Source organism: Cydia fagiglandana, chromosome 1 (genome assembly GCF_963556715.1).
Source record: "Cydia fagiglandana chromosome 1, ilCydFagi1.1, whole genome shotgun sequence".
NCBI lineage: Eukaryota > Metazoa > Arthropoda > Insecta > Lepidoptera > Tortricidae > Cydia > Cydia fagiglandana.
This window is the reverse complement of record NC_085932.1, coordinates 2,098,261-2,220,156: the sequence shown is the minus strand read 5'-3', so window position 1 is coordinate 2,220,156 and position 121,896 is coordinate 2,098,261. Positions and strand designations below refer to the sequence as shown.

The 121,896-nt window shown below is 40.1% G+C and overlaps 4 protein-coding genes and 3 long non-coding RNA genes across 8 annotated transcripts; 3 read left to right on the top strand and 4 right to left on the bottom strand.

Annotated features, from left to right (window-relative positions):
* Nucleotides 1–404: 404 nt before the first annotated feature.
* Nucleotides 405–24,253, top strand: LOC134672160 (hrp65 protein-like). 2 transcript variants are annotated; one of them, XR_010099314.1, is made up of 14 exons: nt 405–558; nt 632–821; nt 1,571–1,885; nt 2,090–2,374; nt 3,128–3,349; nt 3,522–3,823; nt 4,017–4,125; nt 4,765–4,919; nt 5,538–5,760; nt 6,151–6,216; nt 22,046–22,084; nt 22,431–22,495; nt 22,710–23,828; nt 24,083–24,253. XR_010099314.1 is itself a non-coding variant. In XM_063530093.1 (11 exons), the coding sequence occupies exons 2-11, from the start codon at nt 633–635 to the stop codon at nt 9,876–9,878; spliced, it is 1,992 nt and encodes a 663-aa protein (XP_063386163.1). In that variant the 5' UTR covers nt 405–558; nt 632; the 3' UTR covers nt 9,879–11,192. The 2 variants fall into 2 exon arrangements, 1 of the variants encoding a protein (XP_063386163.1); XM_063530093.1 differs by lacking the exons at nt 22,046–22,084; nt 22,431–22,495; nt 22,710–23,828; nt 24,083–24,253 and adding an exon at nt 9,753–11,192.
* Nucleotides 24,254–24,663: 410 nt separating this feature from the next.
* On the bottom strand, nt 24,664–28,494 carry LOC134670842 (lipase member H-A-like). Its single transcript, XM_063528664.1, has 5 exons — nt 28,425–28,494; nt 27,383–27,539; nt 26,120–26,514; nt 25,321–25,527; nt 24,664–24,884 (listed from the first exon to the last, which is right to left on the bottom strand). The coding sequence occupies exons 1-5, from the start codon at nt 28,492–28,494 to the stop codon at nt 24,664–24,666; spliced, it is 1,050 nt and encodes a 349-aa protein (XP_063384734.1).
* Nucleotides 28,495–41,547: 13,053 nt separating this feature from the next.
* LOC134670765 (uncharacterized) lies at nt 41,548–42,719 on the bottom strand. Its single transcript, XM_063528581.1, has 2 exons — nt 42,697–42,719; nt 41,548–42,523 (listed from the first exon to the last, which is right to left on the bottom strand). The coding sequence occupies exons 1-2, from the start codon at nt 42,717–42,719 to the stop codon at nt 41,548–41,550; spliced, it is 999 nt and encodes a 332-aa protein (XP_063384651.1).
* Nucleotides 42,384–67,464, bottom strand: LOC134672851 (protein turtle). The gene is made up of 16 exons (XM_063530829.1): nt 67,362–67,464; nt 66,812–66,954; nt 65,018–65,164; nt 63,868–64,003; nt 62,573–62,814; nt 61,327–61,597; nt 59,824–60,084; nt 59,548–59,618; nt 59,083–59,274; nt 51,868–52,089; nt 51,238–51,346; nt 50,394–50,477; nt 49,558–49,743; nt 48,791–49,018; nt 43,635–43,721; nt 42,384–42,523 (listed from the first exon to the last, which is right to left on the bottom strand). Exons 1-15 carry the CDS (start codon nt 67,432–67,434, stop codon nt 43,690–43,692), a joined length of 2,397 nt encoding a protein of 798 aa, XP_063386899.1. The 5' UTR covers nt 67,435–67,464; the 3' UTR covers nt 42,384–42,523; nt 43,635–43,689.
* A 30,045-nt stretch (nt 67,465–97,509) lies between these two features.
* On the top strand, nt 97,510–98,673 carry LOC134670156 (uncharacterized). Its single transcript, XR_010099026.1, has 2 exons — nt 97,510–97,848; nt 98,629–98,673. It is a non-coding gene; the product is annotated as an uncharacterized LOC134670156 (long non-coding RNA).
* Nucleotides 98,674–101,898: 3,225 nt separating this feature from the next.
* Nucleotides 101,899–103,763, top strand: LOC134670149 (uncharacterized). Its single transcript, XR_010099025.1, has 2 exons — nt 101,899–102,083; nt 103,169–103,763. It is a non-coding gene; the product is annotated as an uncharacterized LOC134670149 (long non-coding RNA).
* Nucleotides 103,764–103,939: 176 nt separating this feature from the next.
* On the bottom strand, nt 103,940–104,732 carry LOC134670143 (uncharacterized). The gene is made up of 2 exons (XR_010099021.1): nt 104,495–104,732; nt 103,940–104,357 (listed from the first exon to the last, which is right to left on the bottom strand). It is a non-coding gene; the product is annotated as an uncharacterized LOC134670143 (long non-coding RNA).
* Between the last annotated feature and the right edge of the window lie 17,164 nt (nt 104,733–121,896).

Here is a 121,896-nt window from a genome sequence, read left to right as displayed (position 1 = left end):
TTAATTAAATATCTGAACTTTCCCTTGGTTCCCTGCTGGGGCGTGACGATAAAATTGTGATCTGATAACCACAATAAAGAATAAAAGCGTTTTTGTTCATTTTAGATATCGTCAAACCTTTGAAGTAAAATTAAAATTGTAAGAAATGTCGATAGTTTATTGATATGACTTTATCGACATGGCTACAGCAAGGTGGTGTTAAATTGTTAATCGTACACTAAACAAAAGTGGCAACAGTGACAGCTCGCTGAGACACCGTCTATATATATATTATGTCTATGATCGATATTGAAATATTGACTGATGGCAACCTTGCTCAGCCTGTGCCTGCGATTGCCGGCATTGCCGGATGCCGGTTGGCTGGTTTGTGAAATCGTCGTCCCTCCCCCTCCACTCCCTCCGCCGCTGTCTCGCCGCCATACCGCTACACCCGCCATTTTGATTTCTACTTTCGCGTGCATTGCGTCACGGCGTTAGACTATCATAAGTGAATTAAATTAAGTGAAAAGACATTTTAAAGTGTAGTAAACGCAACATATTTTAAATCCCAGGAAATCAGTAAGTTTAATCATAGTATCATGTATAACATTTGGATGAGAGCTGATATTAAAGAGTAATTTATAATTTTTAGTATGCATACCCAAGCCATGAACCACTACGGTAATCAAAGAGGTTTTGGAGGGCCGCCTCAGCCTCAGAGACAGGGCGGTCGCCGTGGAAGTAACAGAGGTGGATTTAGAGGACCAACACGTTTTGATCAAAATAACCAAAACCAGAGGAATCAAAATCAGCAGCAAGGAGGTCAACGTCCCAATAACGAGGTCAGTGCTATACCTTAAACTTAATGACGGTCACGTCGACAAGGTTTAATTATACTCTAATATAATAGTGCTCTAATTTTGTGAAATTTCTGATAACGCCTACTGTAAACTGCGTCATCATAGTGATATGCCTTAAATAAGTTCAACAGTACTTATAAGGTTTCCTACTTTCCATTGAACACGTACACTTGAGGCTAAAACGCCTAAAATAAAACTAGGTAACAAACAATATATTCATTATCAAGAAACAGGCAATTGTGAACGTGATACTATTTTGTAGACATGCTTATACTCAAAGGGACAAAATTACCCCAGTGACGCACTTTCTACCGAGAAAAAATATCACATGTTAATAAATTTATTTTTCTTACTATCACTTTTTTTGTGCTATTGCTACCACACAGGAATCTACATGCCTTTGAATTTAAGTTAAGGATTGTGGTAATTTTTCATTGTTCCAAGTTCAGAAATATTTATGATATCATTGATATGTATTAAATTATACATCAAACATGCATTCATTAACATTTGGAAATTTTCTTACTTCAACAATGTTAGTTCAGTTACTATATTTACTTATTTTCTTTAAAGGCATGGTGTGTGTTCATTTTTGATATATAGGGACTAAATGTGTTTTTTTACAAACATGTGGTATTTTCGAACAGTGGCATTACTGTAAGGTTAATTAATTGCTATTAAATTCTTTTTAATTATCTCAGGAGGTTAAAAAACCTTGTATCATTTGACAGCCTAAGCCAGCTCCCCAAGCTGAAAAGCCCCAGCAGCAGCCGCAAGCTCAACAACAACAACGTCCGCAGCAGCAGCAACAACAACAGCAGCCAAGACCGCAGCAACAACAACAGCAACAGCAGCCAAGACCGCAGCAGACCCCAGCCCAGCCGGCACCGGCTGCCACACCGCAGAAGCAAGATCCTCCTGCAGCAGCTCCACAGCAGCAGAAACCCAACACCACCCCCAACAAGCCTGCAGCTCAGGACAGTGTTGATAATGTGATCGTCATTGATGATCAGCCATCAAAGCCAGCCAACCAAAATCAGCAGAAGGTAAGTGTAGCTTGCAAACTGATTGTGTAGCTAGAAATTGTCTGCATTGTGTTCAAATGGTTATATTCTCAGGGCCAACATTTTTTTTCTTTCAATCAAAGTTATGTCAAAGGCAGGCCTCATACTGACACACCTGTCAAATTGCTACTTATAGATATTAGTTTCTTCTTATTCCATATTTTGTGAAACATGTAATTTTTCCAGAACATGAATGGAAACTTTGGAGGCAACAAGCAAGGTGGCTGGCAGGGCGGAAACAAGCAAGGTGGCAACTTTAACCAAGGCGGCAACTTCCAACATGGACCCAACCAGGGCCAGGGCGGGAAATTTGGTGGCAATAAGAATTTCGGCCAGAACCAGGGCGGTCAAGGAGGACCTTTTGGACAGAACAAGGGAGGCCCTGGTGGCCCAGGTGGCCCAGCCCGGAATCAGCAGAGGCAAAGCCGAGGGCCCATGCTGGATAGCCAGGGAAAGCCAGTACAGAGAGAGGTATTTCATGTATTATCATTGCAATTTTATTTCACAGCTTTTTTCCTGTCAATCCTATCAATAATGTCAAATTCGTGTTTCTTTTTAATCTACAGACAAATCCCATTGAGGTAGGGTGACCAGACGTCAGGAATTTTCCTGACATGTCAGGAATTTTAGGCATATGTCAGGAATGCGGCCGGAAAAGGGAAATGTCAGGAATTTTGGCATTTCCGTTTCCCGAAGGACAAATAAACAAAACAATAAAATGGTATACAGTACAATACACTTCACTCGGCTCTCTACCTTCTTTCAGTAACGGATATTTAATTCGTAAATCATCCGTAAAAGTACATAGTCTCGGGCGTTTGCTACTAGACGCTATGTTAAGGACACGACACGCGCACTGTTATAACGTAGAAACCGCCACCTCGCCACCCGCCGCGACCGCGACAGCTCATGTCAGGAATTTCGGCCGAAAATCAGGAATTTTGTCAGGACTTTTGAAATTTGTATCTGGTCACCCTACATTGAGGGAAACTAGAAACAGGAATAACCCATTCTGGCACCATCTATACAGAACTTGACAAATCTGCGCGTCATCGTTAAACTTTAATAGAATGACAATACGAACCAAAGCACGCGTATTCGTAAATGAACCGATCTATGAAACTCTTCGACATATGCCAACCTCTTTATTCCCAGTTCTTGTAAAGTAATGAATGATATACACAAAATACGCCTACAATTTAAATTTACGTTTTTTTGTTCCAGGAACAAATGCTTGCCAATAAGTTGAAGGATCTGGTGGGACCACTGGTCGACTTGCCACCCCTAGACCAGGCTGAACTCAAATTCAACGGCAGGAGCCGTCTGTACATCGGCAACTTCACGTCAGATATGACCGAAGAAGAAATACTCGGCCTGTTCGCTCCCTATGGAGAGACTTCAGAATTGTTCCTTAACAAGGAGAAAAACTTTGGATTTATTAAAATGGTATGTTAATTTAGCAAAATTCAAGACCGAAATATATTTTCTTCTTAGTACCATCGCCCACACTGTTAACTGTCCATCGGTAAACCTTATTACAAAAGGCATAAGGTCCACCGATGGACAATTAAGGAGTTGCTGTTTGTACCAACTGTGATATATTGTTTTTTTTTTATAGGACTACAGAGTAAACGCAGAGAAAGCCAAGCGCGAGTTGGACGGCAAAATGCGCAACGGCCGAACATTGAGAGTCAGATTCGCGCCCCACAACAGCGCAGTGCGCGTCAAGAACCTGCCTCCCTTCGTGTCCAACGAGCTGCTGTACCGCGCGTTCGAGATCTTCGGCAAGATCGAGAGGGCCTACGTGAAGGTGGACGAGCGCGGGAAGTCCATCGGAGAAGGCGTGGTGGAGTACGCCAGGAAGCCCAGCGCTTTGGCGGCTATTCGCAACTGCACTGAGCGATGCTTCTTCTTGACCTCGTAAGTACATCTCTCTCACATACAGTTGTGGCAGTAAACGGACACGTAAATTTTGTATAAGTTTTATGAATACAGAGGTAAGAAGTATGTTTAAAACTCGTTTAAAAGCATTCAGCTTTCGCCCAGTTACGCAATTTCTTTTGTAAATTATTGTATTCATAACGGATATTCAATTGTTTGGTGCTATTTTTAGGTCGCTCCGGCCAGTAATTGTGGAAAGCTTTGAGGAGCCTGATGAGTTTGATGGCTACCCAGAGAAGAACTTGCCCAAGAAGCACCCTGATTTCCTGCGCGCCCGTGAGGTAAGTTGTTTTAACATTAATCTTTCCAATTTTTGACACAAATAATTGCGTAACAATAGCTAAAGTGTATATATCTACGTAAATGTATTCTAACAGCTTCTCGAACTAGGGGCCTCCCTCGTGTAGTCTACCCGTGGCATTTTGTCCAATGTCAGAGACGATAAGAAATTTATTCTATTTTCAAAAATAACTTATTTGTTCTTAGTATCGTCAGGTGACAACCAAAACTCACCAATTACCAGACATCGTAAATTTTGTAGCATTTTTGGTGCAGCGGAGTGGTGTTAACGGAATTGGTATGGATAATTCCAACTAAAATGGTAAATTAAGGTTAATATTAACGTAATTAACGCTAATTAATCATTAGGGTTGAAATTTTTTTATACCAATTCCGTTAACACCACTCCGCTGCACCGAAAATGCTATAAAATTTACGATGCCTGCTAATTACCACCCCAAGTTCATAGCCATAGTGAATCATATTAGTACCAAATTAAGGTCGATAAGGTTTTTGTTTAATTATTTTTTAGTTATTAGTGAGTTTTGGTCGTCACCTGACGATATAATATCTCAAGAAGAATGTAACTTTACTTTTTGTATATTAAAAGTGTTAGTTTTGATAATTGTGCGTGTTTGTAGTACGGGCCGCGCTTCTCCGAGGCCAACAGCTTCGAGCACGAGTACGGCACCAGGTGGAAGCAGCTGCACGAGCTGCACCGCCAGAAGGAGGAGGCCCTCAAGAAGGAGCTCGCCGCCGAGGAGGAGAAACTGGAGGCACAGATGGAGTATGCCAAGTAAGTCACATTCACAGTGCAGTGCAGTCTACCCTTATCTGACTGTTCACATCATAACACAACACAAGTCTTCTTGAGCTTACCGTGGGACTTACTCGTAGTCAATTTGTGTAAGAATGTCGTTATAATATTTATATTTATTTATTTTTATCTGTGTACAAGCCCAGTTCTGAACCCTATTATGGCAACCCTAGCTATGGGTAACTATAAGGTGGTAGAAGGATTTTCCTAGTGAGGAAATTGCCCTGCTAAGTTACCTTTTATGACTATGATTATCATCTAACCTTCAAAGCTGTTATGGAAAACTGGTCTTGTTGTAATTGGTGTGTTATCCTAAATGATAGTATTTAAGTACCGAGAAAGGAATTAAGCTAAGGTTATTTTTCGAGTTACTAATTAATTTCTATAATTTAGTTTAGGATTGTCAATTTCTTAGATTTAAAGGGTCTTAATTTAGATAGAAATTTTCTAATTTAAGATTAAATGGTTTCAATATAGATTGGATTTCAATGATAAGAGTTAAGCTCGATGGTTAAGCTTCGCACATCTCGCCCTTAATGAGCGTTCGTAAGCGGATCGTGCGTGTTGGAACCTGTCCTAAGTATAGTACGTGTGCAGATACGAGCACGAGACGGAGCTGCTGCGCGAGCAGCTGCGGCAGCGCGAGCAGGACCGCGAGCGGCAGAAGCGCTCGTGGGAGCTGGCCGAGCGCGCCGCCGACGAGCGCCGCGAGCAGGAGCGCGCGCTGCTGCTGCGCCAGGAGGAGGACCTCACGCAGCGCATGCGCCACCAGGACGACGAGCTGCGCCGCCGCCAGCAGGAGAACACGCTCTTCGTGCAGGTATGTGTCCCACCCCAACCGGGTACTGGTACTTACCCGCACCACAGTGTACGAGTAAAAAGTTACAGTGGTCCGACGCCCTTTGACGTGTACCGAGCTACTATAACAATGCGATGACAGCGATGTAAAATATTAGAAATGTCAAAGTCGGTTAAATCACGACACCTTATTAAACAAAGTCCCTGCCGCGTCTGTCTGTTTGTGTGTTTGTATGTTCGCGATAAACTCAAAAACGGATTTTCATGCGGTTTTCACGGATACAGTGATTCTTGAGGAAGCTTTTTGTATTTTTTAACCCGTGCGAAGCCGGGGCGGGTCGCTAGTTACACATGTAAAACACTAGTGGTAGGTAACGAATCGTGTGTCTACAAGTAACGGTACTTGTTACAGGCCCAGCGACTCAACTCCATGTTAGATCGCCAGGAGCAAGGCATGTTCGACCAACAGCAGCCTATGGTGAGTACGCATTTAGATACTTTACAGGTGCTCTTACCTCACGAATTTACGTGCAGGTGATTCATCTACGTATCAGTACGTATGTCGTATCGTATGACACGACACCATGAGATTAATTATGCAATTTCAGAAGCATATTTAAAGATGTCACTATTTTAAGCACATATTTTCATAGATACTTAACTTTTTTCAAAGGAAAATTGTTGAGACTTATACATAGTTAAATTTACATGATTATTTCCACGTTTGGGATATAATTTCGACGCTACATACATTATCAACATGGGAACGATAACTAATTTATACACAATAATATATGTATCAGTGTTACTCTTCATTGAAATTTTTACAGCATATTTTGAAAATGGTTCAACTATTTCTTTATTTAATAGATTTACCAAATAATACAGAGAAGAGTTAATATACCAAATCATATCACTCTTCCTCTAGCTGCTCAGAGACCTATAAAAAGAATTTCCATTCCATTGTGATTTCATTCTTTATTTTGAAAAATGAAAATTGCATTTTTCTTGGCAAGTTTTGATTCGTTGGTGGCTAGTGGTTATGCTCCCTATAATCTTATATTTTATTTATTACCGACATGTGTGATTTATGGAAAAATATGCCTTACGGCATTTTATTTTGCGGAGGGGGCTGATATCAAATTTTTGTGACCAACGATTTTACAACACAGTTTTAGCACCTATACTTTGCACTCAAAATTAAACTGTTTCTATATTTTAAGTGACTAATTCCGTTGTAATACGGCTAAAACATAAAATATACCACTGTAATGTAATCCGAATAACTTTTTGAAAGTAATTGTTTCTAAGAGGTAAATACACCAGCTGTTGATGACAATGTCTATGCCCAGGGAAACTTAATAATTATATTATTATCATTAATGCACATTTTCGACATTTCTTAACAATAGTGCCAAAGTAGTCTGATTGTGATTAGTCAGTGGCCTATTTTAAGGTGTATCCACACCGCAGACCGCAGTTAACTTTTGTGAGTATCGTGGAGTAATACTGCAGCACGGTAACATTAGGTAACCTACCTAGTCCTTAGAGGATATAACCAACGGAGACGCCATGTCTATAATTTTCGGTACAAAATAGTCTGCCGTTTTTTGCGGGGGAGGGGCCACATCAAATGTATACGTAACGTAAAGATAGCCATCTCAGATAAACGTCAGTCCATACATGTGGTTGACATGTCGTTGACCATTGGCCGCCTATTTTCGACAGAGGGGAACGCCTGTTAATGACCACTCCGTTGGTTATATTCTCTAAGACCTAGTCAGTAGTTACTTACTGTTGTGCAGTGCGCTCAGCGTTGCTCGCAAAAGTTAACTGGCGGTACAGTCAAAACAATACAGTCATTCGACGAAGCCGTCTAGACAGGGCAATCGTGCGGGGTGCGAGGGGTGGGTCTCGCGCATCCGAGCTGCATACTTCGCCATCGTTCGTTGCTCGGTACTACTTACAGGGCTTGCGTGTTTTATTTGAAATGGTTGTAATTTTTGGGCAGTTGTTTAAGTCTGTGACAACCCTACTGTGTTCTTCTGCGGCATTTACGCAAACATCAAAGGCGTCGGTCCACTACACTGTTACTTTTTACACTGTGCTGGCGGTGTGGATTAACAGCCACATCCAAAGGTAGCCCTTTAGCAGATGCGGACATAATAGTACCTATGTCATCCACGTGTACATGTAGACTGTAGGTACTTTCATATACATTTAGATAACAATAATAAAACTGGGTTCTTCCTAGGTTAGTTTATTAGTCAGTATGCTCCGGTTCACACTTTTTCAAGTTAGGCGTTATTCCCTTATGCATGTAAATCTATTTTTGTTTAGATATCGTTTTTGACGCATTACTTAAGTTGGGTACATGGTTTCCGTTATTTTGAGTACTTATTATATGTATAATGTAAGGTGCTATTTTAGCGGTATCACTGCATTCTTTGTTTTTTTCCAAATGCGTTCCACTTAATGTTCAATAATTGAACTTCAATTATAGCTACAATGTATAGATGCTCCAAATTCATTGCTGCTGTTTATTGCATTATTTAAGAAATGTCGAAAATGTTTTATTTTCTTATAAACCCTATTTAAACTTTATGGTTAAGTTTATATAAAAAAACAACTTATGACAATCTCGCTAAACAGTGATTTACCTACTAATTTGTTGTAAAAACGATATAATGTATGCCTGTATTTTTCATTCAAGTCAGTAATTAAGGTAACTGCAGAGTCTATTTCGTGCATGAAAACATGAGGCTTTGATGATAACTACTTGGTATAATTTGCGTTACGTTGTGTGTTACTACGACTTACTCGCAGAAGGCCCGTACGCTAAAACGTTGGAGCCGTGCGCGTATACGTCACGCAAACGGTGTGCCGTCTCTCATAAGGATCTGTATATTACAACGTGCACGTGCACATCTACGCACACGCATCCGGTGTGCACAGGCCTTTATCGTAGGCGCAATTACTATCCGCTCGTGGACAACAATCTGTGAAGTTCAGTGATTCTTAAACTTAAAGTATATATAGGGACCACCAACTGATTGGATGCGAATACCTTTGTTGAACAAAGTCGACAAAGGGTTTAACTATGGAAAAAAACATTTTTTTCTGTGGTTTAAATTACATAAAAAAAATATTTGAAGAAAAACTGACCAAGCCCTCCAGAAGCCGAGGTCGGAATCGAACCGGCGTCTTCAGCTTACGCTGCTAACGCCTTGGACCTCTAGGCTACTACACTAGACGGGTACTACACGGCGGTACCCGTCTCAAATTTTCGAGTATTTGTAATCTTTGAAAGGCTAGGGCTTGGTCACTTTCTCTTTTGTCTATGACATCTGTTTATGAATTCGTGAACCGCTTCAGGCGTACACAGGGTCCAACAGTGTCCTGCGGATTATCGCTTAAAACCAATGGTATTAGATGGGTGATGCGTACACTGCGACAGATTTGGCCACGAATCATTTGTACTCGTCTCTGGTGAATGGTCGGCCGAAATGGCCGTGCGTTTCCAAGGTTATCATTGCATCTCGTCGCGTTATGAATTAGCTATAGATAGGTAGGTATGTATATCACTTTAGCTTTTGACGCAGGATCTACAAAGAAAAGCTGTTATGTAAAGTTTGTAGACAGTTTTGGAAGTTAAAAATATAGTAAAAACATTTTATTTAATTATTTCTTAAAAGAAGCCCGACGAAAAGAGACTGTCAATTCGACGCGAGATACAGTTACCAAACACGTAACTTACTGACTTGAATGAAAACTAAGGTTGCACTATTCGATATCGTGTACGCAGGACTGTGTATACAAACCAAACGTGAGACAATGAATTGTGTATTACCTACACCTTTACACCGATTCCTAGCATTATTTCCGGTACCTTGTCTGCGACAGGACGTTATAAAAAGATAACTTACCGGACGCTTGAAGTTTACCGCCTTTGCATGTATATATTGTTATTTGTCGTACTCGTATCTATTGGGAAGTTTATGATTGCTCACATAGGAAGGAGGCTTCAGGGACGGAGGCTTCGACATGCCCCCGCGCGGTTACGATGACATGCCGCAGGGCCGCGGCTGGGACAACCCGCGCCAAATGGATGATTTCCCTAACAAACGCCGACGATTCTAAACACGCTGCTGCTGACTTGCGTTGCGACACTGTTGCGGCCGCTTGACACTTATATTCATCATCATTTACGGTTAAATTAAATATAAAGCGACCAAACCTCAAAATATTTCCAATATAATTCGTAGCTTAGAACTTACCTAAAATTACTTTACTAATCCCGGGATATGTTAAACCCGCTGCGTATATTTAATTTAATCGCAGATTTTTAGTACACAGACATCTGTGTCATTAATCTCTAAAAACTTAAGTAACTTGCGATTAAAAGTTTTGAATTGAATGTAACTCGTAAGCGAATTATCGCGCGTTAGCAATGCGATATATTTTTTATTTAGAATGAATGAAGGGTATGAATGCGATACATGTATTGTAGAATAAGATAGATCGTACTTTAGAAGCATCTTATGTATTAAATAATGGAATACTTAGACGTTTTGAGTTTCCGTTGCTGAAATGCGACATTACATTAAAATATTCAGTATTTTTCATGATAAATGATAACTTAGACACAGTGCATTAGTAAATGTGTCATCGTAAGCTACGCGCTTACAGGTGATCGTTTAGTTTGCTAACATGAAGTCCTTTTTCTTGCGCATCGTTTGTCCTCGAGAATTTGTTTGTATAATGATATTTCTTTAAATTGAAAAGGTCACAAATGTCTTCATACGTCGTAGCTAAATAATGCGGAAATATTAATTAATTGAAAAACAAATAAACACTATCCCAACACAATACAATTCCGTATTGTCTGAAGATATAAATACATTAAATACTATAAATTTGTGTTTTTTTTTTCTATTTTCCGTTTTGCCACTATTATGAATTCAGACATCTATTATGCTTGGTTCCCACCAAAGTTTGTAATAAAGCTATAAAAAAGTACAAATTGCAGGTGCGTGTGATGTGACCTATCAATCAAATTTAATATTCCCAATTTTGTAATAGTTTTAAACATACCTTCTCAGACACTGCCTTTTCATGCCAAAGCATGATTAAGTAGTTAATTATCTCTTTAATTCATAACTGTTATGTTTTATATAATAAATAGTGCGGTTGCTAGACAATTTGAAAAGTAGGTTTACTGGATTGAGAGATGTGACAGTGTGCGTGTGCTTTAATTAGGTTACTAAATATAGATAATTTTAACCCTTTATCGACTGCTATTCGAGTTAATTCAGGTTAGGTTTGTTTTAAGATTTTAATTTAAGTGTACTTTCTGAAATATGTATCGATAAAGGGTTAAATCTTGACATTGATTATTTATGAAAATTAAATAAAAGTCTACTTTATAATAAATTACCACTTAAATATCACGAATCTGATTTATCATTTGAACGCCCCGTTGCAGTTTTAGAGTTATACATAACGATTATAATTGGGGTCGGAATTTTTAGAAAGGAGACGTTGAAATATAATTTTTAACACCTGAATTTTAATATTGAAATCGATATCTATTATTTATTAGTCGGGTTACCTAATATGTTTGAACCCACTGACACAGAATAAGTAATAGTGGACGGCTAACATTTAACAATCACGTCACCTTTGTATACGCTGGTGTGAACTCGTCAAATTTATGAAAATATATTTTTATACCTTGAACAAAATTAAAAACGACGCTCTTTGTTTTCACACTTGCGCATTTATTTGTAAACTGTTGCGTCATGCGATATTAGCTGATATTGCCTACCTATTGAAATGGATTATATCATATCTACGTTTTGCCACAGATTGAAAGCCACTATGAAACCATTTGTTCGAATATTTTCTTTTCAATTTCAAACTCCAATATTTTCTTAGAATTTAACCACATTTCCTCAATATCTGAGGTTCATTGATGTAAATTGGTCGAAACAGCCAGCAAATTTTAGTGTTATTCTGCAGCTGTTTTGTTGCAATGAAATAATAGCAGACTGGCTTTAGATGTCATTAATGGAATGAATACTTTTAGGCGATCCAGTTATTATTCTTCACTAATGTGAATCCAGGATCACACAGCACACAGTTCTGGTATAATGTTATTTTTTATACCATGGCTATAAGGTACACCGCTACTAGGGGTGTGGAGACTGTAACTACTACTGGAAATATTCTCATGCGAGTGGGGTCGGGGGTTCACGTATGTATGGGAAAATTACAAACTAGCCAGAAGACACGGTGACCCCTTATTTTGTTACACTTATTATATCGATAAAATACGCTAAGTTTTGTAACTTTATCTCAACTACAAACGGGTGCTCAACCACTTGGTCGTATGAATTAGTATGAAACCTAAAAAACTAAGATATTTATTAATAAAAAAAAATGTTTTCATGAACATGTGATTCATAAGATATGAAGTATAGTAAAATAGTTCAGATAAAGTTACAAAACTTAGCGTATGTAAGTGTAACAAAACGGGGTGCTCCGCTAAAAAAAAAACTGTTTTTGAACAATCCTAAGAGTGGGGCCTATCTTAAAGTTAACGGATGATAACAAAAATAACTGAGTGCGCGCGGACACAGCGCACTATGGGCTATTTTATCCCGCCCACTGAAACATTTTAATTTGGGATTATTAGTGGGATTAATCAATGTACAAAAACTGTTAGTCTACAAAAGAAATAGTATTCGTTCCTATTTAAATTCCAATCTAACATGAATACATTGGGTTGAGTTTATTGTTGCAAATACTTGTACAGTTTTACTGAGGGGGCTGATTCTTTATAATAAGTTAGTTTACTAAGTAGCAAAAACCTAGATTTACCGTCAGCCATACCCAAGTTAACAATAATAACTTGTCAAGTTGTCACTAACCGACCAAGTTAATTGGTATCCCTATAACTAGAGGTTTTCAAATAACTTCAGGCACGGTTTCACCCAAGTCCGTAACATGTGGTGGGATCGCGCCTTTAACTTCTATTTGCAGCATTATTTTACGCTTTGGTTGACACATCTACAAATTCAAAATACGGATGAAGCCGTGAAAAACCTTTTTTACATTGTCCGATCCGATATGGGATATGGCCAGAAAAGTAAAAATTTAAAATTGTTTATAATTGAAAATAAAATTTATAATTGTAAATTTATTTATTCATTGTTTAAAATGTTAATTACTTATTCGAAATAACATTAAACCAAAAAACAAGGACTGGATGCCATACGGCACTCTCTAAAAGCTACTTTTCTCAAGGATCATCCAGTATCGCATCGGACAATGTACAAATTAACATTATCCATTTTGTTAGTTTGTTCGTCAATCCTGCTTTTTATTTTTCTCTAAAACGCATTAACTCTTATTTTAATATACTAGGTAGTGAAAATGGTATCTGTTGTTAATATCGAGTAGAGTAATTAGTTGTAACTTTTCAGAGCGGCACGTATCGTTACGTTAGTGATGGTAGGAACTCGGAGTCTTGACTCTGAATTTGAAGAACTCAACGTCAATAAGCGTTTTGGTGTACTTAATACCCATAAGTTTGACGTGAAGATTGATTATTACAAAAATAATTGAGTTCTCTGAAAAAGACTCAAGTCTCTTCAAAAGACTCTGGTCTCTTACAAGTTGAAAAAAACTCTAGTTTTGACTTAATTAATACGAGTCTGAAAAACAGTCTAGTCTTACAGCAGCGGAATCAGACTCGATAACCAACGCTACATATTTCGAATGTGCTTCAAGACGACCTCCGACGATTTTGCTGGTTGGCGGCAGTTTTAATTTGGTTTTATGCAAAAATTTGTTACTTCGGCTACAGCCAAATATTCAGGGAGGTTTAAGCTGGGTTGTAAGTCAATTTCCATACTACATTTTTGGAGAGTTTTTTGACATTGTTGGTATGAAAATCTTTAATCACAACAATATTATACTCGGGGTTATTCTATTAATTTTATCAACTAAGTGTAAAATAATTTTATATAATTGACAGATGACGGAATGATCAGTGGCGGATTTGCAGACTTGGCCGCCCTGATCCCAGGCCCTGTAGTAACTAGGTACTAGCCGCCCCTCTCTCAGCACCTATCAACATCATATAGACTGCCGCCTTGCTGCCAACGCCTGCTAGGCCCGGGCCTATACTGGGCCTTAGGGCAAATCCGCCACTGAGAATGATATTTTTTTGATATTTAGACCATAAATCTGGTATAGAAATTGACCTGCACACACTTTAAGATGACTTTGGCTTATAACGACTAAGCAATTGAAAGACTATTTTCACCAACGGACACAGGAAGTAAGTAAACTTATCAGTAAGTAAAAATATTCTCCAGAGCTTAAACTCTAAAATAAAATAAAAATAAGAAAATCCTTTTCGAATTTTTTCGTCAAGAGGATGAAATTATTACTCGAGTAAATAATCCAAAAGTTTGATGCGTAATTTACCGCTTTTCTCGACAATGTATCTTACAAGATACATAATTTTACACCCTCTTTTTGTATTTTTTCTGAGGTTTAATATTTTTGCACAATCAAGCTCAAGCGAGGCTTGAACTTTCGATTTTTTAGAATTTTGCGAACAACTTAATGATGAAATAAAAAACTACAAAACATTTTCTAAGATTATTCCTCTTTTAAAATCAAATTACGGGTTACGGGTTGGTGGGAGATGCACACCTCAAGCCTGTAAGAAGTTAAATCTGTATCGGGCTCTAGGTGTTTGGCTCGTTCTTCGTGACTACACGGTCGTTCTTTTTTACAACCGGTTAAATTGTGACGGAAAATACAGAGTGTACCATCAGATCCGCTTCATGTTAGCACATTATTGCATTGTCCAAATAAATTCCAGGCACAAGTATAAAAATGCACGGAGTGAAGCAAATTAAGTAAAAACCTGGTTATTGTTAAAATTATATTGATTAAGAAAACGTTAAATGTAATTGTAATTTTGGTCTAATTTTAATGAAAGAATGGCTTTACACTTATTTACTTGTTATTAAAAAATAACAAGCAAAATATTCATTTACTGGCACTATTGGCAGTGTCGCCTCATTCTGAGAGATTTAAAAAAGTAATTGAAATGTTGATAATTATTGACATCTGTCCCCGCTTCAATCATGCCGGGGACAGATAGGAATGAAGCTCTCTACTCACTCATGCCCTTCTGTTTTAGTAAAACTACAGGGCTTTTATCGTGCGAAGTATTTGAATTAATGACACAATTTCCATCTTTAGCTGATATTGGTGAGAAGGAAATTATTCCTATCTGTCCCCGCATAGGTCGCATGGGATTGGGTCAGATGGAAATACACCAAATACTTGGTGCTAAAGGCTTCTATCATGCGCCAATTTAAGTTGATTTTTACCCATTGGCCTTATTGGAACAATATTTTTACTTAGATAACCCTTCTGAAGGATACGGAACCCGTATAAGGGATGACTTCACAGCTTCTAGGGGTCTCTGTCCGCCTGTCCGTTCGTCCATCCGTCTGTCATTCACATATGAGGAACGAAATTAATTAACACTGGTTAAAATAATTATTATGTAATTATAACAGTTTATAGATTGAATAGTATTGTCGTGTTGTTCTCAAAAACCTCTATTATTGTGTTGTAAAGTTAAAAAAAAATGATTTTCAATTTTCAGTCTTCATCACCGTGGACGGGGTTAATTCGTCGAGTATTTTTTGCTGATATTAAATATCCTTTAATGAGGATGCGCCCTTTTGACGGCTTTAATTTTCTTTTATACTAACTTCAGTGCGATATTTTTAACGCGCAAAACTTAACGTTGATTGCAGTCATCGTATTTGTGTCCTACTTCTGGACGTAAAATTAAAAAAAAGTAATTCCTTGTTTATCGAGTTATTTTACCACAAGACAAAAAAACCATAGATGCCTTTTTAGGTTTTTTTATAAACGTTGAGAATTTATATCATGCTTTGCGAATTTATCTAATGATAATAAAAAAAGCAGAGCGCAAGATTCATCATGGAGAAAGTTAATACCATTATAATTTCTGTAGGTTTTCAACCTCATTAGCTCGTCCCTCAATAACGTTAATATCCTTGAAATTGTCCCGGTATAATGAGTTTAATCAACATTATCACTAAGATGTATTATTTTGCTCATCTTTCGGAGTTTTACTCTTTTGATATTGAAGGTTTGATTTATTTGGGTATTCTGAATATACTTAAACCAATATATACATGTAAATCATCGCACCCGTTATCCGTTAAAATTGCAAACGTATGTAATCTTTATTTTCATTCCGTATTCACATTTTCGGGTCATTATTTCCGTATTAGGTATAATTATAGTACAATCCGCAACTGATTGAATTTATTTGACAGATTGATTATTACAAAAAGAATTGAGTTCTCTGAAAACGACTCAAGTCTCTAAAAGTTGAAAAAAACTCTAGTTTCGATTTAATTCATATGAGTCTGAAAAACGGTCGAGTCTTACAGCAGAGGAATCAAAGACTCTATAACCAACGCCATTTCGAAAGTGCATCAAGACGATCTCCAACGATTTTGCTGGTTGGTGGCCGTTTTAATGTGGCTTTATGCAAAAACTTGTTACTTCGACTACAGCCAAATACCAGGAAGGTTAAGCTGAGCATGATTTATATATGGGCTTACAGTTTTAGAAGACACTAAAACTATAATGCCCTTTGTTCAAGTTTCATATAGTCAACAAGTTATTGTCTGCATCGCGGTTGCTACTGCAGGGTCAGTGTCTAGTAATATTAATTAATATTTCAGTACCTAATCAATCCACAAATATATAACTTTGAGAACTGCGTAACGCAGCAACTACTTCCGATTTGAATATACTAGACATTTCAAGCTATAAAATTGATAAGAATATTGACTTCGTTTTGACATACAGACAGACGACGTCGGAAAGAACTTTTCAGGTACCTATTTGTCGTGTAAAATCACAAGACGGCGCGCAAACTTGCATGCAATTTTAGTTACATTGCGGACTTGAGTTAACACCCAATTCAGCCGACCGATCAAATACCGCAATGTAATTATACTGGCATGCGCGAGCTCTCGCACCATCTACTCGTACTACATCGTAGAGCTCATGCTCTACGCGCTGGAGCTCATTGGATTGATGGGATGGGATGGGGTTTTGGGAATTAATGAATACGAGGGATTTATGGGACGTTGGGAGTGTCGATGTCATGCTGCTCTGGTAACATGAATTTTCGTTTTGCTATTTTTTACGACACGGTTAGTGCGCAGTATGTTCCTAATCATTAATCAATACGTCTTTAATTAAATTTAATAAGTAAAACAAATCCGACAGCGATAGCTTAAATAAAATCGTCTAATTTTCGTCATTTTGTTTATTAATTTCATGTTTTTAGTGACGCTCTGTAAATTTGGCCAAATCCATTGACATAAGAATCATCAACATGGGCTCACGCGTTTGAATGTATGATCACAAACACTGTTCCTAAATCGTTTTATTAATCGCCAAATTTAAAAAATAGCATAACTGAAAGTGAAGTTGCCCGAGAGCATCTCATGGCCTTAAATCACACGAACATTTGAACAGTACTGGGGCAATCAAGCAATACGAATCGGATCGACTTTAAACCACTGCGACCTCATGTACAGGTAACCGGTAAGGGGTCACAATATTGAGAGATACACGTACATTCACGTACACACCCGATTAGTGGCGTGGCGACTATTCGAGAGTACGCCAAAGGCAAATTTATGTACCTCATAATGAGGATTCTACTATAAGGGATCTACGGACATCACGCCAGAATAATATCATCATTCTTGCTGTTTCCGAAGTAATAATAAGTATGATCCATGTTTCTAATGGCAATGGAAAATATTTCATTAAAAAAAAAATCATAAACTAGAATCTATTAAAGCTTACAGGTTGTCGGAAACAAGCAAATGCTTCCCTTTTATAATTTTACAAGTCTAAACTGCGAACATTACCCGAAACGCCTTTCACTAGAGTTCAGAAAGCAATAAGGTAATTCGACATAATGCCAGACTGCCAGTATTATATTATAATAGATAATCTAGATTATGGCGAAAAAAGTAGCAAAGAAAGAAAATCCTATATCTTTTTTGTCATGAGTTCATGAGTAATCAATAACAAAATAAAACCAGCATTCATAATATCACTGCACTCTACTAGACTATTTATCTACAACTTTTGAACATATTTTTATTATAAAAATAATGCCTTTAAAGAATGGACTTCACTTTCAATGCATATTCGTCTTAATTTACATTCAATAATAATATGAAGTTTGACATTACATTATTTCCTTAAATTCAATTTTTTTTTGAACTTTTTCCAGTAAGTAAACTAAATTCGATATGTTCAGAGTCAAAGCATTTTTCAATGTGTTTTTGATAATTCACATTGTTGATATAATTTAAACACCGCCCAGTTTTAACTATTGTCTTAAATGCAGAATATAAACGATCTTTACTTCTATGTAAAGTGTCACTCTGGGCCGAATTCGTCAGCACCATCAGGCGTGCAAAATCCTCTGATCTCCCAAGAACATAAATTCAATTAGGGTTGCTAAATTTGGGGTTTGACTGGAGTATGTGACTGTATTTATGTGTGTTTGTGTGATATTGGAGTATAGCTACAAAAAGAGGAATTGTGAGGGATTGTGTGTAATAGAATGAAATATTTCTGCTGTGTAGGTACTCGCAGCAAGAATCCTTCCCTGTGACAATTAGAGTCATGAGATTTAAAAATGCTCAATGTCCTTAAAATGTACTAGTTGGTGTTTGCTGGTATAAAAATAGATGCGTGTGTGAAGTATTTATTTGTCCCGGAACGAGACACAGGGGCAGCCTAAGTAGTTATCAATCCTGGTTTATTATCAATGTGTAGGGATGTAAATAAGAAGATATCCCCAGAAAGGGGAGATGGACTTTTTCGATGGAAATGAACTACTTAAGGATGAATTGCGCTGCTCCAACCTCAAATAGATGGACGAAGGGCGAGCGAATGATTTAAGATGAGTCTGCTCTTTCGATATACATATAGAATGAGAGTGAGAGTTGTATGAAGGTGGGAGATGAATGACGAAGTTAGATTACAATTTTATAGAATTGCTGTTTGGGATACCTATTTGCCTCTGGGGTTTCTCTTCTTATTTTACCCAACTAGGCTTTATAGAGAAGAAATCGTCGAATCGATGGATACCTCTAGAAGAAGATCCGGCTGCCAAATTTACGCATTACAGAAGAACATTACCCACAATAACCATACTCCCGAGAAGAAACCCATTGTATACGTAATGTTGGTAAGTTTCCCTGACGTTGCGATTGCACTATTGTTAAGATAGTTTGTTACGTTTGTAAAGAAATGAACGACTCTTCAGTACCCATCAAAACTATCTTATACTGTTCAGCTTTTATCACAGGCGGGCATGGCTTACAAGCCATAGCATAGCCCCGCGACATTTTTATTGGGAAAAATCTAGTTTGTATCCATAAAAGTTGTGGGATACTTACTGCTGCAGTATTTGTATCGTGCATTACGATATTTACGATTTTACCATATATGCGATACATTCGCACAACGCAGCACTGCACTGACTTATTTACTGCAGTCTTGTGGCTCTCTATTGCTACCCTCCGCATTTAAAGAAAAAAACAAACCAAAGAGCTCCGTTAACCTAATGTTTAAAATATATAACCTAGTGCTTCGAATATATAGCCTGGCAAACAAATTCCAGTAACAGTGGAATAAGAAAACTAATCGCATCCCTCTTTTTGGGGCTATAATACTAGCACAAGAAAAATACAGTATTATGCACTATGCCTATGCTTCACTAACCAAGGACTCTTGCCAAACTATACTTTCGAAGAGGTTGAAACTGCAAACTTCTCCTGTGAATAAAAGAATTTGTTTTCCGCTAAACAAGGTTTGATGTGTATTGAGTAGGCACATACATATGTAACAGTACTAAATAATAGTTATTTGTTTTACAAGGGGGCAAAGTTTAACCGCTCGTGCTAATGTTCATATCCGAGCAAGCGAACGATTCCAAAATTGAACCACGAGCGGAGCGAGTGGTTCGAAATATGAAATCTTGAGCGTTGCGAGGGTTTCAAACCACGAGGGTGAAACAATATTTGCCCCCGAGCGAAGCACAAAATTTTTCACCACACCAACCCGATAAAAATATTAAGTCGGATATCAAACAAAATCAAATCCAAATGAATATTGCTCATTCAAAAGTCAATTCTACCAGCAAACATAAAAACAACTCAAAATTTGCATTTGATTACCTTGGCTCACATGTGAATAAAATGCAACTTTGCTATCAGTTTTTGAACAATCAAGAGAGCCTTTACCAGTTGGTGTGGTGAAAAACTTTTTCTTATATAATTGTAGGTGTAGGGGTCTACAACTGCATACTGGCTACAAATATTTACACCCTAATTTTGTCGTTATACATAAAATATTTCTTAGATTATACTGTATCTGATGTCACGAGTTCTTTACGATTTTATGGTGATGAACTGATGAATCTATTGGGTCACGCTCGTATAGATTTAATTCTTAGTATATTTTTGTGAAAAAATACTTGCGTGCCGATTTGATCATCAAAAACCAAGCTTTTATTGCTATTTTCGAAATGAGGATTATGCAAGCATTTATGTTTGCTTATACGTACTATAATTAATAGTACTCTTGATCAAATACATCTTAAATTATAAAATTGAGTATAAGGAATTATATATACCTACTAACCCATTATTTTGTTTAGCACTTTAAACCGAACGGAGGAGAGCATCTTTACTTTAATTTATCGCACAGACCATAATAGTCCACCGCCCCTGTTCTCAAAGTATTCAAAACAAATATTGCGTATCATTATTTTTTCGATAATGATTTCTTGCTGTCACTCGGTTAACAGCGGTTTTCTCCATAAACGCTGCTAACGATCCTAACGTACGTTTTGTTATTGTATTGCTACTCTTTTGTTAGATACAGTCGTATTTTCTTATATTGTAAAGGGCACCACTTCCTTCCTTTTTCCGAAAAACCATCAACTTTTGGTTGTTTCTACTCAGAATCACGAAGACAATGGATTTAAAAAGGAAAAAAGTGTCCGAAAAATCCACTTTTGTGACGCATTTTTACATAAGTACATTTTGAATTGTCAACCAATATTTCTAAAACTTGAAAAAATCGAAATTACCTACTCAAGAGTTACTAGTTTTTAGAAAAAAAAATAATGGTACACTTCTTTCTGAAAACCCCCAGTCCCCCATATTCTGAGCGCGGAAATCTCACTCTCCAAGGAGATAAGAATGATACAATTTCCGTTTGTCCCCGCGGTCACGGATGGAAATCAAACGATTCTCTTTTGTCCCCGGCGGGCTTAGGTGGAGAAAAATAATTCCCCCGCCTTACGAATGCAAGGCTGGGACATGAAAATACATCCTAATAAGAGCTAGGTCGGTTTCGTGCAAAGCCAAATAATATATTTAGTTTAGACAAACAAGTGTTTTGTGTCGTCATTTCGGACTATTTGGTCTGTGCTTTAAAACCAATGATTTAACTAAGCACTCTAAACATAGGTAATATAATATCATTCATAAAAAAACACACCATGGCGTGTTTCACTACCCATCTTTCGGTAGGTACTAATTTAAACATTTTTTGCTGAACGTGGGGAAGGCCGCGCCTTTCGCTAATACTACAAAAAGATATACTCGTATGCACGTCCTCTGATCCTTGTCACATTGTGACTCAAATTAGTATACTACAGATTAATAAACAGCGTTTCCGACGCTTTCCTTTAAACATATAACGTGGAAAACATAATGTTGATGTTTTATTTCAGTCAGATATTTATAAAGTATACACATATTGAATCTTCGAATTAAAAATGAAATTTATACATTTCTTGTAACCATTACCTGCGGTTAGTGTCAATTAGATTTATAGAACCTTATTATATTATGAGCACGATTATTAATGTCAATTGAACTATTTAACTAACCTTTTCAAACCATTATACTGTTTGTAGTTACAAAGCTCGTCAGAGCTTAAATTAAATTACAAATTAAAATAGGTAATTCGCCAATAACTGGCCGGTTTTAGTAACTGGCCGCCATAAACTAAAAATGAATTAGCAGGCTATCTATTTTTTGAATTATTATGGTGTCCATATTTCCTTTCAGGTCCGTGATTCGTTATGAATATATTAGCTAATATTAATGTTGTATTTACAGGTATCCGTATTCAGCTAGATGACAAGATTAATGCAAAAGGTAATTATGCGACTTTTTGACAAAACTTATTTAAAAATTATTATTAATTAGTACATTCTACTTTTGTTATTTTTTTTAAATAAGTATATTTTTACCTTGCAACCGTAAATAATATGTTTGGATAAACTGTATTAACTTGTGAATGTAGCCTAATTTAGTGTGAGAAAAAAGTCACTAATCTGTTCTTCAGTAGTCTGATGTTGATTTCATGATGATATTTTTTATTTTTTGTCTTCTTTTCCCGACGGATGTATAATGACGCATACAATTTAATTCTGATAATAAATATACTTTGTCCTTGCGACGCTGCGTTATACTGTTTCTACATTAATGTTATTTTTTTCAGGTCAGACGTGATTAATCTTTGGTTTAAACATTCGGGGTTGCAGTTACGCTCTAAAATATTTCAAGGTATTTTTTTAACTCTTACACATTTGTTAGTTTGCAATGTTGGTATTCATATAAAATCTCAGAAGTGATTTGATAATGATGATATATTTATTTATTTGTCTTCTTTTCCCGACGGATGCATAATGACGCATACCATTTTATTCTGATACAATAATTATAATAATTTATAAACACATATGTTTAAATTAAAATAACAAAGTTTAAAAATTTTCAGGATGGACGGAGCTTCTGTGGACTGCGGGAAGATCAATGAATAAAGAATAGAATAAATGTACACAAAACTGATTAAAATATAGCTCTTATAGACATACAATTTAGTAAACCTAGTCAGGCGACAGTGGTCCATGCGTCGTGATTGAATTATAAAATTTAAAACCATTTAAACAGATTTATCCCAGTTCGGCCTACAGGCAATGATTTTAAATATCTATATATAGGTGGGATACTTTATTCATAAGGAGCACATACACGAGCACGTTATATATTTTGTTACAAATGAATCTATTTTTATTGATAAATTTTCGCATACCATTCAGGCATTCATCTTTAGCCTCCTCCACACTCGTGCGCGAATCGCGGCGCGAAGCCGCGAACACGAGTGTGACGTCGATTTTCGCAGACAGCGAAATCGACTCCATACTCGCGTTCGCGGCTTCGCCCGCGATTCACGCGCATAGTCTGGAGGGGGCTTTTGATACACTCGTTAAAAATAAGCTTGTCTCTTTCGGTGTGTGGGGAGCTTGTTAGCACGCGCACAGCTCGCATTCAATATCATGTATGTCAATCAAACACAGTTAGGGCGCGACTAAAAAGCTGCAATTTGTTCTATTTAAGTGCTTGAATTTTTGGACGCCTATAACCTATCTGGAGTTATAATATCATTGTCTGCAGGTGGCAGTGACGCGTGCACCACAGTTTGAAAGGTTTTAAGTACAGTTAGCTAAACCAAACCGCTCCAAGTCTCATACAAGTTCACTGTTATGAATAAGTTCAGGGCTATATGGCCGCAATTGTTAACAAGAGTGGTGTATTCCTATTTGTACCCGCCGGGCACAGACGGGAAAAGGCGCGGCATATAAATCATTCCCACTTGTCCCAGTCTGATGTATGCCAGCGGTCGCGTGGGGCGGACATATGGGAATACACCACAAGAATATTAAAACTAATCAGTAGCTAAATTGTCTTGCAAACATATTTCCATACATGTTGCTTTCTCGCTAATTAATTAATATCACATCCATGTAGATGTTGAAGAGAGTATATTTTTGTAGTACATTAATTCAAATTATAACTGTATACAGTTAGGTTATCCGGTTGCTGTATTAATTTTATGGTGAGTTATATTTTATTCTTTAACTATCTTAGATCTTACATTATTAAATAAAACACGTTTACATAAAATGTGTCATGTTTTATTAGATTTATTTAATTCTAAAAATTTAACATGATGATTCAATTGCCTGTCTTCTTTTCCCGACTGATGCATAATGATGCACTAATTATCACGTATTGTTCTGACATAATAGTTGTCGCCCTAGAAACTAGTCTCTTCGCAACCAATTTTAACGCTCGTTTTCTTTGTTACAGGTCAGGAGACTTGATATTAGTAAGTTAAGCATTTCCAATTAAAAATAAGTAGTAAAGCAAACTTTGACTGATTTTATTATGTTTGTTAATAACATTTATTATTGTGATACCTTGATGATGCAACTGTGATACTTGACTTTTTTCTTACTTCATTACAATTTTGATATGTCACCTTTGTTTCATTTTGAATGCCACTCTCAAATAAAACTTTTGTTAAAAACAAGGCAAAATACCAATAGTCCTCACACAGCAATTTGAAATTTAACTTAGATATAGTGATAAATATTATTTCTTTTAAACCACTAACTATCGAATATCGAATCGCATCCAATGCAAGTGTGGCCAAGGCGAAGAACAAAGAAACTGTCCCATCTGGCCCCATCTAGGCCACATGCCGCTTGCCGGGGACACGTAGGAATAGTGTACATAACTAATTACACGAACAGTTCGAGTAAATAAAGAATGCTACTATAATTTTGTGACCGTTATGAAACTATCAAATTCACCCCAAGTTACGATACCTACCTAGGTAAGACATTTCAAAATTCTATATGCGTATAGCATGGAAATTGTTCTCATTTTTAGAATTCGTCTCCCATTGCGTACAAAGACTCGTTTCTCGTATGCAGATAGTAGTTCCCTTCGACGCTGTGTTTGGCTGGCGCGCCCATGGTGGAGGTGTTGGTCTGGCACTCGCCGTTCTCGAAGCCCTGGTAGCTATCGCACAGGTACGACGTGAACGGTACGCAGCCTTGAATCGATTCTCCGAAAAACTCGTACGCTCTACTGTGGCTGCAAGAATCTGTACAGATCACAGAAAACAAAAAAAAATACTATAGTCTTACCACTCTTACCTATAGAATGCTTGAAGCGTTGTGCCAAGGAAGATTAAGGTTGTAAGTTCGTTTTTTTAGCTTTAGAATTTTTCAATTAAAAGACTTCAAGATCGCGTAGTGCATAATTAAGGAAAATGTAGATAAAGTGCAAGTGTAAAAGAGATAGCATATACCCTGGTTGCGACATCAGGGTGCCTAGCCAACATGCCAATCGTTTATGCTTCGTAGCGAACGAAACGCCAATGTCTGTCGCACTAATATGGAAGAGTGATAGAGAGAGATGACTACGCTACGCTACGGAGCGTAAACTATTGGAATGTTGCATAGCCGTACTTTATTGTACAAAGTTAAACGCTAAAAGTCTACAAAACTACCTAATGGTCCATTTTCTTGCATCCATACCTACGTGTCCCCGATCCTCCCCCTCGCACCCTGGTTGCGGGGATGTACCCCCGTTGGGGTAAAAGTCCGCCTGCCCGTGGTGCTCATTGTAGCCGTAGAAGCCTCCGTCCGTGTGGATTATGTCCACGAACGTGCCGTCAGTTCCGTCCAGACGGTATTCGTCAGGCATTGGGGGTAATTCGAACAGCGGTCGGGCGGGGTCTAGCCCTAGAAGACAAAATTGATCAGTTGCTAGACTCCCTTTATGCTAATTTCCTGCCTCGCACAGCTAGACTGTGCATGGAATGAATCGTCGCCTGCGGTATTTCCGACCGACACGACCGAATTCAAGAAAAGACCGTACTCTTATCTTAAGGTTGGCAACGCACTTCCAGCCCCCTCTGGTGTTGCGGGTGTCCATGGGCGCAGTAATTACTTACCATCAGGTAATTCGTCTCGTCGCTCGTTTGGCTCCTATCCTAAGTATATCATAAAAAACAAACTGCAGCTAATAATGTGCACACGGGCTACGTGTGCGTGACGTGCACGTGCGGCATTGTAGTATACAGATCCTTATGAGAGACGGCTCACCCCTTGCGTGACGTGTGCGTGTGCGGCTCCAACATTAGCAGCGCACGCGTCCACGTCACGCCCACGCAGCCGGTGTGCTCTGGCCTTAAGTGGGTTTACGGTAGCACATTCACAGTGTCGCTTGCCAAATTGGTGAAGAGTGTGCCTGGTCTAACTTTAAGGTATCCACCCAACTGGTTATTGTCCCTACTTAAATTTTGGCAGACAGGTATAGTTAATAAAATCTTACCGGTAATTCTAAATACATTTTTACTGAAAAACATGCCAGCGTATCCCATGACGTGTGCTCCCAAGCTGTGTCCAATCAAATGCATTTGTTCCCCCGTCGTATTAAAGTTGTCGACCAGCGAGTCCAGCAGCTTCGCCAGCCGCTTACCCACGTACCGCGTGGACAACGCAGCCCACACGTAATTAGGGTTCCGTGCCAGCTCATACCAATCCACCACTATCACGTTCAGATCGGCTCCGTCTAAGAAATAGGTCTTTTGAATCTGTATCCAAAGATTATTTCCGCTACCCAACCAACCATGTGTCAATGCTTTGGTGTCTCTTGAGGGGTCGAAAAACTGGCTCTTTTGACCATTTGTTTCTGGTTGCAAGGTTTCTGGATCATTTGGGTTGTTCCTTGAGGAAACAAAGGGAGAGATTTAGTGTTTAGAATTCGTTCAAGCTCAATATACCTATTGAGCTTGAACGAATTAACGACGTACCCGTCGATTAACGTTAACTCTATGAAACTTTTACGGGAACGTGAGGTAACTACACGTAGGTATGCGCTCTTTTACCTGTAAAATGCCGACCCATAGTGATGGGAAAAGGGCAAGCAAATGATGTCTTAGGACAAACCATTTTCATAGGAATCCCTATATAGCCCATCAACGTGCACACTAGCGCCACTGCTAAATATGCGTTCAAAGCTAAAAGGGCCGTTTTTGTTTTGAGTTCATAGACCGACGAATCCAGCATCATAAAAAAACTAGTCTGATGTATTCAAAAGGTACTTAATGCGTGCACAATACAGTACGTAGCGACCCCCTTTTTTAAATACCTGTCGTTACACTTAATTAATTACGATTATTTAGCAGTGGCGCTAGTGTGCACGTTGATGGGCTACTAGAGTCGCACCAAACAAAGTCTGCAGCGGATTTGATAGTCCCACAGACAAAACATCCTCCACACAGCATAGTCGCGCTACCCCCTCTGCCACGCATAGGGTAATTTTACTCCATGTTCGAGTCGAAAATGTCTGTGTGACGTCCGTGCCTTTGAACGGACCAATCACGGCACGGGACTTCGCGCACCCCCGCATTTTTGGCATCATCGGTTGTACCTCTACCTTCCATAATCGGTTGCATGAAATAATTGCTCTAAACTCGGTCTAGAGGATTCCTAGTCTATGTTATATATCTATGGCGTGGGCTATCAAAATCGCTGCAGACTTTTTACAGTCTGACTATACGCCTGTCGCTCCAGAGATCAAATTTAAAAATACCTGGTGTAGAGGTAAAAATATACGCGTCCGTATATCCAGCCGTCGGAATCGTCCGGCAGCGCGGAGAAATTCATCGTGTACTCTGTTCCGTTCTCGTCGTAGTAGCTGAGCCACTCCGTGCCGTATCCGTCGTTGGACGACGCGGACCGGATGCCGGCTACGAAATGTTCATCATCATCAGTATTTAAGAGCTATGCTCTTGTCGGTGGAGTAATCGCCACTCTTCTTTTTGCTGGGCCAGCCTTTTAACTCCCTCGTACGACACGACAGAAACTTTTTTGAGCATGGCAGGAGAGAAGAGATGCCTGTTAGACACAATAGCTAACAGAAGGGGCAAGATGGTTGGCCACTTGATACGGCACGACAGATTCTTTTTAAACATCCTGGAGGGCAAGATTGAGGGGAAAAGAGGCAGAGGAAGGCCCAGGCTCACATATCTCAGCCAAATAAAAGAAAAAGTTTCTACGAAATGTTACCACGTTTGAAATTGCTTTTAACCCTTAAATGCATGATTTTTTCTTTTTGTCCGAAATTAATATATTGCACATCATTGTTTGCCGATTCTAGGAAAAATAGTAAAAAAAATATAACTTCGATTTTCACTGCGAAATCAGTATTAGAAGTTGAATTAGCTAAATCATATTTATGTAAATATGTAATTTTCGGTAATAGATAATATATGAATTTTTTAACTACCATTAGAAATACACTATTTGTGATATACCTATTGTACAATGCAAGCATCGCACATTTCTCGCGTCAGCATTAAATATAATGACTTATAATAATTGCTGTATTTGCGATTACGCCATACATCGATTTATGAATTAGTTTACGTTTATACGTGCTCCTAGCTAGTACTCATATACCTTGGTTATCAATAAATAAATATACCGAAATCAGTGTTTCCATCAAGATTGCAATCTACCATCAAGAATCATATCAACTCAGATGTACTATCCGTACATCTTATGGTCCTTCGAAGCTATCAGTGACTGTGACAGTGATTTCGTCCAAACGGCCTCCCACAAGCGGGTCTCACCGTGCGGATTGAACAGGCGCTGTGACTCATCCAGAGCCTGACTATATTCATTGTCATAGGAGAACAGCATCAGTTCATCATCGAAGATATCAAGACTATCAAGAGACGTCTACTATCAAGCCAAGTAAGAGAAATCTCGAACTTGAAAAATCATCATTGTCAGTGCTGCAGCAATTATCATCAATTTTAAATCAGGAAATCAATATCATTATCAAACATCAAATATCAGTGGCCACAGTATTGTCAATAGTTTGTTGATTAATACTTTTTATCAATATCTACACTACTTCCTATCAATAAATCAAGATGAGTTTAGAAAAGGAAATGGAAGCGATTCGCAACGATCAAAATCAGCTCATGGCCAATATGAACAGGCTATTTGAGAACTACAAAAAAGATGGTCCAAGCCGCCGAACTGAGTCTAACATCAATAACAAGTTGACCGGCCTCGACGGATTCTGGCAAGAGTTTCAAAGCAATCATGCAAGGCTGGTAGCATTCAAGAACGAGGAATGCAATTATTTTGCCGAAAAGACTTATAACAAAACCAAAACCTTCTATGAATCAGCTCGGTCTGTATTGCTAGATCATTTGGATACAGCTAAAAGGGCTCCTCTATCACCGAGACCTAGAGCAATCTCACCGAAACCAGCAGAACGTTTAACACACCCTTCGTCAGCAATGCCTAATTGGGCCGAAGAAAAATCAAAAATTGAAGAAGTGCATCCTGGGCCATCAAATCACCAGAGCCGCGACGTCACTCGAGACAATCAATCTGAGAATCAGGACAAAACGGCTACCCGGGCTCCAGTCAATCCAGAGTTCGCATTTCCACCTATTTTCAATTTCAACGAAAAACCAAGCGTGGATGCTGCCAAGTTGTCAGAGAAGATGAGAAAACAACAGAGCAACTTCAAGGCCTTCGCGCGTACTTTACATTACATAGACCTCTCCACCGTTAATGAAAAGTGGGAATTGGAAGATCTGCTCAAATCAGTCCAGTCTCGTTGGACAACCATTGACACGCTTCACTGGGACATCGACAGTGAACTTTTCGAAGACGACGAAACCTACAATCAAACGTTCTACAAATATGAGAGGAAATTACAAGATATCAAAAAATCCATCAATTCAAAAATATGGTCCATGGCCCACCGTGAGAAATCAACTCCCGTCATGGACATACCGCCGTTTAGTGGAAACTACCAACAGTGGGTTTCATTCAAGGATTTATTTAATGAAGCCATACATCATAATCGCTCCATGTCCAACGCACAAAAGATGCAGTTTTTGAAAAATAAGGTCAGAGGTGAAGCTGAAAAACTTATTCAACATCTCAACATCAGTTCAGAAAATTATGAAACCTGCTGGGAAATCTTAAACCACAGGTACAACAACACGAAACTGATTTTCACCGCCCACCTCAATAACCTGCTGTCGCTATCAACAATGCAACAACAATCATATCAACAAATCAAGCGTCTACATGACACCACCAACGAGTGCTTAAATGCCATCAGAAACCTCGGCGTGGACACCTCGTCATGGGATCCGCTTATCGTCCATATTTTATCACAAAAGTTGGACGCGGAAAGTCATACGGAATACGTCGAATCATTAAAGAACCCACGTGACTTGCCGACCTTAAAGGAATTTCTAGATTTCCTAGAAATGAAGTTTACATCATTTGAAGCCAGCCGCCGCAAGTTGGACGCACCAAAAACATCCCAACAATCAGAAGCATCAAGAAAACCTTATTACAAATCATTTGTAGGCATAAAGGATTCATCATTATCACAAAATAAATCAAATGATGTTAAATCAAGTTATTATCAAAGAAAACATTGCCCAGTTTGTAATAAGAATCATGGCATATTTAATTGCGAAACATTTCAAAGTGCAAAGCCAGAACGCAAACGGAGCATTATTGCAAGTTTGAATTTATGCAAAAATTGCCTTTACAATCACTACGATAAGGAATGTTTTTCAACAAGTCGATGCCGCACATGCCAAGAAAGACATAATACACTCGTACATGATGCCTACAGTCAGAAACAAGATACTTCCGATCTACTTAATAAACGGAAAACTGTTGCAACTATTACGCAAGAATGTAATAAAAATATAGAAGTTTTATTACCTACCGCCCTCATCAAGGCAAGGGCAGTAGATGGAACTTATCACATTTTGAGAGCATTTATTGATCCTGGAGCACAGATGTCATTGATCACGGAGGCTGCGGCTCAACTTCTACAGATACCCCGAAAAAGCTGTAACGACACTATGTATGGCCTCGGCATTAGTGGAAACACCTGCAACGGCGTTATAAACGTCACCATGTCATCAATGCATTGTGACTTTCAATTTGACGGCGAGTTATTTATCATGAATAAACTCACTCTTCCCCTACCGAATCAAACCTTCGTCAAACCCGATCTGTCGTACTTAAAAGGACTTCCACTGGCAGACCCGGATTACAACATCAGCCGCCCTATCGATGTGATTTTGGGAACAGAAATCTACGCTAAATTCGTCCAAAATGGAACCATAATAGAAGGCGATGACCTCCCAGTAGCTCAGAAAACGAAACTTGGGTACATCATAAACGGAAAGGTCCCATTGCCATCGTATCAATGCTGCACCGTCGTCAACAACATGAATGATATCTCGCGCTTTTGGACCATAGAAGACATCAATGAAGCATCAAGTTTGTCATCAGAAGATCAATATTGTATAAACTTCTACCGCGAAACTACATTTCGACAAGAAGACGGAAGATACGTCGTTCGATTGCCGTTGAAACCAGAAAAAGAAAATGCTCTGGGACAATCAAGGAACATTGCCATAGCACAGTTCAGGCAACTCGAGATCAAGTTTCGGAAGGATCAAAATATCGAGAGAGAGTACAAGAAGTTTATCCAAGAATACATAAGTTTAGGCCATATGCGCGAATGTACAGACGAAATCGACGGGCCACCCAACTCGACACAAGAGTGCTTTTTGCCACATCACTGCGTGCAAAGGCCTGAGTCAGCAACTACATCTCTTAGAGTCGTGTATAATGCGTCTGCCAAAACGTCAAATGGGACAAGTCTGAACGACATCATGTACAGCGGACCCAATTTACAACACGACTTATTGTCACTCATCATTAAGTGGAGACAATATAAGGTCGCGTACGTTGCAGACATAGAAAAAATGTTTAGAATGATTGGTATAAACATTCAAGATCAAAAATATCAGAAGATCATTTGGAGAGACAATGAACATCAAAGGTTTCGTGAATACGCCTTAACGACCACAACCTACGGCACCAAGGCTGCCCCCTGGTTAGCCATGATGACGTTAAGACAGCTGGCCAAGGACGAACGCCACAATTATCCTGAAGCGGCTAAGGTCGTAGAAGAGAGTTTTTACATGGATGACCTTCTACACGGCTGTCACGATCTCGAATCAGCGAAGATAATGAAACAAAATTTGATCGAATTATTACAATCAGGAGGGTTCAATCTTCGCAAATGGGCATCAAACACACCCGAACTACTGCAAGGAGCTAGCAAGTCTCAAGATCAGCAACAAACATTTGAATTCAAAGATCAAGAAACAACGAAAACGCTGGGTCTACGCTGGCACCCGCAGGAAGATCTGTTTACTTTCCAACTAAAAATTGCACCACTATCAAATCAAACATCGATCACAATGACGAAGAGAGAGTTACTGTCAAGTATAGCGAAAGTATTCGACCCTCTCGGGTGGCTTTCGCCAGTAACCACGAAATTGAAGTTACTGTTTCAAAATGTCATATCAAATGACATCGGATGGAACGATCAAGTACCGCATAATATCAAAATGGAATGGTACACAATGTCACAAGACCTACAAACTATCAAAGATATCAAAATCCCCCGTCGGCTAAATACCTACAAGAATCAAGACCTTGAACTACACGGTTATTGCGATGCATCGACTAAAGCATACGCGTGCGCAATCTACTGCCGTGTCATCCCTGCCGACGACAAACAATCAACGTCGCCGCCGGTACTGATAGCAGCAAAATCAAGACTCGTACCGCCCAAAAAAGCTGTGACCTTGCCGAGATTAGAACTATGTGCAGCTCTTCTTCTATCAGCCCTCATGGAGAAGGTCAAGCAATCCCTATCAGAAAACAAAATCAAATTGGTCTGCTGGTCTGACAGTACAGCAGTTTTGGGCTGGCTAAATGGCGAACCTAGCAAATGGAAACCATTTATAGCGAACAGGGTTACTCAAATTACAAAAATCATACCGCCGACTTGTTGGAACTACGTCAAGTCCGAAGAAAACCCGGCCGACTGCGCTAGTCGCGGAATCACGGCCCAGCAATTACTAAAACATCCTCTTTGGTGGAATGGTCCAAACTGGCTATCATCATACAGTGAAAATCAAGAAAGGCCCACATTCACTACGGATCAAGAGGTTAAAACATCAAAACAAAGCCACGCGGTAACATGTAAACAAACAGACGGGGACATTATCAATGAATTAATAAACAAGCATAGCAACTTGACACATTGCACCCGCGTGCTCGCATGGATACTACGAGTGGCCGCGCGGCGTCAGCAGTGCTCAAGTTACCTAACAGCTGACGAGATAAGAAGCGCTAAAAATAGAATCATCAAGTACGTGCAAGAAAGAGAGTTTTCAAATGAAATCATTAATTTGAAAACAAATCAATCAGTGGATTTAAAAAGCAGTATTTTGAAATTAAGACCTTTCCTCGATCAACATGGAATGTTACGCGTTCGAGGACGACTTCATAACGCACACATCAGCTGGGAAATGAAGCACCCTCTTATTATTCCACATAGAGGTCGCCTGACGGAGCTACTTATAGATCAAGCACATAAAGCTGTTTTGCACGGAACCGCCAAACTCACACACTCCAAGCTAAGAGAATCAGTGTGGATTGTAGGAGGTAATAGAGCTACGAAAAATCTCCTACGCCGTTGCATAACGTGCCTTAAGCAGAAACCTCCAAAACTATCACAACTCATGGGGGACTTACCTGAATCAAGGTCAAATCCATCAAGGCCATTTTATAATACCGGTGTGGACTATACAGGATACGTATCAGTGAAGGCAAGCAAGGGTCGCGGCATCAAAACAACTAAGGGCTACATTGCTGTGTTTGTCTGCATGGCAACAAAGGCAGTGCACTTACAGCTAGTTTCAGACCTAAGCTCGGAATCATTTCTGGCCGCTCTACGGAGAATGTCCGCCCGGCGTGGAGCACCCCGTCATATCTTCAGTGACAACGGCACAAATTTTACTAAAGCCAACAAAGCAATTAAAAGGGAGTATGAAGAGATCACTGCCTCGCTAGATGAATCATTCTTCAAAGCAATCAGCGATATGAACATCAGCTGGCACTTCAATGCACCTTCGTGGCCCAGCGCGGGCGGCCTGTGGGAAGCGGCCGTCAAAAGCCTCAAACATCATCTTCACCGAGTGCTGGGAGAACAGCACCTAACCTTCGAAGAATTTTCGACTCTATTGGCACAGATAGAGGGTTGTTTAAATGCACGTCCACTGTGTGCGTTGACCGAAGACCCTGATGACCTGGATTATATCACACCGGCACACTTTTTAGCAAGTGGTCCGACTCTCCACATCGTTGAGACTGAAAGGGACGAGCGTACACGGTGGCGCCTAACACAGAAAATATTCCAAGATATATGGAAAAAATGGCAAGCTGAATACCTGTGTCAGTTACAATCACGCTGTAAATGGACGCAACCCAAGCCAAACATTGAAATTGGCGACGTCGTAATCATTCACGACGCAAATTTACCTGCCGGCAAGTGGGCTCTTGGCAGGGTATCAGATGTTCATGCAGGAAAGGACGGCCTTGTCCGTGTCGCTTCAGTAAAGACAAAAAATTCAATAATCAAAAGGCTCATCATCAAGCTGTCAAAACTGCCAGTATCAGAAAACGAAACGTCAACCAGTGAAGATCAGAAAAAAGATACATCGGCCACGCCCCCTGCAAGACAAACAAAACAAAGAAAACCAGCAAAATCCAAACTCATTGGTTACATCACTATGGCGCTTATGATGTTTATGTTATTTATATCGCCGGCGCAATGCACTCATGACATATCACATTTCAAAGAGGGACAAGGCATTTACTTTGATAAAATAACAAATATGAAACTGGCCCGAGACGAATGGAAGCTTGTAGTTTATTATGACATCAATCCATACTGGGAAGGATCAGAACTATTTTCCAAATATATCAAGCACTTGGAAAATATGTGCCACGCCATCGAAAATAAACAACAGTGTAACATCGTACTCAATCAACTGCGTCACGCCTTTTCGGAATTAAAATACTACGACAGCATGCTACTCGGTCAACGTGTCGAATCACCACGTAAGAAGAGGGCATTCTTCAACGGCGTCGGCAACCTCGCTCACAGCCTATTCGGCGTGCTCGACGATCAGTTCGCCGAACAATATCAGAAGGACATCGACCTCACCCGAGCTAATGAAAAACATTTAGCACAATTATGGAGGAATCAAACCTCGGTTATAGAAGCGGAAGCCAACTTACTAAAGAGAGTTGAAACATCAATGCAAAATCAGCACAAAACTTTCAACCAACACATAAACAACATCGAGAAGAGCCTTAACAAACAGGCCACCGAAATTCAAGAATCAACACAAATAAATGAAATCACCGTGTCATCAATCATCGCTAATAACATACTCGTAAACCTGAAGAGCATACAAGACACTTTATTGGACACCATCGCTAACGTCATTTATGGCAAATTCAACGTTCACCTATTGACACCACAACAGTTGAAAGATGAGCTGAATATCATAGCCGGGCAGATGCCAAAGGATTTGACTCTACCCTGCGAAAACATCAACACAGATCTACCCAAACTATATCAATTAATGAAGGTGCGAACAAGAATGACCCGCCAGTACCTTATCTTCGAAATCAAGATTCCCTTAGTCTTCCAAGATGTGTACGAACTCTTCAGATTAATATCAATTCCATGTCAAGTTGGAAAAAATATGATCAAAATACGACCTATAGCACATCAAGTGGCTATAAATATCAAAAAAGAATCGTATATACCTATGTTGGATGAAACTGTAAATAAATGCTCGCACTACGATTCTAATACTCTAATTTGTACGCTACAAGGTCCAATTTATCAACTAAAATCAGACTCACACCTCTGCATTGCCGATCAAGTTTCAAACGAGTGCTCAGCTGACTCTGACACTTGCCACAACATATGGACGGAACTAAGCACTATGAATACATACCTATTCTTTTGTTGTGACGAATGTACGGCGAGAATCATATGCGGACAGGAGGTCAAGGCCGAGCATCTGAATAAGGCAGGAATCATAACCCTTCCAACAGAGTGCGTGTTAAATGGAGACGCCTTTACCATATTTCCACAGAAGAAACATTCGAACGACATCAAAACACAAGCAACCGTTGTTAAGTTCGACGTGCCCTCCATAAACAACGTTATAAACTTAACAGTACCAGTCTTACAAGGCGACTCAGATACTCTTGGAAACAATGACAAATACTTCAAGGTCATCAAAGACCAAATCGAACACATGAAGAACGAGGGAGCGTTATCAGACAGAATCAACTACCACGACGTTCATCATTACACCGTAATCTACGTAGTCCTGAGCATAGTCATCGTGTTAGCAGCGCTGTACGTGCGCCGCTGCATTCGACGCCGTCAACTCGTCGCGCGCCTCACCCCTACGTTCGCCGCCGCCGCCCCCCGGGAGAGCGGTCGCAGACCAACCTCGATGTCATCCACATCGCGCAGCTCCATTCCATCAGCGACCGAGCACAACCACAGCGGACAACCCCCTGAGAGACAAGATCATCGCGTCGCGGCAACTGCGCTCAACTCTACAAATACTTCTATGTTTAGGGGATTTACTTCTATCAAATAATTTCAGTTTCAAATTATTTAATTACAACAATCAGTTTTATATAAAAATATCTCAGCATCTCTTATCAATTTCTCATCTCCTGGCCGGGAATATGTACAATGCAAGCATCGCACATTTCTCGCGTCAGCATTAAATATAATGACTTATAATAATTGCTGTATTTGCGATTACGCCATACATCGATTTATGAATTAGTTTACGTTTATACGTGCTCCTAGCTAGTACTCATATACCTTGGTTATCAATAAATAAATATACCGAAATCAGTGTTTCCATCAAGATTGCAATCTACCATCAAGAATCATATCAACTCAGATGTACTATCCGTACACCTATGATAAAGTTATTAAATATAAAATAATTACATACCACGAAAAAACCGTTCATAATCACATACTAAAAATTATCAACTTATGGATTTTTCCAAGCTTGCCGACTTTTCGTCTTAAAACGAATGTAATTTTTATAAATTAAAAATATTGCGTACATTTAACCCTTAAATCATCACCCTATTAATTGACGTTTGGTATAAAGGTGCGTTCAAGAACGTAAGCCTTTTTATTTTAAAACTGTGAGCTGTCTAACGCTTTGTAGACATTTGGCAACACTATACATTTAAGGGTTAAGGCCGTTAGGAGGTGACCAACCTGAGGGCTTACCGCGAACCACGTTCGACGTGTTGCCTCTCTATCGCACTTGTAAATTTGTCCGTAAGGTTGACAGGGAGGCAACACTTCGAACGTGGTTCGCGGTAGGCCCTCTGGCTTCCCCGACGTTTCAATGTCAACCTGATCTTCGGGGCGCAGGTACCTAACTACAATGGGGTTGGCATCATTTAACCTTTTGAACACCAACTGATGCCACGGAGGTAAATTTTAATTTTGTGGATAAATAATTCCAACCTAAAAGTGGGGTGTTTTGTAGTAGATTTTCATCAAAAAACGATCGACGTCAAGTGCCGCCTTTGACGTCGTTGTCAGGATTTTACGTTGACGTCACTGCCGTCTGTGGCGTAAGAACAAAAGGTTAAAGGCTTTGGCACCAGCATAGGCTGTTTTATGAGATTTGGCTTATGCATATCCAAGCCATAAAAAAAGAATTTGTCACTATTCGTGGGATTGACATTGACAGGTAAAACTATCTATGCTGGCGCCATCTGTCCTCGACCGGCCAACCCAATTTAGCTGGCCGAATATAACTAATAGTGCAGGGAAGTTAGATAGTAGATTTACGTCGACTAGAATTACTGCCAATTTGCCCCTCGTGACTGGTTTTCTGGCGGCGGCTTCCTGAGCCTCATAATCATGTTTAAAACCACAGCGAACTTACCATACACACACATTAATCCAAACAATTTAGAAATCAGCGTGACACCCATTGATAGTAACTGGCATAGGTACTGATGGCAACAGTTCCGATACATGCGTATATATCACCGAAATGGAGGAAAAAATGGAAGTTATGCAAAACATTCATACCGTCATGTATATTCATACTTGGCGTTATCTTATCTTGGTAGTCGAAAACCCACTTAATAATTTAGGTATCCACTACTCGCTAGTAAGAAATGTACCAAGCGTCATCTAGCTAGCCCATCAACTGAAAATGGAGAAGACCAGTGAAAGTTAATTATAGATGGCGCTCTTCCAGATTCCGTACGATGCCTATATGTATACTATAAGAGAGAGACAGGAGTGATTGTCCTTAGGAATGGAATTCCTTGCCGGCGTCTATATTTTCGTGTTCTTATAACCCGGCAACCTTCAAATCAAGAGTGAACAGGCACCTTCTGGGCGAGCTCGCTCCATCGTAGGCCACGTCTACGCCTCGGCTAGTCTGTGGCCATGAGTAAGCCCATTCATAATAATAAAAAAAATCTGGCAAACCAATCTTTTAACGATTTTGAGCTTGAACATGCTCCCAGGACGGAAGGATTAATGGAGTGGAGGGGTACTTGATGTTAGGAATGAATAAATGATACAAAAATCTAATTATAGCAACGTTATTGTATTTTTTATTTTTGAATTGAATCCTTTTTGTGCTTACACAGTAAACACATGATCTCAACACTTACGAACTAAAAATATTCTAAAACGAAAATAATGGTTATTTCGATCGAGTTATAAAAAGGTGGCTTGTGCAAGTAGATGTTTCCACTCGTTCATATTCTTATTGTGGTTTGTTGGAGTATACCTATCTTAATTTCGTGCTGTTGGAATGATATTTTGAATAATAGAGTATTATTTATCATGTATTGTGCTGAGATATCGTGCAAATATGCCTTAATTCTTTATTTATTTACGTTTGGGGTGCCCCTTTTTTCTCCGCGTTACATTTCGCCAATGTGCACGCATATTACTGTCTTTATATAAACCGATATATACGATTTAGATATATTAGTCTAATATATTGCTATCTTTTTCATTTTAGTCTATAGAAATATCGAATGACTTTAGGTTATGCTTCGAAACTACCTCGTGACATCGCTATACGTTTTTAATAAAAGTAATATAAAGTCTTGAAGTTGTGTGCTCTGCGTTAGTAGATAACTTTAGTGCCCCAACAGCGGTACCTAGAGATAACACTTGTCGTTACGTCGTTAACATTTGACTATACATAATGTTACACAGTACGTGTAAGTAGGCCTTCACGAGAAATTAAGTAGGACAGTACGGTACACACTATGTTAATACCATATTTAATGTAAACGAATTAAGGACATAATAGGGAATGGAAAAGACTAGATATCACATGGTTTTTGAGCTATATCTAGTTGTATTTATTACGTGTATGTATAAGAAATAACCAAGCAATTACACATTACGTCGTCAGTGACCGTCGCGCGCGTATAATTGAAGTTCTAAACGCGCGAGGTAAAAACCCAAAAACCGCTTTTTTCTAACTGTAATTTCACACTTAATGTATCTGTTGTTTCCATGTAAAGTCTGTTAGGCGAATAAAAGTCAGAGCAAGATAAAATAAACTTTCAACTACTCGAGGTCGTGAACTGTATCTATACGTGTCTTTAGAATACCTAAACAATTAGCTATCGTGATCGCGTGCAGTAGGTTCGTTATGCGACAAATAATTGAATTCACGTCACATGAATCTAGGCATTGCCCTGAGTTACGGCGATTCAAAATATTACAGCTATCCTTCTAGGTACAGTACAATCGCTTAAATATCGCCGCGAACAATATGAACCTACGTCGCTCCTTAAATTCGTGCTAAATACATACATCGTGACTCAAAATATTATCAATAATATTACAGTTGGTCAGTCGAAAAAATTGAGCACTTTTTAACATATCATTAATTATTTTGATCATGGATTAATTTAATGCACAAATTGTCGACTCTATTACTCTAAGTGTAACGCTATGGCTGGGGTTACCTATCGAACCATGTAAGAAAATAAAAAAGAACTTCTACCGAGTGTCGTTATACGTATCTTACATGCTAAATCGTCATCGGCAGTGAACTAATGATGCGTCCGTCGGCGCCGGCGCGTCCGCGGGCCGTCCGGGTCCGTCTCCGGCTCGGGTCCGGGTCCGGCCCGGCTCGGGTCCGGGTCCGGCCCAGCTCGGGTCCGGCCCGGCGCGGACTCCGGACGCCGGCGCCCCTGATCCCACGAGACACTCCATGCACGCATATACATAACTACACCTTATTGTAACTACCTATCTATTACTTTACGAGTTATTTTATTTCAATTTCTTTAAAGCGTACATTTTTATTCTTATTTATTAGGAGGTCCTTAATACGAAATTCGTATCATTAACAAAACGTCTGCATTACAAGATCTACAAATAGAGTGCATTATGCGAAAATATAACAAAAATTCATCAATAGGAATTAACTAATAACAAACGTAACTCTAAACAGTCTTGGCTATGACTGGTCAACTATAGGTGGGATCGCTCCAGGAACCGATATAATTACGATGCCTCAGTGTATTTGTAAAGCCAGACAGGTCTGACGCGGGGATATGGAAAATGTACAAATCAATTGACTGATGGACTCCAACACCCGGTCGTCGCCGCCGGCCTCGCGCCGACTCTCGGCATCGCGCCGACACCGACGCCCGGCCTCGCGGGCTCGCCGCTTCCTCAGACAGAACCTTACCGCATAAATAAATAAGTGTACAAGATATAATATCTACTAATGTTTTTTTACATATGTACAGAGTTTAAAAATTATATAACGTAGGTACATAAATAATAGAATCAATAAATTTGTACTTGAAATAATTATAAATTTGAGAATACGAAACATTGTTTAATTTGCAACTTTTGAATGTTACGACTAAAAACCTACTTAAAATTACTTTGTTCATATTTTATTGCAGAGCGAGCGCGGTCGCTCGCCGGCGGGGCCGCGACCGCGCCCGCTCGCATATACACGTTATCAGATCTATCCTTAGTTACAATAATAACTACAATATAATGTTGGTATGAGCGGTGTCGTGGATGCTACCCGCCCATACCTAAAGCGTTTAGGCGGACGCTGCGCGCCCCGCGCGCCCGATATGGCACGTGCGGCTTTAGATTTCTCATGTGAGCCTATGTCATTTCCGCGTGATTTTAAAATATTAGAAAAAACCTAAGGATTTCATGTAGTATTTTCAGAACGTAAAAACATGTCAACAGATATGATATAATTAAAAAAATAATTGACGATTCGTTTTGATAAAGGCGGGCGAGCGGGGCGGACGCAAAGCGCCACGGCATCCACTTTCTACATATGTACTTTAATAATAGCAGTCATTTGCTTCGAGAGACTGGAGTCATCGTTCCCTAAGAGCTATGTTAGACATCTAGGGCCCCGCGCACCGCGCCGGGGCCGAGGTGGGATTTTTACTCTACGTAATAATTACGAACGTATCAAATCATAACCGTATCTATTTCGGAATGCCCCTCGAACGAGTAAAACTCGGGCCGCGACTACTTTCGAGGCGATAATTGTCGGAAGAATCGTGATTGTGCCCATTCTTTCTATATATCCGGCTCGACGTCCGAGTCGAAAAAGGAAGTATCTACGTAACTCATCTAACCGTTACGAACGAGCCGAGGGAGTTGCGGCCGGTCGGCGTCTCCAGGCGAACGGGGCCGAAGGTATTCCGGAGGACGGCGGCGGCGCGTCAGCACACGCTCTCGGCCGGCGCCGGCCCCAGCGGCGCTAGCGGCGCCAGCGGCGACAGCGGGGACAGCGGCGACAGCGGGTACACCGCCAGCGGCGACACGGGCGGCTCGGGCGAGCGGCGCCGCAGCGCCTGCCGCTTGCGGAACTCCAGGAACTCCTCCTTCATGGCGCGCACCCTCGCCTCCACGTCGTCGCGCGCGCGCGGCCGCCGCTCCGGCGTGGACGGCGTGGGCGTGCGCGTGGCGCGGTCCCACTCGTAGTGCACGTCCACCGAGCCCGCGTCCGCCGCCGAGCCCGGCCGCGGCGCCGGCGCCGGCGGCGGCGGCCGGTACGGCGGCGGCCGCCACTCGGCCAGGCTGCCGGCGCGGCTGCTGCGGTTGTGCGCGGACGACGACGCGTTCTTGCTGCCGAAGCCGCTGGACGAGGAGCGGCTCTCGGGCGAGGCCTCGTGCGGCGGCGGCGGCGGCGGCTCGGCGGGCGCGCGAGGCCGGTGGCGGCGCGCGGCGGGGCCGGGCCTCCACCCCGGCCCCGTCGTCGGCACCGCCGGCCGCGCGCGGGGCCGGAACGGCGACGGCGGCGTCGGGAACGAGCCCTCGGCGGAGCTCGGGAAGGGCACGGAGCTGAGGTCCGAGATGTGGAGCGGCGACCAGGGGGTCCAGGCGGCGGCCCAGGGCGGCCAGGGCGGCCACGGCGGCCAGGGCGGCCAGGGCGCGGGCGAGGAGGCGCGGAACAGCGGCGGCGCGGCGGCGGGCTGCAGCGGCGCGCGCAGGCGCGGCAGGAAGCCGCCGTCGTCGGAGGAGGAGGGCGCGGGCGAGGGGGAGGGGGAGGGGGAGGCGGGCGCGGAGGGGGGCAGCGAGCCGAGCGACGGCGCCCAGTAGCCGCGCGACCCGCGCCCGCAGCGCGACGCCGGCCACACCCAGTTGGCCGTCAGCCGCAAACACTGCACTAAACTCGATATTCCGCGTTCACTAAATCTGTAATACACATAATATATCCTTTTATAAAAGTGCTGCGATTGACGTGATGTACCTATGTCTAGATATAGAGTTCTAGCTTTATAGCTTTCGCTCCAGTAAATAATGTTCTTATACTTAAACGGTCTGCAAAACACGGATCGATTAACCCTGTGTACGCCAAGCCTACCTACCTATCGAGCGCGGCGTCAGTCATCGTGAAACTCGTAAGAATGCACAAAGGTATAGTCTTCGATTTGTAGCAGGCCTCGACAGCTAATTCTTTGTCTATGCAGGTAAGTAGCACGTGCGGGTTTACTTAACAATAAACAAAGGATTAGCCGTCGGAACCCGCTACATATCGAAAGACTATACCTACATATAAGAAAGGTATTGAGGTGTCGCCGCGCGCATCAGTTGATTCGTCTGACGGTCAAAGGGTTAAAAGATGCAGTACTAGAGAGCTTGAAACCTGTCTATTAGGGTGATTCATAACTCAATATGTTAATTTTATTAACTCTCACCCAATAATTTCATCCTACCTAATATAGTTTACGTGACTGCCAAATACATAATAAAAGGCGTCATCGTCATTTACGATTATATCGCCTTTGTTTAATTTCGCATTTTCAAATGTAGGTAGCGAGCCCTAAATATCAATTTAAAAAATTATAAATATAAAGAAATCTAGATTGTTTTCTAACGAAACAGATCATTTTTAGAGGTTGAGAGTAAAATAACTAGAATAAAAAAAATCGCCTTTCTTTGATTTCACAAATTTTCAAACGTCGGTAGCGACCCCTAAATAGGTAGGTATCAATTAAAAAAAAATATTCAAAATCTAGAGTGTTTTCTAATTTAATACGATAGATCATTTGTAGAGGGTGAGAGTAAAAAATAAACATACATATTTCTTTCCAGTACTAGGTTGAATCACCCTACTGTCTATGTCCAGACATAAACCTCAATATTTCAAATATTTCAGAATTCATTTTCATATACAGTTAGAGACCAACCTGACTTCCTATTTTGAATGAGAGCAGCAGAAAAAAACAATATATCAGTCAGATTTCTAATAAATACAACAACACAATTAACACAAACCATAAATAATAAACACCTTAATACTCACTTCTTAAAAGGCACTTGAGTGCTGTCATGGGCGCGCAGATCCGTGAGTCGCGCCGCTACCATGTTGTATGCTGTAAGCGGATGATTTCTGAACGTTAACGTAGCGTCATCGTCCCGTCACGCGCCCGTGTCGGACCGGCCCCGCCACCTCACAACACCACCATATTGTCAACGTGAAAGCTAGACACCGATATGAGAGTTGGCAGCTACCTACATCACAAAGATTTGGCGCTTATCACGACACATTGTCGTTACGAGTACGCCTCTACAAAGCATTTTAGCTACACCGGAAAAATTATAACACCTAACTACTATAGGTACGTTAAGTTTTTCAAAAACAAAATATAATGTATCTATCGCCACATCTGAGTATTTAATATGCCAAAAAAGTATTTTAATTGTAAAGGAATAACGTAATTGAAAATAAATTATGGATACTTGTAGAGTTGTGTATTACACATATACAACTCTGGACCAGATTTGGTTGACGGGAAATTATCTCCGATTAAAAAGAAAACAGGACACAATTATCATGATCTACATGGATTATGTAGATCATGATATGTCCCGTTTTTGTAACTTTAAAGATGTAAGTATTTTAAAGGTACAAGTTATTTATCTTGGATTTCGTCAGGTAAACATATAAACCTTCATATCGGTGTGATGATACCCATATTAAGTGAAAGCGACATGACTTAATGGTTAGTAATAGTTGCGGATTTGTAACCACAGTCAGGGACCTATTTCATGTATTTTCTACTTCAAAATGATAATAATAGGTATTTAATTTAAAGTTTCATGTAAAAAAATAGTCATTGACATCAGTAGGAGGGTCGTTCTACCGTTTCGTGCCGATTTGCCACTTTTTTGGAGATTTTTTTTATTTTGAAGTTACAGTGTAGATTTTGATATTGTGGATGTGTGTACGTATTGTGTATATTATTTTAAGAAAGGCACCTATATACTAGTTATACTTTTGGAAAACAAATAAGGAAAGTAATGAAGGCACAGATGGAAATGAAAAACTAAGGGAAGGTAATGAAACACGAATAGAAGTAAATTAAATTATATTAAATATAAATTAACTTTATTGGTAAAAATCAAAGTGATAATATTTTAAACGATGGAACCATAAATAGCTTGGCTTTTAAAAAGTATATCTACCCTGTTGACCTGTTTAATATAATAACCTACTTTTTAACAATACTTTTTACGATGTTTCAGTATTTCTCTTCGGTCTCATTATTTGTCAGAACTAGAAACATATAATAATGAGATTTGTAATGTAAAAAACTGCTTACATAAATGAAATTAAAAAAGCTTAAATTATCTAGAAATTGCTATAAAAAACAATCGTTAGTTTTGATATTATTCGGGAGAGAACTGCGGCATAATTTTAAACTTTCTAGTAGGTAAAGTGACTTAGCCGTCTTTGTAAAGAGCAGATGTTGTTTTTTTAAACAATGAAGTGGGCCAGATATTAGATTTAGGACACTACCATGATAAGCCGTTTCAAAGCGAACGGCGGGCCAAAGTAAAGCTGCAGGACAGCAGAGCTTGGAGACGAACAAATAGTTGTGTATTAAAAAGCAAACTAGCGGACCGCAAACACGATGTTGAGCTCTAAAGCCGTTGGAGGTCGAAGAGCGTACTCTACGAAACATCAAAACCCTGTGTGGATAGAGGCCAAGGGCCGAGTAGGCGAGTACGCCCGAATAATCAAAATACTTACTATAAATAACAAACTCCATAGGGTTGTAGACTCAACAAGTCGCACTTTCGAGGAAAAATGAAAAGGTCAAGCCGCAGGAGGGTCCGAGATCACATTGGTTAAATTTCAAGCTCTCTTAGTTCTCAAGTTAGGTCTTCTATGGAAGCGCAACGTGATCAGATGGACTGGGCTTTCAGCGTTTATGCGGATCTCGGCCTTTGGCCTCACTTAGCGAAGTTCTGCACTCTTACAAATTGATGTTTGGCCTTGTACGGAAATGTGCCCCTATCTGAAGCTCCCCCGGGCCGTCGGCCTTGCTTTTTAATACATTCGGCTATTGGTTCTTGTTTGAGGTCAGCTCCACTGAAGCTCAGTCTTTGACCTCGCACGATTGTGCCCGCTGCCAATAGTTAAAAGAAATTTTGAACACCTCATGCGGAGCTCGCCTTTCGGCATCGCTTGCATTTCGGCATTGAAACAATTTAAGGTCTACTCTCCTGCGAAAGCTCGGCTTTCAGCCTTGCAGGAAGGCGCGCCACAATCGGACGCTCCGAGCTGCCTGCTCTTTCTTTGTGGAACTCGCAGAAAGGGGTGGGAATGGGACGCTCCTCTCCAGTTCTAAATGGTGTTGAACCATTGTTTCATGAACTTTCTGGATTTTTCTAAAGCTTGGCCTTTAAACGGTTACAAAGTTACAAGAAATTTCCCTGATACGGCCAACCCGTATTTTTAACTTAGCACAAGAAGAGGCTCCCGGAAGCAGATCTTTGTGAGACCCTCATAAATATCTGCCCTCGGATGGCTCGCTCTTAAGCTTTATTCCAGGACTATAAAAAGTTTTCAGTATGTTAATTAGCAGATAAGTTAGGCATTAGAAGTTCCAATAGGTTCACCTGTCCAAAATGTTCCGCATTTATAAAATGTTGGAAATATGATGTATCTATCCGATATATTTATAATATTTGCCATGAAAAAAGAGACTACTTACGCTTACGCGCCTATCTGCTTATTTATATGCAATATCCGCAACCAACAGGATTCCCATGACATAGTGTCGGGTATAGGTAAGAAAGAACCTATACCCTGAAACTCTGTCAAACGGTCTAACGAAGTCGAAAGAATGGGACATACATACGTTTCAAAACATGAGAGTTATGATTTGAGAGTGTATGTGTGCATATAACTCTTGGGCTGTGGGATAAAAACATAAAAAGGTATCACATCTGTCATACAAAATTATTGTTCATTTCTTTCCAAACTGGTTCATTTCCTTCACCCGAAAATATTGGAAGAAATGGAGAGGAATGAAGTGGAGTGGAATGAACTTTCGACGCTTTTTTTAAATTTCTTTATCGTCTTTAAGGCTAGAATGTCATCAAGTAAAAGTAATGAAGATATGCCAAAATGCTAACAGATTATTAACAAGGTGATTTTTTTTACAATATATAGCACCAAATTACTTAATGGATGGAAATGAGTAGTAACCGTGACAAAGTGCCTTTCCGGTGAGGAGAACCAAAATTACTCGTAAATCAAGAGCGCGAAACCTCCTTCGTTGACGTATTGCGGTAGACTAAGGTAGTAAAAACACGTAGCAATCACAGGCATTCGTGAATAAAGGCGCGTTTAGATTTGGCATGAGTGGCAATTTTTTAGAGTGAAAATGAAGTCTTTCGCGTGACAAAATTAAAAAGTGCGTTCTCTCTATGATAATTTAACTTTAAAAATACGTACCATGTACCATTATAATACTCTGATTATTTGCTTATTAATAAACAATAATGGAAAGTAGGGTTAATCTGCAAATAATAGTGTTTTTAAATTTTTGAACCCAAAGGTACGCCATTTTATGTCGAGGGAAATGAATTTTTCGCATGTTTTTAATTTTTATTTAATAGATCATTAGATTTAGCTAAATTCCAAAACTGGCGCATTTTCCGTACCACATAAACATACCTTTTAAAAATAACCACATATAAAAAAATATAATTTTAAGGCTTGATGTGGGCTCGGACACCAAATCAGCACGAAACGGTAGAACGACCCAGGAGCCTTGTTATCAACAAGTGAAACTATTCATTAAATATATGAGCGCGGCTACAGGCTCCATACCTAAATATGTGTAATCTTTCGTCAGTCATATTCTAATATTTTGACATGAAACTGGTCCCTGGAAATCTGGAATGATATCAAGCAGGTATTTCGTTTAGTGCTTTAGTCAAATAAATTGAAATAATTAAACATCTGAAGATTAAACTGCTGAAAATAGTGCTGAATTAGAGAAACAGGCAAAGGAAAAGGCAAAATTAGTAGATAAGACTGAGGTGTAAGTCCTGTTTCAGTGGATTAATTAAAATCGCATAAAATAAAACGATATAATTTATGTCCTCGGAAACAGTACCTCATGTATTCATGTTAATATTTATTATTTGCATACAAAGTAGCAGACATATAAAAATAAAATGGAATTATAGCGTCATATTGTTTAATGTTTATAGGTAAATAATGTGTGCTACTAAGTATTTAACATACAAAAAATTGTTGGGTATTGTCTTTGTGCATCGTCCATGATTAATAAATAAAATCTGGGTGCCGATTTTTGAATTCCGTGCGCTCGATTTCGTCACTCAAAAGTCTGTGAAAAACGGTGATTGTTAGCCCGGTTAGGTAGGTATTATTGAAATACGAGCAATAGAAATTGGTAATCTACCACTCGTTTTCAATTCTATAAGTAGAATTTAAATGCCTAGTAGTGGAGATATAAGTAAGGGCGCCACACGAAATCGAGCGCTCTAAATTAAAAAATCGGCCCCTTTGGTCCTTTGCACATAGTCAATAACAATTCTTTTAAATCATTACAAGAGGCCAAATCATAAGACATGCAATATGATTTCGGATAAAATCACAAAAATGATCAAATAATATAATACTCAAAATGTAAGACAGTGGCAGCATGCGTGTAATGTTCGATGGTATGCACAATTGTACAATTTGTACACGATGCTTCACCGACAATATGGCAAGTTAGTGACCGCAGTCTCGTACTGTCCACGTAGGATTGAGACTGCTTCGCGCTTTTATGATGCTCTCTCGCACTTAGTTCCATTTCATTTGCACCTTTTAAGTTGCCAAAGCAGACCAGACCAACAAAAATTCGTACATCTTTCATCTTATGATTTTTTTCATCAGGTTGAAAAGACAGGTCTGAATGGTTCATAATCAAAAGGATCAAGTCTCTAAACTTTGAACATTTCTTATTCTAAATAAAGTTCTGATCACGCACAATAGAGGGTTCCAACTTAAATATTTTTTTTATATTTTGGGAATCGGTATAATACCTACCTACTTAAAAAAAAACTTGTCTTGCCAACTTAAACTGACAAATGACAAATTCTCAAGTGCGAGAGAGTTAGCGCGTGGCGGGGCCGGCCTTGGCCGCTGCTCACCTTTCTCCTGCTTGCGCCGCTTGCGCTTGTTGCAGATCTTCACCGCGCACACCGACAGGATGATGGCCACGATGAAGAACAGGATACCACCGACCACCCCCGCGGTGATGGCCTTGTGCTTCACGCGGGCCGGGACTGGGAACTTCACCTCTTCGGAGCTTTCGAAGCTGGATGCCGAGTTGGCTAGCACGCGGAAGTAATATGTGCGACCGCCCACTAGGTTTTTAACTGGAAAAGAAGAGGAGTAGGTTAAGAACGAGCTTGAATATAATCCGAAAACGGGAGAAATGTCCTACCGTATGACCAGTGTCTATGTTCCCCCCCTTGTTCTCCCTTTCGCGTTGATCTCAATGTTCTTAGGTGCAATCAGAAACCATGGAAATTGTATCTTATTTAAGAAAATCCGTTCACCATAAAGCCAAAACCTTTTGTCGTGATAATTGCGAACTGCCTAGACGTGAAGCAGCTTTTGTCCGTGGCGGATTTGCAGGCTTTGCAGCCCTAGGCCCCAGGCCTTGTAATAACTACTAGCCGCCCCTTTCTCAGCACCAATCACACAGACTGGTAGGTGGTAGCGTGGAAGTCCTGTTGCCATTCAGAACAGACGTTGGCATTAGAACAAAAAGCTTGAGATACTGTATCGACTCTCTCTGGATCTGTACTGTATTGATGTATGTGTGTGTGTATGTGTGTGTATGTGTATGTGTGTGTATGGGTGTTGATGTGTGTGTTGTATGGATGGATGGATCGAGATGTGTGTGTATTACCGAGGTAGCTGGTCTCCTCAGGGCGGATCTGGCCGCGGTTCAGGGTCTTCCAGTGCGCATCGGTGCGGTACTTGATGGTGTAGTACTGCACGAGCGACGCGCGCTCCAGCGGCGCCTGCCACGTGATGAGGAACCCGTTGTGGACCTCTGTCACGGTCAGGTTGCGGGGTGGACCCGATTTTGGACCTACACAGGCAGACAATGTCAAGGGGCTATGGTCGTTTTTTTTTTTAAATTATAAATGGCACAACTTTTAATGAACGTCATTTGAAGCATACAATTTAATTACATGTTTTTTCTAGATTTACTCGTATACTAAAGACACCATGTATGTACCGACTACAGTGTGTTAGTAGCGTGCAAAGATACATAAAAATGCAGTTAAGGCCTTTTTTACATCCCCGATTAAACTGATATCATTGTGCAACAAAAAAATTGCCATGAACATTAGCTTTCATTACTAAATTAAATAAACGAAATCGTAGTTTAATTTATTTTTACAAAAAATTTTTTACTCAGTATAAAATACACAGCAATATCCAATAGGCATATTTTTTCTCCAAACTGCATGACAGTTTGTTGGCGAACGGTAGCATTCAACAATCTTCCTTAACCCCTCTCGTATGCTTAGACACGGATCCGTGCGTGTGAATTTAAATCTATTGTTTTAAATGTCAAGGTCACTTTTTCAATGATTATATTTGACAGGCCGCATACGAGGGGTTAATCTACTGTGTAAGGACTGTAAGGTATAAGTAGGTACTATCAGCAATTTAGTTCTTAAGGCCTTAACTAACTAAACAATCCACCCTATGTGCATGCGTGTGTGTGAGTACCGGTAGCCTCGGGTGCGGTGGGGAACACCTTCTCGTCGGGCGGGCCCGCCGGCGTCGCCGCCGGCTTCGGCTTCGCGCCCACATCTACAACCAACACACCTCTAACCCATCTGGAACACTCTTCAACAACACTAACAACTTCCCTTCCACCTGCGACATCTAACAGAGATGTCGATACGCTTGGGGGCTTAAAATGCCACGCCTATCGTGCGCGACGCGGCAAGGTGACAGTCCATTTCCAACGACAGCTGCACTACTTACTGTTCATTTTACTATGGAAATTGACAATAACACCGACGCGTTCAGTACCGGTAGTGCAGCTGCAGTTAGAAATGGAATGTTACCATCATCTTTGTCGAAACGCACGAAGGTTGATATTGGGCTGTAGCCGCGCGCGTCATTTGACGTCTAAAGGTAACAGTCCATTTCCAACGACAGCTGCATTACTGTTCATTTTACTATGGAAATTGACAATGACAGCGACGCGTTCACGCGTTCGTTAGAAATGGAATGTTACCATAAGGCGGCCAAAAGGTTAAAATTGCGTATCGAAATCAATGTTTGAGCCTCGAGCCGTGTTTACAGATGTACAAGCTTCAATTTATTTAGCAGCAACTACGAATTTAAGCTGGGAGGCCATTGCAGCATTATGTTATTACAATTGTCTAATGTTATTTAGTGCGTAATTTTGATACCAGGTGAACCGTTCGACGTTTCTAGTTTAACCGTGCCCCACAATGACCCCTCAATCTTCGATTATTTCACCAATATTTCCCTGACAACTTGTAAGTCTATGAAACGGGCTCTGTAAGTGCACAACGTCACCACGTGTTAGTGTACGTACCGAGCGTCCGAATAGTGATCGCCTTGCTCATCATTCCTTCTCCGATCGTGTTCTTGCTGTTCACTTGGAATTCGTATGTCGTTCCTGGTTGTAGGCGGTTTATCGTTACCTATATTAATAAATAAGCAAGTTATTATTATGGCTATCCATGTGTTTATCCATATTACAAATTACAAAATTGCTCCGGATAAGAACAGATTTTTTTCGAAAACAATCTAACTTTAGAACTTTTTCGGTATTTATAGGATCTTAATCTGAACAAGAATGTATATTAAACCGTCAATAGCATTCATGATTATTTTTGGAGGATAGTCACCACTGTTTAAAATAAGGTTGAAAGTGGATAATTTTTTTGAAGCTGGAGGTGACATAAACAAATACAAATAATTTATTCAAATATATGACAAAACATGACAAATCACTCTCGGCCATTTGCACTAACCCCACATTTGACTGACTGATCATCATCACTCAACGGAGAAAATGAAAAACTATGAAAATTCCCAACAGGCGGTTTGGTGCAACCGACTTTAAGTCAATCATTTGGGGTAAGCGTAATCTAGTTTAGTATTTAATTCCCCTATTTTGTAAATCAATGGGTCACAATCATAAGGATAATAAGAGACTCACCGTGGTAGCGCCGGACGGGGTGACGGGCACCTTGGTCCACTCGGAGAAGCCGGCCTCGCGGTGCCAGATGGTGTAGTCCTGCTTGTAGTCGGGCCCGCCCGCGTACCCGGGCTGCCAGCGAAGCGTCACCTGGAACTCCGTGGCCGTGCCGGTCACGTTGTACGGCGCGTGCGGCTGCGTGCCCTCGATCACCAGCTGGGTGTCCGCGGTGATTGTGGCCACCTGAAACAAACAACAAGGTTAAACTCATCTCAAAACATTACTTAATCTGACAACAAACTACTCCTACTACTAACACACGAGTCGCGCAGTATGCTGTCCCGCACCGCACACCTCGCTGGCTCCACAGAAAATCAGCGCCGTTGGCAATGCTTAGTCGTGCCAACTGCATTACTGAGTGGAGACCATTTCAGCCTCACATCTTTATCTTTAATATGTCTCTTTGTGTTTTGTATACTTCTTGTTTCACATTTTATGTTATTATTTCCTATTGTGCATTTTGTAATGGAATGATGTGTTGCCTGAATAAATATTTTTCTATTCTATTCTATTCTGTTCTATCTTTTGAGCAACCAATAATAATAACAGACGAGTCCGAGATCAAATAGATAGAGGAATAGTGTCGTGTTTCATACCACTGTGGCGCCACTGTGCCAGCGCCGCACTTTTCTTTATCTGTGGCAGTACTTAGATACTTACTGCCCTTTATAATCTGTGCTCTCTTCCCTGCCAAGAACGCACGGTGCCGGCAGACATTTTGTACGCTTAGGAAAAAGCTGTATCTTTGAAGAAAGACACAATTGATTTTACATCGGAGTTTTAATGAAAAAGCCCCTCAACGCTAGGAAGGCTAGGGCTTCCAACAACTGGTGACCCCGACGTGATTTAAGAAGCCTCCGCGTCGTCCGACGGCCACGTGTAACCACGCCCCGCTCGACATCACCGGTGGGCATCGCGCACACTTACCCGGACGCAAAGCCTGCGCCGGCGTCCCCGGACCACGCGGCATCAATCTGCGGAGCACGAGGCAGCTTTTTACGGACAGCGCGGCGCCGACCTACGGAGCACGTGTCGGCGAGCGCCACGTGCCCGCGTCCGCCACGTGCCTACGACGGCGCGCAGACTCCGCAGCGACCGCGGAAGCCACCCGGCGCGCCCCGCCCCGGCGCTCCACGGCGCCCCGTCCGCGCCGGCGCCGCCTTCGTGCCACGCCACGCCCACTGCGCGCGCACGTGCTCACGCGCGCAACTTCATTCTGCGCGCCCCCATTCGGCGTCGCCCCGGCATCGCCGCCCCCATTCGGCGTCGCCCCGGCATCGCGGCCCCCATCGGCGTCGCCCCGGCAGCGCGGCCCCCACGTGCTTCGTGCTCGGACGCGATTTCGTCGTCCGCGCCACGCCCATTGCACGCGCAACGTGCTCACGCGCGCACCAACATTCTGCGCGCCCGCATCGGCGCCGCTCCAGCGACGAGGCGAAAATTATCCTTTTTTTTTTCGGTTTAAATCAATATAATTGTAGTAGAATAGTATTAAGAGTCCAAAATGTCATTAGAGGAATTAGAAACAAAATTGACCGCTCTTGTCGAGCAAAACAACGCCCTGCAGGAGCTTGTCGCTAGGCAGACCCCCTCAGACAATAGCCTAACTTTTGTGAATAAGCTGGCCGTCCGCCTACCTCCCTTCTGGACCGATAAGCCGGTCGTGTGGTTTGCTCAGGCCGAGGCACAGTTCGCTTTGGCCGGAGTAACAAGCGAGTCCACAAAATATAACCATGTAATAGCACAGCTGGACACGCGGCTGGCGGCTGAGGTGGAGGATATCATCGTTAATCCTCCCAAGGAAGGCGCGTACCAAGCGCTGAAGGCGGAACTGACCCGGAGGCTGTCGCGCTCGGACGGCGAGAGGGTGAGACTGCTGATCCGAAATGAAGAACTCGGCGAACGGCGTCCCTCACAGTTCCTGCGCCACCTGAAATCCTTAGCTGGTGAGTCCCCTGATATTAGCATGCTCAAACAATTGTGGCTAACCCGCCTCCCTAACCACGTCCAGGCCATACTCACCAGTCACTCCGAGTTGGCCCTAGAAAAGTTGGCTGACCTCGCAGACAGCATCCTGGAAGTATCACCTGCCAACCCCATGGTCCATGCAGTACAAGGTACAGGTCAGGCCAGACCCGGCGCATCCCCGGATGACTTTGCCTGGATACAAAACTTAGTCGACAAGGTCGACCGACTGTGCGACCAACTAGCAGTGGCCGCAGTCAACCCGGGCAGAGGCCGTTCAAGGACCCGGTCACATTCCAGACAGCGCTCTCAATCCCGGGGACCTTCATCAAGTATCTGCTGGTATCACAGGCGTTACCAAGCCCAAGCTCAACGCTGTACCACTCCATGTACTTGGTCTCCCCCGGCTGGCGCAAACCAGGCCCAGTCAAACTTTCAAGGCAGCCAGCAGTAGCGGCAACTGACTGCCCTACCAGCCGCCGCTTGTTTGTAATCGACCAGTCTTCTAAAATTAGATTTTTAATAGATACAGGGTCTGATTTATGCTGTTTTCCAAGAAGGTTACTAAAATCTTGCAGACAGGCCACGGATTACCACCTAAATGCCGCAAACGGGACCTGTATCCTAACCTACGGTATACTCCCTATATCTCTAGAAATTGGTTTCAATAAATTACTAAAATGGAATTTTGTTGTAGCAGATGTTGACACACCCATAATAGGCGCAGACTTTCTTAGCTACTACCATCTATTACCTGACTGTCGTGGGAAACAATTAATAGACGGGACCACTGGCGCAGCCGCCCCTGCTACTGTAGCTTCCACTTCACAACTAAGCATAAAAGCCATCCAGTGCGATAGTAACTCACACTTTGCCCAAATCCTTTCAGAGTATCCGGATATCCTGAAGCCGGTTGGTGTGGTGCGACACCAGAAACACAACACGGTGCACCACATCAACACGACGCCCGGCCCTCCGGTGTCCTGCCGCCCACGTCGCTTGGGCCCTGAAAAACTGGCCGCAGCCAAGAAAGAGTTCGCTGAGATGGTGCAATGCGGGACGGCTCGCCCATCGAAGAGTCCCTGGTCCTCACCGCTCCACCTAGCCCGAAAAAAGGATTCATCATGGCGGCCGTGCGGAGACTACAGGGCTCTCAATGCCCGAACCATCCCGGACCAATATCCAGTCCGACACATTGGTGATTTTAACCAAGAAATTGCAGGTAGCAATATATTTAGCGCAATCGATCTAGTGAAGGCGTATCAACAAATCCCTGTTTTCCCGGCCGATATTGAAAAAACGTCCATCACCACGCCTTTCGGTATGTACGAATTCCCATATATGACCTTCGGTCTCAGGAACGCTGGACAAACATTCCAGCGTTTCATTGACGAAGTTACTCATGGCTTAGAATTCACGTACGCATATATCGACGATATTTTAGTCTTCTCCAAGGACGCCACTCAACACGCAGAGCATCTTCGCATCCTCTTTCAACGACTGCAGGACTATGGAGTAGTGGTAAATGCTGCTAAATGTAACTTAGGTGTAAACCAACTAGTTTTCCTAGGTTACCTCATTAGCCCAGAGGGTACTAAACCACCTCCAGAACGTATCCAGGCGCTCCATGACTACACATTACCGAAGACCATCCAAGGACTACGCAGATTCCTCGGTATGATCAACTATTACCGCCGTTTCCTACCCAAAGCTGCGGAGCAGCAAGCACCTCTCATCGACGCACTTGCTGCCACAAAAGGTAAAGGTACTAAACTTTTCCCTTGGACACCGTTACTGGAGAGGCACTTCTACGAATGTAAGGAAAGTCTTACCCAAGCTACACTCCTAGCCCACCCGATTGGCTCTGCACCACTAGGTCTTTTCACAGATGCGTCATGCAATCAGGTAGGTGCCTGCTTACAACAACGTGTGGACGACAGCTGGCAGCCCATCGCGTTCTTCAGTAAAAAACTAACGCCTGCACAGAGTGAGTGGCCCGCGTACTACCGCGAATTGCTCGCCGTGTACGAAAGCGTGCAACATTTCCGTCACATCTTGGAGGCGCAGCATGCCACCATTTTCACTGACCACAAACCACTGGTTTACGCTTTCTCACAACGGCGGGAGAAACTGCCACCGGCCCAGCTGAACCAGTTGTCTTTTATCAGCCAGTTTACCACAGACATTGTCCACGTCGCTGGTCAGGACAATATCGTGGCAGACGCTATGTCACGCGTAGAGGCCATCTCGCTCGTCGACGACTACGCCGCCCTTGCTACATCGCAAGAAGCGGACGAAGAGCTCTCAAACCTGCGTCAAGCCAACTCGTCGCTCAGGCTGGAGCGCATAAACATCCCAGGTACAGACATCATCCTAACATGCGACACGTCGACCGGCAAGGCCCGCCCGTTCGTGACTCTCTCATATCGCCGAGCCATTTTTAAGAAACTACATGGCCTGAGTCACCCCGGCCCACGCGCAACAGCAAAACTGGTCAGTGACCGATACGTCTGGCCTGGCATCAGAAAAGACTGCCACAATTGGTCACGCCAGTGCGAGGACTGCCAACGGAGCAAGGTGAGCAGACACGCCCACTCGCCTCTCGGTCAGTTTCCACCATCTGAAAGGCTGAGGCACATCCACATAGACATTATTGGACCGTTGCCACATTGCAACGGGTTTAATTACTGTCTCACTGCCATAGACCGGGCTACCCGCTGGCCCGAGGTATGGCCAATGCGTACCATAACCGCCGAGGAGGTTGCAGAAACATTCACCCAGGGGTGGATAGCTCGGTTTGGTGTCCCAACCACGATCACCACCGACCAAGGTAGGCAGTTCGAGTCCAACCTTTTCCAACGCCTCATGGAAATGAACTCCATCACAAGGAACCGGACCACCAGCTACCATCCCCAAGCAAACGGTATGGTAGAGCGCTCTCACCGGCAACTCAAAGCTGCTCTAATGTGCCACCACGACACCTGGACCAAGGCCCTCCCCTTGGTGCTCCTCGGGATGCGCTCCGCCATCAAAAGTGACTTAGCCTCGTCAGCAGCGGAGATGCTATACGGTGAGCCGTTGCGGCTCCCCGGCGAACTGTTGTGCCCTCCTACTACAACAGAGTCTCACACAGACCCAGTAGACTTCGTCCAACAACTTCGGGCGAAAATGGCACAATTCCGTCCTGTCCCGGCATCCCGCCACAACCGCGACAGGTTATTCACATTTAAAGACCTGCCGACCGCAACCCACGCTTTTCTACGGGACGATTCCGTACGACGCCCGCTTCAGCAACCATACACCGGACCTTACCCCATACTCCAACTCAGGGAGAAAACTGTCACACTACTCATCAAAGGTAAGAGGACAGAGGTTGGCATCGACAGAGTTAAGCCCGCCTATGTACTGACAGAGGAGGACACCACGAGCCCACCCAGCCCGGCCGTCACTACTGTGCCCCCGCAGGTACCGACCGCCCCCTCCTCAGCTCCGTCGAGCCAGTACCCCTTAGCTTCGACCTCTCCGCCGCCTGTCGTGCCTCCGGCTGTTGCTACACCGCCACCAGCCGATCCTCCTCCGGTAACTGAGCCTCCTCCCACAGAGTATTCCACACGATCGGGTAGAAGGGTCCGTTTCAAACTACCATATGACATTTAATTCGCCTCTTTTAATATAAATTTAATTTATAGTAATTAACTAATTACTGTGATCTCATTCCCTTAGGTATTACTATTACTTTAATTGCTACTCTCACATATTTTCTATCAAAATTAATCCTTAAGGCTACAAGCTCCTACTATAGTAATTACTGCGCAATATTTCACTTGTGAAGTGTACTTTTAATTTATTGTGTAACTTAGCTTTCCATGTCACTATATTTCACAAAGTGTAACTCAACAAAAGTATACTTATTTAACTTATGATGTACCTACTTTGTACCACTAAGTGTAATTTTTCTGTATTCTTAAACTTTTATAGGCATTCCCTATTTTAGCTCACCATTTATCTACAATGTTAAGTGTACTTTTCTTTTAAACTGTGTAAAATTACTCTAACAACCATTTGTAATTTCATAAAATTAATATTGTATACTAAATTATTACTACTCTTTCTGTTGATAAATACTTGTATATTTTAATGCTGTCGACCTACAATAACAACACATGTATCTGTAACAACCATGTCTAGTAATATTCTGTGTAATATTTTATTTTTAAACTTTAAACTATTAATGTAATTAGCATTAGCCTTAATAGTTTCCCCTCCCTGGGGGGGTGATGTGGCGCCACTGTGCCAGCGCCGCACTTTTCTTTATCTGTGGCAGTACTTAGATACTTACTGCCCTTTATAATCTGTGCTCTCTTCCCTGCCAAGAACGCACGGTGCCGGCAGACATTTTGTACGCTTAGGAAAAAGCTGTATCTTTGAAGAAATACACAATTGATTTTACATCGGAGTTTTAATGAAAAAGCCCCTCAACGCTAGGAAGGCTAGGGCTTCCAACACCACTTGCGCCTTTGTGTGTGGTATATTAGGTACCTAGACAACTAATTTAATCGCGGGGAAATTTAATGTCATTGCTGCAAATCTATCCATGTCCCCATTTCTAGACGCTATCAAGTCTTGGTGACGCAGTCTGTCGAAGGTGGATGGTATTCTTAGCGCGCAGGGAGCCTAGCCGATCGAATCGATTGCAAAAAAGGAAACGAAACGCTAAGATAAACGTATACATATATGGAATATAGTATAGAAAATATAGAGTTTCGTTTTCCGCAAATTTGATTTGGAGACCCCTGTTCTAACAGTATTGCTCACCTCATTAGCCGCGACGCACTGGTAGATGCCGAAGTCCTGCCGTCGCAGGGTGTCGATGGTGATGTTGCCTCCCAGAGCGCGCACACGCGACTTCTGCAGCGGCAGCCCGTCGCGCCGCCGCCACGCCACCGTCGGCCGCTGCGTGCCCTCCGCCTCCTGCGCCTCGCTATCTAATACTTCAAGTACAGTATCGCTCGCCTCATTAGCCGCGACGCACTGGTAGAGGCCGAAGTCCTGCCGCCGCAGGGTGTCGATGGTGATGTTGCCGCCCAGAGCGCGCACTCGCGACTTCTGCAGCGGCAGCCCGTCGCGTCGCCGCCACGCCACCGTCGGCCGCTGGGTGCCCTCCGCCTCCTGCGCCTCGCTATCTAATAGTTCTAATACAGTATCGCCCACCTCGTTAGCCGCGACGCACTGGTAGATGCCGAAGTCCTGCCGCCGCAGGGTGTCGATGGTGATGTTGCCGCCCAGAGCGCGCACTCGCGACTTCTGCAGCGGCAGCCCGTCGCGCCGCCGCCACGCCACCGTCGGCCGCTGCGTACCCTCCGCCTCCTGCGCCTCGCAGTGCATCTCCACACTCTCGCCCACCTGACACAATCATGATACAAACATAATATTAAGAGTATGTAAACAGCTGCAATTTAGTCCCATAAGTGTGCGCAAGTCAGAAAAATCTTCACTTCCTTTCCTTAACTTCACAGTAGGTAATTAACTGTGTAAACGAATTTGCAATTTGAAAATCATTATTTATGTATATTATTCTACTTCGGTATGTATTATTTTCTCTAGTGGGTACCTACCAACTCTTAGTAGGTACAAAAATACGAAGAACTATAAATTAGGTCTAACACAATAATTCACCTTTCTTTGGTACAATGGTTCTGGCTCTACTGTAAACGCTGGTGGCTTCCGCACTAGTACTTCCATCGGTCCTGTAAAACAAAAGTACGAATACTTATAGAACATAAAACAGATTTAGCTACATAATGTAGAAACATAAAATCCATCAGGGATTATTTGATAAAATATGGACCCTAAGCGTGAAGATTTTCGTACATTGATCCGCTATTTAGGGGGTTAATTTTCTACTTTATTTTCGCATATTTGTTCTGCAAACTTCGACATGAAAGTACGTACCTGAAGAGCCCTGCGTGCCCTGCGCGTTATAAGGCGTGCAAGTATATCTGCCCTGATGATTCTGGTTGACGCGCGTGAACAGCAGCGAGCCATTGTTCATGATCACGATGTCCTTGGTCTGGTAGGGCTCCAGGAGGCGCTTGTCCTTGGTCCACGTCACGTACTGGAGAGGGGGGTTGGCCTTGATGTAGCACTGCACCACGCCCGCCAGGCGGAAGGGCAGGTATTGGACTGTTGGCGTGAACGTCACTTTTGCTGGGTCTGGAATGGGGGAGATTTGTTAAAACAGGTATATGTAGGTAGCCTCAAAGGGCTTACAAAGTCGCAAGTATTGATAGAGTTATTGATAGAAGTATTGTAACATCAAGTCAAGTAACATCAAAGCAAATATCGTGCCATCGGGTTTAAAAGCTGATGTACGAGTAGATAGCGCTGTACGACGTTATATATTTTATGATAACTGGCCTTTAACTGATGGCTTAGAGAGTTAGAACAAGAAAAGTCTGCAACGATTTTGATAGTATACGCCGCATGTGTTATTTATACGTCATAATGTCATAGAAGTTTGACGTTTAAAATAACACTTGCACTACAACGTGCTATCAAAATCGTTGCAGACTCGTTTTGGTTTAACTCTAACTGTCTAATTGTCAAATGTCATCTTTGGACAACCTGTCGATTTTTCTACGACTTGCAAGTACGTTTTAATAAAATGTGTACTTAAATAATTATACCTTTGTGTTAATGCATGGTCAATAGTTATAATAATGCTGTTTGATTTAACTCGCAAACGGTATAAACTAGCCAAGCTCCTCACGGGACAGTTTCCCAGAAGCGAACGGGAAACTAACTTGATCTAGAATACTAGATCCTAGCTGACCTAATAACGTAAGTCATTGAGCTCGCTAGCCGGCTTCTGATAAGATGGAAGTGATTACATTAGCCTCGTGGTACCATACAAAATGGTATAATGGTACGGGAAAGATTGGGTATAATTTCATTTTATCGAAAAGTTTATGAGATGATGCTACTTTGGTTGTTTTGATAAAAGTTGAAATTCAAGAATGGTAGGATTGGTAGGTATTCACAACTGATATCAATTAGCCCAAAAAGCAAAACAGTCCGACCCAGATAATTTCATTACCATTTAGATTTCAAAAATTTCATTACTTGACTGTCCTTGTAAATTTAACGTCCACCATCTTGTTTTTCGACAGTACGAGTTTTCGTATAGAGGATTTGGATGTTTAGCATATGATAACACGCGGAATGTTTCCCTTACCCAAGTTTGGTATAACATAAGTAAGTACCTACCTACATAATATATATTAATGTTTTGTTAGGTTACATGAATAAGCTTACATTCTACGTTGAGGTACGCGGACGCGCTCTGCGGATCACCAATGCCATTGGACACCTCGCAGAGGTACTGGCCAGAGTCGTCAGCCGCCACAGGCTTTATTACAAGCCCTCCTTATGAAGCCGGTGGTAGAAGACACTTACATTCTACATTGAGGTACGCGGACGCGCTCTGCGGATCACCAATGCCATTGGACACCTCGCAGAGGTACTGGCCAGAATCGTCAGCCGCCACAGGGTTGATGACAAGCGCTCCGTCCCTCCGAATAGTGACGCGGGTCTCGAGCGCCGCCACCTCGGCCACGGGCGCGCCCTCGCGGAACCACTTCACTGTCACGTTCCCGGGCAGGGCTTTGGCCTCGCAGGAGAACTGCACTTTCTCGCCTTCTAGCTTCGTCTGGTTCGTTGGTGGCATCTGGAAGACACACTATTCTTTAACATTCGTTTTCACAAATATAAAACTTAAGTTAAAACCGTCTGATATACATGTAGGCTTGCTCAAAGACGCTCGACACCGACTCTACAGGCATCCTAGAGCAGGGCAGCGTCAGGAGAAGGAGTATAAGCAGGATGACGTTTACACTATATCCCTGCTCATTCCCCTGTTAGTAAGCATAGCAGCCTGCCCTTAACGGCATACCGTAAGATAAGTCCCGACCCCGAGGTATTAACAACTCAACTCAACTCAACTCGGTGTATCAGTTAAAGGAGGAAAGTCCACCAACGAAGCAACGTACTAGTAGGACGCGCTAGTTTTACCTGAATCACCCGATTAGCCCGATTAGGCATAATGTTTTAGAAAGTTGTGCGACTTGAAAATAATCCACGTTAATCGCATGGCAGGTGAACCAAATTATTTATATTAACCTAACATGCGCTCGCATTAAAGATTAAAAAGTAAAAGTACTGTTGATACACCTCACCACATGTTGCCCCGAAAGTTACTACAATCATTTCGGTTTACAGCCAAAGTTGTACCTATCAAAACTTTTTTTTACTAATTTATGTATAAAATTGAACACTAGTTATAACAGATGATAAGGAAACTAGGATGGAGTGACGAAATTAAAATTCCGTTTGGTACCTAACTAGTGACGTCGCTAAATCAAGTGAGTTGAATTGACATAGTGGTGATGTAAAGGCGTACCCGGACCCGGGTATGTCCTTAAACTACGTCCAGGACCCGGGTATGTCCTTAAACCACGTCCAAGACCACCGGTGGACGGGCAGCAGCGTCCCTCAAATTCGGTGTAATCGACTGCGATCGCCAACCCGCCTGCCAAGCGTGGCGATTATGGCATTCACCCCCCCCCCCCCCAAAAAGGGGGAGGCCTATGTTCAGCAGTGGACGTCTTATGGCTGAGATGATGATGATGAAAGGCGTACTGACCGTGATGACCGCCCCGCCGGCTATGATGACCCTGGCCGTGTGCGACACCTGGCCCTCGCCGTTCCTCGCGATGCACGTGTAGTCGCCGATGTCCTCGTGGCGGATGTTGCTGATGCGCAGCTCCGTGCCGTCGTTGAAGATGCCCACGGTGCCGGACGGCTCCACGGGGTTCGCGTCCTTGTACCATAGGATCTCGGGCGTGGGCGTGCCCTCGGCCTGGCAGTTCAGGATTATCGCGTCCCCTGCGCGGTCATTAACAAAATATAATTTATTCAAAACTCATGATATTTAGACGTGGTAAAATTAGGTAGGTTTAAGGCGTGACAGTACCTAAGTATCATCTCAAAATAATATAAAGTGGATTTTTTATTTTTATTATTATACGCTGTTTTTTAAATTGTTATTGTTCGAATTTTAACTGTCGTTTTAACATGTCGCGCGTATGACTAAAAACACTTGAGTCTAAACCGTGAAATGATTTTGGAAATTATAACTTTAAAGAAGCGTCTTGCAAATAGGTTTGTGTGAGACAAATAACCAATTAGTAGAAACAAAAGTGATAATATGAAAGACTCGATGGTGCTAGATTAAATATCTAAATATGATTTATCTATCTTACATCCACTTCGGGTCGCTGAGCCAGCGAAGTAAGTAAGTAAGTATCTTACATAACTTTCTTTTTTCAGTCCTACAGTCTTGTTTTCACAATTTTTTTTAATATATATTTTGACACGATATGTAAAGACATTTTAAGCTAAACAATCTAGCGGTCAGCCTAAACACGAATGAATGATGGGAAGTATACAATATGCGAGGGTAAGCAGACTACAAGTACAAAAATCTCTGAAAATGCTCAAGCCACGAAAAAAATACTCTAATATAATTCACTAGCTGCGTCAGCCCTCATACATTTGCGAAAAATTTGTACCGTGAAATTCTATCGACATTGCCAATGTAAGTGTATGACCGCTGAAGTGAGCGTCAGAGTGGCATCGAACGTCCAAGGGATTTGAGGCAACTTGCATTGTTTAACCCGTAGAACGCCCACCATGCAACAAATTGATGCAAAGCAATTTGACCCATATTGATCTACATATACTACAGTAACACACGTCTGATACTGAGTCGCTACGACCCAAATTGAGTTAGTATCACACGTGTGATATTAGGGCGCTCCGCGGGTTAAAATGTACGCCGCGCCGTACGCGTCGAGCGTCCACTCAGTATACACAAAGCGAATTAATTCGTCATTTTTTTCGTGGCCTTCGGATAAAGTTAAAGAATAAGGACAGTACCTAAATTAACGTATATAATGTCTTCCGGTGTGATGGAGAAGCGCGGTGGCGCGTGCACGTCCAGGTGGAACCAGGTGCCATTTTTGTGCTGGTTCGGTGACCGGTTGAGGAAGACCACCTTACACTCGTACCAGCCCTGGTATAACAACAACTTCAGGTGGGTGCGTACACATATACACTACATGGTTCTTAAAGAGCTGAAGACGTAGAAAAGTCTGCAGTGATTTTGATAGCCCACGCAGTGCAAGTGTCATTTTAAACGTCAAACTTCTATTAATTTATGAGGTATGGATAACACTTGCCCTGCGTGGTCTATCGAAGTCGCTACAGACTTTTCTTGGTCTAACAGTCATGGATGATACTAAGTACATGGTGGGGGTTTTAAAACGAAATTCCTGCGCGTTTTTATAGTGTTTTTTGACAACTCGTTGGACGTGGATAGACGCTACGTTACGAAGTTAGCCATAAGTGGAGGGTGGCTAACGAAAGTTCACCTTAGTATATTAAACTACACGGCAACCCTATTGGACAAACTTCACTAAATATATTTACAAGTTGTAGAAAAAATGAGTTTCCCTCCTACGCGGATTTTGTTATGCATTAGGTGGATATTGCAGCCCTTTCCTGATTGTACCTACATACATAGGTATATGAAATAATTATTTATTTAGTAGGTATAGGTATAGCTACACCTACTGCTTCATACTGGATAGGTTCAAGGTCCAAACTGCACTTTTATGTTTTTTTAATTCCAATGAAATTGATACTTATTTACGAAATTAGTTGTTTACAAGTACATATCAGAGATCGCTTACAGCGATAAGACCGCCTGTTGCTACCATTATTTACACTGTAAATCTGTTATTTTATTTTTCTTTGTGGTGCAATAAAGAGTATTTACTTACTTACTTACTTACTTACCCTTTTGTCCCCCGCATATAAGTAGCTCACATATCAAAGTGGCAAAAAACAAAAGCAATATTGTTTTGGTAAAATTAATATTACTACAAATGAAATGGAAGGCCGTTGTAGAATTCTGGGCGGCTAGAGGATACTCCTCTTCGAGCTACGTCATAAGTTGTAATGAAAACAAAAATCGATATCCCCTCCTCACCGATACAAGAACGCAATCAAAGTCCCCAGCACTTACCTGGTCCGACTCCCTAATGTTGGTGAGGTTGAGGCTAGCCGCGCCGTAGGGCGAGTCCTCCGCCACGCGCGACACTCGGCCCTCGTAGCCCTCCCCGCTGTGCGTCGGGTAGCTCTCGTACCAGATGTAGATCGGGATGTCCTGTCCCTACACACCAGGGATCAGGTTAAGGCGGGAAAGAGCTGGCGCGAGGGGAACACTCACCATCATTACACGACAAAAGCATACGACATTCAATTTGGTATCAGAAGACTGGACTGAGCAGAGCAACAGCTAAGCTGTGATATTATAAGTACTACTGGCGTGCATTTATATGGCCTCTATGATTCTGATTGTCATGGTTTTCAAGATCAATCAGCTTGAATTGTGGGCACCTCGAAAGCCTATAGTATTTTTCAAATAGCTCAATACATTTTTCGTTTTATGGTTATAAATTGTATGGATATGACAGCTGTCACCGTATGATACCAATAAGATAACCAAACTTTACCTGTGTTGAATTCCGAAAATACAGACTGTGCACGAGTGAGATTATGCAGCAGCACCGCGCGCACTCGAAATAAGGATTAAGGATATCTGCGAATGTTACAAGATGGTTGATTGAAGCTGTTGCACTGCTTAGTCAAGGTGTCAGTGTTATACAAAAGCGACAGTTTGTCGTGTAACGATGCGAGTGTGTTAGCCGTCTACCTACTCGGAAGCCGTCGCAGCTGGGCGATCCACTACACATCCGACTCTGTCTACACACCACGTCAAACACGACGACCCAACATTTACACGAACAGGAAAACAGAATCAGATATTGTATATCTCATAACAGCAACATTAATACGGTATAAATCCTCGAGTTCAAAAGAGTTAGGCAAGATCTTGTCTGTTGGCACTGTTATGAGATACGGTTATCTACTTCTCCGTGTATACGCTACAAAAACATGCAGGGATGAAAATAACGCATCTGATGCTTTATGTCCGAATGGTTAGTACATATAGCGACGATTGGCTGTCTTTTAAATCCAACAAAGCTTTCTTCTGTCATCATTCCACAAGTATTACGCTGATATGGTGAAGCGAGTACCAAGGCAACTCAGGTCTTTTCTGGTTTTGGAATTATCCATCTATCATTCGACTATTTCAGCTTAAAAGTTCGCTATGTCTTAAGATTACAATGGCAGTGTTACATGTTTGCATGCTGAGAGTATATAGAAAATAAAAACTAACTACGTCATGCGGCAGGGGTGTTATGCGCTATACTTAATTACTTAGCCGTTGGTTACAGTACAGTACAGATAGACAACGTTAGTACAGGTTGACTACATTGCGGAAGGTAGTGAGCGGGCCAAGCCCGCAGCCACAGGAAGAGAGACAGACAGATCCGCCGCCAGTGCGAGGAGTGGTGCGTGCCCCGTGTGGCCGTGTAAGCGACGTGCCGTACCCGAGAAATGTGGTGCGCCCAACAAAAAATAATGATCAGAAATGTTCAGTGTGTAGTGTAGAGTTCGTTCTAACGGGGGTCTGCTGCTCTCTCGGACTCGCTTTGAAGGCCTTTGTCACTGTGGTTCGATCGCGGTAACGAGGCATTATGCGGAAGGCGGTTACACAAAAGGCTGCGCGGGCGCGCGCGGGGGGAGGGCGCGGGGCCCGCCCTGCCCCCGCGCCGCGGCGCCGTACCGGGCGGACACGCAGTGCCCTATACTTTACTCTGCTGGCCGCGAGACGAGCCGTCCTCTACTGAACAGAAACACACACGAGTATTGAGCAGCGTTGTATTGTAAGAGTGGAGTGTGGCCGTCGTACCGTTTCGCCTACCTTCTTCTCCCACTGCAACACGTACGGCACGGGGACATCCTCGGGGAAGTCCACCTGGCAGTTGAACACGACGCTCTCGCCCAGGATCGCGGTGATGTGCACTGCATCCTGGTGTTCCTGGTGGCACGTTACTGCAACAAATATACCACAGTTTACAATCAAGTAGAACTTAAGCCGAAATTACTAAATGCCTTAAAAAACATCAGACGGGAAATTAGAGAAGAGCGCGTTCAGATATTAAAGGAATACGGCCTTCCAAGGATATGTTAAGAAAGTGAAGGTACTGTAGGTGTAGAGGGAAACAGCAATACCTGTCAGGTTCTACCTGTGTTACTATACTTGTCGCTTGTCGAGAATGAAGGAGTCGGACCTTGATCAAGAGTGATCAATGAACATGAAGATGGTAGCAGCAGGCAGCGTGTGTTCGTGTGTGTGTGTGTGTGTGTGTGTGTGTGCGCGGCGTGTGCACGGCGCGCCAGCCCATGCCTGCGCTCCCATGTCACGGCCGCGCGCGTGCGTGTGAGTGTGTGTGTGTCACCTGGCAAGTGCGCGAGCAGCAGCAGCAGCAAGCCGGCGGCGATGTGCGGCGTGTGCACGGCGCGCCAGCCCATGCCTGCGCTCCCATGTCACGGCCGCGCGCGCGTGTGTGTGTGTGTGCTTGTCACCTGGCAAGTGCGCGAGCAGCAGCAGCAGCAAGCCGGCGGCGATGTGCGGCGTGTGCACGGCGCGCCAGCCCATGCCTGCGCTCCCATGTCACGGCCGCGCGCGCGCGTGTGTGTGTGTGTGTGTGTGTGTGTGTCACCTGGCAAGTGCGCGAGCAGCAGCAGCAGCAAGCCGGCGGCGATGTGCGGCGTGTGCACGGCGCGCCAGCCCATGCCTGCGCTCCCATGTCACGGCCGCGCGCGGCGACTCATCGTTGATGCATCACCTGGACAATGGACAATAATTTTATTTAAACACAAGTATGCAAGCATATTTTTATAAAAACTATGGAACCCTAAAAAGTAGGACTTGAGAGAGATTTATGCCAATAAGTTAAAGGGCCAATTTCAGCACGCTGACAATTTACAATCGATACTGACATTTTCCTGTCCATTTATTTCTACCCGGCAATGTGTAGCGATATCACTGACTGACTGATGACAATTGTCACCGTGGTGAAACAGGGGTCTTACCAAACCTAATGGTCTTACCAAATACAATCCTGCCGGCGTATTATGGATGGCTTTATCCACGTTTATCCACGTGATAAAATAACTGTCACTTTCTAACACCGCGGGATAGAAAGTGACGAATACAGTTTTATCACGCTGTCATGTAGACAAGAACGGCCACCATATCCGCACTGAGATCGTTTTGGCAGTATCAAAATTGTGGGCGATTGTACGTATCATATTGTTAAATTTCACGTAAAGAAAAAATACAAATGTGAATCTGTACCTATTTCGTCAAATAGGGCGAAGTTTGTTGCAAGTAAGTATTTTCATTATTGTAATGAAATTGAAAATGAAAAAAAAAAATGAAAAATATTTATTTAAGATAAGTAGGTAAGTACAATAAACTTAAGAAAACTATATTTACAAACTTATTCACTAATCTATTGTGTAGGGAACTTATCTTAATCGTGCGATGCAATCTCGATATCGGTGGTCTCCGCACTAGGCAAGCCTGTATCGCGGAGGCCAGTACTTGGTGTGGTACAAAATAAGGTAAGGTCGGTTGACACAACAGTCAATTGAAAAAAAAATACTAGTATGTAGTTGGAAAGTATGTAGAGTAAAAACAAAATTATAATGCAAAGAGAAATGATTAAATGTGAGCTGCGAAATAACAATACTAACTAACAATATACCTACTTCAGAACAAATTAAAGTGTGAAGATAATTAATTGGCAAACATTTGTTTGTATAATACGCATTAGATTATGTGTTAAATATTTAGGGTATAATAGCATTTTATTTCCACGCAGTACCCAGGTAGGTATAATTTTGCATTGCGCTCATAACTCATTTTAAAGTCTTATGTTCCAGCATCGTGTTGTTAAGTAGTTTGAAACCTAGACGGTAATTGCAAGCTGTAGACGGTAATACTGAAACTAGAAGATTTAACTACGTAAATAATTGTACCTATAAGTACAATTTTACCATAGCATCTACGAGTAGTTACAACCACAGGGAGTTGAGTTATTTGCACGTGATGTAATAGGTATTTAGGTACGGTAGAGTTCATAAATAACTTCACAGAGTCAACTTTCCAGAAATATATTTACATGCCTCTAAGACACTGACAATAAGGTTGTGAAATTTATTTTTGGAACGTTGGCTTGTAAAGGTATTTGTTAACTCGAGCGTACAAGATGTCAATGAAAGAAAACAGTACAAATAACACATTATAAATACTCGTGGTGATATACAACCCGACGGTTTGATCGCTAGGGCCAACTCGTCCACAGACAACCTTAATGTTGACGGATGTAGGTTTTATAATATCTCAATATAGGTTAAAAGGTCGGTAAGGCCCATGATGACACACTCCTATTACAAACTTCCATCGGCAATGGTGATAGCTTGCTACCGGACGGGTTATATACTGGGTCGAAAATGAGCCAGCTGAGCATAATAATCTGTCTTTTATTTTGCTCCAGTTAGGGCCTCTTGCACCATTCACTAACCCGGGGTTAACCGGTTAAACTTGGAGTTGCCATGGTTACCCATATAAATTGACACTAGGTTAACGGTTTAACCGGTTAACCCCGGGTTAGTGGAATGGTGCAAGTGGGCCTTAGTCGTTACATTGGCGCCCAACGTGGGGCTCGGAGTGTATTAAATTTACACTCACTACAGTTGGTCCGAGCTTTGGCAGTGTCGAGGCCTGTAGGGATCCTACTCATAACTCAAACTGTTACTGGCCCCAGGGCCGGCCAAACAAAGCCATGTTAAAAAAAAATCTGCACCGACCGACCCCCGACCGAATCCAACGACCGGGTGTTAGCAAAAACTTTTCCCATTATATAGGAGACAAACGAGCAGACGAATCGCCTGATGGCAAGCAACTACCGTCGCCCATGGACATCCTCGACACCAGAGGGGTTGTAGGGGTTTACATGACAGTACCTACGCTTCTTGAACGCGTCTTCTTTTCGTTCCGGTTGACAGTTTAGCTGTGCTAGGGAGGAAGTTTCTGGAGAAAAGTACAGTTGCGAACTGCCAACCATTTAATTGGAGAAGATGGAAATCCGTGATCTTCCGCTGTTTCGCATAAGTTTTGTTAGACAGCGGCAATTATGTACATTACTATTAATATCCGTCGTAGTAGGACCGTCTTAAACTACGAGTATGCTGGGCCCCCTGGGCACATAAGATTCTTTTGGAAAGAAAATAAAGCTGATTAAACTAACATTTTTCTGTTATGATCTTCTATTTATTATGGGTAATCAAATATAGTTACCGTCTGTCCTTGGGGGCCCACTGAGGGCCCCGTGTGCCCTTATGGTAAAGACGGTACTGTTAATATTTAATTATCTATTTCGTGACGTAAATATAAATTTAAAGCTAGTCAACGTTGCAAATTGCGAATGATACCTGGTATTTCCGTGAAACTATTATATCCACCGACGGAGTCTATTAATATGGGACACCGCCTCGGCTCGCCGGGGAGTGTAATTAACTTGGAATCAAATATCGAATCGAAAACTTCTTAGTAATTTCATCGAACGAGTAAATGAGCTTCGTTAAGAGGGATCTCATAAGTGAAAGAAGGTCGTTAGTTCGAATTACAAATAAATAAATACATGTAAGAAAATGTGGAAAATAAGTATCTATATATATCTACAATGCCGCATTCATTGTATTAATGACGCATTCATTGGCTAAAGTAAAATGTTCACTTATCTTATCTTCAATTGTAAAATATATCGTTACCCTGCATAGGTACAGCAATATAATTTTAATCAGTATAAAACGGCTAGGTGCTGATGTATGTAGGTACCCGAGGGATTTTACTAGCAAAGTTTTAAATAGAAGTGTACTTTCAGAATTGTTGAGGTAAAACGTCAAAACCCGCCCGATCACCAAATTTTCTGTTACACTATTCGCGCGATGCACCGTATCTTTTGTTCCTTTCTAACCTAGAAAACCTTATTTTCAAACTTCTAACAGGCCTCAACGTCCACAGTTGCACCTACCTAAATATACTGTCCTTACCTAGATAATCTTCATTCAACAACATTAATGTTGTTACTTAATTAAGCGAAAAACTTTGATTCGGCCTTCGGAGTCGCGAGCAGCTTACAAAAGCAGGTAACAACAAAATCGATAAGCTTATTGCTAAGTACGCAAAGGCTGGGCACCGAGGCGAACCTAGGGCTACCGGATATAACATCCTCCTCTCTCGAATTAAACAACTAAGTCATTATTGTCATTAAGTATATTTGTGTTCCGGAAAAATTACCGAAATTCTTTACATGACGTAAAACAAAAGAGAATAAAAGGTCTTGAGAATCTTTGTTTATAAAATCAGACTTATAATTAATATAAGATTTTATAATACGTCCTTAAATATGCAATGATTGGACTAATTATTTTGTTCAATTGTAGGATGTTATTTACGGTTGGATAATATCTTGTTATTGTTTTGTCCAGTCACCCAGTGGACACTTGGACAGGCTACTATTGAGTAACACAATCAGAAAAACGTTTTTATAACTAACATGTGTGGTAGATGAACAATAATATTTATTCATATTACTATCACATAAAATCTATGATCCATAAAACAACGGTCGAAAAGTGGTCCAGGAGAAAGTAAAAAGGGCAAAGAGTGTCAACTGAGTCACCCTTAAATTTGTTCAAACGCATTTTTTTAGAAGTGGACAATGGTTCTTCCAGAGAAAGTGCGCGGGTTGCGATGGCGATGCCAGGGGAAATTCTTACGTGTGATAACCCTATACGAGGGCGAGCTCCGACCGCGACCTGGTCTAGAGCTATCGTGATGCGGCGCAATTACCCACGCAAGTACGGAAATTAGTCCAAGGACGACAGTACAAAGCCAAAACTACGTACGCTGAATTCCAAGCGTCATCATACTCATCATATCATTAGCTAGTAGGAATGCCGGTATGATCCTAGCGTTGTTGTGTCCACTTGAGGTGCCGTGGCAAAATTCCGGGGATTCGGGCAATATCTAATTATATTTCGTATATACATACGTTCTATGAAACCCATTGACAAAAAACCTACCACATGAGTAGATATATATACTTTTTCTCGGTTTTGTTAAACATAAATCTTCACTCAAAAAGTAGTCGAAAACGCCTCGCGAGATTTGCGCACAACCCCTAGGGCAATTTTGTGATACAGCAGTATTCTTAAGATTTCTTATTGAAGCACGGTAATTTAAGACTCCGTAAACGGCCACCATAAAATTCGACAGGAACAATACCTACTACATCTCGCATATTGGACCAATAGACTGTAGATGTAGACAAAGAATTTGGTATAAAACGCTCTTTGACTCATCAAAAACTAAAAATTTTCGAGGATAGAAAAAGAGTGTTGACCCGCCTCGCCTGGCCGTAAATAATGCAGCTGCAAATTTTGCATTTGAGAGAGAACATTTACTTTGCTTACTCATTGCACCGAGGGATAAATAATTGCACATGCATTTCCCCGCTAAATTACCAAAATGGAAGCCGGAATGGCGAATTCCAGGTATAACGCATGTGTGTGAACGAGACAGCGTTATGCCGGTATATAGTGATGTCCCGCTTGCACACCAGACCGGGTTACTGCTCATGCAAATGAGCTCTGCTGATTAACCTTTGGGAACTGCTAATAAGGGGGCTGCCGACTGCTGCGGTTATCCATACCAGAGAATAAAATACATAGATTGCTCACTCCATACATAAGTTTGGTACTAAAACTGATATATGGAGTGAGCACTCTTGTCTTACATTTCTCTATGTCTCTATATGGATATGGAGTACGAGAGTTGAAGTCACGCACACAACAACAAAATCATGTAATGGCAGAGAGATTTTGAAATTAGTATTATTTTTTCGTACCGATAGCAAGTTGAATCGCCAACTACAAAATGGACCAAGAAGTTACTTCCAGGTTTTTTATTAGTTTTTTTTAGCTTTTTAGTTATGCGCCTAACCCGTATTTTACTCATTCATTCATGTACTCTGTGCCTGGCGATGTGTTATACCTATGCATTTCTCAATATTTCGATTCTAATACATAAATATATTGTAGATTCCAATTTTTTCAATGTTCCCAAAGGCAAGTTGTACCTACACATAAAATACGAAAAAGCAAAAACAAAATTTGTAATGCTAATAAGCGTGCATCGTTGACCTACTTTTATTAGGTATCATTATTTTCCGGCAATATCTCAAATTTAACCAATGTAACTTCAAAGCAATTTTCCTTGAAATTTTTATTACGCCTTAATTTTTTCATTACCTATTTTTACATATTTTTTGATGTTCTATTTGGAAGTTTCAAATGGGGAGAGAAGAGGGGGGATGGTTACAATTCTCAAACTTTTTTAGGAATATTCAGTTTAAAATGAAGTCCTGTAGCCGCCCCTTTCTCAGCACCCATCATGTTGACTACATTTTGAGTTATTTCTTGTTATCATCAGCGAATTTTTTGTTACAATTTTCCGCCCCTTATATCTTGGCCCCTAGGCCCGTGCCTACTAGGCCTTCCTCAGGTCAAATCCGCCACCGAGAGTACTTTATTTTAACTACTATAATAAAAAATATATATATTTGGGGAGAATCATAGAATCATAGATACACAGATCGGCCCAGCCCCAAACCACCCCAAACCTAAAGTGAAAGTTTCTACGGATACTATTTAGGCGACGATAAAAATATGTACATATATAGATAAATACATACATAGGTACTTAGAAACATTAAACATATCCATGGGCCAAATTCGACATGTACAACTGTCAGATTTCGCATCCACGTCAAATCAACAGTTGATTTTATTGCATACTGAGTGTTGATTCCATCAACGGTGGATAATATCATTTGGTACAACCAAAACTCCACTCTAAACTAAGGGTGGTTCGGTTTGGTTTGCTTGTCACCCTAACTGTGGTTTTGACATTGTACGTATTCGAGAACTTATGATTTTTCCCACATCAACGGGAGATCAACACGATACGTCAAACGTCGCTTGTCGAATAGGGGTCCATAACTCATGAACAAATAATATATTCGTAACAAATAAATGCCCTAAACGGGATTCGAAATCAAGACCTCAAGTTTTGTAGGCAGGGCAATGAGCCTGGTAATGACCAACAAGGCTAGGAAGCCTACACTAAGGAGCAGCCCACAAAACACACCCAAGTAAATGCTTTATGAATATAGGTACCTACATAGGTTTGTAATCCTTACTGAAACATACAGACGGGCATGACAAAATATATAAGGACTAGCTTCTGCCGGCGAATTCCTCTACGTGTAATGATGATGATTATAGATAATAACTATCCTATGTTCTCTTTCCCTGGGCCGCACACTACATATTTCCATTTCAAATTTCATCTTAATCGGTTCAGCGGTTTAAGCGTGAAAAGGTAACAGACAGACAGAGTTACTATCGCATTTTATAATATTATAGCTGAATTAGACGGCGCGTGAACTCGCATGCGATTTTAGTTACATTGCGGACTGTTGCTTACGTTCAATTCAACCGACCGATCAAAACCCGCAATGGTATGAAACTCGCATGCGAGTTCTCGCATCATCTAAATAAGCACTAAAGTAGGGAAGGGATTCCGATTTTGCCATTGGCTGCGGGACCCTACATACCTACTATGTTCGCAACACATGAACACAATGTTGACAGTTCGGTTTACCGGACCCACATCATATTCAAATAGTGGAACACTCCCGGGATGGGTCGCATTCGATACCTTTGTCCTCGTACCTTTGCGGCACAAAGGCAGAAAAGGTAATTTCGTTTTGGAAATTGATCGGTCATCTGAGGAGCATATTTTTGGTTATTTTGGGTCTGAACCCGGTGGTACCTATCAAGGATGGGGATGGGGACCTATTCTATATTCTTTTATAAGCTTTCGTATGTTTTAGCTGTATCTAATCAAAAATAATTAGATTGTTGAAATATTGACAAGGTTATCGGATTTGCGGTTTCCTGGTAAATAATAAAAAGTAAAACACAAGTCCCCAGCGAGTACTTCTTTTGTTTTATCTAAAACTTGAAAACGTATTTAGTTAGTTTTGGTTTGGTTTCAACCGGTTGAAAAGTCAAGAAGAAGCATCGCCAAAAAGTAAAAAATAAAAAGTTACCAAAAAGTCCAACTTGCACATATAAATTTTGTGATCTGGGAAAATCTTACGGTTCGGTTGAGTCTGGTTGACCTGCAAATGCCAGTCGCGTCGTTTCTCTACATATTGTATGGAGTTCAGTCCTTCCGAAAGCAGCTAGGTGCCATCACTAGGTGACCTCGGTCTGGTTCGGTAACTACTCAATTAAGTACGGTTAGAGCATCAGATAGGTATATAACATTTTCACCCCGCATTCGAAGTTACCTCAATAAATAAATAAAATAAATAAATATTATAGGACAATTTTACACAGATCGACCTAGTCCCACAGTAAGCTCAATAAGGCTTGTGTTGTGGGTACTAGACGACGATATATATATAATATACACATATATATATACATACTTATATACATGAAAAACATCCATAACTCAGGAACAAATATTTGTGATGAACACAAATAAATGCCCTTACCAGGATTCGAACACGGAATCTCCTGCTTCGTAGGCAGGGTCACTACCGACTAGGCTAGGCAATGTACCTTATGTTAATCCATACATATTAAATATTTTTGCAATTTTAATACATGTAGGCACGAAAACATCAGGCCGATTTTTGAATTTTAGAGGTCGATTTCGTGTGGCTTCCTTCAATACTTATTATATCTCCACTACTAGGCATTAAATTCTACTAACAAAATTGAAAACGAGTGGTCAATACCACTAGATTCCCAATTTGTAATGCTCGTATTTCCACAGATTTTCGTGTGCCGAAATCGAGCGCTCGATATTCAAAAATCGGCCCCCATGTCAGCGAATTTTGTCAATTATACCGTGCTCGATATAAGGGGTGCGTTAAAATAGCACTGGGTCCAAATTAACGTACGTTTGAAACGACTAACCCCGCTGCCGTCACAGCAAAAAAAAACATGCGTACAGGGGCTGCCTTTAACTTTTACTGTGTTGAAAATGTTGAAATGGACTGACCGACCGGCTCTTTGTAATGGATATGGTATTTTTTAATGGGATGAACTAATTTCTTAAGAACGTATTGGTATCACATTTGATATTAGCTTTAACCTCTCTGTGTAGTACTTATGCTGACCGAATTTTTAATCATCTTTTTGCTTTTTTTATAGAAACGATTTTTTTGCTCTACACCTACATCAAAAGCGAGGTTCGAAGCCATGATTTTAACCACCACTCACATATGAAAGGTAAAATTAATACAATATCACCAATATTAAACGGTTCTAACATTCTTTCTAAACATAGGACACATAAAAGTAACGCAATAAATGTTAATTCATACACGTATACTTAACTAATTAATCTTAAACAAGTCGAATTAAGTATGTTTCAGTTATAAGTTTAATCTACCATTTAAATATTCCTAGTTTAATACAATTAATAGCAATGTTTAATACAATAGTTAATAGTTTAATACAACCTACCTAAATCCAAATCACACCAGAAAAAAGTCTTAATTAGGTATGCCTAACTCGAAATTCATAATTTTTTCTAAAGTTCTGGACATAGCTTTTAACTTCATTAGGCGTTATAAATTAAAAAAGTAAACGTCCGAGTATAATTATTACTATTGTAACACAATAAAATGGTCACACAATTTATCTAATATGAAACATTAGTAATAAATCAGGTGTGGTGCAGAGGTCCACACTACGCGCTTCCTAATTCGTACCTCGACTCTCCTCGAATCCCACTCGTTTCTCTCGATCTCGGGCTTCGCGGGTCGGGTAGCAGGCTATAGGGCTCCGTCATCTGTGTCTCCCGGTCATGGGCGCTGGGGCGAGCGTCCCGTGGCGGGGCAGGCCGGGCACTGCCCGCCTGGGCTGCTATTGATCGCTGCGCGCGCAGGCCCGCCCGAATGAATGGTGCCCGGACTCACGTGCTCGCTTCGACCTCACCATCACCTGACTTACCACCGAATACCAGAATTGATAGGTTCAGCAATAATTGGTTTGTCGTTGTTGGAATTGCATCGGCTCTATTCTTACCACCGAATAGCGTAATTGACAAAAAAACATTTATTAACAGTAAACAATTATTAAACACATGAATACAAAAGTCCTAACTAGGCTACGCCTGTTATGTTACTAAGGGCTCCTAGAATGCAGTTGACATATGCAGACATTATAGGTACTTATTTCATTTATATAATGTTGAGATAATAGGTTCAGCAATTAAATGCGTATTTTGGCTATAGGTATCAGCGTCTAATAGATAATATTAGATTCTTATGTTACCTACTTTCAAGCTAAGAGCTTTTATATCTAAGTTATTAATTACATTACTTCTGTGTCCGATCATAGCTCTGATTGATTGACCTTTATATATTACACAAAATAATATTACTGATTTTAAAATAATATTAAACTGTAACCTCTTTATAATGTATGAATTTCAAACCCAAAAAGATGATAATCAATCGATAACATTTGAGTCGATTTAATTGATCACTATTGGCACTGGTACCTGGTACAAATGTACCAGTTGCCTCTGCCTCAGAAAAACAGAGCTTAAAAGTAAAATTTCAAATGCTGTCATATACGGTTTCAGCTTTCCTCCATTCCATCTTTTGTATATTCTGAAGGAACGGCAATGCATTGTTTGCACGAGACTGCGAGATTTCGGGAGCGTCACTGTCACTACCTACTCATGAGAATACGAAAGTGTTGTTCCCAAAATGTAGAGAATGTAGAATATGAGGCTAGTCGAACGCCAACAAGGGGCATATTCGGCTTGATTTACATGGGACCGTACGAAATAATAGCGATGTGTGTAGTACATAAAAGTACAGTCACCTGCAATGATATGTTAAACAATGAAGGCCGCAAAAATATCTGACACAATCTTATTTGAGCCATAAGAGCGTGTCACATATTTTTGCGACCTTTAAAGAGTAACATACTCGTATTATTGCAGGTGACTGTACCTTTGTACATTGGAATATTTTTTTATGCCGTACGTTACAGTTTTAGCTAAGCCTAGAATAGATTTAGCAACGCCAGGAACTGTCATACAGGAATGTGGAACTGCGTCACTGGACTATTGGCGCTCGATCCCAAGCTAAATCAAATGGATAAACATTATCGGAGGCCTGACTGGAATGTATCTATCTACTCTGCCCCAGTTCGCTGATTAATTGATAATTATTCATAGTGCTCGATGTTAGTATTAGTAATTGTACAATAGCATAGAGTAGAACAGTTAGATTCCATTGGGACAGACTTTTTAGCGGAATGGATTCCATACGAAATTCCAGATACCATAGTTTCCCGCCATTAAAAAAAGCTGTGTTGGGTCGGTAAAAAATATGTTTGGCTAAAATAAAATTATATATGTAAACCTCTTGCGCGGCATCACAATACACGTGGGGTCGTTTTTGAGCCCTGGTCAATCTTCTAGTTATTCGAGTTCTTTGTTGATTTCTAATAAAAGGTACTAAAAGTCAAAAGGGTGACTTCCCGTCATACTTAGGCCCTAAATTTGAGGGAAGTACAAACAAACCGACTAAATTACGAAGTTTACCTATGTCCTGTGTTTATTTCTCAATTTAATCTGTTGTTTTGCACGGTACCCAATAGTACTAAATGGTGGGCTGAATGCCTTAACACATTCTCTGCCAGTCAACCAATGAGTTACACCAGAAAGATTAAGTAGGTACAGGGTCTATGGGTATGTTGTCAGCCATTTTAAAAAAGTGTTTTTAAATAAACAGGCCAGTGTTAGTGTATGTCGTAGTTTCGAATTGTCTTCAAAGTCGCATTGCGTATGTTCTATCTCCCGGGGGCGTGCGCTCGCACACGTGGACGCATGTAGTATTTGTAGAAGTATACTTGCTTTGACAATAAAATTCCTATTCAGCTTTTCTAAAAGATATAACGCTTTTTTTCGTATATTTTGTAGTAATTTGATTGTTACACATTGGAGTTAGATAGAGCATTTTACCGAAAAGTTACCTAACTGTTATTCTGACGATACGAAATCGCAACGTAGACTGTTTTCTTTATTTAATTCTATCACGTAAGTTCAATTGTCAAATGGACTCTAAGATATAGTAACTTGATTTTATTTTAAACTTTTGTCTGTGTATTATAAGTATCCTGACTGAATTTCTAGTCAACTTTATGCATTTTAACCCTATGTTGATTTATTTAAAATCGTTTATTTCTTGTACACACTATAAAATGGTATGCAAAATAGGTATGCAAAATGCAACTCCCTAATTTTCTCTGCTCTACAAAGTACAAACAGAGCATTGAACCCACGTTTTTTGACCACAACAGTATACAAATGAAAGATTAAGTCAAAAAAATTTAACCATCCGCTTTCTCAATAAATGAGCTGTTTAGGGTTGTTAGCAAAACAACCCCTAAATTGTATCTTTTCCCTCGAGTTAGGGAGCTCCCGGCGGACTTGACATGCGTCTACATTTGCCCCAGATTCGGCTTTGCGTCAACGTTTTCATACGGTAACCAAATGGAAGAGTTTGAAAGTTTAAAAGGAATGACGATTTGTTTTTAGGGTTCCGTATCCAAAGGGTAAAACGGGATCTTATTACTAAGACTCCGCTGTCCGTCCGTCTGTCACCAGGCTGTATCTCACGAACCGTGATAGACATTTGAAATTTTCACAGATGATGTATTTCTGTTGCCGCTATAACAACAAATACCTACTAAAAAGTATGGAACCCTCGGTGGGCGAGTTCGACTCGCACTTGTCCGGTTTTTTTAGGATTTCGTAAAGAACTAGGAAGTGATTACTATAATTTGGACTTTCTTGGGCACCTTCCATTCATCACGTTTAAGTGAGAAAAAAAATCCTAGTATGTGCGTGACGTAGTGGAAACTAAATTTTACATACACATTTTTCATTATAGCATTCGGATTAAATATGCGAGTGGATCTGAGTTGGACAACCCCAAAAGTATCAGGATCTGTGAGACTCAGATATTCAATATTTTTTTGGAAAATCATTATTGAAATCCTCTCCTGTCGTCGTTTCTCTGATGTATTTTGAAGATGTGTATATAATTATCGCGTCAGAACCGCCACGGAAGTTTTGGCAGAAGGGTGTCAAGCCCCGGCTCCGCGGCCGGCTCCCTGACATCGCCGGGTTGCGTAACGCATCGCAGACATAGGTACTGTGCAATATGTAGGTACCTACTATGTTTTGTACTTTTTAATTTATTCAACTGTTACATACATACTTACTATTTTTGGCGAGTCCCAAAGATACAGGCTCGGCCTATAGTTTGGGGCTTACCGTACCTCTTGTATACTCTAATAATAAATTTATTCTTACTTCCGTTTTTTTAGCATTAGAAGAAAGGTAAACAATCATGAGTATCATGACGTGTCTTTTTATTAAAAAACACTTTAGAAAAATAAGTTTAGCTAATATTTAACAATATTTTATGGGTAGAGTTCGACCAAGATTAGTCTGCAACGATTGTGATAGCACACGTGAGTGCAAGTGTTATTTTAAACTTCAAACTTCTATGAAATTATGACGTATTACATAAGTAACACTTGCACTGCATGTGCTATCAAAATCGTTGCAGACTTATTTTGGTCTAACTCAATATATGCTACCCAAAGGTTGTCTGAAGAGATCGCTTTTTAGCGATAAGACCGCCTGTTGTTACCGGGTTCTATTGTTTCATTAAAATTTCTTTGTAGTTGTACATGTATGTAAAATGTATAATTATTAGTGCAAAAAAGAATATTTACTTACGTTCTTACTTATATGTATGATCATTTACATTCTTTTGGTTTCATAAATAATTAGTTAGGTAATTTGTGTAGTTGTGATATAATTTTCATATTATATTAAAATTGTTGGACCACAATTAGGTACCCACTTTGGAGCAAAAAAGTAGGCACATTTTACGGTACCGTCTTAGAAAAAACCTTATTTTCAATCTCTAATGTCACAGATTGAGTACCGAAACTATCTCTCAGCCGCAGACTTGCCGCCGCGCAGGTGAATGATGGATGATATCTCGGACTTGGCAACTTATTTACCGAGCCCGCAAGCCTTGAACCACTTTTGTTATCCTTCTGCAGTTTGCTTCGGTGTCATAAATCAAATTATATTTGTGGTTTGTGTTGTGTTATAAAAATGTGCAAAAGATTCTATTCGCAAAACTTTAGAAATTTTCGTTAAATAATACACATATATATATTTATAGGTACCTACTATGAAAAGCTGCGCGCATTTCAAAGTAGATATCGCACACAGCATAATTAAAATAAAACATATTAACTGTGTACATTAATATAGTTAAGCGCATTATGCTTCGCAATTAATTAATTTAATGATGTGCAAACCGGATTTCCTGCTGATATGTAGGTACATAATTATTTCCTATACTCAGATATACCTATAGAGTAATAAATTATAATTTCATTTTATGTTATCATTTATTAATGTAATTTTTGCTCTGACTGACCTTGTTACATTTAATTTGACTAGTTTGATTCAGTACAATATACATATAAGTTAATTTTAGGTAAATATACAAGTTACATAAATTCATATATTTATTATTTATATACATAAATAAAGTTATACGGCATAACAGTTATACACTAAAGCACTGTACACTTTAAAAGATAAAAACATACTCATAAAATATTCAACAACTTCATAAGTGTTAGCGTCATATGTGTTGCAAGACTGGTTGCAAGTAGTGTGGGAGAGACTATCAGCATACGACACTAAATGCATTAGGTTTCTAAGTCCAGGCTATCTGTACTAATCCTTTGAAACTAAATGCCGCCGGTAAGTCACACCGTTCTGAGCGATACGAGCGTTTACATACTACATATTATATACATACAACACTGGCGGATTATGCAAGATGGACTCAATTTCAAGAAACATTATACTCGTACCTCTACGTATTATATTAGTGATAAATTAAGGATTCCTAACGCTCATTATAATGCTCATCATTATTATGAATTCACATTCAAATACATAGTATTAACTTAAATAAGTTTACCATAGTTAGCAAGTGATTTGGATATGACATTAAATGTACTAAAGTTAGTTTAGAAGTAAATTTGCCGCTCTTTTGTACTGACGGAAATGGCTTAACAGACTATAGGTATTATACGAACCGTAATAAAGTAACAGTAATTGGTTTGTTAGCGGTTAGTGAGATTTACGAGAGTGCCCTAAAAGCAAACATTGGTGAGAAGGCATAATATTTTGACAGGCGGCGGCGCTACGCCCCGCGCCGAGCGTAGCGCTATGGCGTAGTGTCCTCAATTTTAGGGTGCGCGTTTTCGTTGTATTAATCTAATCCAGAGGGCCCGTTCAGATTTCAAAAATATGACATTGCTTTAAAATTAAGTCTTACTAATCTTTATGTGCATCTGTCAAATCAAGTGCGATACAAAGAGATACTGGCGAGTAGCATAGAAATTAGGCATCAAAACATATGATTGTGTCGTTCTGATAAAAATGATGGGTTTATAAATTGATAGTTCAAGTGTTTCTTCTCAATTACAATTTTATTGTAAATTACGTCATAATTCGTGATTTGACATTGAATACAAAGGTTACGTATAGGTACACGTAATAAAACTTGGACGTTAGATTGGAATCATTTTATGTCCAGACGCTTTTGAACAAGATTTATTTTTCAATAATAGGCAATATTATGTACTTGCACTGGGAATATTAGGATTACCTTAACGCAAAAAATATCCAAGATTTTCCCAGGCCAAAGTTTCCAAGCTGTCTACGGGTGTCAGGCCTACTAGAGAGAGACGACTCAGATGACCCTGCCGACATTGAATACAATAAAATTAATGAAATATAAGTTGATATCGCACTGTCAGGATATCGACGCGATATGATTGGCCGCCGGAACGGCTCGCCGACGCGTTTCCGAACCGGGGCAGCAGAGATACCGCACTGGACGATAACTTTATGCTCACCCCTCGATATGATAATTATTGCTTTATTTATTTCAACTCTTTTGCATAGCCGGTGTTAATAACTCCGTGCCCAGTGTGCATTACAATTATAATCATAATCATAATAATCATTTATTTATTTCTAATTACAATGTACACTCCGTTTCAATCTATTTAGAACCTTTCTTAAACCAAAATGGGGCATTATCTATGAAAAGGTACCTTATTGTCGATAGCGCATACGCCGCACAGCGTCGCGCGGCATTGTATTTATATCAGAGCATCGTTAATAATGCCGTAAGCGCCATTGACAATAAGGTCCCTTTTCATAGATAACGTCACAAATATCTGGGACACCGAGCTTTGCTTGGAAAACACAAAAAAACTCAAACTGCGCGTTTTCCTAGAGATAAGACCTAGCTAGACCGATTTTTCGACCCCGAAAACCGCTATATAGCAAATTACATCGAAATCGTCATCAGAGCCATTTCCGAGATAGCCGAAATATATATATTTATATAAATAAATAACTAAATATATATACAAGAATTGCTCGTTTATCTTAAACCAAATAAAGTTGCTTTCTAAAACAATCTAAATGCATCGAACATCAAATTGAAAATAGGTAAAATTTGTATGGTGAACCTTACCAGGACAAACATGTTCCAAAGGCAGACTTAGTGACATGTCTAGCCGTTAACCTTTATTTAGGCCATACATAAAAACAACTACAAGTGGGTAAACAGTTTTTCAATTTGAATCAAGAAAATCTCTAGGGACCTCATACTATTGTGAGTATTGTGACTGTGACAAGGTACCAAATGGTAGTGAAATTAAATTCTTTGAGCGTACCATATTAATTTAACTTATACATTAAATATATACGTATAAAAAAAATATCTTTATTTCAGAATATTAGAAATTCCATACAATATTGTTAGTACCATAATACACATGTAGATACTAATACCATATTACATATTTTATATTACATTCGTTCTTTATTTTCGCTTTTGTGTTTCAATTCATGGGAACATTTACACAATTCATTTTATATTTAATGAAGCAACTCGTAAAACGAGGTGTTTCAATCTGTTTTCAGTTGCTATTTCGACAAACTAAAAATCGATATCGACTGAACATTTTAATGAGTAATAAAACACTACCTAATTAATATTATTAAATAGGTACGTATAGGTATGTATATTCTTACAATAGCTTAACATAAGCCAGGTTCATGAATATTTTAACACAATACATTTATAACTAAACGGCATATGTACCAGAAAACTAATGCTAACTGTAAAGTTTAAACCATAAAAATAAATACTAGATTACAATATCCTGGAAAGTAAATGCACGAGGTATGATATGTGATGTCAGATAGAAGGTTCCAGACGGCATAGCTCAGGTGGACGTTATCTTGCCGTGAGATATGCCGGCTGCACGGTGGCTTAAATGTAACTCTTCCCTTACTGACTACCGTACCTACTAGTCTTACTAGAAACATATTTTACTCGTATAGTTGACCTCTAGCTGTGACTTTTGTTTGTAAACTCGTAAAATGTGCAAACTATCTAGAGTCCGTCTAAGAAGTGACAAAGTGTGGCTGTTCTACTGTAAATGTGACATTTTCATAGGAGATTGACGTTTAAGACGACATAGCTCAGCAAGGCTACCATTAAGGGGCCCACTGATTACCAGTCCGCCTGCAGTCTCTGGCCTTATCGGGCGACCTGCCGTCCTAGACCAATAACGTCCACAAACATAAGCGATTATTGCCGGCCGGCAAAGGTCTGCTGCCACCTCTGCGACTACAGACGAGTCGTCATTTTCCCACCGTACGGCCGCCTGCCGGCAATAGTCTGATATAATTTTGACAGATCCCTACAAATTGACAGTTCGCCGGACGATGTTAGCCTGTCAGTTAACCGCAGCAGGCCACACATTAACAGTTCTATTTCAGATTTTGGACTGACGGCTATTCGGACTACGGCTCGTCGATTCCGGTCAGCGTCGACAGATATCTGCCGGACAGTCCGTGGCCTGCAGGCCAATTTACACACACATTATCAGATAGCCGGCCGGTGGCCTGTTGGCCGTCATCTGTTGTCAGTCGAGAGCCTTCAGTTTCGTGTTTTTCAACTAGTTTAATTTTTTCCTCAAAATGGACTGTCGACGTCAAAGATAATGTTTACACTTTTGGACCTTATTCCTTTGTAATAAGGCAAAAAATGTAAACCTATATTTTACTACTACAGTGAAACCTGGTTAATTGGTTACTTGGATAAATGGAAAACCTCAATAGTTGCAACCAAAGCTCTGGTTCTGGTCCTTTGGAACCAAAGGTCCTCTATAATTGAAATTATGAAACTTTTTTAGTTATTTTATTAGTTACATGAAATTTGATTTTGATGTTTTTCTTATGTTTGCCTCCGTAATTAAACAGATTGCATAAAGTAGTTACCTACCTCTACCTACCTACCTACTCTATAATTGTAACAGTTCCATTGTTTGGTCCTATTTATTATTTCTAGTAGTAAAATAGGATGTACTTTAAATATTTATTTATTTCATTATTTTATACTTTATTGCACAAAACAAGTTAAAGGTACAAAAGGTGGACTTAATGTTTTAAGTTATTCTTTACCAGTCAATTACTGGCCCAACCAGAAACTATTTAACAAGCTTTTATTACCTAACTGACTTTCAAATCTGAGATGGACGAAGGTTATCAATAGGGAATATTACGCGAAACTCTGCGTAGGGGGCGCCAGACCGTTACAGAAACGAAATACTACCAGAAAAAGGTGACGAAGTGGATTACTATATCTGGTGATGTACGTAATTTTTTTGTTTGATTTCTTGTAAATTATAAAAATCTATTACAAGGTATCAAACAAAAAAATCACTCGTAAACCGCCCAAGTGGACCTAATATTATGTAGAAAAGGTTTTAAAGAGTAGAATGAATAAAACAAAAGCATAACAGTAATGTATTTTCATTTCTTTCAATTTGGTATACAAAGATAGCACCTAAATAAGAGCCGGTGTAAGTAAAAGTAGGTTGAATCCACCGCTTGCAGCTTCTAACTCCATATCCTTTTTTGTAATAATTGTCACATAGTAGAAGAATTGCAGGTAGGTAATATCGCCACGCCACGCTCTGTAACGCCGAACACAGTTTGCTCCAGATATTATTTTAACTTAAAACGGAATGAATTAATGTTGTCATAATTCGGATCCAACTTGTAGCTGAAGAATTTCAGGCATAGATCTTATCTCTTGTTTAAGCAGGTACTTCGGTTAGGTTAGGTGAGGTATCTCCATACTTGCGCTAGTGTTCCTACCACGTGTCTCTATAGCGTACTTTATAGAATCAAATCGCACAATTTTTGCAGAATGTCAGTCATGAAAAAAATCAGAATTGTGATATTATGTTTTCGATTTTCTTATAAAGGTATTTTTCATAGCTAGTCTTTTCATTGCTAGCTGCCGTGAACGCCAACGATGGTATACCTCCCGGCGTTATCTTGAGAACTATTAAAATTTTAACCAGTGTTTTAGGTAATATTGGGAGGCTAATTTCCCTATTTGAATCTTTGAATGCTTGCTCCTTTTTTTCTCGGTTACACTTCCAGCAATCAATAATCATGTCTGTATTTTCGAATATAGAAGCCACGCAAATACAATATGTCACATTTAAAATTAATAGAGAAAAAAAAACTGGTCAAGTGCGAGTTCGTACTCGCGTTTCAAGGGTTCCGTACATCAGACAATTTTCAACATTTTTTTTTGTACATGAAACGTGACGTGAGTGAAACGTCTTGAAAAACCCGAATGGGTCAATCAAAAACCAGATGTAACATGAAGTTTTCTGGCGTGGTGGCTTATATCTCTGCAACTATGCAAAGTAGCTTAGATAGGAAGATTAAATACCGAACAGTAGTACAAGTGTCCAAATGCGAAGACTGAAGACCGAGCTCCGCGTAGGCTGACAGCTCGGAGCGTCCGACGGGTCGCGCTTCCTACAACTTCCGCAAGTGTTTTAAAAGCGAAGGCCGAAGAGAGATAATACCTACAGGATGGCCAATAAATAAGTGCATTCCCGTAGCCGGGGAGGTTTTCGGATTATACTGAGCTTTAGAATTTTTACAATGGGACCAACCCCGAAATCGCGAAATAAAAATGTATCCTCCCATAGAAAACGGACCAGCCAAAATGTATGAAACAGCCAAATTTTTCCTCGCGATTTCGGGGTTGCACGTTGGCAACGGGAATACACTTAGTAAATTTTTTTGGCACCCTGTATATTGCTTTTTAAAACATGTAACAATAGTAACCTAATCAATCAGTAGTACTACAAGTACCAATGCGGCTGTGTGCCAGATACAGCCTAGTCGCATTTTTTGTCGTCATTCCGACTCACGCTTGAAGCTAAAGGCACGCCTCTTCGGGACGCTTCGGGCCTTCGGCCTTATGCGGATATCGGCCTAGGGCCTTCGCAATAGCTGTCTACATCACGTTTCACTTAAACCATTGCGGCTGTGTCCCTAAAAAACCTAAACCGCATTTTTGTTCTTAAATCCGACTCACGCTTGACTGTAGATTGCTAATAGGTTTTCCTGTCATCTTTGGGTAAAGGACTATTTAGTGTATTTTTTTCAGAATTTTAGACCCTGTAGTTTCGGAGATAGAGGGGGGGGGAATGGTCATTTTTAGTCTATTTTCATGAATAACTTCTAAACTTTTTATCGTAAATTTATACAAAAAAATATATTTGAGATTCTCACAATGTGCTCTTTCGTTTGATATGTAACACGATATAGTTTGCAAAACTTTGTTTTTAAATTTTATCTTTTACCCCCCAAAAGTTGCCCTTATGTTTAAAATCCATTTGTTGACGTTACATGTCGGTCTTTGGGTCACCGACTTACATATGTGTACCAAATTTCAACTTAATTGGTCCAGTAGTTTCGGAGCAAATTGGCTGTGACAGACGGACGGACAGACAGACGCACGAGTGATCCTATAAGGGTTCCGTTTTTTCCTTTTGAGGTACGGAACCCTAAAAATAAGGTTTATGTTATAATTCTCTTTACGACATTTATTTTTGACTGACAGTAAACAACAGTTGCGAGGTAACAACATGATAAATAAAGAAAAGTCTTGACAAACTAGATACATTCAGGCCTTAAAATTGTATAAATTTTATACTGACATCTGGTGACGTAGTTTGCACATTCGGAATAATTTTATTTCAATTTGACAGAAGCCCTACCGTATTTAAGATTAATAAGGTCTACTGGCCGTAAATTGTGTATGAAATTACAAGCAAATATCAGCCTCAAAGAATTAAGTATTGGATCCGTGATGTTCGAAGACAAAAAGTCGTATGCTTATATTGCTTATTAGGGACTATGAATTCTTAAGAATTAGGAATAAAATAGAATTTACTAATGCTGTAACGTGTGTCGATCGCCGGCCGGCTACCTCATGATCTGTCTTGACTGGACTCGAGGCCACGGACTGTCCGGCGGATATCTGTCGGCGCTGACTGGAATCGTCAGGCGGCCACACACGATCAGTTCGTGTAAGTCGTCAGGCCGAAAACTGACAGAAAACTGTTAGTGTGTGGCCTTTTGCGGTCAACTGACAGGCTGATATCGTCCGGCGGACTGGTAATCAGTGGGCCCCTTTAGTTTGGCATTGACATAAACGCTATCGTGAACGTAATTGACTTTCGATAGGTAATTTACCGTTTACACGTACTAATTAAATAATAATTCTTGCTCTTTTTTAGTATAGTTATAAAGGGGCAGTATCGTTTGGAGTGGAGTGAAGTTAGGCACATAAGACCGTAAAGAAACGTAAAACGTGACATACGGCACGTTTATTCACCGAAAGTAAGTGAAAAATACTCTGCCAACTGATGGTAGAGGCTCAGAAGGTATATTAACTTACAGTGAGATATATACCGGCTGCCCGGTGGCTTAAATAAATAGTTATGTACATATTTAATTCCCTTACTGACTACGGTACAAACAGCACCACTCTCTACTATCCATCATCAGAAATGAAATAAAGTCTGGGGGATGGTACTATAAGATTTACTACACGAAATGTACACGTATAGTCAACGTCTGTACTTTAAGTTTATAGTACTTAATGATGGGACGTAGTAATATATATATATGGGGTGTGGATTTTTAGTGAATTTTTAAAGTGACCATAATTTTTAAAGAACATGAGTTGGATTTTTTTTTTTGTATTTTTATGATAACTGTTTTGACTTGGTCTATCATCCGTTTACGGCTTGACGTCGAATTCTGGGATACCCTGTATATATATATACATGTATTAAATGTACGCGATATAATCCGTTTCAATAGTTTTATTTCATGAATAACTATCGCGGTAACCGAAGACAATATTACAGTACTTAAGTCGAAAAATTTAACTAAGTATCGACGTCATGATTTTAAGAGCTGCGCTCTTGTCAGTCAAGCAATCTTTATGCATTTCTATCTTTAACATTACCTGGGCGCCCAGGAAGACCCAAAAAGAAGTGGATAGACGACATATCTCTTCCGTCACATCAGGAAAAGACTGGCTCCAAAAAGCCCAAAACAGGGATGAGTGGAGAAAAAGTGAGGAGGCTTTCACCCAGCAAATGGGTTCTGCAGTCAGCCCCAAAACAAAATTATGGAAAAACAAAAAAAAATAACAATCTGACTGTAGAACAAATGAAGCTTAAATAATAAAAAAATAATAATAATCTTTAACATTTTGCTTAATAATTGTTGCGCACTATAGCCCCTTCTTCAAACACATATTAAATAGGTATTATAAAAAACAAGTTAGTATGTAAAATTCAATAAAAAAAACAGTTTAAATGCGCGACGTACGAATAATTAAACTGCGACCAACTTGTATGGGCACTAAGCAGCTCCATCCGCGGCATTATGTAGCTTTTCAGAAACTTCCCGAGTAGATATCTTATTAATCTTTTGCAGAAGATTCGCGCCCGAGTTTAAAGTAGACGGAGCGATCGAAGTTGCGGTGTCGCGGCCAAAGCGGATTACTTCGTTCCGCCCCCGCTGCGGAGCGTCGCCCGTTGGAGAATTCCGTACGTCTATAGCCGGCTGAATCGAAGGCGAGTCGAACGTTGAGTCGAACCAATGTAATGTAGTTTAGGTTTTATTTCTATTAATTTAGTATAATTTTAGTTCATAAGTTTTTATACAACATTTATATTATGTCATCAGTTATGTTCTATATTATAAAGCCTAATATGACTGAATTGTACTAAGAACTAAGCTATTTAGTAGGTAGTTAAGAAATTAACGAAGTTACGGTATCACGGCCACTGTCAAATTATCAAAAGTGCGACCAAAATCGGAAACGTATTCAAGTGTCAGGAAGTAGGTAGGTATTGATTTTAGAAATAAAATATTATTGCTTAAATTATTTGCTTTGGTAACAGTATATTCCAAGATATATATCACCCATCGTATCTCCTGAATACATCAGCTTTTTTATCATCCAGTCCGCTAATGACCTGACGTTTTGGAACATTGCCGCTATGTAGCACAAAAGTCGACACATTTTTTTTTTCATTCGTACCTAGTCTGCCTCTGTTGCACTCATGAAATGTTGATATACCTACGTGATGACTTCTCTTTTGCACACTTCATTTATCTTTTAGTATACGAGTATGTGCAAATATGCGTCTTTGTGGACCTGTGGTCCCAAGGCAGTTAAATTTAAAAAATATCCCCCATTTCAAAAATTGTATTCTCGCTTTTCGGTTCCACTGAGTACCAAAAGCATAATATTCTAATAGGCCTATCTATTTCAAGAGGCTCCTTCAGTAAATTGGTTCTTAAGTCTCCAATTCGCTTACGCTTGGCGAGCGATTGGAACGTGGCCAGGCTTTGATAACTCGATTCGGACTTATTATAGCGCAGTGTCCGAGAGCGTATTTTAAAACTTCCTTGGTTTAACCACTTTTAAAGAAACTATCTACTTACAGGGCTTTTTTCTAGAGTACGGTGAAATTTTTGCTTAGTAATTAAATATCATGGGTGTTTCCATGGGTACTTTATCTCATGTTAATGCTGAATTCATTTTGAAAAAAGTTTATGCACTTAAATAGTTTAGAAAACAAAACCACGACAGCATGTTTATTTTAATTTATTTTCAACTGTGCATTATGTCGATACTCTGCATATCATAGAGGCATAAGTTTAGTATGAAATAAGTAACAATAATATAGCCGAGGGATCTGACGAGTCAAATTTTAAACGTACCTATGTATATTTTCAGAGTAGTTGAGAAAAAATCTGCGCGACGGCCATTATCTTCCGTCGCAAGTTCCGCGCGGCGCGCCATATCTTTCGTTTTTATTATTATATTGTTTAATACACTAGCAGCTGAGAGCTGATGCGTGTATATCACTGCACTTGTTTTTTTTTAACGATTAATGTTCATTTTGTTAGTTGTTTTAAGTGTTTGTCAAGTCTGTTTTTAAAACTGTTCACTGAAGGAGCACATATCACTGTTTCTGGTAATTTATTCCACTCGCGTACGACGCGGTTTGATAGAAAGTGCTTCCTAGGATTGCTTGTACTGGGAACTCAGATAATCTTTAAGCTGTGGCCTCTTAGACGATGATTCTTGCTCATAACAAACAGGTCCTTTAGTTCAGGTAAGTCGTAATAATCATGTATGATCTTAAATGTTTCAATGAGGTCACCACGCTGTCTTCTTCGCTCCAAGGTTGTCAAACCAAGATTGGCAAGCCTTTGGTCATATGGCTTATTACGTAATCCATATACCATCTTAGTTGCCCTGCGTTGCACCTTTTCAAGTAAAGCTATATCCTTCTGAAAGTATGGACTCCAAATTTGGTAAGCATATTCAAGTAGAGGCCTTATGTACGTCTTATATAGTTTTAGAAACAGTGCCTTATCAATTGTCTTAAAGGTCTTCCGTATGAGGTATACTAGTGAGTTGGCTCTTTTTGTCATTTCCAGGATGTGTTTCCTTCAATTTCCAGACTTTCTGCCTCTTAACAAATGTAAACCACCATGGTTAAGCATACTCCCTATTTGTATTTGTGTTACGCGAGCAAGCCATAAGCGCGTCAAATTGAGTGCAAATGAAGGCCCTTATCTCTGCGTAATGGAATGCGTAACGCGGACAAATCGAGAGCTACTGCCATGCACTATTGGTGTACCATCGCCCACACTGTTAACTGACAGTTCGTAATCCTTATTACAAAAGGCATATGGCCCACCGATGGACAGTTAAGAGTGTCGCTGTTTGTACAAGGTGGGACTATGAGACGAATAGGTAACATTTTCAACATGTATTCAAGGATCGGTAGGAACTAGTTTATGAGTCTAAATTTGAAGAACTCGACTCGTTTTGACGAGAATGTGCATTAAAAAAACCGAAGCTTTTACGATCCGATTCAAGTTCTTTATTGATTTTTTTAAACGAAATTCCATAGTACTCGAGCCTCCGAATAAAGACTTCGTCAATAATTTTGTGTAGGTTTTAATCTAAATACTAGTAGCAGTAGAGAAATATACGTTATTGTACCTAACCCATGACTTTTACTTATATGAAGACATTTTGAATTATCTTGTAAAAAAATGAGACTTCTCTAAAAAGGACTCAAGTCTAGAGACTTGAGTCTACAATAGACTCGGGTCTCTAGCAAGTTGAAAAGTTTTAACCTAAACTGTAAGGCCAATTATTATTTTTAAAGATAGGTATTTTATGTCATTAAAGTTCCTAACTAAAATGCGTAACGCGAAACACTGTGCTACGATTCACGAACAATTTCACCATGGGTGACAATCATTATAAAATCCAAATAAAGTTGAAGTGGACTAGGGAATGCAAATCGGTTATTTTCGGTTATTTTTTGTATGGAAATAATCGGTTATTAACCGAAACCGCGGTTATTTCCATACAAAAAATAACCGATTTGCATTCCGTAAAGTGGACTAACCTAAGTGTGAAATTTAATTTGGAAGAAGATAGTTCAATGACACTCAGAAACCAAGCGCTAAAGGGTTTTTTAATGTTTTTAAAGTTAAATGAACTGCACAGTTACCTCCGTAATTAGCCAAAAGGCACCGCGCCAAAGCCTACTTGGGCAAAGAGGGTACAATGACAGAAGCGACACTCACCAACCGCTGCCTCCGGCGCCGGCAACTGGAACAAAAATTATGATTTTAACACCACTTCAATTTATATCCAAAACATATTTTTTTACTGCTTTTTTTTAATACCTCATAAAGGGGATGTGCACAAATCACGCGAGGTGTTTTCGGCTGCTTTTTGACCCCTTGGTGATATTTGGTGAGGTTTTAGGCTACCCCTCCTCCCCCCACACAACCTCACGTGTATTTTTTTATTCGACCTTATTTTAATGTATATAGCATTGTATATAGAAAATCTTGTTTATTTTTCTATTTTCGTTAAAAAGACTCGCTAGTTTGAAGTGCAGAGTGAAGATTTTATGTTTAACAAAACCGAGAAAAAGTATCTACTCATGTGGTACGTTTTTTCTTAGTTTCGTTCACTGTATGTAGAAAAATTCACGTAAGGCTTATACCCCCCCTCCCCCAACGTTATCTATCGTGATTTTTTCGTGACCCGCCCTTTCGAACCTCACGTGATTTGTGCACAAGCCCAAAGTCGATTAGAAATGTCGTCAAAATGTTACCCAAGTCATACTCGTAACTAGCATTGAGTCCGTCTAAGCTAACTTTGCACCGATCTGAGCAAAGTGAGGAGTGTCATAATAAACGTCATATTTTCGTCACATATTTCGCACTCACCAAAAATCGGCTCAGACGATTTGACGCTACAGATGAACACACTACGACACAAAATACCAAGATACATATATACCATACCATTCATACAATTCGGTAAACGCAACTAACCACGAAATTTAAATAAAATCATCCCTTTTTCGTGGTTTTTTAATAGTCAAAGTTAAATTTAAAGTACTATGTACTAGGTTATTATACCATTTTAACATTCAATGCTGCAAACGAAACATCAACAAAAGATATATGAACATATATATGTACCTACTTACAAAGGCGAAAGCGACGCGATATTCGATATTACAGCGTCTGGTGTGCATTCCACGTATAGACAATATTTTCTAATGTATACTCGATACGATTTGTGTTTTAAAAGCTTCACGAACTCTGACTATGTTTGAAATAAACTGTAATAGATGTGCGATACCAAGAACAAACAAGTAATAAGGAGTAGAAAATTTAAGTTTTTGTTTCATAAAGTTGTATTTGCTTTTGGTTATCCATATAGGTACTAACTACATCTACCTAATAGACATACATATATATACAGGGTGTCCCAGAATTCGACGTCAAGCCGTAAACGGATGATAGACCAAGTCATAACAGTTGACATAAAAATACAAAAAAAATCCAACTCATGTTCTTTAAAAATTATGGTCATTTTAAAAATTCACTAAAATGTAATTATTCTCTGTAATTATTCAAGATTACATAATAATAAAAAAATTAGAATAAATTATGGAATTTGTAGTAACAAGAGTTAAAGAACCATTACAGGGTGTGGATTTTTTAGTGAATTTTTAAAGTGACCATAATTTTTAAAAAACATGAGTTGGATTTTTTTTTGTATGTTTACGATAACTGTTATGACTTGGTCTATCATCCGTTTACGGCTTGACGTCGATTTCTGGGACATCCTGTATTATTTAGTAAATACATATAACTGAAAATTCGGACAAAAACAATTACCTAACCTCTAACATTGTTGTCTACCCCTAACATTGTCGTGTAGGTAATATAACTAAGTAGGTAGGTACAGTCCTAAGTATATGTTATTCAAATGATAAAATGGCAAACAGCCGTCTCGTTTTTCACATGTAAATTGCAAGTATCACTTGTACACAGTATTTTTGCACGTGAAAAATCGATAACTGTCGTGTGTAATAGTGATGTGCCGGCAACGTTTGGGAATTCCCGGAAACGGCTAGTAATTCTTTCCAGTTCCTATTAGCAATATTTATATTGTCTTACAAAAATGTTCCTTGAAAACAGCAGTTGAGGGTAGAAATTGACAGAAAATGTATCGATTCCTGGGTTCAGAAGCAGTAGCAAAGGATAAAAATAGGTTAAACGCTTGTAAATTGTAACACATAAAAAAGTCACATAAAAGGCATGTATAAATTTCTGTACAAAATTTAATGATTTACCGCTAACGGTTTGATAGTCTGTCATCCTCCAATGGAATGGGAAAGTCCCGCGTATGGTGCGGAGATGTTAGAGAAGAGATGCAACCGTATTTATGTTTCTTCTTGTTCGTCGTATCCTTATTAGTGCTATGTCTGAGCATCGTGACAAATTATGTTGTTTCTCCATGTAACGCGATGGAGATCCATAGGGGTGTCTCTATACAGAGCCGCATACTGGTGGTGTTTCATCACTTGGTAGTTATCGGTCTTGTTCAGTTCAGTATAACGGAATTTTCACCTGATTTTTCGAAAGATCAGCGCTGGAAGGCGCCGGCATCATGCGCTTTTCTGTTTTATAATTTTAAAATTTTGTCTTTTATGTTTACGAAAAAATTATGTGTTATCTCCTTACTCTGATATTCTTTTTGGGTACCTACTGTCTTATTCCAATACAACAATAATATTCTTTCCGGGAATATTTCCCATAGAATTCCAGGGAACCGTACAATCGGCAGCGTTAGGCACGTCACTAATCGTGATTCCATTCGTTCGATGAAATAGGATTAAAATGTTTGCGTCATCCGCCGCCGTGTATTCGGCGACATGCGCTATAATTAAAATGACCAAAGTTAATTAAAAATACGTGTATGTCCCGTCGGGGCACAGCTAGGGTTATCAAACGAACTTTTTTTTTTATTTCTGATTCGTTTGGATGGCTTAGGATGGGTATCGATTTCGCAGGATTTTGATTATACGAACTCTGTTGACTTTATTTGTTATACTAATGTACATTTTACTTCCAAACAGTTTGTGGTCTTTGGCAAAGAAAGAAATTAAGTACTTAGAGGTTTATATCATCTATGAAAAGTAAAAAGCCAGCGATCCAGTGGGTATGTACATGATAACGCCATAGCACCAAAACTATACCTCAAACGCTTCCGCATGGGAGGTAGCACACGGCGACTTTTTGCAGCGATTTAGCGCGATAGTGGCGATGCAGAATCGTATTTCCATATGCGAGGGCATATGACATATGACCAGTGACAGTATCGCGACTACATCGATACAGTATCGCGGCTGCATCGCTACTTTGTCGCCTCACTAAAATCGATGCTGGCAACCCTGCTTACACCGGGCCAATTTGGACAATTAAATAAATAACAATAAGCCAATTGCGGCAAAACACCGGAATGGACGTGACATTGGTCGTCATTTGAATGTCAGGATCATGATTACCGTATTTATTTATGACACGGTTGCGTGGGTACCTGGGTCAGTTACGTTATCGTGATCGTATCGGGCTCGAGTGTTGGTTTTGTGAGGTTACTGCATTATGTTGTTTGTTTGAATGAGTCTACATATGTACACACTGTGTAAGTAGTTTTAGTTTGTGTCAGTCATAGTCTAATAAAACATGGTCTTCTCTTCCCAGAGTGACACAGGCCTACGTCACAATAACATGGCCGCTATATATAGCGCTATCGCATATTATCATATAGCGCTGTCGCATGATGACGTAGGCTTGTGTCAGTCAGGTGACCTAGAAAAGACGGGAAGAGAGTACCAGGCGGAGTATATTATTATACCATGGTGTCAGTGCAACAAATAGGTCAACCCAGACACCAATCAAATCACTTTACTGTCTTCATAGTTTCATAAATAAAAAATTTAGAGACCACCCTCGTCCGTACCGTATAGTTAGTTTTTACTGCCTGTCTCCAGTGTCCTCGATGTGTAATAATATTTTTTGGGTCCTGTAATAAAGACAACCTAATAGTTCCAGAACTTTTTTAACTATATGTATGAATATCAACAACTAAGCATTCTAAGCAACAATGAACGATTAATTTAAACGGAGATAAATGCTTTTCGATTGTAGGCCGCTAAATCCAGCGTTGTGCGGCTGAGGGGTTTGCCCTGCGTGACAGTTTGACCCACCCCGATCGACTGCACACCACTGAAATATTGCCGTTATTTGATCCTATTTATTTTTACCATGCCATTTAAATATAGGTATGTGACAAAATTGTGATAGTCTTAGAATCCATAATGTTTGTAAAAAATACAATCTGTACAAAAGAGTTCTTCACTTAAAGGGGCGCCGCCACTGATTAACAGTCCGCCGGACGGCATCGGCCTGTCAGTTGTTCGGAACTGTCAACAGTGGCGGATTTCCCATAAGGCACAGTAGGCCCGGGCCTAGGGCGGCAAGATATTAGGGGCGGCAAATTGTGACAAAAAATTCGCTGATGATAACAAAAAATAACTCAAAATTAGACCAGGCAACAAATTCTCAAAAAAGTACCTATAGAGGGAAATGCTTGCAACACAATTTTTGACTTTGTACCTATTTTTATTTGAACTATCTAGGAGGTGAACATATCAAAAGTCCCCGGCCGTAGCCCTTGAGCCAGGGGAAGAGAGAGGTCTCCGAAACTGCCGGACCAATTAAGTTGAAATTTGGCACACATATGTAAGTTTGTGACCCAAAGATGGACGTGTAACGTAAATAATAGTCAAGCCCCCTACTCTGTTTGTTCTCTTTCACGGCGCAGCAACTAGTATCATTTCTCTCTCCTTGCTCTTTTAAAAATGCCGTTTGTCAAAAAAGGACAACCATACTGTTGACAAGATGGACTTCAAATCCAAGTGGCCTCTTTTTAGGCGACCCAGGTTGTGCATGTGTGCGTAAAAACGTATATGTTTGCTCTTTTAGGGATGTGAAAAGTCGATTTTAATCATGTTATATATCGATAAACGCTACACAGCGGAACGAAATAGCGATTAATTGAAGCTTCAATATCTTCGTTAAACATAAGCATAATTGAAATGCTAATGGATAATGAATATATTATGATGTAATAAAATATTTCAATTATTGCGGACCACCTATTTTAGTAGGTATTTATGTATTTTAATTAAATATCTGAACTTTCCCTTGGTTCTCTCCTAGGGCGTGACTATAAAATTGTGATCTGATAACCACAATAAAGAATAAAAGCGTTTTTGTTCATTATAGGTATAGTTAAACCTTTGAAGTAAAATTAAAATTGCAAGAAATGTCGATAGTTTATCGATATGACTTTATCGACATGGCTACAGCAAAGTGGGTCGCTTTGTTAATTGTACACTAAACAAAAAGTGGTCCCACTGACAGCTCGCTTGGAAGGCATCTGTATATATTCTTATATCTATGATAATAGTACTTGTGCAACATGGGGCGTAAGTTGAATATTGCAAACGAGAGTAAGTTAAATCGCGACGGCTTGCCGGAGCGATTTATAGGCTCGAGTTTGCAATATTATTACGCCCCGAGATACACACAATGTTTTTCATCACACTTGCGATACAAAAAATAAGTTTATAGACAAAAAACTGTTAATTATGGCACTAGAAACTTCATAACTCCCTAGGGAAAACGAAATTTCTATAACTCCCGCTACGCCTACGTGCAATTCCACATTTACTGAGCGAGTGTGATGAAAATGAATTTTAAATATGGCCTCCATATTTTGGGGGGTAAATGAGAAAATTTAAAAATAAAGTTTTTCAAACTATATCGTGTTACATATCAAATCAAAGAGCTCATTGTAAGAATCTCAGATTTTTTTTATAATTTTAGGATAAATAGTTTAGCAGTTATTCAAGAAAATAGTTTTTAATGTTTTTGTAGGTACATGAAAGTCAATGTTATTGGCAAAACTGTCACTTAAAATGAATAAGTATTTGCTTATTTTTTTCATAAAACCTATGTTCCTAACATCATGTCACAAGGACGTATAGTTTCTAAGATATAATAAGCGAAAAACCGAAAAATGTGACCTTCAAACCAAAGCCTCCAACTTTTGATATGTTCACCTCCTAACGAGTCCAAAAAAGTTACTAAGTAAAAAATGTGTCCCAAGCATTTCCCTCTATACCTAATAGGTATATCTTTCCGTTGCCTGATCTAAATGTAGTCAATATGATGGGTGCTGATGCTGAGAAAGGGGCGGCTACAAGGCTTGGGGCCTAGGGCGGCAAAGACTGCAAATCCGCCACTGACTGTCAAAATTTTGTTCTAACAGACAGGCCGATACCGTCCGGCGGACTGTTAATCAGTGGGCCCCTTTAGATGGTTGGCAATGGTTTCTCCAACCATACCACCATAGTTGTACCTGGTTCTGTACCGATATGATGGTCGTTCTTGTCTAAGTGACGTGATAAAACGGTTCTATCCCACGGTGTTAAAAAGTAACAGTTATTTTATCACGTTTATAAAGATAAATAAAACTATCAATAATACGCCGGCTGGACAACAAGTTTAATACGTAACCAAGTATAATGCTAGGTATTGGTCTATCTTCTAAGTATTTGGCGTTGTTGTCTGAGGTTTTTCTTCCATTTACGATTAAGTATGAAAATATTTTGCCAACGACATTCAAATAATAGTCACAGCTGAACAAAGATATTGGAGTTAATTTCTAGTATTTCTACCATAGTTGGGACCTTTTGGACTACGGTTGGGTAGTTTTACGGTAGGTACTCTTGCAAGAGTACATGTCGTCCAGAAATATCACTTGCTGTTGGTTTCACATGAAACGCACTAGCACTAGTTCGATTGTACCATTCCATACCTATCACATGAACCAGTCAACGCATTGATTTTTGCGTCGAGCGCAGCGTATATTTGTCGTTGTCGCCAAAATGCAAATGTGCATGTCAAATGCATGGCACTGGTGTTTATCGCAGTAAACTACGACTGACTGACTTGCCTTGCCGCTTGACTACCAGTGCTTAACATGTTATCTGTTTTAAAAAATGTACATGCATAACATGTCTGATGTGGAAAGATGAATAGGAGAACTTAGAACGACTTAGGAAAATTGAGAGCGAACACAGATAATAAAATGTCGTTTACAGCTTCTCGTATATTCTCTCCATCCATAAATATATTCAAGAAACAGATAGACAAAGGAACAAAGTGATTCGAGGTAGACTTTCTGACTTTGACTTTACCAATATACTCGTATAGCATAGGTACATAGCTTTGAGCCGAGAATGACATACTTAAAATGGGTCTTTCCAATGTCTTATTTATGGAAACAGTAATCACTTTGTCGGATCTGTGTATAGATATACGTATACTGGGCACCGTAACCGCTACGTTAGGTCAAAGGCAGCCTCCGCCACCCACAATAACCAGTCTAAAACTTGACCCGGAGACCCGTGACAACCGAACGTTATTAAGGCTCACATTATACTAGTTTAAGGCAGCATTTATGATGGGATCGAACGGCTATGATTGATCGGTATTGTATCTGCAACTTCGCCTCGACCCTTCGTCAGTGACAATCATTGATGGAACCATTTATTTTAACATTTTTAGTCGGCATAACAAGGGGTTTGAAAGGCCTTTGTGTATTTCGCGATACAATAGCGTGCTGTCAATATTATTTGTAGGAAATTTTATTAGGTACCTATTCTTTTTTTGCAATAGTGGCTTTCTTATCTCGGGGAGTTTATAGGTAGGTACAGAAGTTGCGTGGCGATTCTCTAATACTCACAAGGTAGGTTTGGGACTAAAACTAGGTTACATATAAATTTTTACTGAATATAATGGAAGCCAGCTTCATGTACCTACAGCGCGCTGCAATTTGAGCTAACATGTTGAGCTTGTTATTGAATACCGTGTCGCTCCCTTGTTAAATATTGTAATTTGTGTTAGTTTAGTTTTTGAGTTGTTTTAATATATAAATTAATTATTTTTACCGCCTCTAAACTTTTATTTGCAACAATCCCAACAGTTAGGTACATATACCAAACTCCACTGCCAAATTATTAACAGAGTTATAGAAAAACATGATAGTTGGAGATTCACATTTCAGTCACTTTATAACGTTAATACATATTGTGTTTCACGTGTTCAACGTAAAGCAACCGACATTAAATTATGTAAACACATGCTACAATATACAGTGTGCCAGAGACTAGTCAATTCAAGACTGACAACTTTCATACAGCACAGCGTTCCCCGCGTGTGTCATTGCATTGTTGTAGGTGGCTCTTTTTAATATTACATTTGTATGTCATTTTAACTTTATGCGGATAAAATCTATCGGCTACTGGGGGCCTAGCCAAAACGCATTTCGAAAAAAGATATCGCTAACGAATCGATAAAAAATGTATGGGAATGACAGGTACCGTAGATGAGTTTGTCGAAAAATATTAACGAATACAAAAATGTTAGCCAAGTTGCAATGTTGTAACGAAACGCAAAACTTTCGTTACTGGAATTCGATATCTGTCATACATTGCCTAGCCGAGTGACACTTTTGACATGCGAAATCGAATCGTTATCGCCTCCTAGGTGTCGATACGTAGCGAGAGCTATCCCCTTGCAGATAACTTATCGAAGCACAAGAAAATGCCGTATAATAGTGTTTGTAAATTAGAATTTGTAGTAAAAAGCATACTTTAACATTATTGTGGGCGGCGAACAACGCGGAAGTCTCGCTTAGACGCAGGCGCCGTCTGAAAAATCGCCTATTGGAACTGCTTAGGAGGGGACTGCCCTTAGCTGGTGGCTGGTGGCTTTATGCTACGGGGTCAGATCAAAGGATAGTGGGCCGTACGCAGCATTTCACCCAAAGGATCCAATGTGACCGAGGCGCTGAATATCTACCTATCTATATTGACAGTGTCATGGAAAAATGGATTATGCACCCACAAATGCAACACGAAACAACGTCCCTGCAAAGGTAAGAGTGAGCCAATAACTTATCCCCACATACCTAATAAGTATATAAAATATGTAATTGATGCTAAAATAACTTCTTATGTGTTCCTGTTACGTCTTCAAATATAAACCGATGAATGGTGTAGATTAAATTTGGTACCCATATGCACACAGGCAAGCACTTGTTTCTCAATAGGAAAGTGAATTGATTGTGTAAAGGCAAAGGTATATAGGTAAAGGCTTTACAAATATAGATAAAGACTCGGGAACAAATGTTCTTCACACAAATAAATGCCCTTCCCGGGAAGCAAAACCATAACCTTCATAGGCAAGGTCACTAACGACTAGCAATATTGTAGTGTCATCCCATTTTCTTAAATTGATTTGAAAGAGACGAGACTACAGTGTTGCTACTTTTTGATTTCTACAATTTCTTGTCGAACTGTACAGTAAGCTCAAGAAGACTTGTGTTGTGGGTACTTAGGGTACTTAGATAACTATATATAGATGGTCAAACCAATTTGTCACTCAGTAAGAACCAGGAAAACTATACTCATACTTTTGGGTGCTAGTACTAGTATATGACAAAGCTAGTATGATTCTCTCTGTCTTTGTTTGAAATGAGACAGTCCTTTGACAAACTATACTTAAATACATAGACAACACCCATGACTCAGGTACAAAATATCTGTGCTCATTACACAAACAAATTTCCTTACCGGGGATTCAAACTCAGGATTAATATCAGATTAACCGGCAGGGTCACTAGTCACTACCCACTAGGCCAGACCGGCTGTTGTTATGCATATAAATTATCAACCATATTAATGAAACTTTTCATATTATGAAACATATTGTATATGACTTCTTTTGGCAGGCGCAGGTACAGTCAGCTGCAGAGAAATGGTACCACTCCTGCATACAAACTTCTATGTAGCGGTGGTACCTTTTCTCTGCAGCTGACTGTACCTACACACTATATAAAAATATATGTACTTACACAAAACATTTAGTTTTTTTTTGTCATATGACTGGTAGAGAATAGATAAATATTATAACCAAATGTTACAGAGTTTTTTGAAAAACTAAGCATTCATTTTGTTTCAGGTGACTTGGATATTCATTGCAGCCTTGACATATTTATGGTGCTCCAAAGCCAGGGTCAAGGGAAGAAACTATGACACATGTACAACCACAAAAATATATTGAGTGTTGTTTTACTATTTTAAAACACTACATAATATATGTGCAAACAAGAAAAGAATGCTTGGCTACTGATTTTATGCTGCCGGCAAAAAATACCTGCTGTATCTTTCATTAATAGATTTCCAATAAAATAAATTAACTTTTAACCCAATCATTGTTTCATTCATTTATTTATGGTGGTTACCACCTTAACCTTTGGTATGCTTAGGAGCAGATCTGCTCCCATGTACTTACCTATATTCAACTTTAAAAAATGCATTAATTTTGACGACCGGTCTGACCTAGTGGGTAGTGACCCTGCCTGCTAAGCCGATGGTCCTAGGTTCGAATCCCAGTAAGGGCATTTATTTGTGTGGTGAACACTAATATTTGTTCCTGAGTCATGGGTGTTTTCTATGTATATAAGTATGTATTTATCTATATAAGTATGTGTCGTTGCCTAGCACCCATAGTACAAGCTTTGCTTAGTTTGGGGCTAGGTTGATCTGTGTAAGATGTCCCCAATATTTATTTATTTATTTTATTTTATTTAATTATGATTGATATATAAATTACAAATTGTTGACAGGAGCATACAAAAGGTTAAATATGAATAGCCAGTAGCTTAGCGGGTGAGATTCCCTTCCCAAATTTCCATTCAAAGCAAAGATGGTAGGTAATTAAAAAATAATATTAAGTAATAATATGATTTATTGGTTTTGGTTTCACAGGCAGCTTTTATCTTATCTAATGCATAACATCTATGTATTCAATGTTCGCTTGACTTTTGTTAATTTCGAAAATGTTTGAAGTCTATGAAGTAAATGAGTTCACTGAGGTTACACTGATTCGGGCAAACCTGTTCACAATTTCACTTCACGGTTTGAATCATTACTAACACTTAAAGTATTGTCTCTTCTGGTCAAGTAAGCCAGCAGTGCACGTCCTTAGCACTGGTAACTGCCATGAAGGCGTCATTGCAGCGGCAGCTTTGACTGTTCGTGCCAACTTGGCGAGGACTTCTCAGCGTGGAAGAAGAGCCCGCGGAGCCCGCTCTTGCCCGCTCTGGCTGCGCCGCCGCCTTGATTGGGGCTGCGGTGACGACGGCTGTCTGAAATTGTTAAACTTAGGTCAAAATTATATGCAATTAACAACGCACTCTTCAACTATTACACTATATAGAGTTATTTTATCACGAAATTGTAATTAACTAAGTTAAACAAATGCCAAAATATTTCATTTGCTTACCGATAAAACAATTATTTTCTCCAAAATTAGATTCGCTGTTCACTTGACACTCTTGACAGCTGACGTTTCTTGACAGTTTTGAACGAGAACCACAGACTAAAATTAATTTTTATCGACTTGGCCCGTCGAATATGCGATAACTAAAAAGATTGCCTCTTGGCTAGGTTATTATAAACATTATCGACCAGTCGCTCGCGAACGTAGAGATCGAATCGATACGGAGCGAATGTAATTTGGCTACGGGCCCTGTTTTTTCTGACTTGTAATTTAATTTTCTGTATTCTTTGTATTGTTCTGTACTCAGGTGTGCAATAAAGAGTATATCTATGTATTGTATTGGATAGCCGTCATATTTTCATATAAATTTGACATGATTTGCTACACTTTCGGCCCGATTCGAACAATGCTTCTAAGAAGTCACAGCGATACGATATCGATATGTCAGTGTCAAAGAAGTGTTGAAGAAATTCGCTCTTGACTCTGACAGATCGGAGGGTCCACCGCGAACCACGTTCGACGTGTTGCCTCCCTGTCACACTTACGTACGTATTTACAAGTGCGACAGAGAGGCGAGACGTCGAACGTGCTTCGCGGTAGCCCCTCGGTATCGTATCGCTGTGACTTCTTGTAAGCATTGCTCGAATCAGGCCGTTAGTCATTGCAAATGCCATTCAGAGTTAGGGCTGATTTAGACGGCGCGCGAAATCGCATGCTATTTTAGTTACATTACGGACTGTTGGTTACATCCAATTCAACCAACCGATCAAAAACCGCAATGTAATGAAACTCGCATGCGAGTTCTCTCTCGCATCGTCTAAATGAGCCCAGCTTGGTCCCGCTCTACAACAATTACAATGATGTTGTATGTGGGTTGTCAGTCTTCTTATTTCACTAGACTCTGGCAGTAGGTACGTATGAGGCGTGTTTATTAAAAGCTCACGCCTTCATTAATTATGAGCAGCATGGTGTTTCTGAAAGGGATCAGTTATTAAAAGGCTTTCAAGGCGAATGGGTCCCGGCGGAGACAGACCCGGCTTTTCGTGTGTTGTGGTGTTTCGTGTTTCCTTTACTGAGGATTATTTCAACTTTTATAAATTACACAACAATTAGGATCACATCCCCATTAGTCCCTACTTAGTACTATTATAAATGCGAAAGTAACTTTGTCTGTCTGTCTGTGTGTTAAGCCCAATTTAGACGGTTTCAAGAAGTTGCACGGTTTGGTCGAACGACTGAATTCATTTTTTACTTTATTTCTCACTCTAGTATAACTACTTTTGAGGAAATTTGGAGCTGCGGAGATACCTTGAGGCCCGGGACCGGGAAGGACATAAATAGTTTTTATCAATCATCATCATTTGTTGATGAAAACTATCGTTGCGGGATTTAAACGGCATATTTAAACGTCGAAGAATGCTCGACATGTTTCGCTCCATAACGAATAGCTTCAACGGGAGTAACCGTTGGCGGACCGTCATACAAAATTTTGGGTCATTGTTAATATTCTATCCATTTCACTGGATTTTGTTATAAAATCCAACACGTGTTATCATCCCTTTTATAGTCATGCCGTATTTCGTTACACCCAGGATGCAACTGCATATTGCACAGGACGCTTGCGGTCACGTCCTCTGCACCGATCTCACCGGGAGTTCACCTTGCCGGCTACGTGCGCTCACGTTTGCGGTTCGCTTTCCGGCTAACTACACTTGACTGTCTTGACTCTAACCTACGGCTAGGGTTGCCATATGAAGAAATGGAATATCTTGACTAAAATCCTGACATCATCAGCCTACAAATCCTGACATTTCCTAGACGATAATTTCTTAAAAAATCCGAGCATTAAATCCCTTATTCCAAAACTCTAGCCCTTTAACTCGCCATAACTATAGCTATTAGTAGCATATAACTATCCATTTTCTCTCTCCAACTTCAAACTTTGAGCTAGCTTCTAAGTGGTTACTTGTAAACCCTGACAAAGGACCCAAAATCCTGACATATAATAAACCCTACCTACGGCTACCTTGCATCACTGTAGAGCGAAATGCACTGCACGTCAGAAATGTAAAAAATATATCTAAAAGAGATCAGATACAAGAGATGCGGTTCGGATGCGGTTCGTGGTCGGTATAAGTCCTCGTAGATACAAGATCGTGACCACAAAGGGGAACTTTTTACGAATTTGTTAAGTTGTCGACGCCCCAAACCAAAACGAATATAGAAATTTTGCGATGACAAAAGGTTTATTTGCTTTTGAAGTTTTCTCCAGGGCAGGGACATCTGGATAAGAATGTAACACAGTTTGCAATGGTCGACACGGCGCTTGTGACACTACTAGAGGTGCGAGCATCTATAGGCTATGGTAATTGCTTACCATAAAGCCCAAGTTGCTATTGGCCACGAGTGCTGCCATATAATAAACCCTACCTTGCATCACTGTAGAGCGAAATGCACTGCAAAGCTGCTCTTAAGTCATAAGTTACGTTTTGTTTAATTTGGTTTAATTAATGAACATTTTTTTATTTGCATTATAAACCAAAAAGACAACCGGCCAACTGCAGTAAAACTATATGTCACGCACATTGTCGCCCATGTCACAGACTTGGGCTAAAAGTTACGAAAAATGTGACTAACAATGCTGGTGTCCAGAGACGTGGTATAAAAAAGTCCAAAATTCACCTCTACCATTCTTTACAAAGATTTTTTTTGTTCTCCATGTTGACCTAGTTAGATTCACCTTGTATTTACAAGATTCCGATTACTGGTCAGCGTGATAAGACACTCACACCGAAGCTGCGTCAGCCATCTTGTTACAAGATAAGGCCCCGGAAATATGTTCCTGCTATCGCCGAAATTCGGGCTTCGGCGAGTCGCCGCAAATTAAATTCATTTAGAATTATCACGAATATGAATCGCGTCAGGTGGAAATTAAAGCGTTAGAGAATTTAATAAGTGCCTTATTTAGGTTAATGGATTTCGTAGTTTTTTGTCGGTTTTTACTGGAATTTGTAATAAAGTAGTTTCCTGTGGCGAAGGAAAATTGTTTCACGGAAATTGTGTTATTAAATTCATGAAAATTCACCGAAGAAATTACAAACGTGATCATTAATTAATTACGTTTAGTTGTTAGTCTTCACAAAAGTACCTATACTGTTCTGAGATTTGATAAAGAATGGCTGTTTTGACCCGTTTATCGTATTAGGCCATTGTTCTTTCATTATTCTCGATACTTACTTATATTAGGCCCCCCCCCACATCTAGCGTCTTTCGAGCGTCGGCGTCTGGTCAGCGCTATGGAAAATGACGTCGCTGCGCAGTTGCGTCGATGTTCGGCCACATGGAGTTGTAGACGCCGACGCTCGAAAGACGCTAGATGTGGGGGGGCTCTTAACCAATCGTAAGAGAGCGTTTTCGATTCAAGCGAGCAAAATTGTGAGATGAAGAATAATCAAGATGTATTCCAATTATTCGCATTGGAGACCACAACTTACGCTTTTTTAGTAACGCAAAATCTTCGAGCAACACGGAAGGGAGGCGGCATTCGCACTATTTCCCCTCTGCCGAGGTACAAGATTAGCGCGTCAATAAAATCTAGCGCGGGTAATAAAACTAGTTGCACTTGGATTTTTCACTAGACTGAGTCCAGACGCGCGCGTGAACACTGCTGCACAAAAATGCCTGTTTGCTCGGTTTTTTTGTTATAAAAAGAGGTCGGGGACATCAAATTTACAAAAAGAAAGTGTTACATTTCACATGTAATATTTTTTTTTTACATATCATACGTTTAATTACATTTAAATACAATTATTATATTTTAGTCTCAAGTAATTGTTGGATTTATCGATTTTACTCGCTCAGTACAAATTGCGGATCGGTCGAGCGACAAATCCGACTTCTCATCTCTCAGAATACAATGACATACTTCAAAGAAAATGTGTTAGTGTACGTGTTGTGACACTAGTCACTCGTCCGTACACAAAAAGAGATCGAGGTTTGCAAGATTTGTCTTTGACGTGTGTCATTTTCTATGTATTTGTGTCGTCATTACAGAGGGCCTACCGCAAACCAAGTTCGACGTGTTGCCTCCCTGTCACACTTACGTATGAATTTACAAGTGCCATAGAGAGGCAACACGTCGAACGTGGTTCGCGGTAGGGCCTTTGATTGGATTTTGTATGTAAGTGTGTGAGAAGTGCGACTGTGTGCACCTTCCCCCCGCGAAAAATGGCAGAATGATTTGTACGGTGAGATATCACTTGGGCCCCTCCCTTCCGACGTGTCGGAAGCCGGTGTTGCTCGAAGCGCAAAATACGATGGATGGATTGTGTGAAAGAGGATGAATGAGGAATAAAGGTTATAAAGGATTGTGCTGAGGTGACGAAAGATAGAGGAGAATGGAAGAGAAAAACATGTTGTGCCGACCACACATAACGTGGGTTAATCAGGCCATGAAGAAAAAAAAAGAACTTACACTGGCCTGAGGCAAGTGTTCAGTAAGCTATCAGAATACGTCCACGCTCGGCGCGACTTGGTAAGACTTCGGACTTTTCGGAAAGAAAGGCCGAATAAAGCAATAATATGATTACGTCGGGCGCTGTTGAATTTTCTACTGAGGATTAATAAGTGTCGGAGGGCAGGCGGGGTTATTAAATCATTGGTGTTTATTGGGTGCAGCTCGGCAGTCCGCTCACGTACAGCCACCCTTAATTAATACGCCTTCCGCTGATCCTTTGTACTGTTTCTTGGCAGGCCTTTTGTGATGACTGGGCGTTCACCAAGTTTGACGGACTGAATTTAACACAGCATCCTTTAAAGAACTAATTTTTTTCAAATAGTCTGCGAGGAAGGAAAAGAGTCATAGAATGTTTCGGTTTCCTTATATTCCAACGACTTTCTCTACTATTACAATGGTTACTGAAGTTTTAAAACAATCACCTGCGATTTTCGTTGTATTGAGGTTCAACGAATTCAATCGATCTATTAAATAAATATGTAACACAAATGTGGCTTAAATCTCAAGACTAAGATTGTATTAAGGTCGAGGTAAAATATGCAGCATCAAATATGAAATGGTACAGGAAGGAAAATATACCTTATAATATAATGCTATGTAAATATAACTCCTGCATACCCAAGTGAGCTCTCAAAGTTAGTGACGGCAGATACCCCACTGCGCCAGCCGGATTACGCAACGGTCTTAACATTACACCAAATTACATTTCACCAGGAAATGCCGTGAAAAAATATCTAATATTTTTTCTGTATTGGCGACATTGGCGCCTCTTACTTATCATTTCCCCAATGCTCTCCGCATCATTTTATTCGTAATGTAAAAACGTAGTCGTAAATTACATTTTATTTATGCCGACGAATATCAGACTTGATTTATACGTTTTTTGGTGCTTAGCACATTTTCGGTAAAAGGAAATTATGCGGAAAATGAGTGAGAAGATGTCAGCGCGAATTATAAGGTAAAATATTGTTTTTATTTATGCTCGAAGGCAGGTAAGCAGGAGGGCAGTTCAAACTTACATTGAGACATCAAAATAATGTCAGTCGCACGTGCACTATACTTATACGTACCTACGTACCCTTGACAATTAGGTACCTATGAAACTTTATTTTAAACATAAATAAAACTACGAACTCCCTTTAAACTTTAAACATTTGAAGACGTGTTTCATTTGCATTACCTACAGTTTCTTAGGAGATTTAAGAACATTTATAAGTTTTTGCATAATTTTCTTAGTGTTAGAATCATGAGTAGGTACCTACTCGATCAGGATCAAAATATAAAATCACTTAAGTCTGTTCCGTTAAAAAGACAAGAAAATCTAATCCATTTACAAAAATTGTTGCAGACTTGTCTTGGTATAACTCTAGGTACTTATTATACGTGGTCCAAGAGTAAACTTATTCAAATAAGTAGACCATTCATTTACGCACGTTCTTAAATTAAAACATCAAGCCTCATCAAGGCATCAACGAAGTGTCAAAGATTAGTTGTGTTTTGTACTTAATTATCGCCAAAACCAAAGTACCAAAACTTGACCGTGTCTGTCTGAACATTGTTAAAATACGTATCTAAATAAGCTTGTTTAAACTAAAATTAAGTACTTAAGTTGGAGTTCAGAAATTGCCAGCATACATGTAAATTTATAGGATTAAACGAACTTACCTGAAGTGAAGTTTAACCCTGATTATATGGTTTATTTCTAGTCCTAAATAATGGTACCTCTACCCTCCTTATGTTATGTTAACAGGTCATGATTATTAGGGTTCAGTACTTCAAAAGGAAAAAACGGTACCCTTAGGTATACACTTTGTTGTCCGTATGTCTGTCCGTCCGTCTGTCTGTCAAGACCACGTAAAGACCCAAGACCCTTATCTTGGGAACGCGTGGAGGTATAGACTTGTAATTAAAACCATACTCAAGTATACAGCTTCTTAAAGTTGTAAAAAAATCAAACTTCTAAGTTAACGTCAAGAAAAGATACGGCCGTTGCCGCTAAAAAGTAAAAACGTATATTTCGACACTCGCTTCTCAAAATTTATAAGGCACTTTCTGTTGAACTATGAAATTTATCCAAGTTTAGTAGGTTTAACTGAACTGAATTTTACTTCTGTCCACGTAGCCCTTTACGCTCCAACTGTTTGTAGTCTGAGTTGGTCAAAGCAGGTTAGAATGCAGACCGCATTTCCAAAGTACACCGCAGACCGTACTACCTACCTATATATATATATATATATATATATATATATACCTCCCTAGTTACGTAGGTTAACGAGTTTAATTCCATTTCACTAAGTAAATATTGGCGTACTTTCCATTGTAAACTGGAATGGATGTACGGCTGCGCTGTGCTTACTGGCTACGTTAAGAGTTGGTGCGTACCTTCATTGTTTACAATTATAATTTTTAGATCTCCGATAAGTAGCGTGCAATGTACTGTAGGGGGCGCACAGGAGTCGTCAGATTTATGGCGCAAAAATGAAATTTATGCTCTCGATGTAGCCCACAAGATGGCAGAACCTATTATGCACAAGAAAACGTACAAGAACGGTAGATGGCAGCACTTGCTTCTGACTTCTGCCCGATTCGGATTTTAGTATTTTTCAATTTGTTACAGTTTTGAACTGGTTTTGATACGACCACGTTTCATGTTATTTTAGCAAGTCTATTTAAAATAAGAGCGTAACTTCGATTGTATGGGAACGGCTTTTTTGCGGCGGGTTCATGAGACTCTTGAATAAAAGAAAGGAAAAGTTTTAAGTTGACCTCAGGATGTGAACAAAAATCAACTCTTCTGATCTCGTTTGCCAGTTTTAAGCAATAGTACTTAGTTGTAGTTACCTAGTTACCTGTAACTAAACATGATTGATTTGATTTTTTTTACGCAATGTAATTTTATTAAGTACCAATCCAATTACATTAACGCGACCTCACTTCCTTTACTTTGCTCCCCGGGGAATTGTGCTCCAACAGATTTTATTTTTATGAAAACTATATTACAACATGATATTCAGTAGTAAAATCATAAAATGGTTTACTTTAATTTGGCATGTAGGTACCTCTATATCAACAATTCAACATACATACCACAATATAATAAATAAATAAAATAATTATAATTAAAATATATAATAATATAATTAAAAAAAAATATTTAAAATCTGTTACGATGCAAGTAGCGGTTTGCGACGAGATGTCTCTTGTCTCTTGCATTCAGTAGATTTGAAAAACACTTAATTACTTATCAAATTCTATACTAGATGTCGCTGTGCGCTCCGGTAAATGGCGCTAACAAGATTTTTCCCCGAGCCTATAAATAGGGTGCGGACCAGTTTGCTTCGATCAGTCCGGCTTGGTCCATTGGGAGCTACGGACCCCTCTGGCCAAGGTTGCTAACCTAACCAACTTCTTGGGCCTCATTAGCGGGGTGGCGGGCCGACTTTCGGGTCAAGAACAATTGAAACCCCGTCCAAGATAAATGACGATTTTTTATGATTTTTGGGTAGGTAGGTTAAATAATAATTCAGGGTGTTTCTGTTTGGTAGCTAAAAGATTTAAGGAGGTTAGAGCCGATGTATTTTCGATTTAAGGCCTGTGCACACCGGCTGCGTGTGCGTGACGTGCACGTGCGCGTGCGGCGTTGTAGTATACAGATCCTTATTAGAGATGACACACCGCTTGCGTGACGTGTGCGTGTGCGGCTCCAACATTTTAGCGCACGCACACGCGCACGCCACGCACACGCAAGCCGGTGTGGCTCGGCCTTTAGATAAAATTTGGTATTTTTAGGTTCCGTACCCAAAGGGTAAAACGGGACCCTATTACTAAGACTCCGCTGTCCGTCCGTCCGTCCGTCTGTCACCAGGCTCTCACGCCACGCCATGTCTTTCACGAACCGTTGCAATTTTCACACATGATGTATTTCTGTTGCCGCTATAACAACAAATACTAAATAGTACGAAACCCTCGGTGGGCAAGTCCGACTCGCACTTGTCCGGTTTCTTAGATTTATTGACTAGTTTCTGCCCACGATATCATCTGCGCGAGATGATGATGATTGAAAAAAACTATGCTATGTCATTTTTCGGCGGGACTGAATCTATCTCCATAGCTCCATACCAAATTTAATGTACTCATAAATCGGTTTGAGTGTGAAGAGGAAACAGACAGACAGACAGATAGAATTACTTTCACATTTATAATATTAGCAGGACAGAAATTTGTAGTAACTATATAATAGCGACACTTCACGCGTTTTCATCGCAAAGTCTATGCAAGTATGATCTATCTCTCCATATCAGTAAATAAATACTTGTTTGCTGCATGGGAAAATAAAAAGTTAACTCCATCAACATCAAGGTGCTTCAACATCCTGCCTTTTTTAACGCTAACAAAGTACACAAACAGAAAACAGGAATCTAGCCATTAGACACATCCTGTGACAGAACGGCTAGTGACCAGTAGTGTTGGTAGGAACTCGAGTCTTTTGAGTCTATATTTGAAGAGCTAGACTCGCTTTACGAGGCTCTATGCTTAAAAAACTTCCGAGTTTTCCGACCGACCGAGTCGAGTCTTTTTTAAGCTCAACTCAAAAAGACTTGAGCTAACGAATTAAGACAATTTTACAGCTTTTATCTAAATAGAGAGTAAATAAACTAGGTATATGTATGATTCGTGTAATTTAATGCATTTAGAATTTTTTTGCAAAAAAAAGTTTGTGAAGATAAGGACTAAAGTCTCTACAAAAAACTCGTGTCTCTAATAGGTTGAAAGAAATCAAGTTATAATTTAATTGATAGAGTCTGAAAAACTGAGTCGAGTTTCAAAGCATAGGACTCAAAAGACTCGAATGTTAACCGACACTAGTGACCAGTTCTATTCATAGTTTTTTACACAAGGCCCATACTACCTGCTTGTCAGTAGTGTCAATAAAATTTCAATAGCCCAACCACACGACAACTTGCGAGGGTTCACACCAAATTCCTAACGCAATCTTAGAAGTTAGAATATGCGACCATTCCTCGCCTTTTTTGGTTTGTTTGCTTAGCTTATTTATATTCGCAGTTTTTCAATGAGAAGCTTTACAAAAAATATATTATAATATTTATATCCTATCCATCCAGTCCATTTATACCCAGTCCCACGCGACACCTTGCAAGGGCTCACACTAAATTCCTAACGCAATCTCAGAATATGCGAACATTCCTTGCCTTTTTTTGTTTGTTTACTTGTTTTTTTGTACGGGATGGCTTAAAAAATTCATTGACAAAGTTTTTACTGCGACATTTTGTTGATAATTGTATCAATCTTTTGTGTTTATGTATCAAAGCTAGAGGAGATAATTAAGAAAAAAAAATACGTTATCTTTTAGTTAAATGTAAATTTTAATGTTATTTTGTAGACAAGAATTTTTTTTTCTGTCAACGTATTTTCGGGTCATTCTGTAGTTTTTTTTCAATGAAGAAGCATTACAAAAAGTAGTAGCAGTCACACCGTTTTTTCTGTTTAGGAATTATGTATTCTTGGTTACCAAGTTAAACCAAGATAAAATGTGCAACTGCACTGATGCGGATTCGCGCATCGCTCCAGTGAAAGACAGCGCTATACGCATATATTGATGTCCCGCTCGCACACCGCGCGGATCCGCATCCAATGCCTATAATATGCACGTGAAGGGACACCCAGCGCCATTTGCCTTTAGAGTTTGTTCCGCTGATGATGAAATTTCCGGCGCCATACAAAAAGCTCGGCGCTCGATCAATCCCTACGAAGTTTCTTTGATTTCTTTGTGATTCTTCTACTTCGTTATAAGAACGGATGTACTTACTTCGTCTGAAGAATATAGTGGAGGAGTTTTAGATACATTTTTTTAACTTTGCGAGTGGCGACATTTACGTATGTACTAGTACTGGAAGTACCTTCCCACATGTACTTAATATCATGATTGATACACTTTTATTGCCGATAGTCCCAGTCTCAGCCTTCGTTTGACATAATTTAATTTAAGAGTCACACGAACATTCGCCCTGAAAAAGCCGCTCCCATACAACTGAAGTTACGCTCTCATAAATATATCTATCTATGTCTAATACTAAATGTAGGTACCTACATTAAACTTCTTTTGCTTCTTATTTCTTTGTATTACAAATTAAAATGAACGACAATCTGAAATAACATGTAAAATTTCATGTCGTTTCAGAATGTCGTTTTAAAATGAGAACGTTTTGATTGCTTGGCTACGGCTAGGTTCGTGTGAGTCACACGGTGTGACTCTTAAATCGACTCTAGTATAAAATTGTAGATAGATATCTGCAGTTAACTGATGATAAAGTTTCACGGAACTAATTGTCATTAAAAATGTCTTCTATCTTTTCCCGCACCACGCCGTTGCGAATGCAGGAAAGGAAACGACAAAGTTACGCGACGTCATTAACGCGACACGAACAATCGCTCTCACGCGTTTTTATAAGTATATGGAAAGTGTGTTGATGTGTCTGCAGTTTGTGCATATTGAATGCAATATCAGATAATTTATATACAGGAAATTGTAAACGGAAATAGATGGCGTATATTCAAGAAATATGTAGGATGTCAATATTGCTTATATAATTAAACTTCAATGGCGGACTTTCTTTTTTTGAAGTTATTGAAAGAAATAATACATTTTTAATCAAATAATATAATTTAATGACGAGTAAGTAGACTATTTTAAGATGAATTACCGAACTAAATTACTGGGAACTTCTCAATGGCGTTGCTTATTATATTATGTGTAACTAAACACACTATTGAGTGTGAACCCCCATTGAATCGCTTCCTAAATTGAGTTAAACGTAACAATGCTTTGAAACCCAAGTATCGTGTTTCACGGTGCTTTGTATTAAATTTAGCGACATTATTTGGTCTAAAATTACTAAATTCTGAGAAGGTTATACACGTGGAGATCAAGTATAGAATTACATTATTTAACATCGGATTTATTCATAAACGCACTACCAGTTTCTATTAATAATAGGTAAATAATTTGTCATAATATGTAATTTTGACTTATGGAGTTGTAGTTAAGAAACGGATGAAAACATAAATTAACTATTTGCTTAACTATTGTGCGTTTTTGAATAAAGGGGTTTAAATTTAAAATAAGTGCCTATATTTATTTATTAACAATATATTTACACGGCATTACAGACAAACCAATACACCGAGAAATTAAACATTGCAACACACACAGTATATGTGTTAACTACATATATATGCTTGCACACTCATTCTCATTGTGCAGGATGTTTCTTTTAAAAAGTAGGTGAATTGTTTAGTAACAAATGTAACAATTATGGACTTCTTTCACATTAACTTATTTATTTACTGTTTTGTTCCAACCCGCTGCTATAAGTAGGCGTGGCTCACTCCGCGATTTCGTCGTTTTGCTACAGGTAGCTAAAAGTACACCTGTTCGACCCCAACTTTGGGGTTTGCCATAAGCCGCGCGTGGCGCTGTCGCCACCTAGCGGCCATATCTGTGCTGATCGTGACAGACGCGTTTTGTTAGAGAGTGAGTCTTCTGTACCTAGTACTATTATTTATTCTGTGCTATAAGTAATTTAGGCACAGACCAGGGATCGTCTCACGCATAAGCTATTTTTAGGTATTTTGCCCAATGCGAGTAGATTGATTACTCAATTTGCAACATGTAATACATAAGCAGCAAGCTTAAAGGGATGTTCAAAAACGGTTGACATACGCAACGCCATTTTGTAGCCTTTTGCGAGTGAAATATTAATTTCCCGCTCGGCGCCCGCCATCAGTCACAACGTCGAGTGTATCTCCCCTACACCTCAGCTCATTATGTAATGTAAGTGACTCGACTGACGAAAAACGACCTGGGAGCCTTCCGCGAAGTTTGAAAATCGAAATTTTGTTGTCTACCTCTCTTTCGCTCTTGTGTATTAGAGCGACAGAGAGCCAGTTAGAAATATTTTAATTTTCTATGTTCGTGCTAGGGCTTTCGGTTGGAACAGTAGTATGTGTTTCAGCTGGATTTGAACCTGTAATAAGCTAGTCAAATTAAATCCAAAAAAGCGTTTTGAGGAATTCATTCTCAAGCTGGAAATGATTTTAATACCTTCATTTGGTCCTATCTCCTTTGTGCTCCTCCCATGAGGTGTGGTTAAATTTTGGGAGCCTTGGCAGATACATTTTACCTTGGATTGACAAAACCCCTCCATTAGGAATGTTCCGAAAACCCCTAAAATCTAAAAATAGGACACGCTTAGATATTCTATGGCAATAATGACCCGATTACATAATCCTTTTTGTATTTTTTTCTTATATTGTATAAATGCTACAGAAAAATATGCAATATAGAGAAAACATAAAATAATAAAAATATATTCATAACATTAAATGAACACTGCCCTGTTATCATACGTACGTAATCTTAAAACATTCTCCTACCATCCGATATAGGTTTTCCTGTAATCTCGATTTGTCATTTCCTTAATAGATCTATTGTAGTCCAGATTATCGTACCTTCCGATCCATCTGCTACATAATCAGATCCGAACAATCCCAAGTAATAGGCAACCGTACAATTTGTGTGACACTGCTCACCGTATCCGTGTCTGAATCCACGAGATTCCTTCATCAAATATTCACGGCCCGAGGTTTGGTTGCCGTTTTACTGCCTACGACCCTCTCCCCCTCCCCCCCACCACTGAAACAACTGTATGTGCTAAAATCAATATCCGAATGTTGCCTAAAGCTTAGAGCACCTCGACACGAGTTTTTACGAATTGTCATAAGTCATAATCATCTTCCTCGCGTTGTTCCGGCTTTTTGGGAGTCTTATTCGGTCCACTGATCCCATGAATTGGTGTAGGCAATAAGTAGTTTTTTACGAAAGCAACGCCATCTGACCTTCCAACCTAGGAAATTAGGCCTTATTGCGATTAGTCCGGTTTCCGCACGATGTTTTCCTTCACCGAAAAGCGATCAGTAAATATTAAGGGCCCACTGATTACCAGTTTGCCGGACGATATCAGCCTGTCAGTTAAATGCAAAATTTGACAGCTCCGAACAACTGACAGGCTTAATTATATCGTTCGGCGAACTGGTAATCTGTGGGCGCCTTTAAATGACCAATCCCCGGATTGAAGTCGCATGCGCTTACTGCTAGGCGACCAATGTATGGGTGCTTTTGTGTTTTTACGAGAGTCGTGTAAAATTTACACCGGGCGGCGAATAAATGTAGATACAAAGTCTGTGAATGAATAAATATTCGGCCAAGGCTGTTTAAGCTATAAAAGCTACACCTTTACAAGGCTAAGGGCAGGGATTACACAATTTCTTATTTGTTAGTGATATTGTCATTTGGAAATTGACTACGAAAATTTGATGAAGGTTTTATATAAATGTTAATGCTAAAGAATGTTTATCTATTTTAATATACCACGTCGGTGGCAAACAGACACACAGCTCGTCTGATAGCGGTTATCGGAGCTAATGGACGCTTTCGCATGGATTTCCTATGTGCATTACTGACCCTTTAAAAACCTAAAAAACCGGGCAAGTGCGAGTCGGACTCGCGCACGAAGGGTTCCGTACCATAATGCAAAAAATAACAAAAAAAAAGCAAAAAAAAAAACAGTCACCCATCCAAGTACTGACCACTCCCGACGTTGCTTAACTTTGGTCAAAAATCACGTTTGTTGTATGGGAGCCCCATTTAAATCTTTATTTTATTCTGTTTTTAGTATTTGTTGTTATAGCGGCAACAGAAATACATCATCTGTGAAAATTTCAACTGTCTCGCTATCACGGTTCGTGAGATACAGCCTGGTGACAGACGGACGGACGGACAGCGAAGTCTTAGTAATAGGGTCCCGTTTTACCCTTTGGGTACGGAACCCTAAAAAAATTGTGTGATGAATCCTGTACTTATATTGTAAAACCTTTTATTACTTTAGAGCAGCCATTCTCAAAGTGTGTTCCGCAGAACCCTAGGGTTCCGCAAAGCCTCTGTTGGGGTTCCGCGAAAAAATATACTTGGGGGCTGTCCATAAATTACGTCATCGATTTATGACGATTTTTGACCCCCCCGCCCCCCTATAATCATCCAACAATCATGCTTCAAATGACCCCATTTCCTCCTACTTCATGCTACCGTCATCCGATGCCCAGACCCCCCCCCCCTAAATTGAAAGACGTAATTTATGAATAGCCCCTTGTAATAATAAGAAAAAAAAACAGCTCTTCTATAGGTATATCTGGTGAACGAAATTTTTTAATTTGGGGTTCCGTCAAATATTTCGCTTGCCGAAAGGGTTCCGTCACCAAAAAAGTTAGAGATCGCGGATTAGCGAATCACATAACTTCTTGAAAAGTCTAGGTATTCAAAGCTATAGTCTTCGAGTACAATGTTACTGAATAGCCACACTTATTTCTAAATCGAGCACTAAAGATACGATCTCTCATCATCAAATGAAATGAATGAAACTACATTAATCAAAATCAACTCATTATTAGTCTCGCTGTAGCGCCACACTTTATATGGACACAAACATACACACCCACCTTCCGTTTTCGCCGTAGTCGGGTAAAAATGGCGTCATACGACCTTGACCCAAATTGCTTTGTAATAATTTATGTAAATGCTGACCGCCTACGTATTACGGACGGTTATCAAATACTCATAAAAATCTTTCAATGTCACTATTATGGTAACACCTACCGTTGTAGGTGTGGAAGTGAAGCGATCATTAGGAGTTACAAATAAGGCAAAATGAAGAAAAAAGTGCGAGTCAAACTCGCGCTCTGGTTTCGTACCGTCACACCATTTTTTACTTTTTTTACGATTTCGTATTTCAGAAGAAAAACCCGGTCAAGTGCGAGTCGGACTCGCGTTCCAAGGGTTACCGGACTTGGAGTTAAAAATTTGGTTAGTACCACCTAGGTAAGTACCTACTACCTTACACGTCTTCCTTGGATTCCCGGCTGGATTCGTAAGGTAGATAAATAAATGTATTCTTAATATGAGGGCCATTATTAGGTGACAGAAAATTAAAATTAAAATTACAGAATTCTAAACACCTAAATATTTCTTTTTTATAATGTTATATAGGTACATATTAGCATTTTTTTCGATAACGATTTTTTCTGCTCTATACACACAGCCCACTATTTTTGTCCACTTCACATTTATAAAATGTTACAAAAATAGGCGCAATATCATTATTTTTCACTTTTATAGTTCCCCGAAAACATTTCGTCGGGTGACAAGCAAAAGTCACTATAGTAGTGTACCCTATGATGGGCGTGGAACCAGTAATGGGACAAAAAACCACAAATCCTGTAAAATAAGTGTCTAAAAGTAGTTTATAAACACTGCCTGTATATTATCATAAATAAGAGTCCTAGAGCTGTTTCAGTTTGAATTTTTATTAAATTTGGTTGTTTTTTAAGAAATTGGCGTCAACCCAAAAGTTGTCGTGTCACTGAAAAAAAAATACCACTACGAATTCTTAACAACTTCGCTAAGAGAGGTGAGTTAATTTATTAAATTTTAATTAATTAATACTTGATGAAAACTAAAATGTGTTTTGTTAATTGCATTTACCATGAGATAAGGTATACAACATACTATGTTGTGAGTCCACAGATGTAAAAAAATAGTGGTATTTGGCCCAATCCCATTATAGGAGCTGTAAAACTGCATACCTCCTATAATGGGAAATTTACATAATGATGCTTGCCATGCCATCATTTCATGTTTAAACAATACAGAAGTAAAATGTAGTTACGAAATATGTCAACCAGGATGTATGCTCGGACTTCGGATAAATTAATATCGTTTTTTAGTGTGGGTCAAATCTTGGTAGCCGAGTTTGAGCCACTTTCCCGTTTTCCGATTGAGTTGAAATTTTGTATTCGTAATTAAATATGCAAATCGGATGATAATGCAATATTATGATAACATGGACCAGATCTGATGACCTATTTCAATATTTTATACTGATAGAGCAGTGTCCATTACTGGGGGGCCCATTACTGGAGCTTTGGTGTCCATGACTGGAGAAAAATAGCATAGTTTTAATTTGTTAAGTATGTGGAAACTCATTGCAGTATCTTTGATACAACACGCCTGAAACATGAAAGACGGGTAGGACTTTCATCTTTCAATACGCTAAGCGGTAGACCATTCACATGTATTAGGGAAATATCACAAATACTCCAAATTCCCTCTTAAATGTCCCATGACTGGTGCTGTTACTATAAGTACTACCAAAAAATTAAAGTAATAATCCACTTTATTACACTTGTAACACGGTTTATTGTCCAATAATTTCAATGATGTTAGTTAGTGACTTTTGCTTGTCACCCGACGATTTATATTTCCAAACCATCCCATTATTCAACGGTAACCGATTGCCATCAGGCGGGTTTGTATGATTACTTTTCTGTCCCAATCCTGGTGTAAATAAAGCTATCTGGTTTTTCTCAAAGTAAGCCTGGAAGCGGGATGCCCTACTTTCAGGCTTCGCGCTCATAACCCGCATATAAACAATGGAGAACATATCGCACACTTAAACAGTAAACAATTACTGCTACTACACGTAGGTGACGTAGGTACCTATAGTACCTACGTAGGTACTTTGTAGAGGCTTGTTTATTCCTAGCAGCCATATGGACCACCAAACGAAGAAAACCGGGCAAGTGCGAGTCGGACTCGCGCACGAAGGGTTCCGTGCCATAATGCAAAAAAAAAACAAAAAAAAGCAAAAAAAGACGGTCACCCATCCAAGTACTGACCACTCCCGACGTTGCTTAACTTTGGTCAAAAATCACGTTTGTTGTATGGGAGCCCCATTCAAATCTTTATTTTATTCTGTTT

Bases quoted from the DNA above. Each gene is read 5' to 3' on its own strand.
- LOC134672160 (XM_063530093.1), top strand. From the start codon at position 633: ATGCATACCCAAGCCATGAACCACTACGGTAATCAAAGAGGTTTTGGA. The intron at 1,886-2,089 runs GTAAGTGTAGCT...TAATTTTTCCAG, and splicing joins CCAACCAAAATCAGCAGAAG to AACATGAATGGAAACTTTGG. The intron at 2,375-3,127 runs GTATTTCATGTA...TTTTTGTTCCAG, and splicing joins GAAAGCCAGTACAGAGAGAG to GAACAAATGCTTGCCAATAA.
- LOC134670842 (XM_063528664.1), bottom strand. From the start codon at position 28,494: ATGCTGTTCTCCTATGACAATGAATATAGTCAGGCTCTGGATGAGTCA. The intron at 26,515-27,382 runs GTATTTTTAAAT...TGTTTCCTCAAG, and splicing joins TATTTTTACCTCTACACCAG to GAACAACCCAAATGATCCAG. The intron at 24,885-25,320 runs GTATGGATGCAA...TGATCTGTACAG, and splicing joins GGAGGATCGGGGACACGTAG to ATTCTTGCAGCCACAGTAGA.
- LOC134670765 (XM_063528581.1), bottom strand. From the start codon at position 42,719: ATGACTGACGCCGCGCTCGATAG. The intron at 42,524-42,696 runs GTAGGTAGGCTT...TGTGTATTACAG, and splicing joins ACTGACGCCGCGCTCGATAG to ATTTAGTGAACGCGGAATAT.
- LOC134672851 (XM_063530829.1), bottom strand. From the start codon at position 67,434: ATGGGCTGGCGCGCCGTGCACACGCCGCACATCGCCGCCGGCTTGCTG. The intron at 61,598-62,572 runs GTCAGTACGCCT...TGTGTCTTCCAG, and splicing joins CCGGCGGGGCGGTCATCACG to ATGCCACCAACGAACCAGAC. The intron at 59,275-59,547 runs GTGAATTATTGT...TGATTGTGTCAG, and splicing joins AACCATTGTACCAAAGAAAG to GTGGGCGAGAGTGTGGAGAT.